Source organism: Myodes glareolus, chromosome 2, assembly GCF_982192425.1.
Source record: "Myodes glareolus chromosome 2, mMyoGla1.1, whole genome shotgun sequence".
NCBI classification, from domain to species: domain Eukaryota; kingdom Metazoa; phylum Chordata; class Mammalia; order Rodentia; family Cricetidae; genus Myodes; species Myodes glareolus.
In genome coordinates, this window is record NC_142027.1 from 69,107,954 (window position 1) to 69,229,260 (window position 121,307).

Sequence of the window (121,307 nt, forward strand, 5' to 3'; positions counted from 1 at the left end):
AAAAAAAAGACTGCTGAACTTGCCTAAAGGTAAGACAGTCTTTCAGGTTTCCTGCTGTATAAAAGAGTCTGCCAGACATTCTGCAGGACACAGAAGAAAGTGACTGACAAAGTGCCAAGACAGACAAAACAGTCTTTCAAATTTCCTGCTTCATGGAAAAGTCTGTTGGATATTACAGGCCTACAGGCTGAAGATGGATGCCCCAATGATATAAAAGAACTTTGGGTGACTGTCCAGGCAGTGAGATGTCTCTGTCAATTCTAGAGTTTTGGAAGTTACTTACAATGTACTTTCTGTTAACTTAGGTAATATATATCCTCCTGGGGTCTTTGAAGAGCTGAAATTATAGTTTTCCTTAGTTATGATAAAGGATAAATTAGATGCAAAACTTTAGACTCATGAAGATAGGATAGATGATAGAATATTTTCCTCAATTTGTCAAATGTAAATGAACTAAATATTGTAAGTATAATTCTTGCTTGATACCTGAGTAATTTTACCATGTTAAAGTTAAAACCTTCCTTTTTATTTAGAAAGAAAAAGGGAGATGATGTGGGATTCCCCTCTGTATGCTATGAATATGTTTTATTATATTCTATTATATGTTTCATTGTATTCTACTATATGTTTTTTTATCATGTTCTATTATATGTTTTATTACCATTGGTTATTAAAGAAGCTGTTTCAGCCAATGACTTGGCAGAGTAAAGCCAGGTGGGAAATCTGAACAGAGATATAGAGTAGTCAGAGTCAGGGAGACACCATGTAGCTGCAGAAGGAGAAAGACACAAGCCACCAGCCAGCCCTTACCGGTGGGCTACAACCTTGCAGTGATTCACAGATTAATAAAAATGGGTTATTTTAAGATCTAAGAGTGAGCTAAAAAGATGCCTAAGCTATTGACCAGACAGTGTTGTAATTAATATAGTTTCTGTGTGATTATTTGGGTCTGAGCAGCCTGGAAATGAATGAGCAGTCTCTGCTTACACAAATACACATCAAATAAAAAATAAATAAGTCTAAAAAAGTCAAACACCTTTGAGCCATGAGGTGGTGGCACACACCTTTAATCCCAGCACTCAGGAGGCAGAGGCAGGCAGATCTCAGAGTTCAAGGCCAGTCTAATCTACAGAGAGAATTCCAGGACAGGTAGAGCTACACCAAGAAACCCTGTCTTGAAATAAAACAAAAATTAAGCACCCTGATGTTTATTTATCTGTATGAGTGTCTGCCATGTGAGGTCAGGTTCCTTGGAGGTCAGAAGATAGTATAAGGTCCTGTCTTAGTTAGGTTTCTATTGCTGTGAAAAGACACTGTGACCAGGACAACTCTTATAAAGGAAAACATTTAATTAGGACTGACTTGCAGTTCAGAGGTTCAGTCCATTATCATCATGTGGGGAGCATGGCAGTGTGCAGGCAGACATGGTGCTGGAGAAGGAGCTGGGAGTTCTACATGTTGATCCGCAGGCAGCAGGAGACTGTGTGCCACACTGAATACAGCTTGAACATATAGAAGACTTCGAAGCCTGCCCCCACGGTGACACACTTCCTCCAACAAGTCCACACCTCCTGATAGTGCCACTCCCTCTGGGCCAAGCATTCAAACACATGATTCTATAGAGGGTGTTCTTATTCAAACCACCACAGGCCCCTTGGCTTCTCCATGTGGGTGCTGGCTGTCAAATTTCCATCCTCTGGAAGAGCTGCAAGTGCATTTAAATGTCGAGCATCTCTGCAGCTCCAGTGTCTAGCTGAGCATGGTGGCTCATTTCCTAAAATGCCAGCACTCAGGAGGGAGATACAGGAGGATCACCACAGATTTGAGGCCAGCCAGGGATGTGTTGCAAGACCCTGTCTCAGAATCAGAGAATTCCAAATAAAGCAGAAAGCACATAAGATGCAGATTCAACCTCCAATAATTTACTAACACCCCTCTACAAGAAAGGGCTTGTCTTAAAAACATTTGTGATATCAATTTTTTGGGTATGGGGAATAACTAATCTCTGATAGGAAGGCAAACTGAGGCAATCTGGGGAAGTTTTATGATAATATCTACTTAAGCAAATATAAGATAGGTATGTATGTTTTCTATGATCCAGCAATGCCATTCCTATTACACAAGGGAAAACAAGCCTGACAAAGGCGTTTAGATGAACATTTGGCATTATTCACAATAACCCTCAACTGGCAAGAGTCTACAAATCTGTTCACAGGGGGCTAGATGACCAAACTGTAACACAGTTATCAATGGAATGTCACACAGCAATTCAAAATTGTAGGCTGCCACTGCGAGTCACCTGCCCCTGAATATCTGCATCTTGCTGTCTGTGCTGAGCAAAGAAATCAGCTGTCGGAGTGCACACTGCAAGATCCAGTGATGTTTAAGATGGAAACGGTGTGTAGAACTGAGAACGGCTCTTCCCTTTGGGGCACTGGACCTTGACTAGGGAGGTGAGGTACCTGCATCCTGGAGGTGACCACGCAGGTGTGCTTTTCTTGGGCAGGACACTGAAGGCAGGTGCCTCTTGCTGTACTTCTATAAGGTGAAAATAACAACGGCGGACAACTAGAAAGCAGACAACAGGCAAGGAAAGCAAATGTGGACATAAGGTGAGGCTCATGAGGCTGATCCTTGGGGACGTGGAAGAATCGGCAAGGATATCGCCTTAGAAGAAAAGAAGGGCTAAAATTCGGCATCCAGCGGTGAATGCATAAGCGCACTTTCTTTGCTCCATTCATCTTACATTTGAAAGGATACTGATTCTTTAAGTACTTGATAGAAACACTTTTTTTTCTTCTTTCTTTTGGTTTTTTGAGAGAGGGTTTCTCTGTAGCTTTGGAGTCTGTCCTGGAACTCACTCATGTAGACCAGGCTGACCTCAAACTCACAGAGATATACCTGCTTCTTTCTCCCAAGTGCTGGGATTAAAGGCGTGTGCCTGGCAATAGAAACATTTTTCAAAATGCAAATTACCAACTGGTGTGGTAGCACCTGCCTGTTCTTGTTGTAATTAAAAAAAAAAGCAGCACAAGAGAGAAAGACACCATGCAACAGTGTTTATGTGGAAGGGTTTTCATTAGGGGAAAGGGAATGTAAAAAGAGGGAAGGGGGCCAGGCAGTGGTGGCGCATGTCTTTAATCCCAGCACTCTGGAGGCAGAGGCAGGCAGATCTCTGTGAGTTTGAGGCCAGCCTGGTCTACAGAGCGAGTTCTATGACAGGCTCCAAAGCTACAGAGAAACCCTGTGTTGGAAAAAAAAAGAGGGAGTGGGGGAGACTGGCCTCTGGGGACAGGAGGGGGAGAGGCGGGAGAGAGAGAGAGAGAGAGAGAGAGAGAGAGAGAGAGAGAGAGAAATCATCTTAAAACATGCTTTGTGGATTCATGATGCCTTGGGTCTCTATCCTTCCAGGCACCGCTGTTCTCCCACAAGGAGGTGGCTGCCATCTTGTCAAGTCTTTAGAGTCATCAGGACCGGTTATAAGAGGCTAGAATGCCCTTCAGTCTACAGTATAGGTGCCACAGGCCTGTGACCCTGCTTGGCAATGATGTGATTTCTCAGCAGAAGACATAACGTCAAGGTTAGTGGATGTGGCCGAGCCTCTCTCATGGCTATTCAGTACAGGGCAAGAAGGACTGAAGATGATAAAACCTTGGCTGGGATCTGGTTCCTTTGGTAGGGCGCTTACCTAGCATGTGTGAAGCCCTGGGCTCCATCGGAGCACCAGATAAAACTGCTATCCCAGACGCTGCACGCTTGTATTCCCTGCACTTCAGAGGGAGACAGCAGGCTCTGAAGGGCTGCGTGGTGAGCTTGAGGCCAGCTGGGGGTACACAGGACTCTCTCTAAAAGGGGGACACGTGTGGAGAGCTAGAGAGATGACTCAGTGGTTCAGAGTACTTGGCTGCTCCTACAGAGGACTGGGTTCAGTTCCCAGCCCCACATATGTCAGTTCACAACCACCTGCAACTCCAGTGTCAGGAGATTTGATGTCCTGGTCTCTGCAGGCACCTCACATACATGTACACAAACACATAAATAAAAGTAAATGAAACAAACAGGAAAGATTACAATAACATTGTCTAATTTTTAAATTTAGTTTAATTTTTTTCTAGTTTTTTGAGACAGGGTCTCCTATGTAACAACAGCCCTGACTGTCCTGGAACTTCCAGAGATTTGCCTAACTCTGCCTCCCAAGTGTTGGGATTAACGGTGTGAGCCTCCACTGACTGATGTTTTCTTTAATTAGCAAGAGGGTGGTTGCAGAAATCAGTTATAACTTCCAGTGAACTCCAAGCCAAGGACTAAGCTGCCTCTGCCGTTTGCCAATTTCTAGGTCACCTACTTCACCCACTCCTAAGTAACTTCCATATAAGGGCACCAGAAATTCCTACTAAGGATCTCAGAGAAAACCCAACCCTGGCAGGCTAAGATGGTGAGTCACCAGAACACTACTGCCCCCTGGTGGTAATATTTAGAACTGCGTGGACAGGGCCGGAGGCGTGGAGGGGGGTGTGGAAACCACAGAACGAAATCCTCTTGCCTCCCTGTCCTATTCTATGCCATCAGTGTCCCCACACCCTGCAGGAAGTTCCAGAAGCCGCCCACCTACTCACAGGAATTGAAGTTCCGCAGCTTTTTTTTTTTTTTTTTTTTTTTAATTCTCCTTTAGTGAACTTGGATCTGTTCCTGTCTTCCTGTCATTAGGGGATATGATCAGAGTCCAAGTCTTGGGAGAGAAACACAATGCAACCAAGAGCAATTTAAATGAGTAGACCCTACAGGACATGCACAGGTGGAAGAGCAGGGAATGGATTCAAGATTGAACAAAGCAGTAAAGTGATTAATTGGGTTTAATTAAGGGGAGTTGAGTTATGGCAGTCCCGCCAAGCATAGCAGGTGCAGGAGCAGGAGTCAGGCTTCAGAGGAACTCAAGGCAAGGGGATGACAACTCCAACCCTGCTGGCAGGGCGGCTTTCTCCTTTAAAAGTCAGTATTTGATTTGTGTATATGTGTGTGGGGCTGGAGTGGGAGAGGGAAGCAAACAATAGAGAAGAGAAAGAAAGGAAGGAAGGAAGGAAGGAAGGAAGGAAGGAAGGAAGGAAGGAAGGAAGGAAGGAACGAAAGAAAAAGAGTCTAGAGATGGGATTTGAGTGAAGAAGAGGCAGAAACCTCTTCTTCTTTGCATTTAAGTGCTGAACCCCAGCTCTGGCTCTGTCCCTCTGCAGCTGGCTGCCATACTGGGGGGCTGGTCAGGTGGTGGGGTGGGTGGTGGGAGGGGTTTTGAATATGCTTGCTGTTTGGCAACCTGCTTTTCTCAGTCAGTTGTGGAGCCTGAAGCTCTTTCCAGGGCACTGCTCTGGCATTTCCCGCTTTTGCTAATGTCTCCGGTGCGTGCATAGAGTGATAGTCTTTTTTTTTTTTTAATTTAATTTTTTTTTTTATTCCTCCTTCTTGAGTTCTGGTTTCTCCGTGTATCCCTAGCTGTCCTGGAACTCGCTCTGTAGATCAGGAAGACCTCAGAGAACCACCTGCCTCTGCCTCCCGAGTTCTGGGATCAAAAGCTGAGCTATCACCCTCCAGCGGCATGATGGGTTAGTCTTAACCATCAGTTTGACCCAGGGAGGGAGTCTAGAGCAGTTGTCCAGATTAGGGTGGCCCTCAGGTGAGAAATTTCCTTAGTTGAGGCAGAAGACTCCTGTTGACTCTGGGCGGCACCATTTCATTGGCTGGACTACTGAGCCCAGAAGTGCGCATACACTAGTTCTCTCTGCGCCTGGCTATTGTGTGACCTGCTCTTCCAAGCCCTGGCCACTGGGACCTCCCTGCTGTGGAGAACTGCAGCCTGCTAGTGGGAGCTAGCATAAACTCCGCCTAAATTGCTCTGTAAGGACACTTTATTGCTGGAGCCGAAATGAAGGTGATCCAGCTACCACAGCTCCACAGTTGATTTCACAGATGTCTTCCTGATGGTTACGTGGTCGGTTGTTTCCAGCGGCCCCCTGCCATTAATGGTCACTTCTCACTCGTTTTTTGTTTTTGTTTTGTTTTTGTTTTGTTTTGTTTTTCCAAAACCGTCAAACTGGCGGGCAGTCTTGCTTCCCCATTTTACCACTGTATCTCATTTCCTATTGAGCAAAGCTTCCTCCCCAGGTCAGTTCTTGCCACACCCTGCAGGGGCGAGCCCTTTTCCACAGAAAGAAGAAGTAGAAGGATCTGCCCTGGGCCCAAGGAAACATGCCGGTTCCCCTGGTGGCTGCACACTGCCTCGCCCAGGGGCTCCCAGAGAGCTCAATAATCTGCTGGGACAAAAGTCGGGATGACTTGTGCTGGTCACAGTGGGCTGGCAGCAGAGGGGCCCCTCTCATGGAATAATGTACTGCCTCGGTGCTGTCCCAGGACTTGCTCCTGCTTTCCGGGTCACCAACAACATGATTCCCGTGCCAGCAATGCCCTTCCCTCTTCCTCCTGCATAGACAAATTTCCCTTGGAGGATGAACTTGAACCTCGTCCCAGTTGTCTCCCGCCTACCTCACTCCTTCCTCTGCATAGAGCCTGTGTGAGGATGAATCCTCACAGGCCCAGAGGGTTGTGGCTGTGGGGAGGTGTGAATGGAGGGCCGTAAGTAAACCCGGATCTAATAGAAGTATTGTGAGTCTTCCATAAAGCAGAGAGCCACAGTTACCAGAACAAAGGAAAATTGTGGATTTTCAAAACTGAAGAACAAAAGCCTAGTACAGTGGTTCCCCAAGTGTGGTCCAGGGGACTATTAGACTGCCAGGTGTCATGGTGCATGCCTTTAATCCCAGCACTTGGGAGGCAGAGACAGGTGGATCTCTGTGAGTTCGAGACCAGCCTGGTCTACAGAGCGAGTTCCAAGAGAGCCAGGGCTGTTACACAGAAAAACCCTGTCCCCAAAAAACAAAACAAGCAAACAAACAAATAGAATGCTGGTTTTCTGTCCTTCCCCAGACTTGAGCAGTCGGAAGCCCTGGGCCAGTGACCCGAAGTGATGGGCGAGCTGCCCACCCTGACTAGCTTGAGGTAGAGGCTCGAAGGTCGTGTCTTGATAAAGTCGTGAGTTTTGTACTCAAAAGTCCCAGAAATGTGGAGGAAGTGGAAAACAATTACTACTATACCATTTTTTTGCACTAGTGGGTGTCAGTGAGACGGCTCAGTGGGAAGGGACCCACCGCCAAGCTAAAGTCAGTTTGAGCCATGAAATCCGTGTCGGAAGGAGAGAATGGACTCTGGGAGCTGTTCTCCGGCCTCCAACCACACACCTGGTGCATGCTGAACCCCATCCCCCAAAGAACTATGAATTCAAAAATAAAACTGGTACCTAGGCAAGAACTGAGGAGTATTTTCTTCATTGAGGTTTTCTTTGGGGGCCACCAGTCTCAGAAATGACCAAGCATACGTACGCGGCTGTCTATGCAGAACCTGAGCTAAAGCCTATAGTCTCAGGGGAGCCGGAGGTGCCAGGCTTAGCAGGGGTCAGATGACGACCTCTGTTCTGGAAAGAGAAAGAACTGCTGGCCCTTTCCACACGGGGTGACAGGCTCTGGTCTTGTGAATGAAGACAGAGGGAAAGAACGCTAAACCACAAGGATAAAGTTGGATTTAAGCATAAAATTCTATAAAATGTGACTTGGTCGTGCAGTGTTGGCAAGCAGCGGCTCTCTGCTGGGCTTTCAGACCCTGCAGCAGGAGTGACAATGGCGGAGGACAGACCTCATGTCACCCACTCTATCTGCACAGCACTTACGGCCATCTGATATTTTTATTGACATTTCTCCCTACTGAAATGTGAGCTGCTTGTCCTCGGTGTTTGATTACTGGGGACAGCACTTGGCATCTTGTCAGGGCTTGAATACATCATTCATCATACAACTGAATACATACATTGGATCAGATGAATAAAGAAAGACTCTAATAAATACATCCAGATATCTCCGCATCTCAAAAGACTGTTAAAAGGCACCTAGCGGTTGAGCAAGGCTCACCACAGAGGTTGACTAAGGCACATTGCTTAGATTATAGAACACAGTGCTTATGTCCTTCTGCTGCCTAGTGAAGGGAGCCTTTGGATAAGTGAAAAAACAAATACTGCCCTCTGATGGTAGGTTTTTTTTTTCCTTCCACTTTTTGTTTCAGCAGCAATAAACAACCTACTTTTCTTATGATGAAAATGTTAAGGGTACAGGCTAGGCATGGTGGCACACACCTTTAATCCCTGTACTCTGGACATAGAGGCAGGTGGATCACTGTGAATTCGAGGCCAGCCTGGTCTACAGAGCAAGTTCCAGGACAGTCAGAGCTACACAGAGACACCGCATCTTGGGGTGAGGTACTGGATCTTGTGGTTTCCAACTTCCAGCACTTTGGAAGCTAAGACATGAGGACCATTGAGGATCGCCTGGGATAGGCTGAGATGCTGTCTCAAAACAGGGGTGGTGGGGCTGGAGGTTTGTCTCAGCGGTTAAGAGAACCTGTTTTTTTCCCCCCAGAGGACCTGAGTTCAATTCCCAGCACCCATAGGGCTCACAGCCATCTACACCAGTCCCAAGGTGTCCAAGGCCGTGTTTAGATCTCCAGGGGCACAAGACACACGTGGTGCACATGCATGCAGGTAGCCAGAACAGTCGTGCCTATCAAATTATAAAATAAATACAATTTGCTAGGCAGTGGTGGCACACGCCTTTAATCCCAGCCAGCACTCAGGAGGCAGAGGCAGGTAGATCTCTGAGGTCAAGGCCAGCCTGGTCTACAGAGTGAGTTCCAGAACAGCCAGGGCTACACAGAGAAACCCAGTCTTAAAAAAATCAATAAATAAATCAATAAATAAGTTTCAAATTGCAATTAGGAAGGCATGTCTGAGATGGCTTAGTGTGTAAAGGAACCTCGCATCAAGTTTCCCGACCCGAGCTCAAGCTCCAAGATGCATACAGTGGCAGGAGAGAACGGAAGCTCTAAGATGCATACAGTGGCAGGAGAGAACGGACTACCACCGGCTGTCCCCTCATCTCTACACATGAGAGAAACTAAAGCTAGGCTTGGTGGTGCATACTTGGAATCCCAGTATTCAGGAAGTGGAGGTAAAGGGATTAGGAGTTCAAGGCCAGCCTTGACTACCGAGTGAGTTTGAGGCCAGCCTGGGCTACATGAGACTATGTCACAAAAGAACAAGGATAAAACTCAGGTTGACCACAGCAACGCATACCTGTGATCCCAGATCCTTGGGAGACTGAAGAGGGGCTGTTTAAGCCCAGCAGTTCCAGACCAGTCTGGACAACACAGTTAGACCTTTGTGTGTGGGAGGAGGGCAGTGAGATGGTTTAGTGAGAAAAGGCGCCTGCCACCAAGTCTAATGACCAGAGTTTGATCCAAGACTCACATAGTGATGGGAAAAGATTCCTACAAGTTGTCCTCTGACTTTTCTACACGAGCATGTTTGTGCTTGCATGTATGTATACACACACACACACACACACACACACACACACACACACACACACACATGCAAATGAAAAATAAAGAACTCATATAAAATGGATACATATTAAGATGTATTAACTTGGGCCAGGTGGTGATGGCATGTGCTTTTAATCCCAGCACTTAGGAGGCAGAGGCAGGCAGATCTCTGTGAGTTTGAGGCCAGCCTGGTCTATAGAGTGAGTTCTAAGACACCCAGAGTTGTTACACAGAGAAACCCTGTCTCAGAAAAAAATATGTATTAATTAATGACTAGCATAAGAGGCAAGTCTGGCTTAAGTACTTTAAATATCCCACATGTGTTTGGATCAGATCACTCTCTATTCCTCCCCCTCTAATTCTTCCCCTTTCCCTCCACCATTTTCTCTCCCAACTTACATGGCCTTTCCCTTTTTCTTGTTGATTCAGATAATCTTGAAGAACTGAAAATTTACAGGCATTTACAGAAAGATGTTAAAATGATTTTTGGGTTAGACATAGACTGGCTAATGGCAATAGGAAAATAAGCCATATTCTCTATAGCTATCTTCTTTATTGGACAGAGATATTCAAGTTAACATAAAAATGCACAATACCTGGGCTCTAAAAAAATGTAAACAACAAAGTTAAGCAGTCATGTCACAGAAGACTGGGGTTTGGGTTTAGGTCAGTGGTAGAGTGCTGGGTTCAGTCTGAACCTCCAGAATAAAAAAAAATCCCAAATGAAGCTTCTAGGAAATGCTTAGAGAAGACACTTAAAAGTGACCCCACTTTTAGGGTGTGGTGGAATTGTGGGGGTGATGGGAAAAGAGGAAATGGGAGAAAAGAGATTAGGGGTTTGGGATAAAATGAACTTGAGGATTATATTAAGATTCCATTTTTTATTGCCTTGCCTAATGTAAACAGAGGTTTCTCTGTACCACCCTGTCCCGTAGCCACTTCCAAATAATCACTCAGAGGTTTATATTAATTATTAATGCTCAAGCAGTAGCTCAGGTTTATTACTAGTTCTTACATTTAAATTTAACCCATATTTCTATCTGTGTTTGCCATGTGGCTCAAGGCTTGTTACCTCATTTTCTACACATCCTGCTTGTTTGGCAGCAGGCTCTCATCTCTCTCGACTCTGCCCTTCTTTCTCCTTGTATTCAGTTTGGCTTTCCTGCCTAGCTATATTCTGCACAGCTAGGCCAAAGCAGCTTTTATTATCAATCAATGAGAACAACATATATTCACAGCATACAGAAGAGTTATCCCACAGCACCCTAACTTGTTCCCATTTTTCTTTGTTTTTATTTGTTTGTTTACTTTCATGATGGAGTTTCTCTGTGTAACAGCTCTGGTTGTCCTGGAACTCACTCTGTAGACCAGGCTGGACTTGAACTAGTAAAAATCAACCTGCCTCTGCCTCCTGAGTGCTGGGTTTAAGGGTATGCACCACCATGTCAAGCTACATTTATATTACCTTTTAAAGGCAGGGTCTCTCTGTTACTGTAGCTGGCCTGCCTCTGCCTCCTGGGTACTAGGATTACAGACATCACCACGTTTACAAAAACCATCAGTTTAATATTTTAAACAACTGATGCATAAACAAACACACAAATCATACATACCGGTGTGGTATTATTTTAGAAATTTTAATTCATCTACTTATTTATGTTATTTCATTATCAGAAATAAAAGATACTTTTGCTTTTGAAGGAAGGATTTCAATGTGTAGGGTAGACTAGTCTTGAACTCGTGACCCCCCTGTCTTGGTGCAGAGCACTGTGCCACCACACTGAAACCAATGCTGGGGGGAGTAGAGAATCCAATCTAACCATGAGGATTCCCTAGCACCTAGCATACAATAGGCAAGAGGACAATGCAATTAAAAAACATTTAATAGTAGCAATCATAGATTTCTTGGCGCTGGTTAAAATTTCCTTCTAAGATAAGAGCATATATTCAAATTACATCTGGTTATAGCTGACAGGTCATGAGCAATGAAGAAGCAGCTCCAATCAAATGAACTAACCTAAGAGTTCTCATCCTAGAAACGGAAACTTTCCTAGATCAGGTGTCCAGGAAATAAAGAGCCTTCATTTCACCTCAAGAACCCTCTTTTCTGTCTGTCTTGAATATGTACTGTTACAGAATCCTGAAAATTCATATTTAAAAAAACCCCAGAAAATCTAGAGTAAAGGGATAAATTCGTAGATACACAAAGCATAGCAAAATTAAATCAAGAAGATATAAACAACTTAAGCAGATCCATGAGAAGCAATGAGACTGAACCGATAAGATGTGCCCACAAAGAACAACAAAAACCCAGAACCTAATGGAGTCGATGCTGAATTCCCCAGAACCTTTAAGGATAATCTAATGCCTTTCAAACTCTTCCAAAACACAGAAAGAGAAGGGATAATATCAAAACCATTCCACAAAGCCAGCCTTACCCTGACACCAAAGCTGGATAAGGACACAACAACAAAACTCCAGACCAGGGGGCTGGAGAGACGGCTCTGAGGTTAAGAGCACTGGCTGCTCTTCCCGAAGTCCTGAATTAATTCCCAGCAACCACATGGTGGTTTACAGTCATCTGCAATGAGATCTGGTGCCCTCTTTTGGCCTGCAGACACACATGCAGGCAGAACACTGTATATATAATATCTAAATAAATCTTTTAAACAAAAAATAAAAAAATCACAGACCAATTTCCATGGAATTTTAAATGAAATACCTCAAAACTCATTAAGAAAGACCACCTACCATAACTAACTTGGCTTCATCCCAGGAATGTAAGGTTGGTTTAGTACATGCAGATTAATAAATGTAATACAATACATAAATGGATAGAAATCACATGACCAGTTCAGTACAGAAATGGCTTTTGATGAAGTTCAATGTTCTTTCATGATTAAGCCCCAAAGAGACTAGAAATAAAGGGAAATATCAGAACGCGACAAACACATCACTGTTGTCATTTGCAATATAGAGTGTGCTTACCTTGACCTGCTGAAGTAAATGTGGCTATTTGCTCAAGTGAAAAAGTAAAATAGATGTACATATGAGAAGCAAAGGCAGTATAATTCTAAACGGGGAAAATTTTAAAGCATTTCTTCTAAATCAGGAATGAGATAAGGGCACCTGTAGTTGGAGGGTTTTTTGTTGTTGTTGTTGTTGTTGTTGGGGGGTTTTTTTTTGGCTCTTATGGGGGCCCACCACCAAACCCCCAAACAAATCACATAGAGATGACATATTTTTACTTATGAATGCCCGGCCTTAGCTTGGCTTGCTTATTGCCAGTATTTTTATTTATTTATTTATTTAAGTTTCTTGAGACAGGATTTCTCTGTGTAGCTGTGGAGCCAGTCTTGGAACTCGCTCTGTAGACCAGGTTGGCCCCGAATTCACAGAGATCCGCCTGCCTCTGCCTTTCAAGTGCTGGGACTAAAGGCGTGCGCCACCACCGTCCCGCTCTTCTCTCCTTTTCTTGTTCTCTGATCTCACAGATTTCTCCCCCTATTTATTCTCTTTGCCTGCAGCCCCATCTATCCTTTCTCCTATTGGCTACTCAGCTCTTTATTAGACCAATCAGGTGTTTTAGGCAGGCAAAGCTAAGAGAGCTTCACAGGGTTAAAGTGATACAACATAAAAGAATGCAACACATCTTTGCATCATTAAACAACTGCTCCACAGTGTAAACAGATGTAACACATATTAAACTAATATTCCACAGCAGGCATGTTCCCTGCTTGAAATTTCAGCTAAAGCAGTGAGACACAAAGAAATAAAAAGGGAACAAAGAGGAAAGTGTGCTGGTTAGGTTTTTGGTCAACCTGACCCAAGCTAGGATGACCTGTGAACAGGGAACCTCAACTGAGAAAATGTCTCTATTAGACAGTCCAGTAGGCAAATTTGTCGAGTATTTTCTTGATTAATAATTGATGTGGGAGGGCCCGTCTCAGTGTGTGTGGTGCCACCGCTGGGCAAGTGTCCTGGGTTGCATAAAAAATGAAGCTGAGACAAGTAGTGGTGGTGCTCACCTTTAACCCCAGCACAGGCAAAGGCAGGCAGGTCTCTGAATTCAAGGCCGGCCTGGTCTACAGCACGAGTTCCAGGACAGCCAGGGCTACACAGAGAAACCCTGTCTCAAAAAACAAAGCCAAACAAAGAAAAGCCAAAAGCCCCACCCTTAGTGGAGAAACTATTGGCAGTTGATAGCCACTGGGGGAGGGAGAGTCCATTGTTTTAATGGTGTGGCCCATGGAAGGTTGCCCATGCTCCCGTGGATGGCACCCTACAGAGTACACACAGAAAGCTCTAGCTGGACTCAGTGTAAATACAAAAAGAATTCATGAAGGTGGGAAGGAGATTTGGGGAGGTGTTGTCTAGGAGTTGGAGCTAGGGAGTGGGCAGTGGAGATGATTCAAACACATTGTATTCATGTATGAAACTTTTTAAAAAAGAAATAAACCTAGGAATAAACCTAACTAAGGAGGTAAAAGAACTCTGAAAAATGACACTGAAGGAAAAAAGTTAAACTGTTCATGCTTATGGGTTAAAAAAATAATATTAGAAAAATGTGTATATTACTGAGAGAAATGTAAAGATTTAATGTGGTCCCTATCAAAATTCCAGTGACATTCTTTACTGATGTAGGAAAAAAACAGTACTAAAATTCACAGCATAAAGACCATGAGGACAGGTGGTGGTGGCGCACGCCTTTAATCCCAGCACTCAGGAGGCAGAGGCAGGCATAGCTCTGTGAGTTCGAGGCCAGCCTGGTCTACAAGAGCTAGTTCCAGAACAGGCTCCAAAGCCACAGAGAAACCCTGTCTTGAAAAACCATCCCCCCCAAAGACCTTGAGGAGCCAAAGCAATCCTAAAAAGAAAGAACAATGGTGAATGCTTCATTTCTGTTCTCAAAGTCCACAACAGAGCCATAGTAACAAAATCCGCATGAGACTAGCACCCAGCACAAGAGAACAGAGGATCCACATAGCTACAGCTGTCTAGTTTTCAACAAAGGTACTGAAAACACACATTAGAACAAAAAGAAAGCCTCTTCAACAAATGGCACTGGGAAAACGGGATACACACATAGAGAAAATGAACCAGACTCGTATCTTGTAGTCTACACAAAAATAAATTCCAAAAAAACTAACCAACTCCAAATGGATCAAAGACCTTAATGTAAGACCCAAAATTCTGACACTGCTGAAGGAAATGACTTTAAAGTTAGGTGTAAGGCAAGGACTTTGTGGAAAGGACTCCTTTAACCCCAGCACAGGCAGAGTAAATAACCCTAAACTTGACAAAGGTTCTGTACAGAAAAGGAGACAATCAGCAATACAGAGATAACCTACAGGATGGGAGTAAGGGGTAAGAACATATACCGCTCTTACAGAGGCCCAGAGTTCTGGTGTAGGAGGTCCTTCTGTCTATGTGTTGCTTTCATTGGTTGAATAAAGAAACCGCCTTGGCCTTTTGATAGGGCAGAACATAGGTAGGCGGGGAGGACAGAACTGCATTCTGGGAGGAAGAAAGCAGAGTGAGAGAGCCGCCATGGAGCTGCCAGGTCAGACATGCTGAATCTTTCCCAGTAAGCCACTGCTTTGTGGTGACATACAGATTATTAGAAATAGGTTAAATCAAGATGTGAGAATTAGCCAATAAGAGGCTAGAGATAATGGGCCAAGCAGTAATTTAATGAATACAGTTTCTATGTGATTATTCCAGGTGTAAGATAGCTGGTCGGCCAGGAGGACAAGCAGCCCACTCCTCCTGTTACAGAGTTCGGTTTCTAGCACCTGCATTGGATGGCTCATTGTAATAGGTGACTACATTGTAACTCCAGCTCTAGGGAACATGATGCTCTTTTCTGGAATCCTCAAGCACCTGTCCTAACTGTATGCTGTGGAATAATCCTTTTGTACACCATGGCTATGGTTTGCTCTCATTGTTTTATTTTTTTTAATATTTATTTATTTATTATGTATACAATATTCTGTGTGTATGTCTGCAGACCAGAAGAGGGCACCAGACCTCATTACAGATGGTTGTGAGCCACCATGTGGTTGCCGGGAATTGAACTCAGGACCTTTGGAAGAGCAGGCAATGCTCTTAACCACTGAGCCATCTCTCCAGCCCCTCTCATTGTTTTAATAAAGACCTAATGACCAATAACTAGGCAGGAAGAGGTTAGGTGGAATTTGCAGATAGGGAAAAAGAGAATTCTGGGAAGGAGAACAGAGTTGCCAGCCAGATGCAGAGGAAGCAGGAGATGAACATGCTATGCTGAAAAAGGGTACTACAATGTGGTAGAGCGTAGGTAAGAAATACGGGTTAAGTTGTAAGAGCTAGTTAGTAATAAGCCTAAGTTATCCACCAAGGTTTTATTTATTTATTTATTTATTTATTTATTTATTTAGGATTTTCAAGAAAGGGCTTTCTCTGTGTAACTTTGGAGCTTGTCCTGTAACCTGCTCTGTAGAGCAGGCTGATCTCAAACTCACAGAGATTTGCCTGTCTCTGCCTCCCTAGTGATGGGATTAAAGGTGTGTACCATCACCATCTGGCTTTGGCTAAGCGTTTATAATTAATAAGTCTCTGGTCTCTGAGACTTGTTATTAGGGAGCCAGGTGGCAGGAAAGAGCTGACTGACAAGACAGAAAAACTCTGTACACACACACACACACACACACACACACACATTTCAAAAAACAATGTGCTGGTTGTTTTTTGTCACCTTGACAGAACCTAGAGTCACCTGGGAGGAGGGAACATCCACTGGGAAATCACATCCATCATATTGGCCCGTGGGCCTGTCTATGGGGCATTATTTTGATTGATGGTTAATATGGTAGGATGCAGCCCACCATGAGTGGTGTCACCCCGGGCAGGTGTTCAGGCTGGGCAAGCCAGGAGGAGCAAGCTGGCTAAAAGTGTTTCTGCCTTCGCGGTAGACTGTAAACTGTATGGTGAAATAAACCTTTCCCTCCCCCAAATTGTCTTGGGCAGTGTTTTATCATAGCAACAGAAAGCAAACAATGACCAAAATAACCTAAAAACAATGAGCTAATGTTTGCCAACTACACATTATATATCTAAAAATCTATCACTTTCTATTAAAGACCTTAGTTTATATCGAGAACTCACAAACTCCCACCCCAAACCATACAATCAACAAAAAAGCCGACTGAACAGCTCTCAGAAGAGGAGATACTAATAGCCAGTAACTCAACTCATTGAGAAGTGCCCATCTGTGGCCCCTAGAGAACTACACACTGAACTGCTTTGTGGCCCAGTCAGAATGACTCGAGAAAGAAGGAGGAACCCTTGTGCACAAGAGTGGGAATACAAGCTGGATCAGCCACTGTGGAAATTTGTATCAAGGCTCAGAAAAAAAAAATCTACAAACGGGACAACCAAATGACCCAGGTATCACACTCCCAGGAGAAGACGCAAAGGTCTCTAAGTCAACAACTACAGACACACTCGCACACCCATGTCTGCTCCTAAGTCAACAGCTACAGACACACTTGCACACCCATGTCTGCTCCTAAGTCAACAGCTACAGACACACTCACACACCCGTCTGATGCTCCTAAGTCAACAGCTACAGACACACTCACACACCCATGTCTGCTCCTAAGTTAACAGCTACAGACACACTCACACACCCATGTCTGCTCCTAAGTTAACAGCTACAGACACACTCGTATATCCATGTCTGCTTCTAAGTCAACTACAGACACACTCGCACATCCATGTCTGATGCTGCTAAGTCAACAGCTACAGACACACTCGCACATCCATGTCTGCTTCTAAGTCAACTACAGACACACTCGCACATCATCCATGTCTGCTCCTAAGTCAACAACTACAGACACACTCGCACATTCATGTCTGCTCCTGCTAAGTCACAACTACACACTCGCACATCCATGTCTGATGCTGCTAAGTCAACAACTACAGACACACTCGCACATCCATGTCTGCTCCTAAATCAACTACAGACACACTCACACATTCATGTCTGCTCCTAAGTCAACAACTACACATTCGCACATCCATGTCTGATGCTCCTAAGTCAACAGCTACAGACACACTCGCACATTCATGTCTGCTCCTCAGTCAACAACTACAGACACATTTGCATATCCATGTCTGCTCCTAAATCAACAACCACATACACACTTGCACATCCATGTCTGCTCCTAAATCAACAAAAATAGATACACTCACACATCCATGTCTGCTCCTAAGTCAACAACTACAGACACACTTGCACATCCATGTCTGCTGCTGCTGTATTCACAACTAGGAAATGCAACCAGCCTAGATATCCATCAAGAAATTAGTAAAGGAAATATATACATACACACAATGTAATTTTATTTACAGGAAGTGGAGACAAAAGGAAATCATCATGCTATATAAAATAAACCAAGTTTAGAAAGACAAAGGCCACATTTTCTCTCCTATACAACATCTAGGGTTTTTTTTTTTATTGTTGTTGGAGACAGGTTTCTCTGTAGCCCTGGCTGTTCTGGAACTCGCTCTGTAGATCAGGCTGGTCTTGAATTCACAGAAATTCACATGTCTCTGCCTCTTGTGTGCTGGGATTAAAGAGGTGTACCACCACCACCACCACCTGGCCAAACTCTAGTGTTTTATATGGGTGTATCAGGGTGGGGCTAGAGAGGACACTGAAGGGGGAAGAAGGAGCTTAAGGGATGCAGAAGGTAATGGCACACATGATACAAAAACAAAAGGGGGTGACTTGGGAAGAAGGGGATCAGCAAGAAGACAAGGGGACACAGAGTGGGGGTGGGGCAGGAGCAGAGGATATTGATGCAGCTGTGAAAATGCCATAACAAAGCATGTTGCTTTGTCTGCTAACTTACCCGAACCCTGACAAACAAAACACCAGACTGAAGGAAAGGAAAAGAAAAACTGGTAAGACTCAACACTCCCAGGTACAGCTTTACTCAATGAATAATAGTTTTATTGTGGAAAACAGATGCTTTCTATCACAGAGAATATTCTAGTAAGAGCAAACACACCTGCACATGGTGGCCTTGTTAAATAGAGATCACTGTACCTCTAAATTCCTGAGCAGGTTTCAACAGGCAGAACCTATTGCTCACTTGCGGGTGGACTTCCCACCGTGTAAACCAGCCTCTCACAGGAAGTGGTTCTGGGTTTCAGAACAACTTTAGTGTACTTCCTGACCGTGGAGGGCCAGAACTGCCTTTGTTGGCTGTGTTGCATGCACTGGCAGCTGTGAGGCATTTTGCAGGTGCTTTTGTCTACCCCAGAGTTAAATTTGCAGACATAATGAACACAGATTAACTCCAATCTTGTCGGACTATAATTATTCACTTGTTCTCAAAAATGTCTATGTCATGTCCCTTTACCGCACCCTCCCCCTTTGCTTCATCTAGAAACATCTGGAGCCTTGGGGGGCCACGCACAGGCCCCTTTCTGCTGAGGGAAGTCTTCCCTGCTATTCTACTGCAGTAATCCAGGTTCTCACCTTCCTCAGCCTTCATCGGAAACCAGGCTCTAATCTCTTTCCTGAGTAATACTATTAAAATTTCTCTTTACAAGTTTCTGAGTTACCTTCCCTTTGGATTGCCATCTCTAACGGAATTCCTAAGCTGTTTTTCTGTGTTTCTCATAGGGCTATGCAACACATGCAAGCATCTTGGTTTTATATGTCTGTTAGCGTGCACAGACTTTCTGGGACGGAGCTTTGTTCTTCATGGACACGGAGCAGGAGCTCTCAGAACTCGTCAGCTGACTCCGTGTCCCAGCTGCAGGACAGCTGCTCATCCTGCGGGAACTCAACTTCAACGTCATACACAAAACTGGGGTCATCCTTTCTCTTCTGATTTTTCTCAAAAAGTTCATCCATGATGCTCTTCCTTTTGGCCAGCTCCTTGTCATCGAGTTTGTTCAGGTCTTCCTCGGGGTCAATGGTTGTTTCCCGTTGAATTTGTTCCATGGTCTCTGCCAAGCTCTGCCCCTGCAAGTAACCTCGTAAAAGACTGAACAGCTTCTCCAGCTGCTTCAGGGACACCTGCTCTAGGTAACTCTTGTGCCGTGGATTATTCTTTAACTGCTCAGCAGCTCTGGTGCAGTCTAGGAGGAAGAAGAGTGTACAGACAGCACACATTCGTCACCAATACTGGAAAGACTGAGATAGACCACAACCCCGAGATCACCAGCTCCAAGGTAGCAAACTGCCTAAGGGGCCTATTGAAATCAATAATTATTCTTTAGAACTATACTTTTATAGTAAATTGAATTTTGTAGGGTATAATCATGCTGTTATATAGCAATTTATTTATATTTTTTCTGAGATTAAAACATACCAATCTGGTGGGGGAGGAGGGAATAGGAGAGGAGGAAGAAGGGGAACTCCAGTTAGAATGTAAAATAAATAAATTAATTAAAAACAAAACAAAACAAGCATTCCATCCTATAGAGAAGCTTCTTCACACAAAAACTAAACAATTTAACTCCAGGAAATCCCTACAGCTGATCAGATTCACTAGGCCCTTCCTTCCCTAGAATAAAGATTGCTGGGGCTGGAGAGATGGCTCAGAGGTTAAGAGCATTGCCTGCTCTTCCAAAGGTCCTGAGTTCAATTCCCAGCAACCGCATGGTGGCTCACAACCATCTGTAATGGGGTCTGGTGCCCTCTTCTGGCTTCAGACATACACACAGACAGAATATTGTATACATAATAAATAAATAAATAAATTTTTTTTTTTAAAAAAAAAGACTGCTGAGGGTCACTCTCAGAGGAGCCAAAGACTCTGGAGACCAGCCAAACAGCCCAAACGAAGCAAAAACCAGTGAAGCCGCCTAGAAAAGGCAAAGACCAATGGAGTCAACTAAAAAGGGCACCTCCCACCTGCAAAGCTGCCTGCAGGCTGTGCGGTGTGTTCCAGGTTCCCAGTTTTGTTAGCTGTCACCCATGCTGGGGCAGATGTCGGTGATGCAGCCGTCTGTGAGTCATTTCTGCTCCCGTAAGTGACCCCTCATCCATATTCCTATAAGTAACCTACTAAAGCTCACCAAACTAAACTTCAATGCTACCTGTCATGGCCTCCCTATGTGAGATAAACACACATAAATATGTAGTGTTTCCCTAGGAATCGTTTGTCACACAATGAACACACATCTGCACTCCTAACATTTGGACGAGTTGGGAAGACAGAATGTTTGAGACTAGCCTGGGCTACTTAACTAGATCCTGCCTTATAAATGAAACCATAACTGGATGGTATGGCAGTACATGTTTATAACTGCGTCTCATCCCAGCATCAGGGAGGTGACATAGAGAGATCCTGCTTCTTAAAATACCCAAAAGAGCCAGCTGGTGGTGTCACATGCTTTTAATCCCACACCATTAATTTCAGTGTATGAGTGTTTGCCTGAATGTATGTATGCACACCATGTGTGTGCAGTGCCAAGAGAGACCACAAGAGGGCATCAGATCACCTGAAATTGGAATTAGAAGATGGCTGTGAGCCACCAAGTGGGTGCTGGGAACTGGACCCAGCTATAAGAGTAGCAAGTGCTTTTAATTGCTGAACCATCTCTCTAACCCCTAAATGAAACATTTTAAATAAATAAATAAACCAACCAACCTAGTTTTGGTGTAGAGAAAGACAAATGGATTTTTTTTCTTTTTACTTTCTTAATCAAAAATTACTTTGTGGGATGTTAAAAACTGTCAACTGAAGAAACTGTCTAAGGATGAAAAATGCCATAAATTTTACTTATTTTAGAGACTGAGTCTCACAATGTAGCCTCTGTTGGCCTAGAGGTCACTATGTAGACCAGGTTTGGCCCCCAACTCTCAGAGATCCTCTGCTTCACGATGGCTAGTATTAAAGGCATACATGCCCAGTCGTCCCCCTCCAAGGCATAGTTTTTAAAAGGCAACCATGTGACACTAATAAAATGCTGTCTACAAATAGAAAACATTTAAAGAGAGAGAGAGAAGGAAATTTAGTATTATTAAACCGTAGCATGTTATTTATCTCATGTAACCATTCTAAAATGTTAAAACATCAATTCTTTGACTGTTGAAAAGCATAGATTAGAAAACTCTTAGTGACGGCTTCTATTGCTGTGATAAAACACCATGACCAAAAGCAAGTTGAGGGGGAAAAGGGTTCATTTGGCTTACACTTCTATGTCATATAGTACATGATTGAAGAAAGTCAGGACAGGAACACAAATAGGGCAGGAACCTGGCGGCAGGAGTTGGTGCAGAGGCCAGGGAGAAGAGCTGCTTGCTGGCTTGATTTTCTCTGGTTTGCTCAGCCTGCTTTCTTACTCCACCCAGGACCACTAGCCCAGCAGTTGCACTACCCACAGTGGGCTGGGCTCTCCCACATCAATCATCAATCAAGAAAATGCACCAAAGGTTTGTCTACAGACCTATCTGTTGGGGGCATTTTTTCAATTGACACTCCCTCTTCCTAAATGACTCTAGCTTGTGTCAAGCTGACATAAAAATATCAGTACAGAAACTGAAGTTTATGAACAATTTAGTCCCTGACAAAGACATGATTTAAAAAGTTGAACTCTCAATCAGCAAACTCACAGGCTCGTAACTCCAGTTTCAGGAATCTGAAGACATCCACATGCAAGGTGAACACTCACATAGACACATACACATAAATTAAAAAAGATAAGAGGCAAGATAAAACAAGGGTACCTGAGAACTTCGAGAAGTTTCGGACGGGCATAATGCGCTGGCGGCTCTTTCCCTCGGTTTCATTGTCATAAATTAAGACGATAGCTGGGGGCTGGAATCTAATTCCACATTTCTTGGCAACATATTTCATTTTGACACACAATTCAGTGCAAACTGGAGGAAATCTGAGAAAAACGGGATAGCTGTAGAACAAGTTTCAGAAAAAGAAAACCCAAATTGAGGTCGGTATTGCATAAATCTGCTTTCTCCTTCTCCTCAGCGAATCTGGCTGTAGTCTGTGCCCTGGAACTACACGCTCGGCTAACAAAGGTCAAGACTTTGAGGGCCACCTTGAAAGTTCCGCTGGCCGAGGCTAGCCTTGTTTGTTGGATCTCTGAGTCTCTGTTTGGTTGGGATACAGGTCGTTTCCACATGAGCTGGTAATGCCCTTCGGTCTGGCCCCTTAGTGTACTGCATTCTTCCCAGAGGTTACACAGGAACCTCAAGCAAGCCCAACAACTGACCTGCTAGACCGTAGAAACATTTTGACTTTTCATTTAAAGGATGTCTGAATCACCCTCTATCAATATTATGGTCTTTTAAACTTTTTCCTTTTTTGAGTCAGATTCTCACATAGCCCATACTGGCATTGAACTTGTGATCCTCCTGTCTCTACTCCCCCAGTGTTAGAATTTCAGGCATGTGCCTTCAAACTTGGTCTATGAGGTGCTACAAATGGAACCCAGGGTTTCATGCATACCAGACAAGCACTCTGCCAGCTACACTACATCCCCAGCATGTTTTTCTTCTAAATAAACATTTTATACTGAGAGGCTCACTAGACCAGATCAACCCCATCCCATACTTTATGAACTCTTTTATTCATCAAGAGGTTATTTTAAGCAGTTGGGAGATGGTGGTGCACACCTTTAACTCCAGCACTCAGGAGGAAGAGGCAGGTAGATCTCTGTGAGTTCAAGCCCAGCCTGGTCTACAGAGTGAGTTCCAGGACAGCTAGGCCTGTTTGTTACACAGAGAAACCCTGTCTTGAAAAACCAAAAGAAAGAAAAGAAAAGGCTATTTTAAAAATCATTACTTACTATCTATCATCCCTGTTAGTCTACTTGCTCTAGGAAGGCAAGAAGTGTGTCCATTTTCATTAAACTCTTAGCACATATCTGGAACACAAGAAGGGTAATACTTATTTAATGCTATGCATTAATATAAGCGAAGGTTTCTATATATTATCCTGGGGCAGGGCCTGAGCGCTGTTACACATTGCGAAATAATATTAAGCACTGTTAACTGTTGCTTGGATTGTTAGCTTTGTGTGGCTTCTTTCTGTGAATGATTCAGACCATGTAGGGCAGAGAATTCACAGGTCCTCTCTTACACCTAGGGCCTGGAGCAGGGACCTGTCAGCAGCCTCTTCACTGGGCAGACCCAGCTTTCCTTTCTTCCTTCCTTCCTATTTCTCTGAGGATACCAGAGAACCACAGCGGAAGACAGCCATGGTGAGCACTCCAGTCAGCAGGCACAGGCTTTGGAAAGCGCACACTGGGCACAGCCTCACTGAGCATTAGCAACCCTGTGTTCACCCATGCCAGGGACAGTGGGGCAGTAATCCCAGGGCCTCAGCAGCAGCTCTGTGATGCAGGTCACGATATTCACTTGCATGAAGGGCTGTGTAAACATCCTCAGTTCAAGCATCCTTGCCTAGCACCCATCTGGCCGCTCACTTTTGGAGTCACCTGGGACGCACCCTCTTTGTTCTGCCCCAGGTGCTCCATGTTACACCATTAGGCTCATTCAAAGCCTTTTCAAATGGTCTTTTCTTTCCCGCTTTTGATCTTTAGGACTAGCAGACCAGACAGACTGAGCTCTCAACTCAAAGAAGACACGGTAAAACTGGCACACTGGTAGCAGCCTCCATCCTGCTAGCAGCAGTCACAGCCCCGCGAAGACAACTGAAGGTTCCAAGAGTAGGTACCTGTGGTGGTCTGAATAAAAATGGCCCCTATCGGGAGCGGCACTCTTAGAAAGTGTGGCCTTGATGGGGGAAATGTCACAGATCTCTTCCTCCTACCTGTAGATCAAGTTGTATAACTCTCAGCTCCTTCTCCAGCACCACGTCTGCCTGCCTGCCGCCATGTCCGACATGACGATAATGGACTAAACCTCTGAACTATAAGCCAGCCCTAATCAAATGTTTTCTTTATAAGAGTTGCTGTGGTCATGGTGTCTCTTCATAGCAATAGAAACCCTAAGAAAGCAACTGAAGCAGAAATAGTAGAGAAGTTATGAGGCCTAGGTGCTGAAGAGTTTCAGGGCGCTTCCAGGTCTTGAGAACTTAGGGCTCTCGTACCCTGGTCCAACAGCAATTGCAGGAATGGAGACGCTCAAGGCCCCAGGAGCTGTAACTTAGTTCTGTTGGAGAACAACCATAGGCACTTTGTTTAAGAAGCTGACAGTATTTATACTGGTTCATTATAGAAAAATAGGGACAAAAGAGAGGAAGAAAACATGAAATATTTACCTAGATTCTATCTTTATGTTTTATGTTTGCCAAGTAGACTTGCCATATAGGACCATAATCTGTAGTCTCACCTATGCTGTTAGAGTTGAGAATTTGTACTCCTCTGAGATTAGGCATAATAAAGAGCTGCTTTTTCAGACTGCTGTGCTCTGCCTTTGATCTGAGTCAGCAACTAGCACTACTCCCAGGTCACCTCATTAAAGTATGATGTTAGTGTTCTTCCTAAAAGGACTACTAAACACATTATAACAAACGACCACACTTGTCAATACAACTGACGATAATTTAGGGCGTTCACTATAGAGTTTTCCTTTTTGAGTTTATTTTTAGAGACAGAAGTTCTCTGAGTAGCCCTAGCTGTCCTGGCCTTGAACTCACAGAGATCCGCCTGCCTCTGCTTCCCAAGAGCTGGGACTAAAGGCGTCAGCCACCACACCTGGCTGTCCATATTTCTTAACTGCGGACTTCTAATGTTATATTACACCCTTTCCCATTCCGAGACCTCATAGCCTGGTCAGCACTAGAGCTCTCCGAAACTGCTAACACGGTCCCAGAGTTGGGAGGAGTGACAGCATGTTTCCCTAACTGCTCTTGGCCGCATGTGTACGTTTCTTCCCAGGGATCAACGACTTTTTCTCACAGCACCTAAGGGGGTACGGATTTCCTCCTGATGTCCTCACTAGTGCAAGGCGACCCTTCTTACCCTTGAAGAAGTACAGGAAGTGCACATCTGAACAGCAGTGAGAGGGTCGTTTCCATCCAGCCGCACTGCACAGAGGACTCATTATATCGACTTTGAGGTGGAGCGGAGCTTGGCGCTGCAAAAGAAGCGACAGCCATAACCTACAGGGGTAACCATGGGGTGAGCTCAGAGACAGGAGGCCTAGCCCGCACGCACCCGGCTGCGGAAAGGAAGCCGGCCAGAGCTCGGCGAGTGTGGTCCTGAGACAGTGCTCTGTCCTGACGCCGGTCGGGCGCCCCCTTAGGATGGTTTCCAAGGCAACAGCGCGGGCACACGGACAGCGCTTGCGCAGCTTCTCGCCCCGCCCCGGCTCGGACGGCAAGGGGCGGAGTCAAGTGCGGTCCTCTCAGGGACTTGGGGTTAATGGAATTCTGAGCTACCCAGTGGGAGCGCTCGGTGGGCTCAAGGACGTTCGCTCACGGAGCGCTCCGTCCCAGTCACTGGGGCTGGTGGGAGTGCAGCCTGCCTCCGCGACCGCAGCTCGTTCCGCGCGCCCCTGTCGGGCGTCGGCGCTCCGGCGTCCTGGCTGCCGACGCTGTGGCCTGGCTGCTCCTCTGGGCGGCTGGGCTGGTCGGCAGGCTCGCCGCGGACATCAGCGACGCCCCCTTCAGCTCTGGTAAGGGCCCGGGGCTGAGGGAGTGCGCGCGGAGCGTGGGCGCGGGTGGGGAGCACCCGCGGTGTTACGGGTACCAGGGCCGGGAGGAGGTTAGCAACAAAGGCCGCGTGCGCCCCTGCCCTCCCTGTGATCTTTGCGCGGTGTTCCATCCCGGACATCGGAGTCGGGCTTTGTCCCGAGGCGGGACTGGCCACACTGTGGCAAAAGTACTAAGCAAGTCCAGCCACGAAGCGTCTTGGGATGCTTATGGTACACGAAGCTGCTTTCTGCTGGCTGAGAGGCCAGGGAACCCTTCGAGTCCCGGGACGTGTGAGAATGCCCAAACAGCGTGTAAAGGAGAAGGGGTGAGGTAGTGACGCGTGACAGGCTTCTCAGGGAGATGCAACACACACACACACACACACACACACACACACACACAGAGAGAGAGAGAGAGAGAGAGAGAGAGAGAGAGAGAGAGACCCACAGACAGAGAGGGCACTCACCCAGAAAGGTAACCTTTGTACCAGTATCCCAATTTGATGAACCAATGAATTTTTTTATTGGCGTTACCAGTGGAAATGTGGGCGAGGAGTTACAAGGAGCAGGGATAACGCAAAAGAAGCTGCTTCACTAGAAAGCCCACCCCAACGTGGGTGACACCCCCACCCTGAAACTGCAACCCTGGAGCTCACTAAGCCGCTTGCAGGCAGCTCCACAGCCCCAGCCTCTGGTTTTCCCCCATCTTTTTCTGCAGTTTGCCCCCAGCAACTCTTGACTCCCTTTCATAGGGTTGGTAGGGACCCTCAAGAATCTTCCCAGTCTTAACTTTCCTGGCTTCGCGTGCTTCTTCAAGTTCCTGCATAACAGGTTTATTACAGTGATTCACACGCCTTTAATGTCCTTCCTACACATTTCTACTCAAAGTTTTATAGCAAGGTATCTGGCAACCGAATATTTAATGTTTTTTTTCCTTTTTGTTTCTTTTATTATTATTATTTTTGACACAGTGTCTCACCAGTCTTGAATTTTTACCCATTGAGTAATACTTTTAATATCCAAACTATCAAACTATGCATGGAATCAGTTTATGAAGACTTCTGTTTACCCCGCGTTTGTAAATGAACTCTTTGAATCTTCAGGTGCCTCTCCTTTTCTTGCCTTTTTTTTTCCCCCTTTAACTCTCCGAACATCTTCACAAAGCATGAGTGTACAATCTTCCAAGATATGTAGGTATGAACCAGGGAACACAGAGGTTGCTGTTATGTCTCTAATGAGGTTTGGTGAGCTAGGAGGATGGACAACCTCAGAGAAAAACTCTCACTCAAAGACACAGCTGTTAAGTGGTGGACTAGGATCTGAAACCAGACATTCTCAACCTCCATGATTTATATGTAATAGATTTGTGTGTAGCTCAAACTGCTTACATTTAAAATTTTTACCTTTCCATTAGACGATTAGATTTTTCTAACAAGTAAAGCTTTTTTCTAGTAGTTATTTTCTAATTATTTAATAGTTCTCTTAATATGCTTATTTTCATTTTTAATGTCTTGATCTTTATAGGTACAAGGGCCACTTGTTCTGAAATCATTTTGAGGCAAGAATTCTTGAAAGATGGTTTCCACAGGTAAGTTGCCCACTGATTTCTAGTTATATTCAAATACTGGCTCATAATTTACAGCAAGAAATTGATAGTTGAAATATGGATAAACTGAAAAATTGTTTTCATTTTTGTTTGTTTTGAAACCAGATCTCATAAAGTCCAGGCTGGCCTCCAATTTGCTATGTGGTTTGGGATAATCTCGAACTCCTGATCCTCCTGCTTATTCAAGCACTGGGATTACAGGTGTGTGCCATCAAACCTGACTTATTATTTTCTTCTTTTTGTTTTTGTTTTTGCTTTTTTGAGACAGGGTTTCACTGTGTACCCTGGCTGTCCAGGAACTCACTCTGTAGGCCAGGCTGACCTCAAAACTCAGAGATCCGCCTGCTCTGCCTCCCGAGTGCTGGGCTTAAAGGTGGGCTCCAACGCCCCCTGTCTTTTTCTTTCTTGAGACAAAGTATTGCTGTTTAGCCCATGTTGGCTTGGAGCTTAAAATAATCTTTCTGACTCAGCCTTCCAACTTGGTGGGATTATAGGTGTATACCATGATTCCTGACTGACTTTGTTTTTATTTTTATTATCTTTTTTTTTTTAAAAAAAAAGTCATTTCTCAGCATTCTGTTGATGATCAAGTATACTTTACGTGTTATTTTCTTTTTGTAGGATTTTGTTCCCAATAGCTAATTCCAGACTTTTTGTTCTGGCTTATTCTTTTCTTGTCTATATTGTATGAACTTGTTTTGGTACCTTTGTCTCCAGTGTCTGACTGTACAGTAACATGCCTTGGTGTGGTTTTGTCTGTGTTTTCCCTGCCTGGGGGTTACTAAGTTTCTTGGGCTTATGGAATCACAGTTCTCATGAAATCTGGACAGTTTGGGGCCATACGTCTCTGTTCGGTGCCCTGCCTTTCCTGGGCGCCATTGAAACGGTTCCTCGATTGTGTGCTGTATTTCGAGTCCACTGCTTCAGTTCCTTCTTCCCGGCCAGTCTTTTTTCTTTTTGTTTGTTTTTCTCCTTTTTATGCTCCACTTTTCCTTGTTTTCCGTGGCTGCCTCCAAGCCACTGATCTTTTCTTAGTCAAAGTTTAACTGCTTCTAATCATACACTTAGAAATTCTATTTTATGTAATTTGAAGTTACATAAATCAAGTCTTTAAAAATTAAAAACGAAGTTGGGCTGTTAAATGGCTCAGTAGGTAAAGGTCCTGCCACCAAGCCTGACGACCTGAGTTTGGGCCCTAGGACTCACGTGGTGGAGGAGAGAACTGACTCCCCCAAGTTGTCCTCTGACCTTCACATGTGAACCATGGCAAGTGCATGCCCACACATGTATCCAGACAGAAAATAATTATTAAAAAACACTTCCCTTTTCCTCATAATATTCTTGCTTATCTTTAAATCCTTTCACATATTAGGTATATTTATAAGATTTGTTATTAAAATTTAAATTTTTTGTTAAATTTATTCATCTTATGTTATGATATTTTGACTGCATGTATGTTTGTGTGTATGTACCACATGCATGCTTGGTGCCCAAGGAGGTCAGAAGACGGCATTGGATCCCCTGGAGCTGAAGTTACAGATGGTTGTGAACCACCATGTAGGTGCTGGGAATCAAACCTGGGTCCTCTGCAGGAGCAACCAGTGCTGTTAATCCCTGAGCCATCTCTCCTGTCCCATATAAAGACTGTAATGTCTAGCTGCTATTCCATTTCTTTTTTAACAGCATAAAGAAAAGACATTTGTTTAGGCTCCTTATTCTGGAGGCGTGAGGTTCAACCATGTCTTAAGTTAGGGTTTCTAGTTCTGGAAACCCTACTTGAATCAAAAGTACCATGGGAAGGAAAGGGTTGGATTCGATCTTACAGCTCTCAGGTCCCACTCCATCACTGAGGAAACTGAAGCAGAGACCACAGAGGAATGCTGCTTACTGGCTTGCTCACATGGCTTGCTCAGTTTGCTGTCTTGCCCAGCTGCCCAAGGGTGGCACCACCCACAGTGGGCTGGGCCCTCCCACATCAAACCTCAGTTAAGAAAATTCCCCCACAGACTTGCCTACAGGCCAATCTGATGTAGGCATTGTCTCAACTGAAGTTTCCCCCTCTCATAGACCCTAACTTATTTTGACAAAAACAAAATAAAACAAACTCTAACCAGCCCCAGAGGCCGTACCTGGTAGTGGTTTTCTTGCTGACCAAATCAAAGGTAACTCAGTACATCAATTGCATGACAAGACAAAAAGCAGCAGGTCCGCGTTGGTCTTCCTGTCAGCTGGTATTTTTCTGGTTGTTACTCATATATTTTCCTGGCTCTTGACATACGTAGTCATATTTGATTGAATGCTGAACCCTGCCAAAGCTTTGGTAGTTGTAGACTTTGTTTTTCTTCCTTTAAAGACTGTTGGGCTCTTCCTCCTGTTAGTAGAGGTTTTAATTTATTGTCCTGACCCTGTAAGCTTTTTGTTTGTTTAGTTATAAAGTTACAGCGCTCTTCTCTTCAGGGATAATCTGTCTAAGACTTTACCCTGTTGGGGTCTGCCGTGAATGTTTCTGTTTTACGTTTTGATGTTAGAACTCGAATGCTTTCTGATCGTGCATGAAAGTTTGGAATGTTTTACTTTTCAGCTCCTTCGTCACTTTTTCCCCCCATTCTTCTTGACTTCTTATTTACACTTACCTTAGCATTCAGCAAAAGCAAGGAATTTCTAGTTGGATTTTTTTTTTAAACTTTTTTGGGTTTTTTTGAGACAGGGTTTCTCTGTGTAACAGCTCTGACTGTTCTGGAACTTGCTCTGTAGACCAGGCTGGCCTCGAACTCATGAGCTCTGCCCACCTCTGCCTCCCAAGTGCTGGGATTAAAGGCATGCGCCACCACTGCCCAGTTGTTGTTTTTTTTTTAAGCTCTTAAAAAATTTATTCATTTATCCTTCTCTCATATCATATATCCCAACAGTAGTCTCCCTCCCCCCTTTATTTTTAATATAAGCTCCTTCCTTTCTGGGGTTTCTTATGTGGCTTCCCAGCCACTACCGTCTCTAGCCACCCATCTTGCTATTTCCCTAAACAGAAGCCACTGTGCTGTGCTTGGGTCTCCTCTGCACTATAGTCCAGAATTTGCCTCCGAACAGAAAGCTGGGCAGGTGTGTGTACCTGTGGTATGTGTAAGTCAATGCAGGTGTGTTTACCTGTGTTATGTGTAAGTGAATGAAGGTATGTATACCTGTGTATGTGTACATGAATGCAAGTGTGTGTGCTTTGTGGGTATGTGTATGTAAGTGCGGTTGTATGTGTATACCTGTGGGTAAGTGTATATACCTGTGGGTATGTGTATGTGAGTACAGTTGTATGTGTGCACTTGTGGGTAAGTGTGTATACCTGTGGGCATGTGTGTATCTGTGAGTATGTGTATGTAAGTGCAGTTGTGTGTGTGTACCTGTGGTATGTATGTGAGTGCAGTTGTGTGTGTGCACTTGTGGGCATGTATGTGCCTGTGGTATGTGTATGTGAGTACAGTTGTGTGTGTGCACCTGTGGGTAAATGTGTATACCTGTGGGCATGTGTGTTCCTGTGGGTATGTGTACGTGAGTGCAGGTACCTAAAGAGAAACATCTGATCCCTTGGAGCTGGAGTTAAAGACTGGTGTATACCACCTGGCATGGGTGCTGGAAACTGAACTCTTTTGGATTTTCTTTCTGTTGATCTTCATCTGTTTTTACATTAATGCTGTGCTATGGCACATGATAGGAATTATGAGACATCTAATGGGTGATCTCTTGTGGTGTGAATATTTCACTTGACATGATAATCTACTCTTGGAAAATGATTTGAAATATAGTGTCTATGCTATTATGGATGTTATGTTAATCTATCTTATTTAATAACTGAGTGACGAGATTTACTTTTAATGTCCTTGTCTTACAGAGACCTTTTAATAAAAGTGAAATTTGGAGAAAGCATTGAGGACTTACAGACTTGCCGGCTCTTAATTAAACATCACATCCCAGCAGGACTTTTTGTGGATCCATATGAGTTGGCTTCATTACGAGAGAGAAACGTAACAGAGGTACAGACAGCTACTGGGGAATTTTTAAAGATAAATTAATATAGGCATGCTATGATTTGAATTAAGATAAAATGTTAGATAAGACAACATGGTGGTTTAAATTTTGTTGAAGTTTTTAAAAGTTCTTTTTTTTTTTGTAATAGCATAGGTGTGTTCTTCAACAAATGAATGACATTTGTCAGGACTAAGCCACCTAACCTGAAGTAGCTCAATACTTTTCAGTGGTATAGTTCATAGTTTAGTGACTAAGAAAGTTAATGTGTATTTGTGTATGTCTCTGCATCTAAGATTAAGGATTGATAGATAGTGCTTAGCTTTGTTAATAGGAAAGACATACTGGCTCTTTGCTTTTCTTTTTAGTGTATATGTGTGCTAGCATTTGTACATACACCTGTATACACACATGTGAAGGCCACAGGTTGACACAGGATGTGTTCCTCTGTCTCTCCATCTTACTTTTGTTGTTTTCAAGATAGGGTTTTTCTGTAGCTTTGGAGCCTATTCTCGAACTAGCTCTGTAGACCAAGCTGGCCTTGAACTCACAGAGATTCGCCTGCCTCTGCCTCCTGAATGCTGGGATTAAAGATGTGCGCCCAGCATAATACATATTTCTAAAGGAAATAAAAAATAGTGAATTAAATAAAAGTGAAAATAGACCCTCATAATTAGTGGGTTGCTACTAAAGATATTTAGGAAGAAATTCATAGCACTAAATGACTATATGAGAAAGAAGAAAAATCTCAAATAAATAATTATGGGTCTGAGTCTGGCAGTGGTGGCTCACACTATTAATCCCAGCACTTGGAAGACAGAGGCAGGTGGATCTCTGTGAGTTCGAGGCCATCCTGGTCTATAAAGTGAGTTCCAGGACGGCCAAGGCTGCTACACAGAGAAGCCCTGTCTTGAGAAACAAACAAACAAACAAAAAATTAGTAATAACTCAGAAGCTCACAAGTTAGCTAGGCTTGCATAGCAATGTCCCAAATAAGTTGGAAGGCAAGGATTGACACCTGAGGCTGTCCTCTTGATACACAAATTTGTACATGGATGTTATTTGAGTGTGTGTGCACATACACATGTATACTCACATGTAGACAAAAAGGACCTCAGCTTCCTAAGTGCTGGGACTATAGGTGTGTGCCAACATGTCTGGCTTAGGATGGCTATTTTGAAATAGTTCTAACACATTTAATTTTTGTTTGCTTTTGTTTTTTAAGACAGGGTCTCACTATGTATCCCTGGCAGGCCTGGGACTCACAATGTAGACCAGGCTAGCCTTGAACTCATAGAAATTCACCTGCTTCTACCTCCAAGTGCTGGAATTAAAAGCTTGTGCTATCATGTGCTCTTAGTACTTTTTTAAAAACACATAATTTTTACTTTATTTTTAGTTGTGTATACGTATGTGTGTTGTGTGGACTTGTGCTTGTATGTATGGATGCCTGTGGAGACCAGAAGAGGAATTAGATCTCCTGGAGCTGGAGTTACAGGCAGTTATGAGCTGACCGACATGGGCACTGTGAACCAAACTCAGGTCCACCGTAAGAGCTCCTCATCCCTCACTGAACCGTCTATCTCTCCAGCCCCTATTTTATTTAGTGTTGGTGCTGGTGTGCATGCCATGGCACACATACAGATCCGAGGACAACTCTTTTTTAAAAGATTTGTTTATATTTTTATTATTTATATTTACATATTTGTCTGTATGAGGATTTGTGCGCATGGGTGTCTACGGAGTCAAGAAGAGGATGTCAGAACTTTTGGAACTAGGGTTCACAGGTGTTTTTGAGCTATCCAATGTACTTTCCATTGCTGGTCTAGAAGACAGAGAAGCATGTACTTCTAACCACTGAGCCATTGCCCTAGCCTGGTAGAAAACCTCTGGGAGGCAGCTCTCTCCTTCCAGCGTGTATTCCAGAGTTTGAAGTCAGGTGGTCAGACGTGCATGACAAGTCCTTCTGTCTATGGAGCATCCCTCAGAGCTTTGCTGGTTGGGAATGATGTAAGTATAGTATAGTTGGCTAGGGCAAGGCAGGAGATTGGTAATTTTGTGGCCAGCCTGAACTGCAGAGTAAGTTCAAATACAGCCTTAGCTACACAGTGAGACAGTGTGTGTGTGTGCGCGTGCGTAATTTGTTTGAGGTTGGTAAGTGTGTTCAGTGGTAGATCCCTTGCCTAGAGTGTATAAAGTCCTGGTTTTGAGCCCCAGCACCACAAAAATAAAATTGTTTTTCACATTTCCATTGTATACCCACTCTAGAAAGTTGCTGACCTTTGCCTGGCTTCCTGCCTGCGGTGCTCTGGCTTACTCACCACCATTTACCTCACCGAAGAACAGGAAATGGCCAGGATGATACCAGTCATTTCAGCCTAACACAAGTTAAACGGTTTTGTCATAGTTGTTCCCCGTTTGCTTTTATTATTCATGGATCACATCCTGTGAGGATGGAAACGGGGTGGAAATGGCCTGTACCAGGAATGCACTCACTGTTTCTGCATCTCTGTACAGCAGTCTCCGGGTTTTACCTTTGTCATTTTATTTTTCTTCATTAGTATTTTCTTCTTGATTAATATTTGTTTTTTCTCCCACAGGCAGTGATGCTATCAGAAAGTTTTAATATAGAAGCTCCCAACTATTTGTCCAAAGAATCTGACATCCTCATTTATGCACGACAAGACGCACAGTGCATCGATTGTTTCCAGGCCTCTTTGCCTGTGCACTATCGCTATCACCGGCCACATAGGAAGGATGGAGACACCCTGATTGTCATCAACAACCCGGACTTACTGATGTACTGTGACCAAGGTGAGGGTTAGAATTAAGACTAAAGGTGTGGTGGCAGGCCTTAGTCAAGGACAGGAATGGCAAACACATCCTCCTTTATCAACTTGTAGTGAGTTGCTGTGAGATAGATACCTATAAGTTCCACCCAGGTCAGAAAATAAAACTGCAGGCCTGTAAGACTGCTTGGAAGATGAAGGCTCTTATTGCTAGGCCTGACCAGCTGTATGCATAATGAAGGAGAGACCAACTCCTGCAAGTTCTCTGACCTCCACGTGTGTGCTAGGTGCATGTGTACACACACACGCACACATACACACTAACTGTAATAAGCATTTTAAAGGTGAAACGGGACTTTTCCACCTGCTCTCAGAGCTGGCCCATGTGTTCTGTCCCTATCAGAGTGTCCTCTTTCCTTTCTAAGACTAACTCATTTTACTGACTTTAACACACTTCCGCTTTTATCTACGATTTTTAACACTCTGTGTATATTTGGATGTCTATCTGTGGGTATGTGAACCTGGGAGTACAGTGACTGGAGAGGGTAGAAACAGGTGTCCAGTCTCCTAGAGCTGAGTTAAAGGCAGTTGTGATTCACCCACTGTGCATGCTGGAACCAACACAGGTTCTCTGGAAGAGCAAGAAGTGCTCTTAACTTCTGAGTCTTCTCCCCATCCCCGACCCTCACTTCCTTAATGGACATGAATCTTTTTGGGGGCGTTTCTTGACAGAGTTACTTTGTGTATCCTTGACTGTCCTAAAACTCACTGTGTAGACCAGGCTGACTTCAAGCTCAAGAGGTCCATCTGCTGCTTCCTCTCGAGTGCTAGGATTAAAGGTGTGCCACCACCACCTGTCTGTGAGCATGAGTCTTAAATACTATAATTTTAGTCTTGTCCATAACAATAGCAACAAAAAAATGTTATTTCTATTAAATTTCTTTAGTTTTGTTGTTTCTCACCTGTCTCTCTCTTTTCCTTAAGATTCTTTGGAAGGCCCATTGATCTGAAGGTTTCTTTCTTACAGTTTGGGCCTTCCTATTTGCACTCATGTAAAACGCTTATTTCCTGGGATTAGCTCCATGTAGTCAGAGCATGCTCATTTGTTTCCAGGCCTCCCAGACCCAAAGTAATCACACAGAAACTGTATTAATTACAACGCTGTTTGGCCAACAGTTTAGGCATATTTCTGGCTAACTCTTATGTCTTAAATTAACCCATTTCTACTAATCTGTATATTACCATCTGCTTGTAGCCTACCAGTAAGCTTCCATCCAGCATCTGTCTCCTGCGGCAGCCCATGGCTTCTCTCTTACTCTGCTTGCTCTCTTTCTACATCTCTGTTTAGATTTTCCACCAGGCTTTACTCTGTTAAGCCATTGACCAAAAGGAACTTCTTTATTAATGAATGGCAATAAAACATATTCACAGCATACAGAGGGGAATCCCACATCACCTCCCCTTTTCTGTCTAAATTTAACATAGTAAAATTACATATAACAAAACAGGTATAAAACAAGAATTACAGTTATAATATTTATATCTATTTTATCTTTTATCATAACTAAGGAAAACTATAATTATGAGTATCTGTTTTTCAACTCCATCAAAGATTTCAGAAGGATATAATATTACCTAAGTAAACAGGAAGTGCATTGTAAACAACTTCCAAACCTGTAAGATTGATAGAGACATCTCATTGCCTGAACAGTCACCCAAAGTTCTTCTGTAACGTTGGAGTATCCATTTTCAGTCTACAGGCCCATAGTATCTGGCAGACTTTTCCATGAAGCAGGAAATTTCAAAGACAGTTCCACCTATATTGACAGTTTGTTAGTCACTTTCTTCTATGTCCTGCAGAATGTCTGGCAGACTCTTTCATGAAGCAGGAACCCTGAAGAACTGTCTCACCTTCTTTAGGCAACTTCAGCAGTCATTTTTCTGTGGATTCTGCATGTCCAGTTCATATAGCATAACATCAAGCAGTCCTGGCAAGAGCAGTTTCTTTCCCAAACGGCTAACAAACTCCATAAGGAGTCTCTTCGATGCTCATCTTCCTCTTGAAGTAATTGGCACTGCCAGGAGTAGATGTGTCTCATTGTCATGAAAAGTCCTAAGTTTTTAAAACATTTTAAGTGCCATATTCTGTTAGCCTTTGAAAGATTTGGAGAATATCTATCTGAAATATATCTCTATATATCTAGAAAACCTAACTAACATGACTACAAGCTTGATTATTATAGATGACTATCTACTAACTTACATTTCTTAATTATGCATTACATATCCCCCTTTAAATGTAAACAAACATTTATAAACAATATTTGAAATTTGGGCATAGTTCTCTCCAAACTGCTTACTGCTTCTTGTTGGGCAAAGTAATTTTAGGGGTTTACAGAGACCTTTCAGGGGATCTTGGTCCATCAAACCACATTAGTCTGGAAGGAATCCACACGTTCTTATCTTCTGTGGAAACAAAAGCAGGACCTCTTTTCCCAAGCAACATAGCCTTAGACCCAAATTTTGAAGTCAAGATACTTTTAAAATATGTATGTTGGTTTAACTTAGCAGCCCGTACAATGTCTCTCTGTATTTAGCTCATTTACAGTCAAAAAATTCAAAGAAAACACAATAATATACATAACCCAGATTCTCTATGTATATTCCATCTTTATTGGCTTATTGTTCTTACTCTATTACTTTTTCTATAAGTTTAATGTTTGTTTTATTATCTTTACTCCTTTAACCTATGACTGTCTGTACTCTTATATTATAACTGTCTATACTCTTTCTCTTCTCTCTCTCTCAAGCTTATGTTCATTTATCCAACACTTGGACCCATTCAGAAGTCTTTTCACCTGAATCTGTTTTTATTGCATATCTGTAATCTTTTTCTGACCAGGACTGCTTCTTAACATGCTAAGCAGCGTGGCTAGAACTAAGGCTGCTTTGCCTTTTTGCTCTGCCCAGTCCAACATGGCGGAGGCATGTTCACTGCCTCTGCAAGCCATGCACGTATGCAGCAGATCTATTTTGTGCCATTAAGCAGTTTGTAACATGCTGCTCACAAACCCTATTTAAGTGCTTGGCCTCCTGAAAGAGCCAGAGTTTGTACTGGCAGCGTTAACCAGGAAGCTGCCGTTTCTTATGCTGAGTCAATAAGCCTTTTCTTAAAGAAGCCGTGACACCCCTGCTTGCTGCCAGCAAACAGAGCTCATCTGGGGGAAAAAATGCAAGAAGCTGCACTAAACTCTGTTCTTTTCTGTCTAGAGTCTTTTTTCAAGCTCCCTCAGGTTTTATGTGAATGTAGTTGCCCCACGTTGGGCACCAGTCCAGACATACAATCAGTTTCATTCATGTTTGGTTCCTTTGGCAAGACCATAGGTAATACTAAGTTCTTTTATGAGTAGACGTGTCATATCTGGCCATTTCTGTTTTCAGGGGAAGGGAATGAGATAGGATCTTCTTGTATAGGCCACTCTTGCCTTAAACTTCCTTTATTGCCTCATACTCCTGAGTGATGGGATCGCTATACTCTTGAGGGTGTCTCCTTTTTATAGTGATCTACCTCCCCTTTGCTGCTTTCTGTTTTGCTTTTAAATATATTTTACATATAAGTATTTGCCTACATGTATGTATATGTACCACATACATACCTATGGATGGTTGTGAGCCACCATATGGGTGCTGGGAATTGGACCTAGGTCCTCTGAAAGAAGAGCAAATGCTCTTAACTAAGAGACCAGTCCCTGCTTTCTTATAAAGCTAACGAGGTTGTTACTAATAGACAGCAGAGGGGGATTTTTAATCTTATGTTGTCGCTGTTCAGCCTTTCCTGACAGGAATGTTAAAGGCTTTTCCACTCTGTCCACTTTCTTTATCCCGTCGTGTTTTCTGCTCCTGTTCAAGATGCCATTGCTTGTCCTATCTAAGCTTTGAAGATGTGTCTCTCCTGAGAGAACACACAGGATTCTGATAGTTTGTTTAGATCTGAGTGCTCTTTGTGTTGATGTTTGATATAGAAATTTATCAGGCTGTGTACTGAAGATGTGTTCATTTTTATGAATATAATTTATATTCTTTAGAACAGGTTTTTGAAATAATGATGTCTTTTTTAAAATAATACTTCAAAAAAATCACATTATATTTTTAATGGCATCTGTTAACAAAACATGTTTCACTTCTGCGGTCACCATTGCAATTTCATGTTTCTTAGGTATCCACGTAAGAAAGAACACCAGCATACCAGCATGTGATGATGGGTGTGGGCTGTCCTGCTGTATATGTGTTGCTTTTATTGGTTGATGAATAAAACTGTTTTGGTCAATGGCTTAGCAGAGTACGGCCAGGCAGGAAATCTGAACAGATAGATAGATAGATAGATAGATAGATAGATAGATAGATAGATAAATAGAGTAAGTGTAGGTGGAGTCAAGGAGATGCCATGTAGCTGCCAAAGGAGAAAGACACCAGAAAACCTTACCTGTAGTCCACATCCTTGTAATGATATACAGATTAATAGAAATGGGTTAATTTATGCTGTAAGAGCTAGCCAGTATATTGGCTATTGGCCAGACAGTGTTGTAATTAACATAGTTTCTGTGTGATTATTTGAGTCTGGGCGGTTGAGAAATAAAATGCAGTCTCCATCTACAGTTGGGTCCACGCCATCTATGCTGTATGTAGAGATGTCTGAATTCTCATATCCCAGCATGAACGGTTCCTGATGAAGTGCAAGGCAAGCTGTAGCCTTGAATCCAAAGATAAGGTTTCTGATGTCTTGTTTTTCCCCCTTTTTTCAGAGTTCCCTGTTTTGAAATGCTGGGGTCAGGCAGAAGTAGCAGCTCCTTGTGCTTTGAAGAGTAAAGAGATGTGCCGGTGGAGGAGCATGCAGTATAAATCAGTAAGATGCTTTATGCTGCTTTTAAATAGCACTGTCTCACTTCAGTGCTGCTGTGTTGAAAGGTTAGCATGCTGTATTCTAACACAAAGCACCTTTCTTGTTTTAAGATTCTTTGCTCCTGATGATCACAGTGAGTAAAGGCAGTATCATTTGAGTTGGGAGCTGGTGGGGTTTAGAGTATACGTGTTGCTGGGATCCTTTGTAAAGATGTGACATGGCAAAGAAAAACTGCAGATGCATTCAGTTTCCTTCAGCAGGAAGGCCATCCTCCGCCACACAGTGATTCAAAGCCAGTCTACGCTGTGTGAACCCTGCGTCAAACTAAAATAACACAAAACCAAAAAGGGATATACCATTTATAGGAAAGGAGAACCCAGAATGTGAGTTAGTGGAAGAGTGCTTGCCTATCAAGTGGAAGACTTTGGGTTCGAACCCCAACATAGAAAAATTAAAATTTTAAATGAAAGTATGATGTAATATGTGTGTATTCCCAGTACTCAGGAGGTTAAAGCACAAGGAATATGAATCCCAGGCCAGCCTGAATGACATAGGGAGTTTGAGATTAGATCCTTCTCTCTATCTCTCTTTTTAATTTTCCTTGTTATTTATTATTAGTGGTGTGTGTATGTGTATATGTAGAGGTCAGAGTACACTTTTAGGAGTTAGTTCTCTCCTCCTATCCAGGGTTTCTTTCTTCCTCTTTTTATTCCCCCCTTGGACAGGGTTTCTCTGTGTAGCCCTGGCTGTCCTGGATCTTGCTCGGTAGACCAGGCTGGCCTTGAACTCAGATCCTCATGCCTCTGCCTCCTAAGTGCTGGTTAAAGACATGTGCTACTGTGACCTGGCACAGCCACCACTGCACAGCAAGGGTCCCTTTCACTGTGGGTTTGGGAAATCAGACCTAGGACATCAGACTTGGATAGCAAGTGAGTGCTTTTACCCACTAAGTAAGCTATCTTGTCAGCCCAAGACCCTGTCTCTTAAGAAAAAGTAAAGTTAGAAGTAATGTAAACTTTTGAGTTAGAGAATCAAAGAAATGTTGAGATCACAGTGAGATATATATTTAAGTGACTCTAATTTTTCTTTTTCTGTTTTTTTGAGACAGGTTTTCTCTGTGTACCCTGGCTGTCCTGGAATTTGTTCTATAGATCAGGCTGGCTTCAAATTCAAGGGATCTGCCTGTCTCTGCCTGCCAAGTTTTGGGATTAAAGACATGGGTCGCCATGCCTGGCTAAGAAAAGAAAACTTTTAAGAATAAAAAAATAGTCTTTTAAAAAAGAAAACAAAGATGGGTAGTGGTGGAGCAATCCTTCAATCCCAGCACTTAGGAGACAGAGGCAGGCAGATCTCTTGAGTTTGAAGCCAGCCTGGTCTGAAGAGCCAGTTCTAGGATAGCTAGGGCTGTTACACAGAGAAACCCTGTCTTGAAATGCAAAAAACAAAAACAAAAACAAAAACAAAAAAAAACCCACCCAACTTTATGCAATGTATATTGATAATATCTATCTATCTACCACTACTCCTCCTAGTGCCACACATCCTCCCAAGTTCATGTCCTCTTTTTAAAAAAGTATGTATAACCTAATGAATCTAGTCAGTGTTGTCCATGTACACATGGGTGTGTGGCCATCCACGGGGGCATGAGCAACCTGCCAGTGACATGTCCCCAAAGGGGACTAAGTCTTCCTCCCTCAGCAGCCATCAACTGCCTGTAGCTCCTCCACTAGCTGTGGAGCCTCAGAGGCTCCGCCCCCAACCGTGCTGGAGTTTTGATTGGCTTGATCTTACACATGTCTTGTGCCTGTAACTCCTGCTTCTGTGGGCCCATACAGACAATAGCCATGTCATGTCCAGAAGTATGCATTCCACAGCTGCCTTCCATACCTTCTGGCTGTTTCATTCTTTTTGCCCCTCTGTGAGAAGTTCTAGAGCCTTGATTGGCAGGAGCTAGATGTAGATGAGCACCTACAGTTATTAAATGCCTCTGATTTTCTGTTTCCCTCTCTCCACAGATACGTAAGAACTTGACCCTACAAGTTCCAGTGGGACTGACGATTCATACCTCTTTAGTGTGTTCTGTGACTCTGCTCATTACCATCCTGTGCTCTTCTTTGATCCTTGTAGCCGTTTTCAAATACGGCCATTTTTCCCTGTGAGTTTTATACAGCTATGTTTTCTATGAACCTAATAAATGGGACCGATTCATTTGTGACAAGGCGTGTTAACTGGCTATTTTGTCTTCCTTATGGTTAAAATTTCGTTTCCAGGCGGAGCTCTGTCAATTCATGGCTAGCCTTGTCTATATTGTAAGAACTTGTCCAATAAAACAAACAACAAAAAATTGTGTTCCCCAGAGGAAATTTTGGGCCATTGCCAGCTAAACTTAGTGTTCTGTTCTATAAACCTCAAGTACTATTGGGTAGTCTGGTAGAGGACACTTCTTTGTGTTAGATTAATACTTAGAAGTGCTGTCTTCATCTGGTATAGAATGAGTAGAATGAGTTCTTTGTTTGTTAAATTATTTACTTGCATTTTATGTGCATTGGTGTTTTGTCTATGTGTATGTCTGTGTGAGGTGTTGGTTCCATATGAACAGAAGTGCAAACAATTGTTAACAGATATCTGGGTTCTGGGAACGAACCTGGATCCTCAGGAAGAGCAGACAGTGCAATTAACCCCTGAGCCATCTCTCTAGGCCCCTAAGCCTGTGTTTTACAAGCATTAACTGTGGGATTAATAATGTGACACTGAAATGGGATTAGCTTCTCTTTTTTCCTTTTTCATTTTTTGGAGTGGGGATATGACATTTATTGATTTTATCTGCTAGAGTGGAAATAATGTCTATAAACATCCAAATGTTTGTTACTATACTTCTACAACACAATTAAAGTCCAAGTGGTTTTTGCCAGATAATGGTGACACATTCTTTTAGTCTCAGCACTCCAGAGGCAGAGAGACAGGTGAATCTCCGTGAGTTCAAGGACAGCCAGGACTACACAAAGAAACTCTTGACGGGGGGAGGAGGGGATCCTAGTGGTTTTTAAAAAGTAAATTTAATCAAAACTCATTACTTCAGAATTGATAGTTTCTTTAAAGTCACAGTAATACTTAACTAGGATATAAGAATTGAATGCCGAAATTTGGTTAATTGGTTGGAAAATTAAACTTCCAGCTTGCTCAAATAGAATCACAGAAAGGCACAGTTGTGTCTTCAGAGAGGCAGAGTCCACTAGATTCACTAACGTTGGACAGCTGTCAAGAAGTTTTAGAGCCAGGCATAGTGGCTTGTGCCTCTAATTCCAGCACTTGGGAGGCAAAGGCAGGTGAATCTCTGTGAATGCAAAGCCAGCCTGCCTACTCTACATAATGAATTCCAGTACAGCCAGAGTTTTGTGTATTTGTTTAGTGTGTTTGTGTTTAGTGAGACCCTGTTTTGTTATGTTGTATATTTGTGTTTAGGGAGACCCTGTCTCCCCAGACAAAAAAACTAACAAAAAACCAAAAGGCTATTTAGAGTGGGAAGGGTATTGGGGTTGATAACTCACACCTGTAATCTCAGCACTTAATAGTAGAGGAAGATAATTAGGCTTTGAAAGCTAGACTGCACTACATAGCCAATTCAAGGTCAGTCTGGACTATGTGAAGAGCAGCCAGTGCTCTTAACCACTGAGCCATCTCTCCAACTCCCCAGAAGGAAGATTTAGAAATAAAAACAAAGCAGAGAAAGAAATTAGTCAGATAAACACCTAGATCCTACTGCTTACCCTTTTATCCTATGGAGAATCAAACTGCATTTTAAAAGTTTCTTTTTGATTTTGTTTATGTGTTTGAGTGTTTGCCTGAATGAATGTATGTGCACTGCAAATGTTCGGTACCCATGGAGGACAGATGAAGGCATTAGGTCACCTGGAACTGGAGTTACAGACGGTTGTGAGCTGCCACACAGGTGCTGGGAAATGAACAGGTTCTCTGGAAGAGCAGCCAGTGTCTTAATTGCTGAGCTGTCTCTCCATCTTTTCTAAAACCTCTGTTTAATAAATTCCACCTTTGCTTAAGTATGGATATACATGTGTATGTGTGTGTGTGTTTTGTGGGAAATCCTCCTATGTTTTACTTTTATTGGTTAGTGAATAAAGAAGCTTCTTTGGCCTGTGGTAGGGCATAGTAGACCTAGATGGGAAACCTAAACTGAATGCTGGGAGAAAGAAGGTGGAGTCAGTGAGAAGCATGTAACCGCCAGAGGAGAAAAAAGTGAGCTACTAGCTGGAACCTTGCTGGTAGGCCACGTACCTCATGCTAGGAATACACTAGAATCATTGGCCAAGCAGTGTTGTAAATAATACAGTTTTCTGAGTGATTATTTCGAGTCTGGGCAGCTGGGAATGAATGAGCAGCCTCTACCAACATGTGTGCATTTAAGAAAAGCATTTGTTTTCAGTTGAACAAAGTTTCATTAGTCTATAAGTGTAAAGTTAATATTTAATATTGTGTCTTATTATATAATCCAGTTTTGTAGTCATTTAGATGGATGTCAAGAAGCACAAGAAAAACACGGGAATGACACAACGCAAACATATGACTCACTGCTTAGTTTTGATACAAGCACATGTCTGTGTTTGGCTTCCTTATATTATCTTCCTTTGATAGACATGAGTAGGTGTTTTATATTTTCAGTCAGTTTTGTAACTCCGTGTGTGGTCCTTTTTGTTTCAGGCCAAGAGAATGGATACTGCTGTCTTGTTCATTATGTCCCAGTATTTATTCCACTTTTATAATTTATTTATCTTAAAAATTTGTGTTAGGCTCTTTTGGATGCAGAGAACAGAAAACAACTCAACTAGGGTGGTGCTAGGCATGTGTATTATTACACATCTTAGTCATTTAGCTAATTGTTTTGGACAATGCTACAAGCTTTAGGAATTAGAATGATCCTTTGCAGCCTTAATGACTTGGAATATAAGGAATGTAAGGACTATTCTAGGAAAGCTACTTATTTTGATAATCCATGTTCAGTGCTAATTATATGGAAATGGAATCAGAATAAAGTGACGAACGTCCATCTCTCTCAGACATGCATCCTGTGTTGCCAGCAGGCGGCTGAATGCATGTAGTCGGTAGACTACAAGAAAGTAAAATGGTATGCACTGAGTATACACGTCAGAATTGGCCTAAGCCGTGAGCGTATAGTTACTCATCTTATTTATTGTTCCTTACCTTAATTCCCCCCCCCCTCGCTCGGTGTCATACAGCTTATCTGGTCTCCCACTCACTATGTAACCCTTGAACTCCTTATCTTTCCTCTACCTCCCAAGTGCTGGGATTTCCAGCTGGCACCACTATGCCTGGCATGAATTATATCTTTTCTCGATCTCTGTTGGTAATGTTTCTGTTTTAGTTTGATAATTTAGCTACCTGTACATTTCTAAGTTTAGTTATTTCTCTCAGTACTTTCGGACATTTCTTCTATTACAGACTGGCACCTGTAGCTGCTTTGGAGATAACCTATTTTACTGTCTCTTTGTGGCAGGGTCGCCTGTTATAGCCCAGGCTGACCTCAGATTCACAGGTGTGATGCACTATGCCCAGCTAAGAAATCTGGTGTGAGTTTAGCAGTTGCTCATCTGTGGAGAACTGCCTTTGTTCAGGTTTTTTCCCTGGTTGCTGTGTCTTTGGTATTCCACAGCTCCACCGCTATCTCCTAAGCAGCTATCAAAACCCTAGAGGTTTCCAAGGAAAGTTGGTATCTTAACCCCAGCGGACATGGCTTCATTCACTCTGCTTTTCTCCTTGTTTGGGGCTGAGCCCGGGCTTTGGAGAACTACCAGAGAGAGTCATTCTTCGCTAGTGACAACTCAGCTGCGTTTCTACGAGGATGTCACTTCAGCAAGTGTTTCTGTGACAGTGGAGCACTTCTGAGTTATCTGTGTCTTTTTCTCTCATCTTCATAGCAGTTTAAAAAAAAAAACAGCAAAAGCCACTACTGTTTTTCTAGAATCTCTTGGAATCACTCTCCCTAGTTCATTTCCTTCTCATTATTTTATTTTTTGGGGAGGGGAGGGGTGCAGGTGTGGAAGTCGGAGTTCTCTCCTCCTACCCTGTGGATCCTGGGGGTCAAACTCAGGAGGAGCCCTGGCGGCAAGCACCGTTACCTGCTGAGCTATCTAGCTGCCTCCCCTTTCTTTCTTCTTTTCTTTTTCCCTTTAGCTAAGTCTTTCTGCGTGATCCAGACTAGTCTTGAACATTCCTGCCTCAGCCTCCCAAATGCTGATAGGCATGCACCATGGAACCTGACAGTCTCCTGAGCTTAAAGGGCAGACCAGTAGGTAACATGACTTCTCTGCTTAAAATTGGTTAATGGCTTCTTGAAGTAAAGGACACATTTCTTACCGTATCGGTCCTGTCTGCTGCAAAGTTTGTTTGGCTATTTTGTTTGTTTTTTGAGATGGGGTCTTATACTCAAATTCCTCATCTTTCCTCAGCCCCACAAGTGCTGGGATTGCCACTTTGCTCCGTTATATCTGTTGAGCTCCAGGTTTTCCTCATAGACCCGTCTTGCACCAGACTGCAACTACACAGGTCTCCTTATGTTCTTGTGAGCCTAATCTTTAGTGGCTGAGTCATCTCTCCACCCCAACGTGGAGCTGAGGACGGAGCCTAGGGCCTTGCGCTTGCGCTCTACATCTGGGCTAAATCCCCAACCCTATGTGGGTGTTCTTAACCGACATGGCATTCCTTTTCCTTCCTGCCTGTAACCCTTTCCTCTGGGTGTTTCTGGCTTTCTCTTTCTGTTTTCACTTTAAATGTCACCTTCTCTGTCCAAAGTAATCTCCCTCAATTTTTTCATTGTAACAGATATAAATGCTTTATTTTGTTTTCATTATTTATTCTTTACGAAGACTAGATAAAGCATGTCCATCCCCGAATCCCTGGTTGCTAAAGGTGTCCTTTATATGCATTATACACTGACATAATTGTAGAATAAGAATACACAGATTAGACGTGGCAGTGGTGGCACACGCTCTTAATCCCAGCACTCAGGAGGCAGAATCAAGCGGATAATTCCAGGACAGGCTCCACAGCTACAGAGAGTTTCTGTCTCGAAAAACAAAACAAAACAAAAAGTTACATAAATTATTAATAATTATAATAATTTTATAATTATTTTATTAATTATAAAATAAATAATTTATTTAATATTTTTTATTAAATAAAAATAAAATATTTTATTTATTACATAAAATATTAATAACTTTGTATTTTATTAACTGTTCATAAAATACAAAGGTATTTGTTTGCAAGGAGGGAGGACCTAATTTAGCAGCATTATCTGGTCTAATTTGTAGGTTTATAAAAAAGCAAAGTGGTAAATGGATAAATGCTCAGAAACAAAGATCCTGTATACGCAAACATATAGGGATCAGATGTTCTCCGTCAGCATCTTCAGTAGGTAAAATGTAACTGCAGACTGCAGAATGCTGAATTAAATGAGGGACAAGTTTTCTCTAATCCCAGAACGACCTCCCCGCCCACCCTTCCGCCAGCAGACGACTGGACTACGGTTCCCAGCAGCCCTGTGCGAGCCCGCCCTTCGGGCGTGACGCTACCGGTGGAAGCACAGCCCCGCCCCTCGCCCCGCCGACGCCCTCCCCCAGGGTTGTGGCCACGCGCAGCGGTAGCGGTTGTTCCGCTTCCCCTCCGGCCCGGGCCGTCGCCATTGCCGAAGGCTCCTGCCCTCCCCTCCCTGGCCCGCGGGGCTCCTCGCCTCACGGCCTCGGTAGCGACGGCCGCGCCCCGAGCCGCTCCCCTCTGCCCGGCCCTCCTCCCTCTCTGCCGCCCAGCGCAGCGCTCGCCCGCGTCGTCCCGGCAGCCCGCCCCGGGTCGGGCGGAGACCTTCCCTCTCTGGTAAGTGCCGAAGCTCTAGCCCGGGCCGGGCCGCCGCCCTCCTCCCGCCTCCGCGGCCTGGGCCCAGCGGCCCGGGACACAGGCACCTGCGAGCGGGCCCTCGGCTCCTGGCGGTGGCTCATTGTCTGCTCCCGGACTCTCAGCCTCGGCCGAGAGGAAGCTCGCGGGACTGCGCGTACCTGGCTGTACCCGGCCGCCCTCGCCCTGCTCTACTGCGGCGCTGCACCGGACGGCTCGGGTTTGTTTCAGGATGTTCCTTCCTTTACCAGCTGCGTTCGCGGCAGCCTTGTGGCTCCGGATTCCTGTCGCGAGCCCCTTAGGTTCCGTCTGTGAGCTCTTCCTCATTCTCCACATCAGGAGAAAGTTTTGCAGGGCTCCGGGAGCCTCCGCTTAAGAACAGAACTTAAGGATCTTCTCATAGTTTTTGCTTGATCTTCAGCCAGGAGGTGAATGCTTGCTTCTTAAGGTTAACTTGGGTTGAGGTTGGCTTTTCACCATGTTTGGCTGTCTGAAACACGCGCGCCCTCACTCACAAATACGTTGCCGCAAGTAACTTTGTGGACTCAACCTTTCGATTACTTCTTTAGAGATCAGTCATCCAAGACAGAGTGTGTAAAACAGTTGCCATTGTGGCTTGATGGGAGGTTCTCCCCATCCTTTATCTTAATTTTAATAGGGCTAGGTAGAGTGGGAGAGATTTGTTTCCTGTTTGATAACTTCTATTTGCGGCCAGGTTCTTCTTTACAAGTGACCTATAAATTTTCTATCTTTTAATTTCTAACCATTAAAAAAAATTGACAACCAGACCGGTTAGGCCCAAACCTAGACTACCCACGACGAACTGTGTTTTGGATGGAGGTTGTGCACGTCACGTTTGCCCCCCGCTGTGTTTGACTCTTCCGCTCTTATAAGTAGGCAGGATATTGAAATAAATACACAAGAATTTGCTCTGGGGATTTTCTTTTTCTTTTTTTTTTCTTTTGGTAGAGTTATCCAAAAGAATAGCATGAATAAAATTAGGTTAGGATGAAGGCAGTGAATTGTAATTTTTAAAGCAGGTTAGGGCATGTCAACTTTGTCAGAAGCCCTGTGGCATTTGTAGAACATTCTTGCCCAGCTTTTCAATCTGTGTGTGTGTGTGTGTGTGTGAGAGAGAGAGAGAGAGAGAGAGAGAGAGAGAGAGAGAGAGAGAGAGAGAGAGAGAGAGAGAGAGAGAAGTTTAAGGGGAAGGCCTTTTCATTGCTTTTACACCCATCTAGACAGGGCCTCATTCTTGCTTAGGCTGGCCTGGACACTTCCTAGGAGTCTCCGCCTTATGTGCTAGGATTACACGTGTGAGCTAACATATTTGGCAGCCCCTGCTTTTAAATCTTTCTAGAGATTAATTAGCCAGGAACACTATTGTACATTTACGTCATGGAAACTGAACTTCATGTTGCTTAGGTAGGTAGGTGGATAGGTACTGAATCTCCTGTATTTGCTTAGGTAGATACTCATTTTAAAGTAACTTTTGGATTTCGGTCAAGGGGTTGACCTGATTCAGAGTGTTTTGTTGTTTTCCCTAAACAGTCTATTATTACTTTTCTCTCTACTGGGCTGTGAGGAACATGGCCCAGTACTTAAGTCCTGTCATTCTTGGGTACTGTCAGTTGTTCTTTCGCTAATGACATGTCTTGCCGTGAGAGGTTTAGATGTAGAAATGCCAGGGAATGAAAAAGTACCTTGAGGTCAGCTTCTGCTATTTCTTTTCTTTTCTTTTCTTTCTTTCTTTCTTTCTTTCTTTCTTTCTTTCTTTCTTTCTTTCTTTCTTTCTTTTTTTTAACCCCTTATACTGGATTGAACCAGAGCCCTCCCTCTGATGCTAGGTAACCACTCTATCACTGAACTATAACCCAGCCCTCTTTAACTTTTGAAACAGAGTCTCACTTAGTTTTCCAGGCTGGTCTTGAACTCCTTCTTGACCAGGCAAGTCTTGAACTGGTGTTCTTCCTGTCTCAGCCTTCCTAGTATCTGGGATTGTAAACCTGCACCCGAAGAATGACTCATTTCTTTCCAAAAGCAGGTGTTTGTTTAATTTTCTTTTGAGACTGGCTCTTTTCATGATACCCTGACTTGTTTCAAACTTCAGGACTCAAAAGATTGTCTTGTATCAGGCTCCTGGTAACTGAGATCACAGGTATGCGTACCATTGTGATGAGCAAGAAGACACTTAAAAAAAAATTCTTGGGTATTTCACTTCTCTTGGGGCCATGATTCCAAGTTTACCCTCAGAGAGAAAGAGATCAATTCTTCTGGATTTTGTGTTATATGATACCAACACTGCAAATCTAAATTCGTGAAGTTTAGTTTTTAGTTGATGTATGTCTGCTAAAGGAGTGGGAGTTCTCATGTTTCTTTGATCTTTATGATAGGCAGGTTTCCAAGTAGACACGATGAGGGTAGTTTATATTTCAGTTCAATTACATGTTTTAAGTGAAGGAACTCAGAACTTGTTCTGGTTAGCTAAAGATAAACTTTGAATTATACTTTCACAGAAGTCAAGAGCTTTTTATAAGTAGTCAAGTATGAAACAAGTAGGTATGGTTGAATCCTTACTATCTTTATCATTAATGATTATTACAGTAGTGATGTTCAGTATACATTTCCTTTGGCTTTCTGAGTTTTCTGGTTTTGGGTTAGTTAAATTGGACTTTGGTTCAAGTCTTGAGACTAGATAAGGTCTTTTCCCCTTTTGAGTGCTTCTAAGAAGTTACCGAATTAGCTGATTCTTATTTAATGAGAGGAAGGTTGTTTGTAAATTGTGCTTCTGAATTCTTGTATTCTTTATGTTCAATGTTTTGTCTGCTTGCATGTCTGTGAGTGTGTCAGAAGTCCTGGGACTCTAGTCACAGATGAGCTGCCATGTAAGTGCTGGGAATTGAACCTGGGTCTTCTGGAAGAGCAGTCGGTACTCTAACCTGAGTCATCTCTCCAGCCCTTCCTTTTTATTTTTTAAGGAATTGTTTTTTTGTGTATGTGTGTTTTTGCCTTCATGTGTGTATATGCAACATATGGATGCCCATGAAGACCAGTATAGAGTGTTGGATCCCTGGAACTGGAATTACAGACAGTTATGAGCTGCCATATGGGTGATAATTGAACACTAGTATTCTGGAAGGGCACTCAGTGGTTTTAACTGCTGAGCCATCTCTCCAGTCCCCCATTGCTAACAGTTTTGTTTAATAAGAAGTTAGAAGTAAGCATCTGTTCAGGGTATGTACTTTTTCGTTGATTAAATTCTTTTGTTAAGTGCTTCTTGGACAGAGTCTCCAAGTGTAGTCTGATTGGCCTTGAACTCGTGGTTCTCTTTCTGAGCCATCCCAGTGCTTGGATTATAGGTTGAGCTACCATGACCTATTTACCTTGACTTTTTTAAAATGGGGGAGGGGCTTGTGTGTTGATTTCCATATCAGTACATACAGTGTTACCTTGTCTTTTTAACAGTTATGAGTTACCCTGTTATATGGTACTCTATCTGCTCATTATGGTTTTCTGGTGGAGTGGGGAGAGCCTTAATGACTGTCCCAGTTGTGTATTTTCACACAAATCCCAGCAACCACATGGTGGCTCACAACCATCTGTAATGAGATCTGGTGCCCTCTTCTGACCAGCAGGGGATATGTGTAGGCAGAACACTGTATACATAATAAATCTTTTTTTTTAAAAAAGCTTTCATCAGTGTATGTTTTCTCATCTATATTTCTTTATCTAATGAGTTCATTTTGCCTCTGTTGTAAAATCTTGCCTATTACACTTTTTACAAAATAAAATCTATTTTCTTTTGAACTTTTAGTCATAATTATTTTTATGTGTGCATAAAATATATGTATATGTATATGTATGTATGTATATAAAATATATATATGTATTTGCATGTGGTTTGAATGAAAGTGCCACACCTCATGTTTGAATGCTTTTTTATTTCAATGACAAATTATAATAACATGTTGAAGAAACACACACTATCATTTCATATACAATCAAAATTATTTGTGCTGGCCTGGCATGGTGGTACAGGTCATTAATCCTGGCACTTGGGAGGCAGAGGCAGGCCTGGTCCACACAGTGAATTCCTGTGTAGTCAGAGGTACATAGAGTGGCTCTGTCTCAAAAATTATAAAGAAACCAAAAGAATTGTCTGTTCTTTCTATTCATTCTTCTTGAGCCCGTAGCAGGAATTGAGCTCAAGCCTTCGGGTGAACTTGGGCCCTCAGACTACTGAGTCATGTCTTGGTTCTGTCTGCCATATGTTCCAGGTGATCCTCCTGTCTCTGCTTCCTGGCCCACTGTAGCAGCATGCCACACACAGCGTCTAGCTCTTGTGATTCTGGAGTCAAACTCAGGTCATCTGGTTTCCATGGCAAGTGCTTTTACATACTGAGGTATCTTCTCAGCTCAGGGTTTTGTTTTCAGTTTTTACATTGTGGTATAAAATATACCTAAGAATGTTTGCCGTCTTAACGGTTTCTAAATTTATGGTGCCATGGCATTGCATGTCTTCACTGTGCTGCATGGCAGTACTACTGCACCGCTCTACAGCTCTTTTCATCTTATAAAACTAAAAGTCTGTGCCTACTAATTAGTCATTTCTTGCTTTACTTTCAGTCTCCATGATTTTGACCACTTATATAAGTTAATTTTACCTTTATCTTATTTTACCTAGCCTAATATGCTCAGTGATCATCCATGTTGTAGCATGTGTTAGTATACCCTTCCTTTTATGGTTGAATACTTCATTCTGTGTATACCATAATTTGCTTAACCAAAGGAGTCAAAGAACACTTGAATGGTGCGATATAGATATCAGTATAGATAGGCAGATATCTCTTCAAGAATGTCATTTTCTCCAGAACAAACTGCTGGCTTGTATGGCAACTACTTTTACTTTTTTTAAATTCATTTTTATTTTATGTGCGGTGGTGTTTTGCATGCATATATGTTTCTTGTGAGGGTGTCAGGTCCCCTGAACTGGAGCCACAGACAGTTGTTAGCTGCCATGTGGGTGCTGGGAATTGAACCTGGGTCCTCTGGAAGAACAGTCAGTGTTCTTAACTGTTGAGCCGCCTCTCAAGTTCTACTTTAAATTTTTTGAGGAGTCACTAAACTTTTCCATGGTGGCTGTATTGTTTGACTATTTTACCAGCAGTACACAGAGTCTTCAGTTTCTCCACATCCTTGCCAGTTCTTAGTTTTCTCTTTGGTTTTTTTTTTTTTTTTTTAACAGTAGCCGTCTTACTGTGTATGAAGTATCTGATTGTAGTCTTGGTTACATTTGTGTGCTAGTTGTCACTTGTATCTTTGGAGGAATAGCTCAGGCTCTTACAGGTCAGTTTTTCTGAGGACATAACTTTTCTGCTGATGGGGTTAAGGAGCTGGATTGGGCAGTGATATATTTAGTTGCATGAGAAACTTTGTATTGTTTTTCAAAGCTACATTTTCTTGCATTCCACTTCCTTGCTAGCATGTGGTCGATTTAAATTTTCTAAAACGTGTAGTAGCAGTATATGCTTAGTTACTGTCTTTTAAAAATCTCATAATGATGTGTAATGTTAAACATCTTTTTATATGTCATTCATATGTCATCTTTGAAGAGGTATCTCATTAGCTTTTTTTCTTTATCTTTTTTTTTTTTTTTTGTCAAAGTTTCTCTGTGTAGCTCTGGGGGTTCCAGAACTATATTCTGTAGACAGAACTGGCCTTGAACTTGCAGGGATTCACCTGCCTCTGCGTCCCAAGTGCTAGGATTAAAGGTGTGCTCTGCCACCACCTGGCTGTTTTGTCCATTCTTACTAGAGTTATCATTTTCCTATTGCTGGGTTATGAGTTCTTTGTATTTCATGTAATAGTCTTTTATATTGTGAACATCTTTTCTGTCTCCTAACTGATGGCTTTATGATGTGTTTGGATGCGAGAGTGTTTGGTTCTTCGCTGCTTGATCCTTTTTACAGATTGTGTGTTATCAGTAAAATAATTATTCTATTTAATATTTTTGCATGAAATGTTTATTTTTGGTATTTATTTCTGTGGTGGGGCACAGATGTACCCGAGGACACCTTGCAGAGTTCTCCCCATGCGGGTTCAATGGATGAAACTAAGGTGGTTAGGCTTGCCATTGGGTGCCCTACCCATCTCACCAGTCCTGTTTTCTGTTTGAGGAGTCTTAAGCAGCCCAAGCTAATCTAGAACTCACTGTAACTGAGGATAATCTTGAACTCCTGATTGATCTTCCTGCCTAACCCCTTACACCCATCTGCCTAAGAGCTGAAATAACTGGTGTTAAAAGTGTGTGCAGTTCTGCCAGGCTACCTTAGATTTCGTCTTAAAATCTTATCTGTGTCTTTTTGGCTCAATAGATTTATTAAGCTTTGTCTTCCTTTCCATTTTGGTTTTGTTATCTCTTTTAAATTGTTTGTAGTCTGGCGTGGGTACACGTGCCTATAATTCCAGCACATGGGAGACTGAGGCAAGAAGATGGAAAGCTGGAACCTAGCCTTGGTTACATAGTCATACAAAAGACCTGTGTACAGTTTATCTTTGTTTTATTCAAAAATGGACATTTAAAATTTTTATGTTTTCGGCTGGAAAGATGACTCAGAGGTTAAGAGCACTGGCTGCTCTTCCAGCGGTCCTGAGTTCAATTCTCAGCAACCATATGGTGGTTTACTACCATCTATTATAGGATCTGGTGCCCTCTTCTGGTCTGTAGGTAATTTAGGCAGAATACTGTTTGAATATAATAAATAAATAAGCTTGTAAAAAATTTTATGCTTTATTGTAATAGATGATTAATGAGTGGTTTCTAATGTTTGCTTTACTTAAAGATTACCTTCTTAATTACTGTCAGAAGGTTTTTATTTTTAAACTTTTATTGAACCTATGTACTGTGAAGTGACTATCTTAACGTTGCTTTTTATGGTACAAAAAGGTTTCTTATAAGGCATGTGCCAGGCATTGGTGGTGCACGCCTTTAATCCCAGCACTTGGGAGGCAGAGGCAGGCAGATCGCTGTGAGTTCGAAGCCAGCTTGATCTACAGAGCAAGTGCCAGGACTACACAGAGAAACCCTGTCTCAAAAATAACAAAAAAGCCATATGTGGTAGTGCATGCCTTTAATTCTAGCACTCAGAAGGCTGAAGCAGGAGGAGTTTGAAACCATCTGGACTATGAGCCCCATGTCAGCCAGGGCTACATAGCACACCTGTCTAAAAGGAAAAAAGTTGCAAATAAATACAACCAAAATATCTAATAATTTACATTGTCACCAGTGCTAACTACAGACCTCTGTCCTACCTTTCCTGTCAGAATTGGTGTAGGGAAGGGGCTGTTCTTTGGTTCCTCAGGCTCTGGGCTTGACAAGGAAATGAACACCTCTCCTAGTGCATGAACCATGTTGTTGTCTGTTTTTACTCTTTGCTCTTTGGGGGGACCACCACCCAGCTCCCAAACAAATCACACAATAAAACTTATTCTTTCTTATAAATGCCTGGCCTTAGATTTTTTTTTTCCTGGCTTTTCTTAACTTTAAATTACCCCATCTACTTTTTGCCTCTGGACTTTTATCTTTCTCTATTTCTGTTTATCTATTCTTTTCTTCTTATTCCGTGTCTGGCTGTATAGCTGGGTACTGGCCCTGGAGTCCTCCTCTCCTCTTTTTCTCCTTCCTTGATTTCTTTTCTCTCTTTTTCTCCTTCTGTTTATTCTTTTTTTGTCTGACAGCCCCACCGATCCTTTCTCCTGCTTTGCTATTGGCTATTCGGCTCTTTATTAGACTAATGAGGTGTTTTAGACAGGCAGTGTAACACAGCTTCACAGAGTTAAACAAATGCAACCTACAAGAATGCAACACATCTTTTCATTATTAAACAAATGTTACAGAGCATAAGCAAGTGTAACACATCTTAAAATAATATTTTATGACAGTCATCTATAAAGTTCCCTTTTCAAAACTGCCAGGTTGAGTCGCCTCCCCCTATCCCCACCAACCCCAACACTCTTCCTGTATCATTTGCTTATTTACTTTATTGTTTTATTTATTTTTGGTTTTTCAATACAGGATATCTCTGCCTAGCCATGGCCATCCTAGAACTCACTCTGTAGACTAGGCTGACCTTGAAGACACAGAGATCTTCAGGCCTCTGGCTCCCAGTGTTGGGAATTAAAGGTGTAAGGCACGACTCCTGGCTTTCTTTGTGTTTTAATTACATTTATGATATCGTGTTGGGCCACATTTATAGCTACAGATTGAACACTCGCAGCATTTTACAGGCAGGAAGTTGAGATGAGGGTGTCTGGTTCCAAAGATGGGGGGAAAGCGAGATTTTTTAGTTTCCAGAGGGGTTGGTTCCTCTGGGCTGGACAAGTCAGTCTCTACTCAGGAATTCTTTTCTGCCCCCATCCTTTTAAACTGCCTCCTGGGGCCAGGAGTGAGCATTGGCCCACTCCCCAGGATTTGGAAGTTATGGGGAAATTTGCCAGTGCTAGGAGATGGTGACCACACAGGAGACCGTTGGAGCTGTGGAGGCTGCTGCTGTGGGGAGAGGAAGGTTGGTGACCTGCTGTGAGCTGGCACCAGTTTCACAGGGGTGATTCTTAAACACTAGGTACACTCCCAACATTGGCCAGCTGTCACACTCATCCTCTCCAGAACGTGCCTCTTCTCCAAGAGCACTCACTTCCTGAAACACCTAACCAGTCTGCCTAGTGATCGTCCTCTGATAACCTATGTCCCATCTCTGCTTTCTGCCTCTGAATTTGCCTCTTTCTGGATGTTTTATAAAATTGGGATCATACAGTGCTTGTTCTTCTGTGGTTGACTTATTTTAGGGTACCATAAAGTCTTCAGGGTTCATCACATTGTGAAATGTACCAAATTCCACTAATTCATTTACCACTGTTTTATGTTTTGAATTTGTAAAGTATATTTTGTTTCCTTTGGTCTCAGGTGTTTGAAATGATTGAATGAATATTGGTGTCTAATTTCCCCACCCCTTTTCAAAAAATCCAGAGCAGAACCATACTTTATAGGAAAAGTTCTGGTCCTTTTCTCCCTGGTAACTTAAATCTTTTGTTTTGTTTTTGTTTCTGTTTTTTCAAGACAGGGTTTCTCTGTGTAGCCCTTGTGGTCCTGGAACTCACTCTGTAAACCAAGCTAGCCTCAAACTCTGATCTGCCTGCCTCTGCCTCCCAAGCCCTAGGATTAAAGGTATTTGCCACTGTACCCAGCTGATGTCTAAATCTTAATGGAAAAATACAGAAACATTTCTGATTTGTCAGTTTGAAAATTCTGAATGCAGCCACACTTTTAACTTTTATTTTTCATATTTTGCTGGTAATTATATTCTGTGAAAGTAGATTCAGGTTTTCCCTTTAAGGGTGGCCATGTGCAAGGCAGGAGCACTTAGAGGCCTCCTGCAGCATTGGTGACCTCAGGACTTGTGTTAGTATTGTCCGGTGTCATCTCTATTTATCCTTTTGCCTTGGGTTGTCTTTGGCTCCCTCTTAGTATTTCTTGTGTCCAAATGGTAGTAGGTAGGATCCCCCCCTTCCTTCCTTCCTTCCTTCCTTCCTTCCTTCCTTCCTTCCTTCCTTCTTTCCTTCCTTCCTTCCTTCCATTTTGACAGCTTATGTCTTACAAATAAAAGTTCAGTAATGTTACCTGAAATATGACTTGATGTTTCAGTTCCATAAATACCTCTGATTACTTGTGTTTAGGTTGTCCTGTTTTCTTCCTTGCATACGTCTATCATTATTAGACTGGCTCACCATCCTGTCTTCTCTGTGAGCTACTCAAATGTTTGCTGTGTTTACCTCCAACATCAGCTTTATTTCTACTATCATACTATCATATCATAATTCTTTTATATATATTTTTAAATTCACTCTAGTACGTTTTAAATGATATAAAAATGTACCCTTTTCTTTTTAAATTATTCATATTTCATTTTGGTCTTTTATCCCCATATGTGCCTGTTTCATGGAATTTACCAAACAACGTTAGCTCCATGTTGAAGCATTTGCCTTTCCAGGCAGATTCTCCCTGTTTGCAGTGATCTTTCCTTTTTATGTTTTCTTAGCTTTATGGTGGATTTTTTTGGTTCATCATTGAGGAGTAACTTAATTATAACCAGATGTGCATTTGAAGAAATGTCAGTGAGCTGGGCGGTGGTGGTGCACACCTTTAATCCCAGTGCTTAGGAGGCAGGAGGGAGGGGGATCTCTAAGTTTGAAGCCAGCCTGCTCTACAGAATGAGTTTCAGGACAGCCAGGGCTACACAAAGAAACCCTGCCTCAGAAAACAAACCAACCAACCAACCAACCAACCAAATAAATAAATAAATAAATAAATAAAAGGCCCAAGACCAATTATAATGTGTAACATCAAATTTTTTAAGACTTCAAACATTTTTTGAAATTTTTTAAAAAAATTTTAATTATGTGTCTGTGTGTCTGTCTGCATGTGAGGTTGTACAGTGCCCATGAAGGCCAGAGACATTCTCAGAAATTGGAGTTACAGGCAATTGTGACCAACTTGCCATGGGTGCTGGGAACCAGACTCTGAGAGCAGTGTGAGCTCTTACCTGTGAACCTCCCTCCAGCCCCAAGACTTCAAATCTTTTCATTCCAAATTATCACTCACAGGTAAGATTTTTAGAGGATTTGTTTGTTTGATCATTTAATCCCTGTCAGCTGAAGGGAAAACTAGTTTAGGAGCGATTGCTGCCCTTCCAGAGGACCTGGTCTGTCCAGATGTGAGATTCAGCACCCTCTTCTGGCCTCCCACGTGATGTCCACTCACACACAATGACATACATATAAATTAAAATCTTTAAGACTTTTTTTCTCTGAAAACATATGACTTTCCAGAGTTGATGCTTGTTGTTACTAGAATCTGCCCTCCCCCCCAGTCATAAGACTGCATACACTAAGCACATTTTGTACCCAGCCATGTTTAGTTTGTGCGCCTGTATGTATGTGTGTCAGAGAGAGAGTACCATGGGCTTGTGTGTGTTTGCATGTGTGTGGAGGCCACAGGCTGACATGGGTTGTCTTCCTTGGTCCCTCCCTGCTTTATCCAGTAAGTCAGAGTCTTTCGCTGAGCTCACAGCTGGCCAGTAGTACTAGCTTACCCTGGTAAACTAGCTTGCTCCTGGGATCTTCCAGTGTGTCTACCTGCTTGGGAACTGGGGTTTCCAGCAGGCCAGCAGCTCCACCTGGAATTTATGTGAGTTGTAGGGGTCTGGACTCTGGTCCTCATTCTTGCACACTACTTGAACCACTGAGCCATCTCTCCAGCCTTATTCTGGATTTTTAAGACATAGTACACTCCAGGTTCAGTAGCACAACCCTGTGCTAATCCTAACACACCAGAGACTGAAGTGAGAGATGGGTGGTTCCAGTCTCAAATGAAAGAGGAAAGGGAAGACATAATGATCCTTAATCAACTCAGTCTTTACCTTCATCCTTTAGTAAAAGGTACTTTGTTTTAGACTCTGAGCAATATTTTAATAGGAAAGAAGCACCTTGTCCTAATTTGCACCTCTTTGCTATTGAGTGAAACTGCTTCTCATGTGTTTACTGCCCCCTTTGTCCTCTGCTTTGTGTGTGTGGTGGTGGTATTTTTTCCTTTCCCATTTTTGATTGCCATTTAGTGTTTGTGACCAAACTTAAAGAAACCTAGATTTCTAGTATTTAGTCCATGTTTTAGTTTTTAGTAATCTTAGTTGCTTGCCTGTTCTCTTTCAGAACATTTTCCTAACCATGACACTTCATTGTTGATCATGTTTTATTCTATGAGTATGGTGCTTGGGTGGAGACAAATGAAGAAAGAAAGTATCAGTGTGGATTGCCACATTTCTTTATACTTGGTGTCTCCTCTGAATACCTGGCAAACTCCTTCTTTAGTTTCAAAAGCCAGGTGTGACTTCTGGCTAATAATGCGTAGAACCAGGAGTCTTTTCCCCACCATGTCTCATTGGCCCCTCATAGCCTTGCCTTATTACAATATGATGCTATTTTCCAGTACTACATGGCTAATTTTTTCTATAATCAAAATTATAAGAGCTGTGGCAGCATCATTACATAAAGCTTTCCTATTATACCCACCAACTAACCATATTCTATCAAATTAAACTCATAATAAAATGCCTTTTCGCCTTTTGGCTCGTCGGCCGTCAGTGAGGCAACATGGGTCACCAGCAGCTCTACTGGAGTCACCCGCGGAAGTTCGGCCAGGGATCCCACTCCTGCTGCGTCTGCTCAAACCACCACGGTCTGATCCGGAAATACGGGCTGAACATGTGCCGCCAGTGTTTCCAGCAGTACGCGAAAGATATCGGCTTCATTAAGTTGGACTAAGCGACCTTGATTGGATTCTTCAAGACTCTACCCAGTGAAACAGATCGATGCCAGTCTTTGTACATAAGAATTAAAAAAAAAGTGAAGACCGTCAAAAAAAAAAAAGAAAAAAAAAAAGAAAATAAAATGCCTAGAGAGTTGGCTCAGCAGTTTAAAACACTTACTACAGTATCTGAGGTTCGTCATATTCACATGCTATTTGCTTATTATTTATTAGATTTTTATTAAGATTTATTATACTAATCACTGGTTCAGAAAGGATGGTGTATACCACCACCCTCCTGAAATGGGGGAGTTTTCTGGCTCCCATTTTTATATATTTTATATGTCTGCATGAGTTCCTGCATGTTCGTGTGAGTACTGTGTGTATGCCTGATGACTCAGAAGGTAAGAAGAGAGAGGTATTGAATCCCTGGAACTGCACTCACAGGTAGTCCTGAGCTGCCAGGTGGGTGCTGGGCGTCAAACTAGGTCCCTGCAAGTGTTCTTAATTGCTGAGCCATCTCTCCAGCCCCATTTACTTTCATATTCAGCCTTTAGTTTGAAGTATTTTTTGATGCTATACCTATAAGATAAAGTTGAGCTGTTTCTTTGCCTGGATCCTCTAAGCAGAGGCTGAGGGTTTATGTAACTACCTTATTAGGAAGTATGTTCCCAGGAAACAGAAGTGTGAGGAAATGTAAGTGAAGCCTGGAAGGAGTCGTTGCCAAAGGGAGATCTAACCATTGGCTCCTTGCATTGCTCCATCCAGCACAGGGTGAGAAAGGAGTGTTCACCCACAGTTAATCCCCCGTGCCACCAGATTGCATATGTTTGGGTACCACATAACATGGCGTGTTGTGAAGTGTTATCATGTTGTCCTGAATGAAAAAGTTGACTTGGGTAGTAGTAGTAGTTTGAGAAGATGTGTCCAGAAGCTCTGAAAAACGGCAAGTAATACAATATCAGAAACATTGTATAATATAAAATTATAAAATGTTTTCCTATTAGGTGTATGTATGTATGTATGTACAATTACTCTTCCAACACATCCTTACTGTTCCCTGGGCCTTTGGCCTTCCTTATAAGTTTTAGAATTGGTGTCCTCACAAAGGCTTCTTGGAATTGATGATGATTGTAATGAATCTATAGATCAGTTTGAAGAAAGTCTGCATGTTTAAAATTTGAGTAAATTCATAAACATTATTATCTTTCCCCATAACAACAGACCTCTGGGCATGTCTGAGGGAGTGTCTAGATTGTGGGACAAGCCACCTTAACTCTGGACAGCACCTTTCCATGGGCTGGGACAGACTGAATAAAAGATAGAAAGGAGCTAAGAACTAGCATTTCCCCTGCTGCTTCCTGAATGGGCTAGAGTGTGGCCAGCAGCCTCATGTTCCCGCCACCACGCCTTCCCTACCAAGATGGACCGTGCACTCAGACTGTGAGCCAGAAGAATAAGGCTTTCTTCTGTAAGTCATTTTTGTTACATATTTTACTACAGCAACAAGAAACATCACTGATGAAACTTCAAAATACTTTCCACATTTGCCTTCCCCTCCACCCTACTCTTTGTGAAAGAGTAGGCAATACAGAGTGTTATTCAACTTAACTTAGTGATTGAACAAAGTCTAAAAGTAAAGGTTGATTTTGTTTTCAAGATACAACTTGAATGGCAGCTGTTTAAATTGGCTAGCATTGTTTATTTGAAAAACATTTTCAGATTTTATTGCCTGTATAACACCTTTCTGGGTACTTGTAGTTAATTGAAAAACGTTATGCCAGGCATGGTGGTACACGTGTAATCCCAACATTCTGTAGGCTGAGGAAGACAAAGTTGAAGTCCACCCTGGACTATGTAGGGACCCTCTGTTCCTCCCTCTGCAAACCTATAAAATTAGTGTCTCCTCACAAAGAATAGAGTACAGGAGAGGATATAAGATACACCATATCAGGTAATGATAGTGGCAGTGTCAAAATCTAGCCAATATGTTTAATACACAGTGCAGAAAGTTCCTATTGTAGGTGGTGTTGTTTGACTGTGTAAAGACGAGAGTTAGCAGTCTCTGCTCACAGTCAATTTTGTTGAGCCACACACATTTCAGTTCAGCATCCACGTGGCAGCTCACAATCAGCTGTCTGTAACTTCAAACTCAGGGGATCTGATGCCTTCCTCTGACTTCCACCAGCACTAGACTTGTATATGGTACACATATATGCATGCAGACAAACACTCATACACAGAAAATAAATCTTAAGAAGTAGCTGTGGCCAAGCACACCTGTAATCCCAGCATTTGGAAGATAGAAGTTGAAAGTTACCAGACATGATAGCATATGCCTTTAATCCCAGCATTTGACTTCAGGAGCTGCATGGTGAGACTCTGTCTCAAAAAAAGCTTAAAATTGTTCTCCATAAATAGCAAGTTTGGAGGCCAGCCTGGTCTACATCAGACCTGTTGCCAAATGTATATATTTTTAGGTATTAGTTGATAGTTTTAAAGGCTCATTTCTCCTGAAAAAGTTTTGTATTGTTTTTTGACTCACCAGAGAATGCTAGCAAATGAAGCTGTGTCCCACAGAATGAGTTTAGACCATTAAAATGTATTTAGAGCTGGGCATGGTGGTTCATTCCTGTAACCTTAGTGTGCACTAGGATCACAGGTTCAAGGCCAGCCCTAACTACACAGCAAACAAAGGTACATGTGTGAGTTGGAGGGGTGAGGTGTTAGGATTTCTCGGTGGTTTTGTTTGCTCCCTTTTACTGTGATGAGGCTTGCTAGTTTTAAGGTATTTTCATTTTCTGCCCAGAGAGATTTATTTTGATTTGTGCCTGTAGAATACAGCTTTTTAGATCCTAGCTTTATGTGAAAGGGACTTCTATTAAAGTTTTCAAACTCAGGCAGACTCTGGTTTTGTTGCCTGTCCCTTCTGATGCCATCAAAGTATAAGTTTTTGGTAGGTTTAGTAAGCGTTGAGAATAAGTAAGCAAATGGCTTACTCTCGAGTAACTTTTTGCTTTGTTTCTGGACTCGCTAAAATCATCTCTAATATCATTTGTGCACTAAACTTTAAAAACTTTCATTTTTACATTCATTTGTATATGCATGTATGGAGGTCATACATGGTGTGGATTCTGGAGATAGAGCCAGGCCATTGGACTCAGCAGGAAGTATCTTTGCCCACTGAGCCATCCTTCTGGCCCCATGAGTTAAAATCTTTTCATCGGTTACCCAAACTTGTATTTACCTGAATTTGATGCAGTTTCATTTCCCTTTGTTTCTTCTCTGCCTTGCCTCTTTGCTATGGAGCTTTGCCATACCGGCCTGACGATCTGACTGGTGTTCGCATCAGGTGGACACACTGCTTCCTCTCCAGTTTGGAAGCCTCTGTCTGTGTGTGGCAGCGCTGTAGGTAGTTTGGGTGTGTTTCCATCTATACTTACGCTCTCAGAGGTTCTTAACGTTTACGGCAAGAGTGTTAGAGTTCTGGTTACTGTTGCTACATTAATAAGTTACTGAAAATATATAAAATTTAAGTATGAAATTTGAATTAGAATTCCACTTTCTTACTATGTTTTCCTGTGATGCATTTTTCTCTTGCTGCACCACAGTCTATCCCAGTAGATTATAGTAAATTCATTTCTGCTGGTTGGACTGACTGGTTCCAGACACCACTTCTTTATTTCTGCCGTGTATTTAACTACCCCTGGTCTTCTTCAGTACACAATTGAGTAATTGTTTGTGTTTGAGGCTCGTCACAGTTAAACAATGGGCCTGTTAAAAAGTACAGTGTGTTTTGGGCACACTTTTTGTTTCGCCTACTTGTTTGTCACTGAAAAGTAGCAAAAAGTGAACAGTCTAGAGAGCAACACTACTTACTTGCTTTTTTTTTTTTCACATGTTTTTGAGTAGTGGTAGAACAAAATATAGGGCACATTATCATTTTATCATGAAATTTGTTTTGGCTTGGTTTGATTTTGAGACAGGGTCTCGGGTATCTCTGGCTGACTTCAACTCCTTATGCAGCTAAGGATGACTTTGAACTTCTCGCCTCCAACTTCCCTGTGGTAGGATGCATGCACCCTTGTCTGGTTGTATACAATTCTGGGAGTTGTACCCAGGGCTTCATGCACACTGAGCAAGCAAGCACTATCCTAGCTAAGCTGCATCTCCAGTCCCATGAATTGGTTTTGTGTCTATTGTTCTTTCCTAAATATAAGATTAAAAGATTTTATCACATTATTAGGCACTTTTCAGGCACTTAACACTGTCAATAGAAGCAGTACACAAAAAAAGCTGCTTTGTAGGGAAGAGACTGAGGTCATAAGTCAGCTGTGAAGGGCAAGTACAAAGGTTTTCAAAGGTAATCCTGTTGATATGGTCTGCTTTATCTGTGTCTAATAAACTGCTGTGTGAGAAAATGACTTCTACGGTCAGGAAGGATAGACTTTGTCAGGGAATAGAAGAATATGGTCAACATGAGTCATTCAGCATTCCTGTCTAAGATATGCAAAGCCCTTGCCCTTTGGACTGAGTGAAATGTTGGGGAAGAAAATGACAAATCATGACTAATTGTCACAGTTGTAATTCAGTGCCAAAAGTCATCCAGTGCACTGTGTTAGCAAAGAGAAAAGCATGAGGAAGGAGCTAGGATTCTTGGATTCTGGTAGTAGATCTGCTGCTCATAATAGATCTGTGTGCAGGTCTCTTATTTTCTGGTAGGTTATTTCTTTGACGTATCAAATGTGTCAGATAATGTGTATGTCAAAGTAATACACCAGAACAAATAACATTTGTGACATACTCTGAAAGAAATAAAAGCTTCAGGATTCAGAGGGAATAATCATAATGTCTGCATCTCATTCGCAAATTATAGCTGCATTTCTCTAAGTCCTGGAAATTGAGCTAAATTGAAGAAGTAAAGATTATTTTAAATTTTATATGGATGCAGTTGGCATCCTTTTATTGTAGATAAACGAAGGTTTCCTCACAAAAGATCAATATTCAATTACCATTCAAAACTTTGTTTACCTAGGAGTTGTTTGTTTTCCTAACATGCATACTTTTATATCAGAATTCACGTCAGGTAGGGATCTTTAACTGCTGTAACTCACTCTTTTAATGAGACTAAAGAGCCAGTGAGATGGCTCAGCTTTCTCCAAGCCCGATCACCTGAGTCTGATCCTGTGAGTCAGGACCCACACAGTGAAAGGAGCAAATTTACTCCCTCAAGCTGTTCCCTCGTGTGCGTGTAAAATAAATAAATTGAAAGCAGAAGTAGGACTGGACAGATGGTTCTGTGGGTAAAGCACATGGCAAATTAGGACCCGAGTTTGGATCCCCAGCACCTATGTAGAGCCAGGCATGGTAACATATGTTTCCTGTGTTCCTACAACAAGATGAAGAGACGGGAGAATTTCCCAGAAGCTCAAGAGCCAGAAAGCCTGGCATACTCAGCAGTAAATGATTCAAAAGGTGGTGGAAAGCAAGGGCTCATACCTGAAGTTGCCCTGTGACCTCCACATGCATCCACGTGCACAATTTCAGGAAGATTAAAAAACAAAGACAGGAGACTGGAGAGGCAAGTCAGCAGTTGTCTTCAAGAGGACCAAGTTCAGTTATTGACACCTACATCTGGTGGCTCACAAACTCAGAGAACATCAACGCAAGGGAATCGGATACCTGTTTGTCCTCCTCAGACACCCCACACAGGCAGAATATACTCATACAAGCACACACACATAAAATAATTTAAATATAAGGGGAGAATTTATAATTATACTTGAATGTAAATGAGGTTAGCTATGGGGGTGTGTCACCTATGTTTCTGAGCAGAGCATTACAAGGTGACAGAAGGTCTTGGCATCATAGCCACACTGATTCTTGGGCATGTTATACATTCACCTTTATCATTGTACTCAGATCAGTCAGGTTCCCTGTGTCAACTTTTCGGAGCCTGACTCCAGCATCCATAGCACACAATGCCCTGTGCTCCATTTTCCTTGCCTATCTCATTAGTTCACTTTGACCTTTAGACACTTGTACTTCCAAGTCACGTATAGTCCCGATTTTCTTTATCCTCTTCATTGTTCCCCATGTCTGTGTTGTAGTATAGCTCTGGAATAGTGCTGTAGTGAGCACTGGCCACTGGCCTTGCGTCTCTGTGACATGCTGATGGAGTCTTGGTAAAACCACTAGTGATATAACTGGGTCTCAACAGAAGTTCTTATTTTAGTTTTGGGAGAAGCCTCTATGGTCACTTTCTTTCTTTTTTAATTGTAAGGTTTTTTTTTAAAGTCTTTTTTACACACCAATCCCAGTTCCCACTCCCTCCCCTGCTTCCATTCCTTCCACCTTCTTCCCTACCTGCTTCCACTCCTCAGAGAGGGTAAGGCACATTACTTTGAGGAAGGACCAAGGCCCTTCCTACAAAGAGAGTGTGTTCCAAAAAGCCAGCACAAGCAGTAGGGATAAATCTGATGTCACTACCAGTGGCCACAGTCTGCCCCAGCCCTACAGCTGTCACCCACATTCAGAGGGACGAATTTGGTCCTATGCTGGTTTCTTCCCTGCTCATCTGGAGTTGGTGAGCTCCTATTAGCTCAGGCGAGCTGTTTCAGTGGGTGTCCCCATCATGGTCTTGACCTCTTTGCTCATGTTCTCATTCCTCCCACTATTCGACGCTGGTTACTTTCATAATGACTGGACACTCCAACCAGTAATGCTGAAGGGGCTCCCTTTGTACTCTTGGATAGCATTTATTGTTACTTGTTTTCTTAATGACTGCTGTTCTTAACAAGTGTTAAGCTGGAATCTCAGCCTAGCTTTGATTTGCTTTTCCCTGATGATTTATTGAGGTTGAATATTTTTTATGTTTATTGCTGTTTGTATTTCAGATTTATTTTGTGTGCATGTGTTTGTGACTGCAACAGTACCAGAGGACATGGTTGGAATTCAGTTTACTTCCTGTCACTTTGTAGTGTTGTCATAATGTTGTCGGACCTGGATGCAAGCACCTCTACCTGCTAGGCCACCCCCACTGTCCTGTATTTTGTTTTTGAGAACTGTTCATTTCATTGGCCCATGTATTGATCAGGGTGTTTGATTTCTTGTTATTTAGGTTTTTTAGTTTGTATTATTGTCAGGCATGTCCAACCTGTGGTTCATGGGCCACATGGATAGAAAGAGACCCAAAACAAAATATTAAACTTAGTTCAAATATTATGAGATTTTTTTATCTCTCGTGTGTGTATGTAAGAGAGAGAGATTCAGTTTTGTTCTGCTTTGTAGATGACAATGAACATATCTGTTTGATGTTAAACCTCTATAAGCTGTATAGCTAGCAGATTTCCCCCCATTATCTGGCTGTCTCTCGCTTGGTTAACTATTTCCTTCACTGAACAGAAAGAAGCTTTAATTCCATGATATCCCATTTGTTGTTTGTCCCTTGACCTTACTTCCTGAGCAAGTGAGCCCATTCAGAACAATCTTGAGTGTTTGCCCTAGTTTTTCTTCTAGCAGTTTGAGAATTTAGGGGCCCTGTTCAGAACATCCTTGCTACATCAGTATTGGAATCTTTTTTCCTCTAGCAATTACAGAATTTCAGTTCTTACGTTAAGACCTTTGATGCATTTGGAGTTGACTTTTGTGAAAGTTAAATATGAAATTCTTCTATATATGGACATCCAGTTTCCTAGCACCATTTGTTGAAAGGCTATCTATTCTTCAGTGTATATTTTTAACATCTTTGTCAAAAATCAGGTGTTTTTATCTGTCGGATTTGATGTTTGGGTCTTCTATTCTGTTTATCTGTGTGTCTGTTTTTGTGCCAGTATCATGGCTCCATAGTGTAACTTAAACTCAGGTATGGTGTTACTTCCCATTTTCTTATTTTTGCTAAGGATTATTTTGGCTCCCTTGGTGTTTTGTGCTTCCATGTAAACTTTAAGATTTTTTTCCTTTTTTTTTTTTTTTGGTTTTTGATTTTGAGACCTGTGTGTGTGTGTGTGTGTGTGTGTGTGTGTGTGTGTGTGTGTGTGTGTCTGGCTCTCTGGCTGACTGGCTGGCTGGCTGGCTGGCTGGCTGGCCGGCCTGGAACTCACAGAGATCGCCTACCTCTGCCTTCCAAGTGCTGGGATTAAAGGTCTGGGCCACCACCACATGGTATTTTTTTTTCTACTTCTGTGAAAAGTGGCATTGGAATTTTGATGATTGCCTTGAATCAGTAAAATTGCTTTTGGTAAGGTGACTATTTTTATAATATTAATTGTATTAATCCAAAAGTGTGAAAGGTTTTTCACTTCTAGTGTCTTCAATTTTTTTTTTTTTTTTTACATTTTAGAGGTCCAATACTTCTTTGGTTGAATTTATTCCAAGGTATTTTTTTTTATTTTGAATCTATTGTGTAGTTGTAGGATTGTTCCCCTACTTTCTCAGTATGTTTAGTTAGCGTGTAGGAAAACTGTTGATCTCGCCTCTAGCTAAGTCTTGAAGTGCTGTATTGAAATAAAGAGTGAAGAAAGTAGATTCCTCTCATCTGGGCCTGACTTTGTTTAGTTGGGAGGGTTTTGTTATTTTTTTTTAATTACTGTTTCAATATCATTGCTTGTTATAGATCTACTTAAGTGATTTATCTTGGCCGGTTGGTAGTGGCGCACACCTTTAATCCCAACACTTGGGAGGCAGAAGCAACTCTGTGTGTTCGAGGCCAGCCTGGTCTACAGAGTGAGTTCCAGGATATCCAGGACTGTTCATAGAGAAACCCTGTATGAAAAAAAAAATATTTATCTCACCTTGGTTTAGTGAGCTATATGCATCTAGAAATTCATCATCTCTTTTAGATTTTGGTGTTTTGAGACAGGGTTTCTCTGTGTTGCTTTGGAGCCTGTACTGGAACTAGCTTTTGTAGACCAGGCTGGCCTCGAACTCACAGAGATCTGCCTGCCTCTGCCTCCCGAGTGCTGGGATTAAAGGTGAGAGCCACCACCGCTGGCACCTTACTCTTTTCAGAGAACCAAATACTCATTTAGTTGATTCCTTGACTTCTTATTTCCATTTCATCTGTTTCTGTTAGTGGTACATTCTTTTAGAAAAGTTAATATGAAAGACTAAATTAAAATCAATCACAAGACTCTTGTGCATCAAATCAGATTAAAGAGGTTGGTTGGTAGGTGTAAGAGCAAAGGAACTGGAGCTGGGGAGATGGCTTAGTCAGTAAAGTGTTGTAGAAGTAGCAAGGCCTGAACTTGGGTCCCCAGCACTCATATAAAAAGCCAGGTGTGCCAGGTGGTGGTGGCTGGCGTCCGCCATTAATCCCAGCAGATCTCTGTGAGTTTGAGATCAGCCTGGTCTGCAGAAGGAGTTCCAGGACAGGCTTCCAAGCTACAGAGAAACCCTGTCTTGAAAAACCAAACAAACAAACAAAAAAATCCAGGTGTTTGTTACAATCCCAGGACTAGGAAGGTATAATAAACAGGAGGATCCTTAGGGCTTGCTAGCCATCCATTTGATCCAGTTATTGAGTTCAAGTTTCAATAAGAGACCCTGTCTGAAAAACATAAGGTATAGAGTTATTGAGGAAGACACCTTTATCCACTTTTGGCCTTTGCATGTGTGCACATACATATATACACATGTAAAGGAGAGCCAAGGACCATCTCTGCTTCTAACAGTAGACCTACCAGAGATATCCAGTGTGACTGTGTGAGAGCTTTTGTTCCCCTCAGAAATCAGTTTTTCTTAAGACTCCATAGTATGTGGCATGCGATGCCTATAATCCTAGCGTTTATGAGGCTGAAGCAGGAGGAGCCCTACAAGTTCCAGGCCTAATTGTTTAAAAACAAACGGGCTGGAGAGATGACCTGGTGGATAAGAGCATGGCTGCTGTTGGGAAAGACCTGGATATGATCCCCAGTATGTACATTGTGCTCACAACTGTCTGTAACTCCAGTTCCAGGAATCTGATGCCTTCTTCTGGTGGGCGTGCACACGTGTGCGCGTGCGCACACAAACACATAGGCAAAACACAACACATACAACAAAAATGTTAAAAAAATTGAACTTTGATAATTTGCTTCTCTAATGCTGTGTTAAAATATGGATACCTAATGAAAAATTTAAAATAAGATATTGACCAAAAGCAACTTGAGGAAGGGAAAAAAGAAAAGGCTGACGTTTAGATTGCACTCTGTTATTAAGGAATGGCGCTGGAGCTTGAGCACTGGCCGTGTCGTGCCAGCTTGCTGTCCCAGGACCTGCCCAGGCTACGTTGTCATTACTCGTAGAACCACCCTCAGACTTGCCCACAGGCCGGTCTGATGGAGGCAGTTCCTCAGTTAAGTTTTTCTCTTCCCAGGTGATTCTAGTTTGTGTCATGTTTACCAAAATGAGACAACACATAAACATCTTCATTTTTATTTTTGGAATCATCTCAGAATCGTTGGTTAGTTAAATCACTTATAATGTGTTAGTGTGAACATATTCTTCAAACATTCAGTGCAGATTGGTTTTATTGAGGCAAATTTGTTTTATCTTTTATCATCTATTTATCCAGATTTTGCTAATGTAACTAACTGGATCACATTTCTAATTTGCAATTGTAGTAATTACTGTTTGTGCTGTCTTTAACCTTGTTATTAATTGAATGTTTTGCATGTTGCCTCTCTTCCAGACCATTTCATAATTCTGAATCATGTCTGATAACGGCGAACTAGAAGACAAGCCTCCAGCACCTCCTGTGCGAATGAGCAGTACCATTTTTAGCACTGGAGGAAAAGATCCTTTATCAGCCAATCACAGTTTGAAACCTTTGCCTTCTGTTCCAGAGGAAAAGAAACCCAGGAACAAAATTATCTCCATATTCTCTGGCACAGAAAAAGGTAAACAGCTGCTATAATTTCAGAAGTCTCACATTGGCTCATGGTATGTTTCCCATCTTGATATTGTCTATGGTGAGTAATAGACAGATCCACGAGAACCCTTGAGGGCTGGAGAGATGGCTCAGCACACTCATTTGCTGCTCTTGCAGAGGATGACCCAGGTTTGATTCCCAGCACCCACATGGCAGCTTACCACTGTCTGTAACTCTAGTCCCAGGGGATCCAACACCCTTTTCTGGTCTCCACAGCTGCCACCTATACCTCTCATACATGCACTGCAGGTACGTACACGCAGGCAAACACTCATACACATAAAATAAAAATAAATAAACCTTAACAAGGAAAAAAGAAAACTCTTGATAATAAGCACTATTAAACAGACTCTCGTGGGCTTGATGCCTCAAAACCTTACTTAGCACTTGGAAGACTGAGGCAGGAGGATCAGTTGAATTCAGGAATTCAAAGTCAGCCTAGAAAACACAGGGATACCCTGTCTCTAAAACAACAACTACTCCCCTCCCCCCAAAAAAGACTTATTCATTCATTCAGCATCTTATTGTGTAGCCAAAGCTGTTGGTCCTCCTGCCTGCAGTGTGTGCTGTCATGCCTAGCAAAACTACCTTATTAAAGTGTGATTGCTTGTTCAGTCTGCTTGCTACAGAAAGTGAATTTCTATTCTTACCTTCATTTTCTGAGACCTCTATACAGCTTCCTGACATTAGTGGGATTTGTGATTGCCCTGGTCTATTTTGTGTGGCTTTAACGAAGTCTCTGTGGAGGTGAGGTGGAGCACACCTGTAATCCCAGCATTCAAGGGGCAGAGGCAGGTGGCTCTCCATGAGTTTGAGGTCAGCCTGGTCTGCATAGTAAGCTCCAGGTCATCCAAGGCTATATAGTGAACTGTCTCAGCCCTCACTCCACTCCCCCAAAAGAGGTTTATTTTGTCTATGCTTCTGGTGGCTAGAAACTCCAAACAGCACAACCCCAGTGTCTAATGAGGTCCATGTCACAGTGTGGTGAAGATTCAGAAGAGGAACCAGCTACTTATGGGAATGTTCAAAACCCAGAAGCAGAAGAGTCAGGAGGGGCAGCCACCCTTTGTAGGAATCTGCTCCCTTAGAAATTACTGTGCTTTCTGACACCATTAATCCATTCTGAAGGTGTTTATTACTCCTATGAGGTCCTTCCCCTTAAAGTTCCAACTACTTTTCTATACCATGTTTATTGTTTGGTTGATTTTTGTTTTGTTTAGACATTCCACTATAACTGAGACTGACCTCAAGCTCTATGTAGCTGAGACAGGCCTTATGACTACTAGTCCTCTTGCTTCCACCTCTAAGGGAACATGAACGATTACAGACATGCAGAACCATGCCCTGCTTTTTTTTTTTTTAATAGAATACTGCTTACTGGGGATCAAGTCTCCAGGATATGAATCATTAACAAACAAGTCATATATAAACTAAACTATAGCAGTGATATTTGAGGTACATGCTCATGATGGTTAATATCAGTTGTCAGCTTGATCTAGAATCAAGATGAAACCACCTCCCCACTGTGGTTGGCCCACTGGCTGGGATCCTGGACTATATCAGTGGGAAAAGGAAGAAGAATGGCAATTTGAAAGCCTGAGTTCAAGTCCCAGCATCCACATAATGAAAGAGAACAGACATCCACAAATGGTCCTTTTATTTAAACACATACCACATGCACACATAAATTAAAAGAAAAAAGGGGGCAATATGGAATGAGATTCAGTGGGTACAGTGCTTGTTCTGTAAGCATGAAGGTCTGAATTCGATCTGCAACACCTATATAAAAAGCCAGATGTGCAGTGTGTACCTGTAACCCCAGAATTGGGAGGGAGGGTTCACTGACCAGCCAGTCTAGCCAGCTGATGAGTTCCAGGTTCAATGAGAGATGCTGTCTCAGAAAGTAAGGTGGGGATGATACAGACAGTGTAGACATCTGGCCTCCAGGGTATGCACATAAAAAAAAAGAAAGATTGACTATATAGTAGGATACAATCTTCTGAGATCCTTACTCATTTGAAATTAAAAATTCTTATTTTTCAGTGGTAATGTAACATTTTGTCCTATGTTCTGTCATAGTCAGAAGGGACTGATAAAGCGTCAGCATGTCTTCTTTTAAGAACTGTTTGTCAGGGCTAAAAGTAGAGGCACATACCTTTAGTCCCATAGTCCCAGCATTGAGAGGCAGAGACAGGCAGGTCTCTGTGAGCTCCAGGCCAGCCAGCCAAAGCTTTGGAGTGAGACCTTGTGTCAGAAAAGAAACAAACAAAACTCGTTTAGAAAATCTATTTAGACCACCTGTTTATTTTTGTCAGTTTTCTGTAGGGTTTTCTTTTAATTTTTTATTTTGTTTTTGTTTTTTGATTGCTGGGTTCCTCATATACTCTGAATATTGATTCCTTGTTGATTAATTAGTTTGAATGTTTTCTCCATCCAGCAGGTTGTTTCCTCACTCTGTTGACTTTTTTTGTGTGTTGGAAAAGCTTGTCAGTTTGACATAATTCTATGGAATTAGGCCTTTTATTTATTTTTTGTTTGTTTGTTTGTTTTTCGAGACAGGATTTCTCTGTAGCTTTGGAGTCTGTCCTGGAACTATCTCTTGTAGACTAGACTGGCCTCAAACTCACAGAGATCTGCCTGCCTCTGCCTCCTGAGTGCTGGGATTAAAGGTGTGTGCCACCACAGCCCAGCAGAAATTAGGCCTTTTATAACAAATTCACTGAAGGGATCCTTTGCTTGCCTGTTAATGTTTGCATAGTCTATGTGAATCACCAGGAATTAAATGATAAGCAAAGCAGACAGTGTCCCTACCCTTACTACACGTGCCCAAAAGCTAGTGGAACTGGGATTATAGCATGTTGTGAGGCCCTGGGTTCATTTGGAGGGATGGGCAGAGTGTCGTAGCATGTAATTGTGAACTGTGAAGACTGACACAATGGTAGTGTCTGACTAATTTGGAGTTTTAGGAAGGTTTTCTAAGGCAAAACAGAGCTTGAGGGTTAGAATGAAGCAGTGGTTAAAGTGTGTTCTGTGCCTAGAAAAGAATGGTCAGTGGCCTGCCACAGGGTCGTGGTATACCATGGCACTGAGTTCACGCCAGAGTGATTTAAAAACAGAGGGCACACGACAATTACAGCTAAGTGTGACATTCACATGGAACTGCACACAACAGAAATGAAAAAGTGGGGAAGATCTGGTCACAAGGCCTTGTCTTCTGTGCTGTAGAACTCGGATTTTTCTTGTTTCCTGAGGAACCATTGCAGAATTTCAGGAGACTGGTAGCAGTATAGAAATTAGGTTTTGTTGGAGGTCTAAGACTACCTTGGGGGCTGGAGAGATGGCTCAGCGGTTAAGAGCACTGACTGCTCTTCCCGAGGACCCGGGTTCAATTCCCAGCACCCCCATGGCAGCTCGTAACTGTCTGAAAATCCAGTTCCAGGGGATCTGATACCTTCACACCAATGCACATAAAATAAAAAAAATTTAAAAAAAAAGACTACCTTGGAAACTGTGGTGTTTTTGCAGGAGCCTTTAGCCAATTTAATAGTTTTAATAATGAAAATGACAATGAGCCCTTGTCTTGTCTTATTATAGGCTCTAGTCAGACAGCTAGTGTTGATAGAGGCAGTTTTACACCCAATAATTAAGCTTGTGTGCACTTTACATATCTGATGGGTTTTGAAGAATGAAGATGTTATGTAAACATCCTTTCTTGTCCAGAAATCCAGTACTAATATTAATACTGGTTTATACTTCACCTACTTCCTTGAAAATAAATACTCTGTCTTCTGTGTTATGAAACAAATTTAGTTTCATGAATTTGGAGATAACACTAATAGTTGGACTGGAAACTGAGGAGTCTTCATTTAAGTAGATAAGTGTTCTTTCTCCCTCGTTTCTATTCTGGAATGCACCACAATCTTGTGCCTCATTCTGCCAAGTGCTGGGATGATGGGTATGAACCCTCAGGCCCAGCTTCTCAAGAGGCTGTTCTGTGACTCCAGCTAGGTCAATTGTAGAAAAAAGCAGTGGCTTTAAGATTTCATGTCAGCATGAGGCTCAGGATTTTGCCTCCTGTCCTTCCCACCACTTTTGTTATTTAAAGGTTTTAGAAGTGAGTCAGAGAAGTTTCCATGGTTTGTTACTTCCCATCAAGTGATCTGTTATCTGTAAATATCTTATAGATTATTATGTTTGACAAGCAAAAGTGGGAAGTTGACTTATTTTTAAACGTGAATAGATTTCTTCTCCAAAGCTAGAGTGTCTTGCAGAATTATTTATTTCTGCCTAATGTTGGCATCTAGAGTTACAACCAATCTGTAGAGCGGGTCTGTCTAATACGTGTTTGTTCACGTATTACTGAGGCTTACTTTCATATCTTTTTATCAGATGCTGTTTCTAAAACTTTGGCCCTCATCCAGGGGCTACTAAAATATGACCAGTACTTATGAAAAAACAAGTGGGATTCAACAGACTTTAGTTTTAGGATATTGTGTCGTTTTCTTTCTTTCCTTTTTTTTTTTAATTGAAAAGAAAAGCACATAGTCGGGCAGTGGTGGTGCACACCTTTAATCTCAGCACTCAGGAGTCAGAAACAGGCTGATCTCTGTGAGTTTGAGGCCAGGCTGGTCTATAAAGCTAGTTCTGGGATAGCTAGGAAAAACCCTATCTCTAAATAAATAAATAAATAAAAGCACAAACAAACAAAAGGGTATAGTGGTGCCTGCCTTTAATCCCAGCACTCAGGAGGCAGAGGCAGGTAGATCTCTGTGAGTTCAAGACTAGCCTGCTCTACATAGTGACTCTGAGACAGCCAGTACTACACAGAGAAAACACTTTCTAAAAAATACACACACACACACACACATACATATTTTAGGCCAGGTGACACATGTCTTTAATTCTAGTACTTAGGAGGCAGGCAAATCTCTATGAGTTTGAGGACAGCCAGAGCTATAGAGACAGAGACAAGAGACCCTGTCTCAACAAACTAACAAACAAAAAAGATTTATATTTATTGTAGGTGTGTGCATGCATGTGCCTGCAAACTGTGGTGCATGTGTAGAGATCAGAGCACAGCTTGTGAGACTTGTTTGTCTCCTTCCAAGATGTGTGTCTACAAGATGGAGCTCAGTTGTCAGGCCTGGTAGCAGGCATCTTTACCCACTGAGCCACCTGGCTCCCATCATTTTCCTTATCTAGGTCCATCTCTAGGCTGTTATTCTTTAACTTCCCAAAGGTGGAGAAACTGCTGGACCTTAGATACCTAAAACCTAGCAATGCTTTTGCTCACTTCTCTTTCTTCCTCTTCACCATACTTGTTTGCTGTTCTTTGCTGATTTAAACTGAACTTCTTGGTTGTGTTAGGGAAGGGAACTTTCACACCAGCTGGCCTTCCTTATAATCTGGTCACTGAAGCTATGCTCGTTTTTTGTAATTCTGGCGTAGCTCAGTCACCCTGTGAAACAGTTGACTGGAATGTTAAATGGGGGACCGGGGCTGTTGATGCCCACCTTGGATTGGGTATCCGTGATCAAGGTCATATAAGAAAATGATATTGTTTTCCAGTCATATGCATTGGGAAATGGTGAAGAAGTTCCTTGTGTAACAGGAGAAAAGCCTCTGCAAAGGACTTTTTTGGTTTTTCAAGACAGGGTTTCTCAGTAGCTTTAGAGCCTCTCTTGGAAGTAGCTCTTGTAGACCAGGCTGGCCTTGAACTCACAGAGATCTACCTGCCTCTGCCTCCCGAGTGCTGAGATTCACACTGCCACCCCGCTTGCAAAGGACTTTCTAAAAAAAAGGAAGATCGCTGGAGAGATGGCTCAGAGGTTAAGAGCACTGGTTGTTCTGTCTGAGTCCTGAGTTAATTCCCAACAACCACATGATATCTCATTAACTATCCAAAATGAGATCTGGTGCCCTCTTGTGGCCTGCAGGCATACATGCAGGCAGAACACTATATACAAAATAAATAGAATTTTTAAGAAGAAATAAATAAAGAAGCATTTTTCTTAATACACAAGCTTTGTTTCTGTCATCTTTGCAAAAAAGGTATACAAATTAAACTGTTAGTTAGTAGCTGACAAATCCTTTCTCCTATTTGCAGTATAATGAGTTAGAAGCCTGGGGACATGAAAAGAACTAGAGGTCCTGACCTGAGATTACTCAAATCTGGTGGAAAATGAAAGGTTGCTTATGATAGATGTAATTGTGTGTTGTAATAAAAACAACAAAATTTTATGCAAGCTTAATAGTTGCCTTTCCCTCTGACCCTTTCCACAGTTGGCATGACCTACCTTCTTCCCACATCTCTTGTTGGTAGATATGTATACTTGGAAAATCTAGAGGAAGCATGGACATTTTGCAGAAATATGTCACTACTGGTCAAAAATGGTATTGTTTCCTGTGAGTGCTAGATCAGTAGTGTCTCTGGGAGCAAAGAACAGCATGCACTAGCATGTCTATGTACAGATTTATCAAACAGCAGTGCAGTAGAATCTTGTTGGTTAAATATGACATATTGACCAATTTTTAATTCTTCAGATTCTGTTTGAAAAACACTTTGCTCTTCCCCCTTAGATTACTAAAATACAGCAAGTACTTGAGAAAAACAAGTGGAATTTGGCGCACGCCAAACCCCAAGACCCAACTAAAATGTCAGCTTAAGTGTCATTTGTTTTTAAGTCACTATAAGGGTAAAGGAAAGGAGAAAGCAGTAGTGTCCAAGGTTCTCATGTGCACTGGGAAGATTGCAGTGGAAAGAAGACACCTGCCTGAGTGGATAGAGAGATGGTGATTGCAAAATGGAGTGTGTGAGAGAAGGGATCCATTTTTCTCTCTAAGAATCTGAGTGACAGCCGGGTGGTGGTGGCGCACACCTTTAATCACAGCACTTGGGAGACAGAGGCAGGTGGATCTTTTTGAGTTCGAGGCCAACCTGATCTACAAGAGCTAGTTCCAGGACAGGCTCCAAAGCTGCAGAGAAACCCTGTCTCAAAAAACAAAGAAAGAGAGAGAGAGAGAGAGAGAGAGAGAGAGAGAGAGAGAGAGAGAATGAGAGAATCTGAGTGACTCAGGATTTAAAGACTGTATGGAGGGGAGAAAAGTTGAAGCATCAGAATAAAAAGTACAGATTTGGTCCAAGTCATCACACAGAGCTCCTTTCCTCTGTCTTGTGAACGTTCCCAGTGCTTTGTGTCTGTCCTGGCCCTCAGACTAGATGTGGGGGCTTTCTCTGGATAAACAGAGTGTTCTGGAGGAAGGTGCTTTATATACCCTGAACCTTATCCTCATCTTTGATCTAGCTTGTCTCCCAGTTAGTTGTGTAATGTTAACAGCAGAGGGTCACCAGACATCTGAAGAAAACACCTAAAGCACCGAATAGCACATGCCTTTGAGGCCTACCTGGATTACTAAGTGAAATCAAGGCTAGCCAGGGCCAGATAGCAAGACTCTGACTCAAAAAATCAGGTAATTTTATTAAACAGAAAGTTAGAAGCCTTCCACTTCAGAGAAAATCAACAACCAGAAAACCCAGCCTACAACATGGTCTTTGAGGAACAAAGACAAGTTCATGAACAAGACAAAGGTTTTCAGAAGGAAGAAATGATTGAGGAATGAAGAGAAATAATTCTTGGAAAATCAGTATTAAAAAATTAACAGAGCAAATGTGATAGGAAATTATTGAGAAATATTGATAAAATAATCAAGAAAATTCTCCCAGAGTTTTTTTGTTTTTTAAGCACCCAGATGGGAATTGTAAAAGAAAACAGTTAAATGTTGCAAATAATGAACAAAATAAGTAGAATGAGGGAAATAGAAATAATAAGGGAAAAGACCCATTGGCCGGAAGGTTGCTTACTGTTAGAGCACTTGCTGCTCCTGCAAAGACCTGGGTTTGATTCCTAGTACCCACAGAATGGCTCACAACCATCTGAAACTCCAATTCTAGGGATCCGATGCTATTTTCTGACCTCCATGAGCACTTCACATGGGTGGTGTGCTTATATACCTGTGTAAAATACTAACACATGTTAAGAAAAACAATTACTTTTTAAAAGACTGGAGGATAAAGAGATGAGACGGTGGTCAAGAGCACTGAGCACTGCTGTTCTTACAGAGGACCTAGGTTTGCTTCCCAGTACTCACAGCATTTCTAGGTCTTCTGATATCATCTGGCCTTTGCGGGTACCTTCCACACAAGCAGTGGATGTATTCTTAAGCAGGCATATCCACATACACATGAAAAGAAATGTACTGAAAAAAGATTATTTAATGAAGGGTTACAGTAAGGTAAGAGTAAAAGTGCTAATAGATACAAGATTTCTTTAGGGGATGATGAAATATGCTGGTTACATGGTGATAATATTTATGGAATTCTGAATATACTAAAATTCTTTGGATTGTACAATTTAAACAGGTAAATGTGACACAAGAGATAGAAGAGAATAATAAAACTTGATTCGAATGATTGCAAAAACAATAAGTAAAGTAGCCGAAACTACCTTTAGGAAATCCACTTTTTTATATAACATTTTTGTATAAACTTGCATGTTAGGGTAGAATCAAAGGTTTGCTGGAGTTGGGGGTAAAAGTCAGGATAGAACATATAGGGTCCAGGTTCAGTCTCCACTGAGAAGACAAGGTAATGTTTTGTACAAGTATTTACTGATAAACTCAAGTTATATAAAATGAATTATTTTATCTGCCAATACAGGCTTTCTCTCTGTAGGCCTGGCTGTCCCAGTACTCACTCTGTAGACCAGGCTGGCCTCGAACTCACAGAGATCCACCTGCCTCTGCTTCCCAAGTGCTGTGATTAAAAGTGTGTGCTGACTGAAATGTCTTTTCTTAAAAGATACAGATTTCCAAAGCTTACTTTAAAAAAAAGAAAGAAAAGATTAAAGAAGATCGTATGTAGAAAAGCTAAACTCTTTCTGCTGTGTACTTGTACAGTGTTCTTGTACACTGTAAAGATTTGTCACTAATATTAGTTTAATCAGGAAGAGTAAGCAGGGCAACCACACTAAGAGAATTCTGGGAAGAAGAAAGGCAGTCACAAGCCAGATGCAGAGGAAACAAGATGAGAATGCCTTACCAAGAAAAGGTACCAACACACATGGCTAAACATAGACAAGAATTATGGGTGAATTTAAGTTGTAAGTGCTAGTTAGTAATAAGCCTGAGCAATAGGCCAAATAGTTTATAATTAATATAAAACTCTGTTCATTTGGTACTAAATGGTTGCAGAACTGGGTGGGACAGAAACTTCTGCCTACATCTTTCCACAAAGAAAATCTTATGACCTGCCTGGCTTTATTAATAAATCAATGAAATATTTAAGGGAGAAGTAATTGCCAGTTCTGTACAATTTCCAGAAAATTGAATAGAGGTAATGTTTCCCAACACATTTAGTGAACTTCATGTTACTTGGATACCCAACTCAAAAACATTACAAAAGAGAGAGAGAGCTACACATTTATTGAACATAGATAGACAATCTTGGCAAAATTTTAACAGTGGTAATCCAACAGTGTTTTAAAAAGGCAATGGGTGAGGGCCAAATACAGTAAGTAGCACACGCCTTTCATCCCAGCATTTGGGAGGCAGAAGCAGGCCATCTGTGAGTTCAAGGACAGCCTGATCTATAAAGTGAGTTCCAGGACAGCCAGGACACAGGTGAAAGAAAGAAAAAGAAAGGAAGGAAGGAAGGAAGGAAGGAAGGAAGGAAGGAAGGAAGGAAAGAAAGGAAGGAAAGAAAGGAAGGAAAGAAAGGAAGGAAAGAAAGGAAGGAAAGAAAGGAAGGAAAGAAAAGAAAAGAAGGAAAAGAAAGAAAGAGAAAGAAACCTGTCTGTGGGGGAAACCAAAATCCAAAAGAAAAAAAAAGAAAGAAAAACCACCTTTATTGAACCATGTTGTAGACTAGGGACTAGCCAATTTAATTAGGTTAAGTAAGTAAATAAATGAATAAGTAAATTGTCTAAATTAGAAAGGGCATGCAAGCTTTTCCTTACTTTACCGCAGCATGTTACTTTATAGACAATCCTGTGGTGCCCTCAGAAAAATTTAAAATAAGTAGAAGAAAGTTTCGGAATATAAGATCAGTCCTGAAGAATGAGTTTTATTTTGTATTTTCTGGTAGCGCTGACCCAAGATTGCAAGCATGCTAGACAAGAAAGCTAACTCTGACTCTGAGCTACATTCCCTAACCCCAAAACTGCCATTTTTAGTAGCATCAAAAATTAATAAGTATTCTTCTGCAGAAGTATGATGAAGGTAGTGGCAGGATCTGTATTCTGTTTTCCGGTACTAGCAGACATGGCTGAAAGAAAGACCTAATTAATACAGATTTGCTGTTGGTCATGGGTCAGAAGGCAAGGTGTCAATAAACTCTAAATTGATTCATAGAATTAAATGTTATTCCTGTCACGGCCCTAGAAAGCTTTTTGTAGAAATTTAAAATATTCTTAATTTCGTATTGTAATGTAGAGAACCTGAAATAATCCCAGCAGATTTGAAAAAAGCTAAAAGAAAAATAAGAACTTAGACTGTTCTTTCAATGTTTGTATAAAGATGACAGTAATCAAGGTAAACAGCATTGGCGTAATGATAGACAGATGACTTTAGGAGAGCAGAGCATCTAGAAATAGAACCACAGGTTTAGAAGCTGCGGGTTAGAGCAGGAAGACGGAGGAGGAAAAGGAATTGGTGTTTGAATTTGCAAAAAATGTTATATTGATAGTACAAAAAAAAAATGTGCAGTGAAGCCATAGGTAAGTTGGGTAATTTAAAGATGTAACATTTACAGACTGTAACAAAAAGGAAAGTGTACGCCAGGTGTGGTGGTTCATGCATTCAACCTTAATATCCGTAGACTGATACCAAAGAATTACCATTAATTTGAGGCCATTGTAGACTGAAGAATGAGGCCCTGTCTCAGAAAAGCAAGGTGGAGGAGGGGGTTGGGAAAGAAGGAAGACTTTAGCTTGCTCAAGTGACTTCTGTAAAATGTGTCTTTGGAGGCACCCTCCAGCAGGATGCATGTTGTATGTGCCAGTTTCCTGTCAGCCACTGTTCCCAGCATAGGATTCTTCTGCAATAACTTCATTCCTAATCAGTTTCAGAAAAAATACAAAATAATAAATGCCATAAATAACCTTGTTTAAAGAGATTATTTTCTCTCCCCACCCCCATGCCCTCTAGGAAGTAAAAAGAAAGAAAAAGAACGGCCAGAGATTTCTCCTCCATCTGATTTTGAACACACCATCCATGTTGGCTTTGATGCTGTTACTGGAGAGTTCACTGTAAGTTTACCTACTGGAGGTTTGTGTGTGGCAGTTAAACAGTTCTTAAGAGGGTTGCGGCAACACTCAGTGAAGAGAAGCACTTACTGTACAAGTGTGAGGACCCAAGTTAAATCCCCAGAACGCATACAACACAGAATACAGAAGTAATTGTGGTACTCGCACAGCGTGATGGGAGACAGGAGAGTCTCTGAAGGCTCCAGGGCAGCTAGCATGGTAAATGATATAAGTAGTGAAAACAGGAGACCTTGTCTCCAGGTAGAAGACAGTGATGACTGAGATGATCCTCTGACCTCTGCAAAGGTGCACACAGTCAAGAAACCGAAAAAGCGTACTCAAGCATTTTTAGGATTAAGTTTTAAATCAGTTTTTCTTTCTGGTTTTTTGAGGCATGATTGTTATGTAACGCAGGCTGGCTTCCTGTGAACTCATTTTGTTGTTGAGACTGGTCTTGAACTCAGCCCTCCTTTCTCTGCCTTCCTGTCTGGGTGCTGGGGTGACAGCTCTGAGCTAGCATAACTGGTGTTGAACTTTTCTATCCCATGTGATTATTAGTTCCTTTTCCCTTGTCATCGTTTCTTTAAAGCAAATTCTCACTATGATCCCAGTAAAGCCTGAAACTCTGAATGCTCCTGAGAGTGTGGGGTTACACGCTGGCTATCGTGACTAGCGTTAGTTATCAATTATTACTGTTTTTTACTTGTCATAAAAATATTAGTAATTGGGGCTGGAGGTGTGGTTCTGAATTACATACATGCAGGCAAAACGTTCATATTCATAAAATAACCTTTAAAGAAATTAGTAATTGAATGACCTTTTTCTCTAGAGAGCTGAGCCTATAAATTATAGTTATGAAAAAACAGATACAGAGAAATGGAATTTTAAGTCTAGGTAATGGCTGAGTTGGCAAAATGCTTGCTTTGAAAGCATGAAAAGATCTGAATTCAGATCCCTAAAATCCAGATGCTATGCTGGGAGTGATCCTGCATTCCCAGCCTACTTGTAACATTTTAGATCAGTTGAAGACCCTATTTCAAACAAAAGTTGGAAGCCACCCGAGGACCACACTAGAGTCTGTCCTTTGACCACGCAGACCTTTTTAAAAAACAAAACAAAACAAAACGGATGTGGTAGCTCAAGCCTTTCATCCCAGCACTTAGGAGGCAGAAGCAGGCCTATCAGCTGTAGTCTACAGGACAGCCAGGGCTACACAGAGAAATCCTACCTCAAAAACAAAGAGAAAAGCGTATACTTTTATAATCCCAAAACTTAGGCTCCTGAGGGTAGTATTGTGAGTTCCAGGCCAGGTTGAGCTATATAGTTAAAACTGTTTCAAAACTAAATAAATAGGGGCTATATAGAGATGGCTCAGTAGTTAATAGCACTTGTTCTTGCAGAGGACCTGGGTTCAATTCCTAGCACTCACATCACAACTATCAATGACACATACTGTACAAACAGACATATATGTAGACAAAACATTCATGCATAAATCATAAAAATAGTAACATGTTTTTTTTAAAAAAAAAAACCAAAGAAACATTTTAGCTGAACCTAAAATTTATGTGTATTGGTCAGTTATCATTGATCTATGAAAATGTTCTTTATTAGAGCAATTCAAATCCTCACTGATTTGTAAATTTCTTCCTGTTAGGGCATGCCGGAACAGTGGGCGAGGCTGCTGCAGACCTCCAACATTACCAAACTGGAGCAGAAGAAGAACCCTCAGGCTGTGCTGGATGCCTTGAAGTTCTACGACTCTAATACTGTGAAGCAGAAGTACCTGAGCTTCACTCCTCCTGGTAAGACACCAGACAGTGGTGAGAGCCAGATCGGATGCACAGTGCCAGAGCCTTGCCAGATGAAAAGATTAAGTAAAAATGGGAAGGATTGCTGTTGCCCCTCCTCTCCTGCATAAATCTGCCTTAGAGAGTGATGAGGTTGACCCGTGTCATGACTGAATGTCCGGAGGTTGTATTAACCTCATCATTTTGCTAGAAATGGAGTTGGTGGATATTTTGACTCTGTTTATTTAATCTTTTCCTCTTTGATGCTTTTAAATGACTTCTAGCAATAGAAGGCAAAAGGTCTGAATTAATAGACAAGCTCATGCTAGAGATGGTTATTGTTAGTGGTATAAATGGAAGTGAGTTTTTATAAATAAATGGCAGGCTTTGAAATGAAATACTTTTCCGCTATCTTGAAAAACCAAAAAAAAAAGAAAGAAAGAAAGAAAGAAAAATGCTTTTCTACTCATCTGGGTGTGCTGGAAAACACCTTAATCCCATTACACAGGAGGCAGAGACAGGCAGGTCTTCGTGAGTTCAAGGCCACTCTGGTCTACATTTTGAGATCTGCATCAGCCAAGGTTATACAACAGTAAGACCCTGTCTCAAAGAAAAGAAAAAAAAAATTCTGTTAAAAAATTGAAACTTCCTGGCGGGATGGCTCAGGGATCAGGTTAAGAAGTGCTAGTTGTTCCCTGAAGACCCAGGTTCAATCCCCAGCACCCAGGTGGTGGCTCACAATCATTCCTAACTCCAGTTCTAAGAGGTCCAGTGCCACCTTCTGACCTCTGGGGGCACCAGACATGTGCACTTGCAAGAATGCATGAAGACAGAATACATATGCACACAAAAGAAATGAAGTCTAGGGCTGGAGAGATGGCTCAGAGGTTAAGAGCATTGCCAGCTTTTCCAAAGGTCCTGAGTTCAATTCCCAGCAACCACATGGTGGCTCACAACCATCTGTAATGAGGCCTGCTGCCCTCTTCTGGACTGAAGAAAGAATCCTGTATACATAATAAACAAATAAATAAATATAAAAAAAAAAAGAAATGAAGTCTAAAACTGGGGGTAGGGAGGAATTAAAAAAGAATACCAGGCCAGCCAGAGCTATATTGCAAAAACCCTGTCTGCTTTTTTGTTCATTCATTCTTTTATTTATTTTTGGTTTTCTCTCTCAAATTGGTAATGTCTTTTCTGTTTATATTTAGAGAAAGATGGCTTCCCTTCTGGAACACCAGCAGTAAGTTAATAATTTATTATAGTTTGTATTCTAATTTAGGTTATCTAAAACAAATCTTTATTTTGCCTGCTAAAATATAAAAACAGATGTCATAGCCCATGTCTCTAGCCTCGTAACTGACCAAGGTAGTGAACTCACTGCATATTTAGAGGACTGGATAACTAGTAAGATCATGTCTCAAAAAATAAAGTCAGCCATCAGATAAATAACTACTTTGTTTTTGTTTTAAGTTAGCTACTTGATTAGTTGAAGAGAAGAAGCCATATTAAGTAAATAGGATTTGGTGGGCACTTTAAAGCTACTAAACTTTATAATGCCCTCCAGAGCAATTTAGCTACTTCTCCAGTGTTGCAATATCGAACTTGAATATGGTGAACTGAATGGCATAGTCTCTTCTCCCCAGACCTATCAGTACCGTTCGGAGTATGATAAACTATGGCACATTTAAGTAGTTAAAACGTATCAGCACCTTTTCTTGCTTTATTAACTGGTAAACCTGGATGTTTCAAATGCCTCAAGTGAGGTTTGTGTCTGCATCATCCAGAGGACCTTTGCTTTGCTCCCATGAAGTCAGTTCCTTACTTACAGAGCACTGTGTGTGCTTATATAAAGGGCAAGAATAGGATTCCAGTGTACTTGAGAGCTATGGCCAAGGTTACAGCATACACAGGCTTGGGTTCAATCCTTAGAGCCTCCTCCCCACTAAAAATTATATTCACCACATAGAGTCATTTACTTTTTAATTGATTGTATCAGAACCAGTAAAGTTTGATTGTTTTTAAATAAGCTGTTGAAAAAATAAACTTTTTAAAAAAATTCTTTTGTTTTTATTGAACTATAGATTTTTCTTTAAAATATTTTAAAAGGGTAGTCACATTTTAACCTTTTAATTTTCTTGGTTTATCCTCCTTTTTTGCTTCTGTGATGAGTGCAGCTGAATACCAAGGGATCAGAAACATCAGCAGTAGTAACAGAGGAAGACGATGATGATGAAGATGCTGCTCCTCCTGTCATTGCCCCTCGGCCTGATCATACAAAATCAGTGAGTGATTGACTGATGACCTGCACTGTGTGTGTTTGAAAACACTGGTCTGCATTTGACTTGTAGTTGTTTAAAGGCCCTCAAGCTTAAACTACTGTAGTCTGGAGAAACTTGGTTATTTATCAGAACCTACTTTTTGGAGCTGATTAAATGACTCAGCAGGTAAAAGTTGCTTAAAAACTACTCTGAAAAGTAATGTCTTGAATAGGCTTATGGTGCCCATTTTTAATCCCAGTATGGTAGGTAGATCTCTATGAGTTAAGGTCATAGTTTAGTGAGTTCCAGGCAAACTAGAGCTACATAACTCAGTGGGTTTTTCTTTCTGTATTTCTCTATTCCTCTATTCTAAGGAGGATCTATTTCTTTAGCTTTCTCAATATAGATAACTATTATATCTAAAACTAAATCATTACTATTACCTGGATTATGTATTTATCCTTGCTCTCAAAGACTGTGTGTTTATTCAAGAGGCATTTAAGAGTGAAATTACTTACTAAGAGAATTTAAGCATAAGGGCCTTAAGTAGAGACAAGCAGTGAGAAGCTGCGCCAGGACTCGACTCTACTCAGCAGGCAGAGCTGAGACTGATGCTGTGGTAGAGCACTGTTATTTCTTTATGCTTTAGGACTGGCTGTGGGAAAGGGAACGATCAATGTCGAGTTTGTAAAACTTACGGGGGAAGGTGGTTAGAGTTATTTCAACATCAAGACTCTTACTCTTTTCTGTTCCTAAGCTGTGCTGGGTTCGTTTTGTTTTTGTTTTGAGCCAGGTTCTCATACGGTCTAAGCTGGCTTCAAACTCAATATATAGCTGAGGCTGGCCTAGAACTCTTGATCCTCCTGCCTGTTTCTCAGGCACCCAGATAGAGGTGTGTGCGCCATCTCTGGCTGCAGGTGTGCTTTTTTTTTTTTTTTTAATGTGTGTGACTATTTTGCCTGGGTGTGTATCTGTGTACTACATTGTACCTGATGCCTATGAAAGTCAGAAAATGGCATCAGATCCTCTGGAACTGTGTTACAGATGGTTATGAGCAGCCATATGGGTGCTGGGAATTGAATCTGGGCCCTTTGGAGAAGTAATGTATGCTTCTTTCATTACATTGTTCTCAGTATGTTAAATGTATTGACACTGTAATTTCATAGATCTATTTTGCTAGATACTTTCAAAATACATACATGCTGTGTCAAAAAAAGATATTATGCATTATTTCCTGGTTAAATGTTTTAGGGAGGTGGGAGTATTTATAACAGGGTCTTATTGTAACTCAAGCTATCCTTGCTGTATCTGTCTCCTGAGTGCTAGGCTTACAGACATGTATACTATGCCTGGCAGTTATGTGTTTCTTGTGTCAATATACTGTCCCATCCTTCCAAACAGTGGGAAAAATAACTTAGTTTTGCTAAGCAAAAAAAAAAAAAAAAAGGTCCAAAGGATGCATTTTCTGCTACCAAGACCATGTGATAATGTTTTTCTCTCAAGTCTCAGCAATGAACTATATATATCTTTGCAGATTTACACACGGTCTGTCATCGACCCTATTCCTGCTCCAGTTGGTGATTCTAATGTTGATGGTGGTGCCAAGTCTTCAGACAAACAGAAGAAGAAAGCCAAGATGACAGATGAAGAGATTATGGAGAAATTAAGTATGCACTCTATACTTTATTTCTTAAAAACATTTGGCCGGGGGAAGCACTTGCTTAGTGTTGTCAAAACCCTTGGTCCCTGCCAGCCACATCCAAAGGACATAGCTTGACTCTGTCAGAGGGGTTGCATATGGCTTCTCGGTACAAACCTATAAAAGGGCACTTGCCATCAAGCCTGATGGCCTCAGTCCAGTGTCTAGGGTCCACATGGAGAAAGGAAAGAACCGACTCCCCAAGTCTTCTGACTTCCTTTTGTGGAGACATACGCACGCACCCATGCATATATATACACACTAAACAAAAAAGAAACATAAAATTGTTCCTAAAGAATATGACCTTCTGTAATATGTGTCAGCTTAAAGTATGTAGGGGGTGGTTTCTTTTTCTCTCTGCCATTGTTGACTTTATGCCAAGCCTTAAAAGGTAACAGTAATATCTGTTTACAAATCTATAGCAGCTTCCAATAGCACTGACCTGGGGGGCAGGGGTCAAGGAAAGTGTTTAAATCATGGGTGTGCTCTAATTATTGCTTTTATTCCTTAATACTTCTAAGTATGAACCTGCTTTTACGGTGACATTTTGTAGAAATACATAATGATCCTTCTCTTAGGAAAGCTGCTACAATAAACCAGAACAGTGGTTGCCAGCATTTAGTCATGACCTCTAGTTAGTTGTCTCACCCCGCCTTTGCTGCAGATCTTTTTTCAGCATCTTACTGTGGGTTCTGGCTTTGTGTTTTATAGCTTAAAGGTAGAGTATTTAGGTAGATTATAACTTTGCTTCATGTATTCATGTATTACCTTGAGCAGCTGACAGTGCTGAGATATTTTCTCCAGTTTTAAAAGTAAATATGAGTTTCAGTTATTTTCTAATTTCTTGAATTTAGTATTTATTTTATTGAAGTGTTTTTTTTTTCAAAATACTTAGTTTTTCTAAGTGTATTAAAAGGTAGAAGATGACTGGGCAATGGTGGTGCATGCCTTTTATCCCAGCACTTAGGAAGCAGAGGCAGGGGAATCAACCAGCCTGGTCTACAGAGTGAGTTCCAGAACAACTAGGGCTACCCAGAGAAACTTTATCTCAAAATACAAAAAAAAAAAAAAAAAAAAAGTCTAACCCAATGGAAAAGTGTGCCACCACCTTTTATTGCTTATTTTTCTTAATTTCTTTTCAACTTTAAAATTTTCTGTGTGTTAAGTGTTTTGCCTATATGTGTGTATATGCACTACACGAATGCCTGGCACCAGCAGAGATCAGGAGTGGATGTTGCATCCCCTGGAACTAGAGTTATGGGTGGATGTAAGCCACTATGTAGGTGTTGGGAATTGAACCCAGGTCCTGTGATTTTAACTGTTGAGACAATTCTCCAGCCCCTGCTTATTTTTCTTTAGTGTTGTTTAAAACAAATTGTTTTTGAAACTTGGTGTAGGGAAAGGTACTTTTATAATCAGTGCAGATTATTAAAAGGAATAATTATCAAATTTTATTTAAATATTTAGTTTGCTCGACTGACTTCTAATTTTTGTTTAAAATAGGAACTATTGTGAGCATAGGTGATCCTAAGAAAAAATACACAAGATATGAAAAAATTGGACAAGGGTAAGTTTGATTCTACTGATGTCATACTCAGTACTCATGGATATACAGAATCTACCCTCTGACACTGAACACGTCACTATTTTGGGTGGTACCTTTAGAGATTGTGTAAATAGAAACTGTACTTCTAATTTGGGTATAATAATGCACACTTGCAACACCATCACTTGAGATTGTTACAGACTGGAGCCCAGCCCATAGCCTGACCCTGTCTCAAAAAATAAATAAACTGAGCAGCGGTGTTGCACACTTAATCCCAGCATTTTGTGTGTGAATTTTGGCCACAAGGATTGCCTCACTGTTTTCTCCCCTCTTTTCATTTTAGGAGTCTTAGTCTAAGATGTTGAATCTTTTTTCAGTTGTTCAAAGCCTGAAGTGTTTGAATACTATAAATGGTGTAACTTAAGAACTTAATTCTATTCTTTTTTTTTTCCCTACAGGGCTTCAGGTACAGTTTTTACTGCAACTGATGTAGCACTGGGGCAAGAGGTAGCTACTGCTTAAGTCTTCATGTTAACTCTTTGTGTAGAGAGAAGGAATAATGAATAGATCCATGTTGTGGGTCATGGAGTATATATGCTTATCTGTGCATAAATGTGTAGTAGCCAGAGGCTGTCCTCACCAAATAAGTGAGGCTAGCTGACCAGGGAACCAGGGGGATCTGTGCTCTGGATGTATAGATACATGCCACCACAGCAGGTTTTGGGATGGAAGGAACTGAGATCTTTATACTTGGAAGTGCTTTAGCAGCTGAGCTGTCTCCCCAGCTCTAGAATGTGTTAGAAGAATTGATCTAGTTTTAGCAACAGTTATTATGTTAGGGGGGGGGGGAAGATGAATGTGTTCGGGATCATGAATAAGGAATCATTTATGATTCCTAAACATTTGCTAGTTTAGAATTTTTTTAAAAAGTAATTCCTTGTATTGACCGACCTTAAGTTGGTTAGTAAACTTCAGGATAAATCTAGGGTCAGTGAGATAGTTCAGCAGGTAAAGTCACTCACCAACACAGAGTCCACGCACATAAAACAAACAGAATTTCATTTTAAAATGTTTTAAATACAAATTCAAATATAATTTAGAGTCTGTATCACAAAACATTGTACATAGGCAGTATACATGTAAAAACATCATGAATGAGTAAGTTACAATCTCACTGTGTAAGGTATACATATTATATAACTAGCTAATTGGTGCTTGTAACTTTGTCAAAGAATTAGGAATGCTGTTTTGATGTATCAAATATGTTTCTATTATAGGTTGCTATTAAGCAGATTAATTTACAGAAACAACCAAAGAAAGAATTGATCATTAATGAAATTCTGGTGATGAAAGAATTAAAGAATCCCAACATAGTCAACTTCTTGGACAGGTAAATACTAATATTTTCTTTAAAGTTGAGATCAACTCGGGGTAGTGATTCATAACTGTAATTCCAGCATTGGAAGACTGAGACAAAGGATGAAGAGTCAGGGTGAGCCTAATTGGCCCTGTCTTTATTTTATTTTACTTTTTTAAAATATTTATTTATTTATTATGTATACAGTATTCTGTCGGTATGTCTGCAGGCTAGAAGAGAGCACCAGATGTCATTACAGATGGTTGTGAGCCACCATGTGGTTGCCAGGAACTCAGGACCTTTGGAAGAGCAGGCAATGCTTTTAACCACTGAGCCATCTCTCCAGCCCAGCCCTGTCTTTAAAAACGAGAATGAGTGAAAGTCAAAAATGAGAAAGGGAGGCTGAAGAAATAGCTCGTGCTCTTCATGAGCACATACTGCTCTTGGGGAGGACCCAGCACCCCCATGGCAACTTACAACTTCCTGTGACTCCACTTCCTCTTTTGGCCTCTGTTAGCACTCACATAGTGCACATAAGCTCAGTGAGGCAAACATACACATATAAATTACATAAATAAAATCTTAAAACATAAAAAAATGAAAAACATACATTGGGATAAAAATATGGACATTTGTGGTTGGAAAGATGGCTGAGCAATTAAGAGCCCTTGCTGCCTTTTAGTGGACCAAGGGTTGGTTCCCAGCACCCATGTATTGGCTTATACCCACCTGTGACTCTGGTTCTAGGGCATTCAGCTCTCTCTCTTCCAGTCTCTGCATGCGTGCATACACGTAAGCAAAACACACAAAACAAATTTAACAATTAGTACTTAACAGTCTTCAAAAAAACAAAAGAAAAAAGCAAAAACCCAGAAATTTGTAGTTTGATTATTTGGTACAGACATAGCATTTTAGATTGAGATACCAGTGCTGAGAAGTAAGCCAAAAGGAGGAGGAGAAGAAAGGTGAAAACTGCACACTGCGGTCCAGGGCCTTTCTGAAAGGACCTCCCTTGACAGACGAGAGCACATTTCTGTGAAGGACGGCCAACAGTGCTTGTGTTCATTGAAATGAGCAGAGCAGAGACACTAAAGAGTGGCTGGCTGTGATTCATGCTGTGATCTCAGAGATGACTAGCCACACAGTTTTTAAACTATAAGTTTAGCTTTTGTTCTATATAACCTAGGAAAGCCTCAAGCTTGCCATGTGCCTGCTTTGGTCTCTCAGGAAGCTGGGGTTATAGCATTATTAGATAATAATACTTTAGTGAATGATAGCATAGGTTGCATTAGATATAATAGATTGAAGATGGTTTTCTTCTGTATTTAAATTTGTTTAGAATAGGGGAAAGATAATATATTATGAGACTTTAACCCTTATTTGTAAAGACTATATTCAAAGAAACAAAATTTTCAGGTTCATTTCCTTACTTGCTTTTTGGAATCTCTTTTTATTTTTTGAAATTATAATTATATCAGTTATCCCATCTCCTTTTAAGAACCTTTTATTCATGTGTATGTGTGTGCCTGCTTGTCTATGTGCACTGCTTCACACGATGGTACCTAGAGAGGCCAGGAGAATGTCAGAACCAAAGACTGGAGTAGAGAGAGTGGTTATGAGCCACTGGCGTGGTGTTGGTCCTCTGGAATGAGGATTTCCCCTCTCACTCTCCAGCTGGAGACATGACTCAGTGCTTAGAAGCACTGGCTGCTCTCCCAAAGGTCCTGGGTTCAATTCCCAGCACCTACATGGCAGCTAACATGTCTCTAACTCTAGCCCTAGGGGGGCCAGCACCTTCTCTTGCCTCTAGACTGTTCATCGGTGCACAGACACACACAGAGGCAAAACATCCATATACATAAATTAATTTTAAAAAAATTTAAATATTATTCTACATCAACATAGAATGAAAGTTTAGACAAACCCTATACTTAGGGGTCATTGATTTGTTTGGCTTAGTATTTTGTTCTTGTCAGTAACTATCTGTGTGACCTTGGATGAATTACCAAACGTTTTCCAAATCTCCCACTTTGTTTGCCTTCCCTCACTCCACACAAACATATAAGGGGGAAAATCTTATATTTTCTTTTTGTTTGTTTTTTGAGAGAGGGTATTTGAACTTGCAGCTTCCTACCTCAGTGGCTACCTGAAATAAAATGAAATAATTCTCTATATATATTTATTGATTTATTTATTGACAATTTTATTGGCAATTCTTATATTGGATTTTTTTGGTTTTTTCTTTCTTTCTTTCTTTTTTTTTTTGGTTTTTTTTTTTTTTTTTTTGGTTTTTTTGAGACAGGATTTCTCTGTAGCTTTAGAACCTGTCCTGGAACTAGCTGTGTAGACCAGGCTGGCCTCGGATTTACAGAGATCCGCCTTGCCTCTGCCTCCCGAGTGCTGGGATTAAAGGTGTGTGCCACCACCACCCAGCCAATATTGGGCTATTCTAATTGCAATAACATATTTATACACTCAAACAAATAATGTAGGCAAGCTATGACATTAAAATGATCCTAAAACTTTTTATTTTTCTGGCTTTTGTTTGTTTTGTTTGAGACAGAGTCTATATAGCCAGCCCTTCTGGCCTCATTCAGGGCAATCTTGGTAACTGCTTCCTGAGTGTTGGGATTGTAGATGTCTACTACCTCACCCGAATGAGGACTTCTTAAATTTTTGTTTGTTTCCTTTTTTTGTTTTTTTCAGATGGGGTCTCACTACATAGCTCTGGCTGTTCAGAAACTGACTGTGTAGACCAAGCTGGGCTCAAACTCACAGAGATCTAGTGCTGGGGTTAAAGGTGTGCACACTACACCCAGCTGAGAACATCTTAATTTGTGCCGTTGTACCTATCTAGTGCTCTTCCTAGTTCTCAAACTGTTGGTTCTTTGGTTTTATTACATTGTGTTTGGCATTTTAATTCCTCAACACAGAGAGCCATGTTCTTAGAAAAAAGTAAAAACACAACGTGTATTTTCTTCTGTTTCCAGTTACCTGGTAGGAGATGAGTTGTTTGTGGTGATGGAGTACCTTGCTGGTGGCTCACTCACTGATGTTGTAACAGAAACCTGCATGGACGAAGCGCAGATTGCAGCTGTGTGCAGAGAGGTGGGTTTGCAGACTTTGATGTTAGGGTGTGTGCACTTAGCCAGGGTGAAGAAAGAAAATTTTTTTGTGTGCAGAGACTTTTTCTCTGTATACTTTTTGTGGTTTGTTTGTTTGTTTGTTTCTGTTATTTCATCCAAGATAAGAGCTTCAATCCTGCTAGGTGTGGGGATGCTTAGGGAGATCTCCATAAATTGAGACCAACCAGGATGCAGAGTGAGACCTGTGTCCAATAAAAACAAAAAGAACTTTAGCCCTTTCCTTCCTGTGGAAGATAATTTGGGAACAAGACATGGTCCTGTGAGGTATAGAAGTCACAGGCAGACTTCAGCAGTGTGATCATCATCTAGATAGGACGCTTTCTAGAGAAGAATGGGATACCATTGAAAAATGTGTGAATCAGTAGTAGAATCTAGAACCAATGTCACAAACAAGATCAGGATGTATATGCTTACAAATCTGTGCAGTGCCCCTGGCTTTAGTAAGACCACTGAAAGTGAAGAAACTAGTTATTTACATACATTTTTTTAAGTTTTTATTACATTTTTACATGTATGTGTATGCATATGTGTGGGCATGTGCATACCATGACACATACATCGAAGTCAGAGGACAGCTTGTGGGAGTTTGTGCTGAGTTCACAGGACTCTGTTGGCTCTCTGTGGTTTGACTATCCTTCAGCAACTCTGCAGTGATGCAAATGTGAACTAGAGGTCTTTTTCAGCTTGTACCAAAGGTGATTAAAACACGATTCTGAGAAAAATATCAACAGGCTGCTATGTTAAGACAGGGCCTCATGTGAATCCTGCTGGCCTCAAACAATGTGCAGGAGGATGACCTGGATGAGATCCTCTGAGTGCTGGAATTACTGTGTGCACCACTATGCCCAGGCGTCACCCACGACTTCATGTACTCTACCAGCTGAGCTCTGTAATAGTTCCAAATAGCATAATCCCTTAAAGGGTATGCTGGTCACTTAAAAGCTGGCTAAAATTTAAAATTTTGTGTTTCGTTGGTTTTTCTAGCACTTCTCGGTTGATCTCACAGTTTTAGAAGTTTTGTTGTCCATTCACTTTGATTTTATGTGCCTGGATTTTAGAGCTGCGTCAGGTTTGTAAAATATATATATATATTTTTCCAACCCTTTTTCCTTCCCAAGAAACTGATTAGGTGTACTGAGATAGATCTGTCTCTCCCCTCTCCCCAAATGAGCAACTGATAGTCAGGCATGGCGATGCACCTTTAGTCCCAGCAGAGAGGCAAGAGGATCTGAGTTCAAAGCCAACATAGTCTACAGAGCAAGTTCCAGGGCAACCAAGACTACAGAGAGACACTGTCTCAAAAAGCAAAAAAAAAAGAGTAGTTGAGATTTTTAGTTGTTATAATTGGTATATAAAGTTTGTTCTACTCTAATGGGAATAACAAAAATACAGTTGACATTTCTCAGATTTACAATTTACAGTCTCCTTTGGGATAAAATTTTAGTTGCTATGAATGGTGCATAAAACTGGAAGGGGGCGCACTCCTTTAATCCCAGCACTCGGAGGCAGAGGCAGGCGGAACTCTGTGAGTTCAAGGCCAGCCTGGTCTACAAGATTTAGTTCCAGGACAGGCTTCAAAGCTACAGAGAAACCTTTCGAAAAAACAAAGAAAAGGGGGGGGGGTGCATAAACTTTGTTCCACTCTGATGGAAATAATAAAAAATACAACTGATTTTTCTCATATTTACCATATACAGTCTCCTTTTATATTTAATAACACTGGACCAGGTTTTATATTTTTTTTGAGGTTTTATTTATTTTGTATGTATGGGTGTTTTGTCTGCATATTGTCTGTGTTGGTTTCCATGCAGTACCTGAGGAGGCCAGGAGAGGGCTTTGGATCCTCTTGTTCTGGAGTTACAGTTGCCCTACTGTGAACCCCGGTTCTCTGAAAAAGCCACCAGCCCTTAGTGGCTGAGCCATTTCTCTATCCCCCGAAAATCTCGTTTTCTGTTTAAGAAAGGGAGAAACTTTGTCTTTTATACCCAGTGCATCAGGAAACTTTGTTTGTTCATTTATTTTTACTTTTATGTCCATTGGTTTTTCCCTGCATGGTTGTCTGTGTGAGGGTGTTGGATCCTGGAGTTACAGACAATTTTGAGCTGCTATGTGGGTGCTGGGAATTGAGTCCGAGTTCTCTGGAAGAGCAGTCAGTGCTCCCAACCACTGAGCCATGTCTTCAGCCCCAGAAAGTTACTTTTTTATGCTAAGGATTCTTTATTTTGTTTTTGAGGTGCTGGCATTGAACCCCAGAGCCTCATGCATACTAGTGCTTGCCACTGAACCCTACCACTGCCCTCTTCTTTTCTCAGACTGTGGATACAGTTTAATATGAACTTCACCATGAAAGTGTGAAGACATTAGCTTAGACCTCAGTGAAACCCTGAACAGGGCCAAACTACCCAAATCTTCACTATTGAGTCTGTGTCTTATGTTAATTAGACTTTGAGGTAGCTACGTTTCTCATGGGAATAATCACAGATTTCCTCTGAGGGAGGAGAAGGTCTTACTGTGTAGCTCTGCCTACCCTTACAAAAATCCTCCTTCCTCTGCCTCCTAAGTGCTGGGACCTTCATGCCTCTTCCCGGTCACAATCCACTTAAGGTTGAGATAATTTCTCAAAAGCCTGTGTGTGCTTACCAAGTGCAGTATAACTTTAAGTGTTTAAGCCTGAAAAAGCCTAGAAGTTAAATAGGCCCAGTCATCATCTTATAAGCAAAACTACTGAAGACTAAGTGTTGAAAACCAGTGGGAAGATGGCACAGTAGTTACTAATGCTTCCTGAGCTTCCAGAGGACTGGAGTTTAGTTTCTAGAGCCCATGTCTGGCAACTTTCAACTGCCTGTAACTCCAGCTTCAGGGGATCCCATTCCCTCTTCTGACCTCCAAAAGCACTGAACCTGGTGCACAACTACCCTTCCCACACACACAAAAAAAATAAAGTGTTATTAAAAAATCAGTGGGGAGAAAGTCTCCAGGTATGGTGACTTGTACCTGTAGTCCTGGCACTTTGTGAGGCTGAGGCAACAGGGTTACTAGGAGCTCACAGCCAGCATGGGATACAGAACAAAAACCCTATCCTGCCCACCTACCCCTCAAGAAAATAGATGAGACATTAATATGGCATAATAACCCATCCCTGTAATCCCAGCACTGTAAAAGTAGAGACAGGGGGATCAGGAGCTCTGAACATCCTCTGCTACACAGTAGAGTTCAAGGGCAGACAAGGGGAGACAATCTTTCTTTTTTGAGGCTATTTATTTGTTCATTCGTTCGTTCATTCATTCATTCATTTATTCATTCATCAGAGACCGGGTTTCTCTGTGTAGCCGTAGCTGTCCTGGAATTTTCTGTAGACCAGACTGAACTCAGCATTCAGAGATCCACCTATCTGCTTCCTGAGTGCTGGGATTAAAGGCCTGCGCCACCAATGCCTAGCTGCTTTTCTTGTTGTTGTTTTTTTAAAACAGTGTTGTTTTATACAGCCCAATTTGGGCTGTCCTGGAGCTCTCCATTCTCCTCCCTCAGCCTCCCAGTGCTAAGATACAGGCATGTTAGTTACATCACGCACAGCCAAAGGTGTCGCTTTTGTTTGTTTTTCTTTCTTTGCAGGTGGAAGGACATCTTTTCTCTCCCAATGTTAAATCTTGGAGGGCTTCTACCAGGCAGAGCCATCCCCCACACTCACACTGTGTGTGACCTCCCTTGGATTTGTTGGGTTGTTTCATTGATAGGTGTTTTCTCTGTTCAGTGTTTACAGGCCTTGGAGTTTTTACATGCTAATCAAGTGATCCACAGAGACATCAAAAGTGACAATGTGCTTTTGGGAATGGAAGGCTCAGTTAAACTTAGTGAGTAGCAATGAATGACTTTTCAATGTATCTGTGATTGACTGTGAAGGGTGGTGACTTGCTAAATGTGCCTTGTGAACCCAGCAACTTGTGTTCATAGCAGACCTTACTGCTTGATGTGTATTTTGAGCAAATTACTTGGTGTCTCTTTGTTTTGTTTTGTTTCATATGAACAATAAGAAAAATACTAATGTTGGATATTATTTTTGAAAATTAAAATAAAACAAAGTGATATCCAGAGGGCTGTTGTCTGGGCTACCCTGATAGGATTCTTCTCTGTAGGAAATGTGATTGGGTATAATTGTTTGGAGTGTTATCTCAGCCTGCCCCTTCACCCTCAGGGAATGTTTGGAGATGGTCTGACCAGAAAAAGACCTTGTGTGACCTTGACCTCAGGGAAACAGGTCTCCTGGGCTGAACTGTGGTGGTGTGCTCCTTCTTGAACTCAGAGATCTGCCTGTCTCTGTCTCCCGGGTGCTGGGATTAAAGGCGTGCACCACCATTGCCTAACCTCGCTCATATTTTTTATATGTAGTAGAATTGAAGTCTAAGGGTAACAAGTTCACAGTCGGTGGATGCCAAATAGACATGGTAGTTCATACTATAATCTCAGCAATCAGAAGGCTGAGTTATAGGAGGCTCACAATTCAGGGTCATTTTAGGGGGAGTTTTGTTTTCTTGTTATTTTTGTTTTTGTTTTGAGACAGGGACTCACTATGTAGTTCTGTCTGTCCTGGCACTCACTGTGTAAGCCAGACTAGCTTCAGACTCACAGAGCCTGCCTCTGTTTCCTTATTGTGGTTGCTAGGATTAAAAGGCCTGTGCCACTGTGACTAGCTCTCAAGGTCATTGCTTACTACATTTTGAGTTCAAAGCCAGCCTAGACTATATGAAACCTTGTCTGAATAAAACCTAAAAAATAAGAAGTTAAATAGTTCTAACAACAGAAGGAAAGAAAAGAATTATAAATTCTCATCCCAGCTAGTGTAGTATCAGGTACTACAGGAGGAATCTTGTTCCTTGAACATAAATGAGACAGTTGAAGCACCTTCCCTGTGTAGTTACAGTTAAGTGTGGTCTTTTTCTAGGCCTTCTGCTGAGTTGGATGCATAATAACTCCAGCTTTAGCTGTTTTTAAAATTCTTGCTGGCCAGGTGGTTCAGCCAGTAAAGGTGTTTGCTGTCAAGCCTGGCTACCTGAATTTGGTTCCTAGAACCCACATGTTGAGAGAAAACAAACTCTTGAAAATTGTCCTGTGAACTCCCACATGCTCTGTGACATGTGCACCCCTCATACACAAATAAATGTTCAAAGAAAGTATTAAAACAGCAACCTGTGCCAGGCAGTAGTGGTGCACACACCTTTAATCCCAGAACTGAGTAGGCAGACACAGGCAGATCACTGTGAATTTGAGGCCAAGTTGGTCTATAGAGTGAATTCCAGGACAGCCAGAGCTGTTACCCAGCGAAACCCTGTCTCAAAAAAAGAAAACAAAATAAAAAGAGGAAAGAAGGGAGGGAAGGAAAAAAGAAATTAATTCAGTTTCCATGTCCTGAACATTGTCAGATTTAATCATTGCGTTTAGGTTTTTGGATTTTGTTTATTTGGTTTGGTTTTTGTTTTGTTTTGTTTTGTTTTTATTATGTATACAATATTCTGTCTGTGTGTATTCCCGCAGGCCAGAAGAGGGCACCAGACCTCATTACAGATGGTTGTGAGCCACCATGTGGTTGCTGGGAATTGAACTCAGGACCTTTGGAAGAGCAGGCGATGCTCTTAACCTCTGAGCCATCTCTCCAGCCCCCTTTGGTTTGGTTTTTTGAGACAGGGTTTCTCTGTGTAGCCCTGACTGTCCTGAAACTCAGAGAGATCTACCTGCCTCTGCCTTCATGAGTGCTGGATTTAAAGGCATGCACCACCAGTGTCTGGCTCGCTGCATTTAGTTTTATTGTTCACCTTGGATAATTTTTTTTCTTTCTTTTTCTGTTTTCTTTCCTTTTTTTGGATAATTTTTTTACCACTTTCAATTTCAACTCTTTAGAATAGAATTAGTTATTAAGAAGAAAAATACCTGATAATGTGTACTTTGTTGTCAAAAGTAAATGTGAAAATTACTAGTAAATAATGTCCTCAAATTTTGCACTCACTCTGCTTTGCTTCATTTTCACATTCTTTCCAGAAAAGGTGGTGGGTGATGGGATGCAGCCATGTCTGCTGACGTGAATAGATGAAGCATCCCTTGATGCCATTAACCCTGGTACTCTGCTTTCTTCTGTAGCTGACTTTGGATTCTGTGCCCAGATCACCCCTGAGCAGAGCAAACGCAGTACTATGGTTGGAACGCCGTACTGGATGGCACCAGAGGTGGTTACACGAAAAGCCTATGGCCCCAAAGTTGATATATGGTCTCTGGGCATCATGGCTATCGAGATGGTTGAAGGAGAGCCTCCATACCTCAATGAAAATCCTCTGAGGGTAAGACTAATGAAACACTAGCTTTACTGTAAGAAAACACTTTGCTCCCCTTCTTTAAAAGGGCTTTATGTTTGTTTGTTTGTTTGTTTGTTTTTTGTTTGAGTGGAAGGGGTACATATGTGCCATAGCATGTTGAAGGTCAGAGGACAACTTGTGGGGATGGCTTCTCCCCTTAACTCTTAGGCTGTCAGACTTGACAGCAAGTGTCTTTACTTGGTGCCATCACTCGGGCCCAGAAGAAGTATTTTTCTTCAAAACATTCTATGTACTTTCTTGTGTCAACCATTGGGAAAGAATTTAGAATATGGTTGGTGAGATATAATCTCTTTTCCTGTGTCTAAAAATTATATTGCCTCTGAGTTAAAGTGTAGTGTTCAAGAGTTTGTGGATTTTGGATAGTGAGGCAAACAGTTTTGTCTATGTGAATGTAATCACTTTTCTGCAGAGCTGAAATACCTTAGATAGTTGGTTTTTTCTTTGTTGTTCTGTGTAGAGAATACTTTGTAGCTGAAGATGACTGTGAATTTCTGATTTTCCTGCCTCTGGAAAGCACTGGACATGCAGAAGTGTACCACTACCACCCAGTTTTATATGCTGTGGAGAACTGGACCCATGGCATCATGCATGCTAAGCACACTATTAATTGAGCCGTATCCCCAGCCCATTAGGTACCTTTTCCTACACATTTAGGTATCCTGGATATAGCAAGGTTATCACCAATGAACCTTGGCTCCTATGTCCCAAAGATGAGAAAAGTTAGATCTCTGAGGTAAGATGCCTAAATGGTAATGTTATCAACAAAAGAATAGATTGAGCCGAGTTGAGTATTCTAGGAGCTGAGGGATGGATTATACCACTGTTTCCCCCCTTCAAATTTCCTGACAGTAGCTCAGGCCTATAATATGGCATCAAGAGGCTGAGGCAGGAGGATAGACACAAGTTTGAAGTCATTTTCGTCTACAAAGTGAGTAGCCAGAGCTACAAAGCCAATATGCTGTCTCAAGAGAAAAGGGGAGGATCAGGAGAGATGCTCAGTTAAGAGCACTGGCTGTTTTTACAGAGGACCAGGGTTAGGTTTCTAACACTCACACGGCAGTTCACAACCATCTGTAACTCTAGTTCCAGGAGATACAACATCCTTTTCTGGCCTCCGCAGGCTCTAGATATACAGACACATGATATACAGACAAAACAACCATACACATGAAACATAGTAAAAATTAAAGAGAGAGAGAGTGACAGGTGAGTGGGGTTATTTTCTAGTGTGAACCTTGCTGTGCTACGATAAAATTAACATTGATCTAGTCATGGGAGATGAAATATATCCTGGAATAAGAAAAGGAGAATAGCCAGTTGGTGGTGGCGAACACCTTTAATCCCAACACTGATGAAGCAGAGGCAGGCAGATCTCTATGAGTTTGAGCCAGCCTGGTCTATAGAGTGAGTTCTAGGATAGTCAGGACTACCCAGAGAAACCCTGCTCGAACCGCCCCCTCCATCTCATCCCCCCAAAAAGTAAACAAAAAGGAGAATAAATGGAGTAGGGGAACCTTGTGTGGAAGACTCTTGATTGAGAACACTAAGAACCTATATGAGTTAGTAAGTGGTATTTTTATCTTATTTGGGTTTTTTCTTTGTGTACTGGGGCCTAGGGCACAGTTAAGCTCAGCCTGGCCTAGAGCTTGCTGTGCAAAGACCATGTAAGCCTCCTGCCTCTGCATTTGGAATGCTGAAATTCTGTTGACTGAATATTTCTGTCCCACCAGGTCCCACAGCTGGTTAGTCCCAAATAAGCACACAGAGGTCTACATTAGTCATAAACTGTTTGGCCTATTAGCTCAGGCTTCTTATTAACTCTTTTAACTTATATTAGCCCATAATTCTTGTCTGTGATAGCCACATGCCTTGGTACCTTTTTCGGCAAGGCAGTCACATCTTGCTTGCTCTGTGTCTGGCTTCCTCTCTCTGGGTGACGACTGCAGACTGAAATTTCCCTCTTTCCAGAATTCTTGTTGCCCCAACTCTACTTCCTGCCTGGCTACTGGCCAATCAGTGTTTATTTAAAATACAAGTGACAGAGTACAGACCATTGTCCCACAGCAAGATTCCATGCCCAATTTAAGCAATGTCAGTTTTAAGGGATGTCAGCCAAAATGGTTTTTTCTTTTTGCTTTTACAAAGTTGTTTCTCAGGGGATGGAAAGATGGCTCAGCAGTTTATGAACATTGCCTGCTCTTCCAAAGGTCCTGAGTTCAATTCCCAGCAACCACATGGTGGCTCACAGCCATCTGTAATGGGGTCTGGCATCCTCTTCTGGTCTGCAGGCATACACACAGACAGAACATTGTATACATAATAAATAAATAAATATTTTTTAAAAAGTGGTTTCTCTGTGTAACAACCCTAACTGTCCTCAACTCTAGACCAGGCTGGCCTTGACAGCAAAGTGCTTTTCAAGCATGAGGCCGTGGGTTCTATCCCCACTGTGGACTCCACACATAACAGGGCATGATGAACACTGGGACTTGGTGTTGTCACAGAATCGCTAGTGTTGGGGTACTAAGAGTGAAAAAGATGAGCTGTAGACAGGTGGTGGTGGCACATACTTTCTATCCCAGCACTTAGGAGGCAGAGACAGGTAGATCTCAGTAAGTTCCAGGACAGCCAGGACAGTTATAGACAAACCCTGTCTAGAAAAAAAACAAAACGAAACAAAACAAAAAACCTGCAGAATAAATCAATTACTGCAGTCAGTAGTCCTGGAAGGTGTGCCCATAACATACATCTGAGGAAGCATCATGGGGGAAAAGGTGAGGGACTGCGACATGCTTCTCTGTGGCTGCTGAAATCACCACAGGAGTCACGTGAGAGATCGCCATGTAAAGAGCTGTAGTGAAGGAGTGGGAAGGAGTTGCCTGGAGACCCTGGTGCTGAAACAAAGACCCATGCACCATCAGAGCATGAGTTAGGAGGTGGGTGAAGATCAGCCCCTGGTTCTTGAGTTGTGGGAAAGAAGGCAGCTTGCCACTGGGGAGCACAGGGTGGCAGAGGCCAGAGTATGAAACTTGATGTACTATCATTTTGTGAGTGGCCTTAATATGCCAAAATGTTCTGTTTTTTAGGCTTTGTACCTGATAGCAACAAATGGAACTCCTGAACTTCAGAATCCAGAAAAACTTTCTCCAATATTTCGGGATTTCTTAAACCGGTGTTTGGAGATGGATGTGGAGAAAAGGGGTTCAGCCAAAGAACTGTTACAGGTAAATTTGGTGAAGGTAACTTTTGGAGAATGAACTTCATAGTGTTGATGCTTCCCTTTTCACTTGCCACATGCCCAGCAGTTGCTTTACTTTAGGTTTTCATTTCTAGCAATAATTTAAAAAAAAAAAAAGAAAGAAAAAGAAAACAGCTTAACTGTGGTGGCCAGGCAGTGGTGGCACACACCTTTACTCCCAGGAATCAACAGAATGAGGTCCAGGATAGCCAGGGCTACACAGAGAAACCCTGTCTTACAAAACAAAATGTGTGTGTGTGTGTGCATGCACATTTGTATGTGTGGACAGACATGGAGGTCAGAGAAAACTAGTAAGAGTTGGTTCTCTCCATCCACCAAGTAGGTCTCAGGATTGGGGTACAGGTCATCAGACTTGCCGGCAAGTGCCTTTACCTGCTGAATCATCTCTTCCGCCCTTAAAAAAAACAATTTTTAGTTGCATAAATTTTTAATCATAGTAAGTTTCTGTAATTAATCAAATCTTGGACCTGTTCAGTGCTGTCATGAGTATATTTATGGGTCTTAACTCTGTAGAACTATTTTATTTATTTATTCATTTCTGTGTGGCCCAGCCTGGCCTACAGCTAGCCAGTATTGTTGAAGATGGAGACTGACCTTGAGCCTACCAAGTACTGAAATCAGAGATGAACCATCATCTGCCTGTGCAGCTAGGGATTGAACCTGGCCAGGACTTTCTGCATGGAAGGCAGGCACTCTGCCTTCTGAGTATACTCCTGGCCCCTTAAATCTTTAGATGTTATGCAATTCGGAAAACTTACTGGGGGGTTGATAAAATAGCTTTCTGAGTGAAAGTACTTTGCACCAAGCCTGAATACCTAAGTTCGATCTCTAGACACACACACACACACACACACACGAGTCTCACACTTGCAGAGTCTCACACTAAATAAATGTAATTAAAGAAAGGGGGGAAAGAGCCTAGGCATTATAGTTCACACCGTTAATCCCAGCACTCAGAGGATTTCTGAGTTAGAGGACAGCCAGGGCTACAGAGACACCTTATCTTTAAAAGCTGAAAAGAGAAGAAAGAAACAGAGTAACTTCTTAGTAGGCAAAGATGGCTGTGAGTTTGAAGCCAGGATAAGTTTCAGCTCAAAAACCAAAACCAGGGCTGGTCTTTTTCTATAAAGTGTCTGTTGCCCAAGCATGAGTTTTGATCTCTAGCACACATACAAGAAGCCAGGTGTAGCTGTGTATGTCTGTACACTATATATGTCTATACATTGTATGTGTCTGTATACTATATGTCTATACACTACGCATGTCATCTGTATATTATATATGCCATTTATACATGATATGTCTAGGCACTATAGTGTCTATACATTGTACGTCTGTGCTGTATATGTCTATACATTATGTGTGCACTATATCAGTCTAGATACTATATATGATGTCTATGCACTATGTGTGTCTATTTACTATGTGTCTATACAATTGTCTATATGCTATATGTATCTATACACTATGATGTCTGTACAATATGTGTATACTATATGGCTATACATTACATGTATACATGTAATGTATATGTATAACACATGTCTATGCACTATACATGTCTATATACTATGTATGATGCCTATATATTATACATGTTTATGAACTATGTGTGTATTCACTACATATGTCTCTACACTATATATGATATCTGTACACTGTATGTGTCTACGCCTTGTATGTGTCTATACGCTCTAGTGTTGGGGAACCAGACAGATCCTTGGATGTTGTTTGCCAGTGTAACCAATCAGTGGACACCAGGGTCAGTGAAAGACACAAGGAAAAGTGATAAAGAAGGGCTCCTGACATTGACCTCTGGCCTCCACACATGCACACAAATATGAAAACAGCGTACAAGCTCATGCCACACACACACAAACCAGCTCTCCTTGGAGCTGTAAAAGTGATGTCCTGACTGTGAGAATTTTACGAATCAAAGTATATGTTTTGTTTATTAAACAATGATCCATAGGTAATTTGGGCTTCAGTTTCTAAATGTGTAACATTTCTATCTTTTCTTTCTCCCCTCCATTTGGCAGCATCCGTTCCTGAAACTGGCCAAACCATTATCCAGCTTGACGCCACTGATCCTGGCAGCTAAAGAAGCCATGAAGAGTAATCGCTAACACCATCACTGAGGCCTTGTATTCTTTCATCCATTTTCTAAAAAGTTTTTTAAAACATGAAATTGTTACTCTGAGGGGTGTAAAGAGACAGTCTGCATCACATGGAGAAAAACAAGCCAACTTCTATTTTCTAAAGATGACCAAGAGAAAATCACAGTAAGAGAATTATGACTTCCAGATGTGCCCCTGTTTTAGGGTCCAAAAGGAATTGTGGACTGCCTCGCTAGCCTTACATTTCAGCAGACAGCGCTTGATGTTTGTGTACTGTGTGATGACTCTGTCACTACAGTAGATCCTGTTTGTTGTCTCCTTTGGGATACTTCCATACTTGAATGTCAGATTCGAGTTTTTCTGAGTATTTCTTAATCTGCTGGTCTCACCTCCCCTTTGTAGCCTTCCCTTCCTCTGATCTGTTCCTCTTGAGTTGTTGCCTAAATTCAAGGCAAGTGTGACAGAAATTATGTAGCTCTTTATATTGGCCAAAGAGCTTGACATGTTGTGACTTTTTATAGAAGTTAGGACCAGCGTTGTACATGTATTTCAGTCTAGAGCTTAAACTGAAGGGGGAAAGTATGTGATTTTTACCTTTTTTAACAAATGTGAAAGAGTCAACTTTAGAAGTCTCATGGTAGTGAGTTTGACATTTGTTACATGTATAGAAAGGACTAATAATCTATATTTATAACTAAATCATTGATACAGAGAAAGACTCCACTGACTGTATGTTCTTACCATTTTTGTCTTTTCTGCCTGTTTCTCCTCATATTTGGCTTTAGGAACCAAAGTGATTTGTTCTTCTTCCGCTTGGACTGCATGCTTTTGGTGCCAGTCCCTTCCCTTTTGTTCCCTTGTGAATGAGTGTCTGTATATGTTGCGATTTTAGGCATCGGGTTTTGTTCAAATCAACCCTTATTTCACATACACCCTGGCAAGCAATAACCATTGAATTTTCAGAATTTAAAAGTTAAGAACTTTTTTTCTCTTTAAAAGGAAAACTATTTGGGAGTAGCAGAAAGCAAGAGAGATTTGAACCTTGGTATTCTAGACTAGTTGTAATAATGAAATGGCAGTGTTGTAGAGATAAGGCTCATGGCAGTAAACTGTAAAGATTCATCTGGTTTACAGTGTTCCCAACCCATTATGTTTTACTGTGAGAGATGAAATAGCAGAGTACACGGTGGATCATTTGAGGTGTTGGGGTAGTTTAGTTTTTGTTTTTCCAAATGAGTATTCATGTAAAAAAACTGGAGAAAGAGAACTGCAATGTGCATATTGATAGTGATACTTGTTATTCTAAAGATTTAATGAGAGGTCTGCGACCTGTAGCGTTAGCTCTTAGCCTACCCTCTCCTTCCTGTCTTTCCTCTCTGCTTCTCCTTATTGCTTTGTTGTTTTGCCTGTGGAGGAGGAATTGTCCATTCTGCGTTCCTGAGGCCACAGAAGAGGAAGTTCTGTGGTTGGTTCAGGCGCCTGTCCCTGCCATCCCCTTACAAAGAACTTGACACGTGCTTGCCATTCTGCACAGTACAAATCATGAGTAAATAGGTGTGCTCTTTAGGGCACTTGGGAAAAGAGTCAGAGTTTCATTTCCTGTTGTGCCCATTCAGATACGAAGATGAGAAGAGGTCTCTAGGGTTTTCATAGCAGAAAGGTTTTCAGTGAAACTCCACATCTAGAGCACTTAATGTCCTGTTGTCCTTGTGATTGCATTTTTATCTGGACTGCATTTGGCCTCCTACAACTGTCACTAAATTACAGAAACAACTGGTATATTTCTGCTGGGAAGCTGCAGTGTCTCTTGAGTTGCGGATGTGAGCATTGTTTGTAAACAGTTGTCTGGGTAGATGATAATGGTGATGCTGCCGACAAAGTAGAAAGCCAGCAAGATGATGGAACTGGTCATCTGTCTCATGACTGCTCAAGAAGGCACTCCATCCTCAGTCATAGAGACCACGGGGGACACATGCCAATGCCCCTGCCGTACGCTGACTCCACAAGGGCTTTTCCCTCAACAGAAGCAGTTTGGGGTTTGTATTTACAATTTCTTGGATGGTTACTTGGATGTCCATTGCTGGCGACGGACTTCGTCATTCACACATGACTCCGAGGTTAAGGGAGCTGCACTGTTGTTTATTCTCTCCTGACCTGGACAAACTAACCTGTAATAGTTTAATAGTAATGGTTAATTTTGAGATGTGTCATTTTTAAACAAAATAATCTTTAAAAGCAATATAGAATTGTGATTTATTAGTTAATTTTAAATTAAAATGTTGAGATCTTGTTAAAAGACAATTGTATGACTTGAGATTCCTATTTTTTTAATAATTGCCTCTGTATCCCTCTCTTTTGTCATCTTGTAGAGTAGGAAGCCCCATTGAACCTACTTTAGTAGTCCTCTTGTGTTGTCAGGAACTGTCCCTTCCTTATTTATTGTCTTACTTTGTGGTAGGCCCAAATGTATCGTCTCTCTTGTTCCTTTTGCTGCTTTTACAGAACACTCTATCCTACCTGGAATAGTAAAAAGTGACTGCAGCGTTCCACACCATGACTGTCACAGCTTTGCCGTCACGTGTTGAGTTCCTGATAGAGCCCTCTTCCTTTCAACATAAAATATTAAGCTGCTTGAAATGTCTCTAGTGACCACCAGTCCTAAATAGGCTTTGCCTTTGACAGGCAACTTTAAGCTGCCTAGAAGTATTTTTCATGGGCTCATGTGTGTACACTGTGTTCTTACCAGAACGTGTTTACACCTTATCAGACCGTGGTTAGAGTTAGAAGGGAGGTGTTAAACAGTTTGCATCTGATTTTGAATATGAAAATGTTTGAAGTGTACTGAGATCTGTAGTCAGTAAACTATCAAAGTGTTATGGGGTCGCAAGCAGCCGCTAAGGTCATTTTCTGCCAAGCCTAGCTACTAGGACTTGAGAGTACTGACTCCTACAAGTTATTATCTGACCTCTGTATGTGTGTGTGCACACATACATACACACACACAGCACATGGGTAAATGTAATTGTTCTTTTCTTTTTTTATATAAGGTCTCTCTATATAGGCCTGGCTAGCTTAGAACGCAGGTAGATGAGGCTGATCTCACTCAGAGAGTTTCCCCTGCCTCTGCCTTCCAAGTAATAGGATTAAAGGTATGCACCACCCTGTCCTGCACTTAAACTGTTTCTAATGTAGTTTCAGACTGTACTTAATGGGATTGGAGCTGTAGCTCAGTGGTGAATCACTTGATCCCTAGTTCCAATAAAAACAGAGAATCTAGGCCGCTATTTGACATTATTGAATAATTTAAAAATTAATTATTGCTAAAATCCAATTAAATGCTTCTTTTTGGTTTTTCTAACAGAATTTCATAGCACTATTCAAAACAGATTGGTCTTCCTGGCCACCCTTCTGCATGTGATAGATAGTTAAGTGGTTTTTTTGTAGTGTAGCATGTGTAAGAAAAATTCAAACATGCTTCCCCTCATATCAGTACATTCGTTGACCACTCTGGCAAAGAAGCTGGGTTAGATGATGTGGCATTAGAGAGCAGAGTCAAGCACTGGCCTGCTCCTTGAAAGAACTCTAGTCTTTCTCATTTGCTGTATTCTATGTTACCCAAAGAGCAGAAGAAAATACATGGTAACCTTGTCAAACATGTTCATTCTGTATCAAAAAGCAAAGCAAATAATTGGTTTTCGAAATTTTTGGTTGGAAAGTAGTCACTTTTTTTTATTTATTTATTGTTTTTCCTCTTTTGATAGGTGGAAATTGAGTTGAGTAAAAAGTAACTTATTTCTGTTTTGTCTTCAAATTTCATATTGCCTTCTGTTTTTAATTTAATCCCACATAATTAACTGTTCTTTGCTCTTAACTGCTGTATCTCATGACTGAATAATTTTGTTCTTTGAGAGCTAGAAATAAATTTTCATGTCCATTTTTTTCTTTTCTTAAATTTCCACTTTTTGCCAGGATAGCATCAAAAAAATAAATATTTAAAAGTCTTAGTAGGTTTTCTGCCAGGCATTGGGGGCGCATGCCTTTAAATCCAGCTCTAGGTAGTTAAAGGTGGGCAGATCTCTGAGTTTGAGGCCACCCTGGTCTACAGAGTGAGTTCCAGGACATCCAGGGGTGCACAGAAAAACCCCGTCTCAAGAAACAGAAACAAAAAAGGTTTTCAAAGAAAATACTAGGATTTTGAAGGATAAGGAACAGATTGTCCCATAGCCCAGACTGTCTTCAAACTTGCTATGCAACCTAGGGTAACAAACTTCTCCTGCTTCCTGTTCCCAAGTGCTGAGATTACAGGCATATACCACCATATTCAGTCTCACGAAGTACAAGTGCTCAGATGCTGGATTTCACATATGTTAACAAGGATTCCACCAGCTGAAGTACATCCCCATCCATTATACTAGTGTTTTCAATGATGACTTTTAGACTAGTTAATGGTGTCATGGTACCACATTTGTTTGTTTGAACTCAGTGTAGCCCAAGCTGAACTCCTGATCTGCCCAGCCTTCTAGGACCTGGGATTACAGGCTGTGCTGCCACAGTTAGCACTACCTTGACTCTATACCAAAGCTCCTAAAAGAGGGGTCCTTAGAGAGCCTGAGTAGGGACTGGAGAGATGGCTCGGGAGTGAAGCGTGCTTAGTCTTGCAGAGCATTCTCAAAACCATCTATAAGTCCAATTCCAGGGGATCTGATGCCTTCTCCTGACCTCCCTTGGCCACCACGCACGATACACATACAGTCATGCAAGCAAAACAGTTTATTTTAAAAAATAAACTATGGTTGGACAGAAAACACAATCCTCTATTCTAAATCTGATTCAGAATAAACTTAAAAATACTCCTAGCCAGGCTAGGATCCTCTTCCGTCAGCAAAGTGCTTGCCAAACAAGCATGAGATTGGAGTTCAGTTCTTAGCACCCAAGTAAAGAGCTGGGTGTGGTGCCTCACACATAAAATCCCAGCACTGAAGACCTGTAGAGATGGGCAGGTCCATAGGGCTCACTGGCAGCCAGTCCAGCCAATCCCGTAAACTCCAGATTCAGTGAGTGACAAGACACTACCTCAAAATACATGGTGAAGAGTTGCTGAGGGAGACACCTGACATCAGCCTCAGGCCTCCTAGTGCATATGTGGACACATAACCCACTACCCTGGCTGCCAGAGGGAAGCCCTTCTGATGTGCCTGGGTATCTGAGAAACTAATGTTTGCCTGATTGAGGTGTAGCATGGGGGGGGGGCAGGGAGAAGGTAGAAAAGGAGAGTGAGTGGGAAAAAAAATGTATAGTTCAATTAAAAAAAAACACTAAAGTACATTACTTAAGACATGTTTTTTTAATTTTTTTATGATTTATTTATCTTTTATTTTATGTGCATTGGTGTGAAAGTGTCAGATCCCCTGGAACTGGATTTTCAGACAGTTGTGAGCTGCCATGTGGGTGCTGGGAATTGAACCTGGGTCCTCTGGAAGAGCAGTCAGTGCTCTTAACCGCTGAGCCATTTCTCCAGCCCCCTTAAGACATGTTTGTAATGGTGGATTGCATAACTTGGGTGTAACACCTTAAAGTCCGCTATGAAAAAAAGCACAAAATGTGTATTGTTTTAGGCTGGGGTCCAAGGGTTTGGTTCTGTTCTAACATACACATTTTTGGGAGGGGGAATTTAGATGAATTAATGCATGTTCTTAACATGGTATAACTTTATGTGCATGTGTTCCTCTCTTTGAAGTTTGTTAGCATATATTATACATAATGAATTTCATTGTATTTTTTCAATATGTACAATGTCATTGGTCCCAGTCACACACACCTCATAGCTCTCGCGTCACTAGTCCCAGTTTGGTTATGTTTGGCTGGTTTGGCTGGTTTGCAGCAAGGTCTTCTCTGCTCTCCAGACTGGCCATAGCTCATCGAATTAAGCAGTGCCCTTCCCTCAGCTTCCCAAGTAGCCAGGGCCAGATTATCACACCTGGCTTCTAACTTTTTTGCAGTTCTCAAAACTTTTGCCTAAGAACAGTTAAAAAGAGCCTCAGTGGTTGATACCAACTACTTCTATGATTTATTCTGTACTTCTCTTTGATGTCTCTGACAGCTCCCCTCTGATCTCAGCAAAACCACACTTGCCAGCATCCCCAGTGGCTTCCTAATTAAGTTTCACAGCTCTTCTTTGTCTTGTGTGTGTGAAGGCAGAACAACTTGCAGGATTCAGTTCTCCTTAGTTCTCCTTGCCACCATGGATTCTGGGATTGAACTCAGAACCTCAGACCCAAGCATCGGTGCACTTACTATTGAGCCAAGTCCCTGGCCCTTTACCAGCTCTTTGTAGTCTTTCTGAATGACTTCTGTTACATTGGGCACAGCTGACTTGGTAGTGATTGACCAAGCAGTGTTTTAATTAATACAGTTCTGTGTAATTATTTCAGGTCTGAGCAGCCAGGAACGAATGAACAGCCTCCATCAACACTGACTGACTCAAAAAAAAAAAAAAAAAAAAGAGGAGGAGAGAAAAGCTGTTGCTGGGCGGGAGAGATGGGCCCGTGGGCTAAAGTGCTTATTGGGAGCAAGGCTTGAGTTCAGATACCCAGAACCCACATAAAAGTTGAATGTGTAGCCTGCCAGGTGGTGGTGGTGCATGACTTTAATCCCAGCAGCACTTGGGAGGCAGAGGCAGGCAGATCTCTGGGAGTTCCAGGACAGCTAGGACTACACAGAGAAATCCTTGGTTGGGGGAACTGGATGTGGAAGCAGGAGCATGTAATCCCCAGCATGCCGTGGGCAGGTGGGAGGTAGAGACAGGATAATCCCGAGAAGCTATTGGGGCTTGCTGGTCTGGTATACACAGCAGGATACCCTACCTCAAGTAAAGTTTTTTTGTTGTTTGCTTTTTTGGTTTAGTTTGGTTTGGTTGGTTTTGTTTTTTGGAGACAGGGTTTCTCTGGGTAGCTCTAGCTGTCCTGAACTGTAGACCAGGCTATCCTCAAATTTAGAGGTCACCAGCCTCTGCCTCCCAAGTGCTGGGGCTAAAGATGTGCACCACCACTGCCTGGCAAGAAGATTTTGTTTTCTTTGGAAAGAGAGACTGTCTCGAGACAGAAATTGAGAACCAGCACCTGATGCTATCCTCCGACCTCCACCTGCTCAAAGTGAAGTATGTGCCCACATTTACAACTACTCAGCTACATAACACATGTGGTAGACAAGCACAGATTGTTTGAGACAGACTGTACAGCCCTGACTGCCCTGGAACTATATCCCACTGCTTCTGCCACCCAAGTCCTGAAAGTGAAGCCATGCACGACTAACCAGCATGCACAAAATTTAAAAAAAAAAAAAAAAAAAGGAGAAGGAGGAGGAGGAAGAAGAGAGGGAGAGAAAAGGCTAGACTGGAGAAATTACTCAGTCATTAAAAGCTTTAAAAGGCTGTGCATGCCAGGGATGGTGGCTTATGCCTTTCATCCCACCACTCGGCAGAGACACTCAGATCTCTGTAAACTCTAGCCTAGTGAAGGATACATAGACCCAGTTTTAAAAATAAGCTCTTGGCCCTCCTTTTTCTCTCTTTCCTTTTCCTTTCTTGCCCTCCACCTCTCCCTCCCTCTCTCAAGGCCCAGTTCAGACGTGTTTCATGTATACCTTACAGTCTGAAGGGAATTTTATATAATATTTTTAGTACACCTGTGTCTGTGACGTGTAACATGAGATCTAAATGTGAGGTTTTGTGGTGCCACATCAGTACTCCAAAAAGAGTTTTAGATTTGGGCCATTTTGCATTTCTGATTAGGGCTGCTTAACCTGTTTCCCAAAGCTGTCTGTGACATCACTGCTGTCACTTTGCGTGTTATGTTCCATGGCAGGTGAGATGGTTCTTGCTTTGCTGTCTTCTAAAAACCCGCATGGGGAGAATGTCATGCACACTTAATATCTTCACCCTTAGATTTAGTTTTGCTTTTGAGACAGGATCTCATTATGTTACCTTCAACTTAAGAGCCTCGTTCTCCAGCTCCAGAATGTTAGAATTACATTTGTGCCTATGAAGGAGCAGAACAAACTCCATTTTGAGAAAGAACTTCATTTTATACAGGACCTAGGGGCTGAAGAGATGGCTCAGAGGTTAAGAGCACTGCCTGCTCCTCCAGTGGTCCTGAGTCAAATTCCCAGCAACCACATGGTGGCTCACAATCATCTGTAATGAGATCTGGTGCCCTCTTCTGGTCTGGTAGCATACATGCAGGCAGAACACTGTATACATAATAAATAAATCTTAAAAAAAAAAAAAGACAGGACCTAACGGTGGCGGGGCGGGGGGGGGGGGGGGGTTGAATGCAGCGTAGCAAAGTCATAAACATTCCCAAGAAGCTGTGCCAGCCCTGGTCAGAGTGACCCCAGCAGGGTCACATCTGCTTACATCTCCTTGCTTTGAATACCTACAAGGGTATTCTGATGATTATTATTACAAGGGTATATCTGATTAACCACTGTTTTAAAATTCTTGTCTGCTGACAGTCACTATTTTAAAATTCCCCTGTACCTCAACTAACATACTGAAAAGAATATATTGGTTTTTCGAGACAGGCTTCTCTGTAGATTTGGTGCCTGTCCCGGAACTAGCTCTTGTAGACTAGGCTGGCCTCGAACGCACAGAGATCCGCCTGCCTCTGCCTCCTGAGTGCTGAGATTAAAGACATGCACAACCACCACCCAACTCAAAAGTTATATACTTTTATCCATTCCCAAAACGCTAAGGCTTGTGTCTCCTTGCTTGCAGTGTTCCCTTTAACATCTCCTTTCCCTAAAGCCTCGGGGCCGTTCTCCCCTAACTGCTGCAGTGGTGTGTTGAATTATGCTAACTTGTCATCAATAAACCCCAATGCGTCTACATTGGATACTGGCTCTGTAGTGGACTTGTTTAGGTTTTGCTTTTGAGGATTGTTTAGGGATTCCATGTGACACAGGCACAACACCTAAGTGCTCACTAAGACCTGTAGTGTTAATGCATTGCTGGAGCTGGAGAGGTGGCTTAGAGACTAAGAGCCCAAGGTCAGTTCTAAGCGATTTTTAAAAAAAAATGCATTGCTCTGTCAGCGGAATATATAGCTCAGTGGATTAAAAAAGTGCCAGGTATGCTGATTTGTTTTTTATCAAGTTGTTAGAGCCATCTGGAAAAAAGGAACTGCAATTGAGAAAATTCCTCCATCAGATTAGCCTGTAGGCAAGACTGGTGCATTTTCTGGATCTATGGCTGATGTGAGAGGGCCCAGCCTCCTGGGGGCAGCACCACTCCTGGGCAGATGGCCCTGTGTGGTCTACAGCAAACTGAGAAAGCTGTGGGGAGCCAGCCAGTAATCAACATGCATCCATGGTCTCTACTTCACTCTGACCGCTCTTCATGATGGATTATAAACTGTGAAATGAAGTAAACCCTTTCTTCCCACCACGCAAGCCTGAAGACCTGAATCTGCAGCAGAGAGAAGTGACTCCTGAGAAAGCTGGCATGTAATTTCCACGTTCACCGCGGCACAGGTACACCTGCTTGCTCTCACACACATGTGCCCGTCTCCCCTTCCCACGTCTCTCTCTAAATAAAACCTAAATTTAAAAATGGATTACCAGCTGGGTGGGGTAGCACAAAGACACACTTTTAAATCCCAGCATTATGGAAGCAGAGGTAGACAGATGCTCTGTGAGCCCAAGGCCAGTCTAGTCTACACTAGAGCTCCAGTCCAGCTGGGCTACACAGTGAGACCCTGTCAAAGAAACAGCAAAATGCACTGTCAGTAGAGTAAGGCTGTCTGTTATTTTCGTTTTTGAGACAGGGCTTCTCTATGTAGTTCTGGCTACTCTGGAACTAGACCAAGTCGACCTTGAATTCAAGAAGTCCACCTGTTTCTGCTCTGGAGTGCTGGGATAAAGGTGTGTGTCATTATGCCCAGCCTCTGTTTGATTTTTTTTTTTTTTTTGAGACAGTCTCACTGTAGCTACACTGACCTCAAACTCTGAGCAATCCTCCTGTTTCAGAGTCCTGAGTGCTGGGATTATAGGTATAACCCCCCTCGTTGCAGTCTTTCTCAATTTTCTTGTTTGCTTTTATATTTATGGGCATGCATGTGCCATAGCATGCATGTGAAAATCACAGGACAACGTTGGGGAGGCCATTCCCTCCTCTCATCATGTGGAGATCACAGGACAACTTTGGGGAGTCCGTTCTCTCGTGTTTGGAGGGAATTAAGCTCAATTTCACCATGGCGACAAGCTCCCTAACACACTGAGCCATCTTGCTGGCCCCTCAATTTCTTCAGTTGCAACACTTCCTCTTCCTATATTTAAAACAAAAGTGCAGCTGGGTGGTGGCGGCATGCCTTTAACCCCAGCACTCTGGAGGCAGCTTTGTGAATTCGAGGCCAGCCAGGTCTTCAGAGCGAGTTCCAGGACAGGCTCTAAAGCTACACAGAGAAACCCTGTTTCAAAAAATAAAGTGAGACCCTGCCTTAGAAAGCGGGAGGAGCAAAAGGGTGGGGTGAAAACACGGCTTAATAAAGCATGTGCCTAGTATGTGTAAGGTCCTGACCTCAATCCCAGGTACATGGAAGAAAGAGGCACTCGTGTACATGTGGTGGTATACTTAATCCCACCACTCAGGAGGCAGATGCCCGTTACTTAGGAGATTGGAGCAAAAGGATTATGTCTCAAAAAATTCTATAACAAACCAAAACTATGAATCATCTAAAAATAAGTAACCAAAAAAATGTGTAACACTGGCCTGGAGAGTTGACTCAGCAGTTAATATTGCTGACTTCTTTCAGAGAACCAGGGTTCAATACCCAGCACCCACAGTGGCAGCTCAGAACTGTCTGTAACTCCAGTTCCAGAGGATCTGACGACATCTGACCTCCACAGGCACCACAAATGCATGCTGTGCACAGACACACATGCAGGCAAAATACCCATGCACATAAGATAGATAGACAGACAGACAGATAGACAGAATTGAAGTATGTAACACTTCATAGAGAAAATACGAAGATTTTTGTTGGTTTAATTTGTACTGGGAACTGCTTGTAGATAGGAAAGTTTAAATTGTGCTTATTGAAAAGAAAATATGGTATGGTACAATTGGGGGCTAGCCATGTAGCGTAGTGGCACATAGGGGATGCCTTGCTTGCTCAGGGTCCTGGATTTGATCCTTAGCCCTGCAAACAAACAACAATTCAGCCTGAAATACTGGCTTGAAGTTGGATATATTTCCTGGAAAACATAGAAGATCCTAGAAGTTACCCATACTAATCTAGCCAGTTTTTCCCCTCCAGTGTTTTCCATCTGTTTTTTGTTTTAATTTGAGACAGGGTGTCTCTATTGTAGAGTGGCCTGGAGCTTGCTATCTAGATCACACTGATCTCAAGTTCACAGAGATCCACCTGCCTCTGCCTCCAGAGGGCTAGGGCCCAAGGCCTGTGCTACCAGGCCACGTGTGCAGTGCTGGAGGCTGGCCAGGGCGTTGTGCATGCTAGTCAAGTGCTTCACCTAGTAAGCGACATAACTAGACCTGCCCCCCAACACACTCCCCTTTTGTTCATTTCTAAGACAGGCTCATGTATCCCAGGCTGACCTGAAAGTTACTGTGTAGCTGAGGATGACCTTGAACTTTTGATCCTCCTGCTTCTACCTTCCAAAGAAGGGATCACAAGCACGCGCAGCAGTGCCCACGTTCGGCAGTAGCGAGGTCAGACCTTTGAGTGTCAGCCAAGTGCTTTACCAACCTGGGCCTAGCCATTTCTTTCTAATAGCTTAGTGTATTACATTAATCCATGGTGAACATGCACGGTCTGTTGTGGGTCTGCCTTGTGGGGCGGAGGATGTTGTGTGACAAACTCTTCCCTGGGAGTCACAGCATGCACCTCTACTCACCTCAGATTTTGGAGGTGATAGACCAAAGTACAGATCCCACCTAAGTCCAACTTGGTGAACCAACAAGTTCCTTTTTTTTAAATGACTTAATTTTATTTATGTTCATTGGTGTTTTGTCTGCATATGTATCTGTGTGAGGGTATCGGATCCCCTAGAACTGCAGTCACAGATAGTTGTTAGCTGCCAGGTGGATGCTGGGAACTGAACTCAGGTCCTCTGAAGAGGAGCAGCCAGGGTTCTTAACAGCTGAGCCATCTCTCCAGCCCTGAACCACAAGTTTTGTTGAAGTTATTTACAGGAATATGAGTGATGGATTACTTACAAGGACAGAAATTCCTCAAAGGCAGCTGCAACACCAAAGCCCAGCACTGCACAGGTGACAGCTCACAGAAGCAGGGAATCAGGAGCACACTGCACAGCCTGCAGGCCACACAACAGAGTGGAGAGTGGCCTTTTGGGGTCCTTCGTTGCTCTAAACCTCTTCCAGACAGTTAGCTTCAGAGACTTCCTGGAGCTGTGTTTGTGTTGTTTACCTTCTTGTCTAAGGAGCTTCCCTGCAGGATGAAAGGTTTCAATCTCTGAGGAAACTTCTCCAACAGAGAAAGGCATAAACAGTTTAAATACTGGCCCTGTTCAGAATTGCAGAGTACCATAGCTGATTTTACTATCTATCTATCTATCTATCTATCTATCTATCTATCTATCTATCTATCTATCTATCTATCTATCTATCTATCTATCTATCTATCTATCTATTTATTTTGTCTTTCAAGATAGGGCTTCTCTGCATAGCCCTGGCTGTCCTGGAAGTTACTCTGTAGACCAAGCTGGCCTTGAACTCGCAGAGATTCGCCTGCCTCTGCCTCCCAAGAGTGCTGGGATTAAAGGTGTACACCGCTACAGCCCGGCCACATATTTTCAAAATTATGTCTATTTACTTGTGTGTGTCTCTCTCTGTTTGTCTATCTGTCTGTGTGTTTGTTTGTTCCCATCTCAGAGTGTAAATGTGGGCATCAACTTGCTGTAATTTGCGGGAATGGGTTCACACCTCCCACCATGAATTCTGGAGATTGAGCTGAGATCATCAGGCTTACGCAACAAACCCTTTTACCCAGTGTCATGTCATGGCCCTCACAGCCGCTTTGAGACGGGAGACACTAAAGGGAGGGGAAGAGATTGATGATTGACAGTCTGTTCATGCTTAGGTTTCCTAGATCCGTGCCCATTTCTGTGAGGTGAACCTGGAGCCTCACACATGCTAGGTGAGTACTCTACCCCTCGGCTATATTCCCAGCACCTTTTCACCCCACTTTTTATTTTGAGACAGTCTTGATACAGTCCAAGCTGGCCTTCTAGTCACCATAGCCCAGACAAGCCCAGGACTTGTGATCTTGCTGCCTCAGCCTTAGGAGTGGCTGGAAACACAGGCCTGTGCCACCAAGGCAGGCATGACTGGATTCCTACACTAACAGGTTCTGTGAAGTGCACAACCTTGCTGCCAGGTTATAATGAAATCAAGTGTTAAATAGGAGGTAGTAGTGCACACCTGTAATCCCAGGACTTGTCCCCGAGAGAGGAGGTTCGGGAATTTGAGACCAAGCTCAGCTACACCATGAGTTTGAGGCCAGCTTGGGCCACATGAGATCCTGTCTCAACAAAGGGTGTAGGGCCTGTGACTCAGAAGGTAAGGCAGTTGACCTGAGTTTCATCCTTGGGACCCATGTAACTCATAAGCAGAGAAGTACAACAGAAGCTATTGGTGACAGTGCTGTCTGGCTCGCTCATGTTCGCCTAGCTCACTTACTAACAGACGGTGCCACCCGGAGTGTGTTGTGTCCTCCCTCGTCAGTCAGCAGTTCAGACAACCCCCACAGACACACCCGCAGCTGAATCTGATCATTGGGGTTTCTCCTCCTCAATGACTGTGGGCTGGGTCAAGTTACCAATGCTAACCAGGACAGTGTGTGTATGTCTATGCGCACACATGTGTTCTGTGGCAATATTCCCAGGGAGATGGGAACAGACATATACTCCCTCTAGACAGATAACCTTGTGTAGCATGAATTCTAATTGGTCTTAATAATAAATTTCCAGAGTCAGATATTAGGGGGTGAAAGCTGCGAGATCAGAGAAGTGGAGCAGCCAGCCACTAGTCCTTATCTCTATGAAATCCTCAGACCAAATGGGGTGTCCTGTCTCTACACGTCTTCAGACTGAATGCGCAAGCTCCTGTCTCCTCCCACCTTATATTCCTCTCTCTGCCCAGCCTTGTCCCTTTCTGTCTCCACCTCCCTAGTGCTGGGATTAAAGGTATGAGCCACTACCGCCTGGCTCTGTTTCTCTTTAGTCTGGATCAATCTCATGGAGCCCAGAATGGAGCCCAGGGTGGCTTTGACTCACGGAGCTCCATCTGCCTCTGTATCCCTGAGTGCTGGGATTAAAGGTGTGTGCCACCACTGCCTGGCTTCTGTGACAGACTAGTGACTAACTCCACACTCTGTTCTTCTGAAAACCTTTATTTGTTAGATCACAAACAAAATATCACCACAACCATGGACAGACTGAAGTAAGTATACCACCCCAGTCTAACTCAATGAACCAAGTTAGGTCCCACCCTCAGCAGGCTTATATAAGCAGTGAGGATCTGAAGAGAGACACTCTCCAACCTATCCAGTTGCCTGCAGGCTGAGCAGTGTGCTCCAGGTTTCCAGCTCTCAAGAGCTGTCATTCCTGCTGGGGTGGGCTCTGGTGATGCAGCTGTCTTTGGGTCATTTCTGCTCCTGCTGGTAACCCCTCACCCATATTCCTGCAGATCACTCCGATAAACTCACTGCATTACCCTTGCTCTTGCTCTTGTTCTCTCCTTTTTTTCTCTTTCTTTTTTAGAAAGAGGCTAGACCTAAACTCCAGATCTTTTTGCTTCCATCTAGCTCCCAAGTGCTGGGATTACAAGTGTTACAAGTGTGCACATTATGCTTGTTTTCTCTCTCTCTCTCTCTCTCTCTCTCTCTCTCTCTCTCTCTCTCTCTCTCTCTTTTGAGACAGGGTTTCTCTTTGTAGCCCTGGCTGTCCTGGAACTCACACACTGTAGACCAGACTGATCTCGAATTCAGAGATCCACCTGCCTCTGCCTCCCAAGTGTTAGGATTAAAGGCGTACACCACTACCACCTGGCAGGCTATTTTCTTTCTTTCTTTCTTTCTTTCTTTCTTTCTTTCTTTCTTTCTTTCTTTGTTTTTGTTTTTGTTTTTGTTTTTGTTTTTGTTTTTTTGAGACAGGGTTTCTCTGTAGCTTTTGGAGCCTATCCTGGAACTAGCTCTTATAGACCAGGCTGGCCTCGAACTCACAGGGATCTGCCTGCCTCTGCCTCCCGAGTGCTGGATTAAAGGGGATTAAAGGCATGCACCACCACTGCCCGGCCTCAGGCTGTTTTCTTAAACTCCAATAACACCATCCTTCCTGAGTTTCCTTCTGAGTGTCTTTTATCTACAAAACAAAGATCTTGGAAAAGAAACTTAGACTAGAGTTTTTCAGGGCAAAATTTTGCCTGAGCGCCCTTCGAAGTTAGGCTCTGCCTCCTGTCTTTTTTTTAAAAAATATTTATTTATTATGTATACAATATTCTGTTGTAAGACTTTAGACAATTCTGAAGCCATTTCTGACAATTCCAAACCCTCACAGCCTCCGTGCCTTAGTGCTTCCCCTCCTCCCCATGCACGTACTCAGTTCCTGAACAATTACCCATATACATATGTTTTGACTCAGTCCCCTGGGAAACGAGGTCAAAATGACCTCTTACCTCATCTGATCTGACAATAGTTCTCCAGTCAGTTATTGGTATTAGCCCTTTTCGAATAAGCCAATCATAATGGTCAAGGAACAACCCCTCTTGTTTCTATGGGGCCTTCTCCTTTAAAAGTAGACTGTACCAGCTAGTCGGGGTCTCTTGGCTTCCCGAATGCTGAGGGACCC

At 42.1% G+C, this 121,307-nt stretch overlaps 3 protein-coding genes, 1 long non-coding RNA gene and 1 pseudogene across 8 annotated transcripts; 3 read left to right on the plus strand and 2 right to left on the minus strand.

The window, feature by feature from the left end:
- Positions 1–17,835: 17,835 nt before the first annotated feature.
- Positions 17,836–25,714, minus strand: Cep19 (centrosomal protein 19). Of its 4 annotated transcripts, none has more exons than XM_048454006.3 (4): positions 25,423–25,562; positions 23,284–23,361; positions 22,205–22,368; positions 17,836–19,608 (listed from the first exon to the last, which is right to left on the minus strand). In XM_048454006.3, the coding sequence occupies exons 3-4, from the start codon at positions 22,332–22,334 to the stop codon at positions 19,250–19,252; spliced, it is 489 nt and encodes a 162-aa protein (XP_048309963.1). In that variant the 5' UTR covers positions 22,335–22,368; positions 23,284–23,361; positions 25,423–25,562; the 3' UTR covers positions 17,836–19,249. The 4 variants fall into 4 exon arrangements, with proteins under 4 accessions (XP_048309963.1, XP_048309962.1, XP_048309961.3 ...); XM_048454005.3 differs by having other exon boundaries at positions 22,205–22,386; XM_048454004.3 differs by lacking the exon at positions 23,284–23,361 and having other exon boundaries at positions 25,423–25,714.
- A 122-nt stretch (positions 25,715–25,836) lies between these two features.
- On the plus strand, positions 25,837–41,619 carry Pigx (phosphatidylinositol glycan anchor biosynthesis class X; the record flags this gene model as incomplete). Its single annotated transcript, XM_085676762.2, has 6 exons — positions 25,837–26,077; positions 27,620–27,683; positions 31,579–31,720; positions 34,313–34,526; positions 39,304–39,404; positions 41,417–41,619. Coding segments are annotated over 6 exons (906 nt in total), but the record flags the coding sequence as incomplete, so codon positions are not given.
- Positions 41,620–46,239: 4,620 nt separating this feature from the next.
- Positions 46,240–47,542, minus strand: LOC146895626 (uncharacterized). Its single transcript, XR_015000574.2, has 2 exons — positions 47,393–47,542; positions 46,240–46,496 (listed from the first exon to the last, which is right to left on the minus strand). It is a non-coding gene; the product is annotated as an uncharacterized LOC146895626 (long non-coding RNA).
- Pak2 (p21 (RAC1) activated kinase 2) lies at positions 47,091–107,726 on the plus strand. 2 transcript variants are annotated; one of them, XM_048454000.3, is made up of 15 exons: positions 47,091–47,306; positions 70,352–70,559; positions 81,794–81,894; positions 83,549–83,696; positions 84,890–84,921; positions 85,856–85,963; positions 87,474–87,606; positions 89,142–89,205; positions 89,643–89,691; positions 90,462–90,574; positions 93,532–93,649; positions 97,439–97,538; positions 99,817–100,013; positions 103,136–103,273; positions 105,348–107,726. In XM_048454000.3, the coding sequence occupies exons 2-15, from the start codon at positions 70,373–70,375 to the stop codon at positions 105,432–105,434; spliced, it is 1,575 nt and encodes a 524-aa protein (XP_048309957.1). In that variant the 5' UTR covers positions 47,091–47,306; positions 70,352–70,372; the 3' UTR covers positions 105,435–107,726. The 2 variants fall into 2 exon arrangements, with proteins under 2 accessions (XP_048309957.1, XP_085541558.1); XM_085685432.2 differs by lacking the exon at positions 47,091–47,306 and adding an exon at positions 47,597–47,752.
- LOC125413002 (small ribosomal subunit protein uS14 pseudogene) lies at positions 59,478–59,825 on the plus strand (annotated as a pseudogene).
- Positions 107,727–121,307: the final 13,581 nt, after the last annotated feature.

Excerpts from the sequence above, each read along its gene's own strand:
- Cep19 (XM_048454003.3), bottom strand. The coding sequence starts at position 25,559 with ATGGCTGTCGCTTCTTTTGCAGCGCCAAGCTCCGCTCCACCTCAAAGT. Across the intron at positions 22,387-25,422 it reads CTTCCTGTACTTCTTCAAGG|CTATCCCGTTTTTCTCAGAT; the intron begins GTAAGAAGGGTC and ends CTTGTTCTACAG. Across the intron at positions 19,609-22,204 it reads AAACTTCTCGAAGTTCTCAG|ACTGCACCAGAGCTGCTGAG; the intron begins GTACCCTTGTTT and ends TCTTCCTCCTAG.
- Pak2 (XM_048454000.3), top strand. The coding sequence starts at position 70,373 with ATGTCTGATAACGGCGAACTAGAAGACAAGCCTCCAGCACCTCCTGTG. Across the intron at positions 89,206-89,642 it reads TATGAAAAAATTGGACAAGG|GGCTTCAGGTACAGTTTTTA; the intron begins GTAAGTTTGATT and ends TTTTCCCTACAG. Across the intron at positions 97,539-99,816 it reads GGAAGGCTCAGTTAAACTTA|CTGACTTTGGATTCTGTGCC; the intron begins GTGAGTAGCAAT and ends TTTCTTCTGTAG.